General features: G+C 46.0%; 1 protein-coding gene and 1 long non-coding RNA gene across 2 annotated transcripts; one reads left to right on the top strand and one right to left on the bottom strand.

The window, feature by feature from the left end:
• Positions 1–8,475: 8,475 nt before the first annotated feature.
• On the bottom strand, positions 8,476–113,332 carry EBPL (EBP like). The gene is made up of 4 exons (XM_085621923.1): positions 113,111–113,332; positions 55,717–55,786; positions 38,214–38,352; positions 8,476–11,570 (listed from the first exon to the last, which is right to left on the bottom strand). The coding sequence occupies exons 1-4, from the start codon at positions 113,270–113,272 to the stop codon at positions 11,330–11,332; spliced, it is 612 nt and encodes a 203-aa protein (XP_085478049.1). The 5' UTR covers positions 113,273–113,332; the 3' UTR covers positions 8,476–11,329.
• LOC146802342 (uncharacterized) lies at positions 44,606–46,485 on the top strand. Its single transcript, XR_014967378.1, has 5 exons — positions 44,606–44,684; positions 45,152–45,234; positions 45,514–45,578; positions 45,697–45,784; positions 45,892–46,485. It is a non-coding gene; the product is annotated as an uncharacterized LOC146802342 (long non-coding RNA).
• Positions 113,333–144,179: the final 30,847 nt, after the last annotated feature.

Below are 144,179 nucleotides of genomic sequence, written 5' to 3' on the forward strand. Positions count from 1 at the left end.
TATCCTTAAGGCCTCTCAGCACCCCACCAACATCATCACACTCTCAGCAATGGGCCCTGCCTTGCCAAAAGATAATGCCCCACCTACTCTCATCTGCATGTCAGTTACGATGCTAGAAGTGCCTCAGTTAAATCAGCAAGCTGGGCAAGAACACTAGTTTGCCCCCCGCCCCCCCCCCATATCCCCATTTAATGTTTATATCAATCGGTATAGTCAGTATTAAAAGTAATAGGGATTTTTTTTTAGAAGACCGACTAAGTAAATTATCTGATTACGTTTTAAAAAAAAGAAATAACAGTATTCATATTTACATTACAAATTAAAAGTTATTTTTTAAACTTACACTTGTTAATACACGCATTATTTATTAAGGTATTACTCGCACAGTAAGGTTAATTATGCTTAATGCATTTCATTGCTTGTCTATGTGTGAATGACTCATTCCCATCATGTCCCATCCCGCATACCACCTGTAAGTATTGGATGAAGTGGAGGCCCTATTAGAGATCATTTAACATTCAATTATCTCGTTTTTGCATATACTGTTTCGTAAATTATTCTCCCAAATACTTGCTTATCACGGTCTACAAGAATTCAAGTTGACCTGTATTGGGGAAACCAGGAAAGTGAAACTCCCACTCCCAGTGGTACATCATTGCTTATGCAAAGGAGAGGTGAGAAGGTCAGGGATGGTACCTGCTAGAACTTGCATCGTGCTAACTGGGCCTTATTGTTAAACCAAAATATTCTGTGAGTGCTCATGATAAACACTGTGCAAGGCATGTTTTCATGCTTTATCACTCATAGGTGATGAAAAGGTCTGGAAAGGTCACCAAGTGAGTAGTTGGGTATAAAAAAAATATAATTGAAAGAGTAAGGTGTTTATTAGGGGCTTCCACCCACCAAATGCCATGTATCCTCATGACAAACCGTATTACGACAAATCTGTTGAGTAAAGGTGAGCAAGCTTACGGATTTTTTTTTTCGTACTTATATCATTCGAAGTACATGCAATTTTCTCAGGTGAGTTCACATTGTTGAAAGAAAGTCCAAGACATGTTCCCTACTGAGTTCTCACGTGATTGTAGTAGCATCACAACTTACAAAAGTCTCACATCGTAATATATGGTGGCAGCCAAAAGGTTTTGGCGGAACTCTCTGCTTTGTCAAGGCTACTGGAATCACTTCAGTCAGCATAGAGTTTGTCACTTTGCATTTGTATTTTGATACGCTGGTATAGTAGATATTGATTAAATTGATGACAATCAAAGATATTCTTCATTAACTAATGAGGCTAGAATTCATGTTTCAATCAATACATTTCCGATTCTGTGACCATAAGACATACCCAACATCCTCATTCGTTTGTGAGAGCTGGTACACAAACAACTCATCATTCTAATTGGGATTTATAGTAAAAGAAATATTTTTTTGCAGGTACTAATTAAAGAATCTGTGTAATGCATTCTTACTCCTAGACATTCATAGGTAATGGAAAGTCTGCGAAAGATCAGCCAGTGAGCAGTTTGGTATCAAAATAGTTTTTAATACAATTTTTAAAGAAATTTCAACAACTATCCCTTGTAGGGTCAGGAGCTGGTAGACCTCAAGGTCAGCAGTTTAGTGGCTTCTTATGGAACAGATTGTATAATATTGCTAATATTTTTGTAGACTGCATTTTTATTTTTACAACCAAGAGACATCACAGATATGATCACAGTGAAAATATTAGTTACTTCCTCCACACAAGGAACATCATTTTTTGTAGTACAATGTACATGATCCACAACACTATTTTGAGGACAGGTAAAAAGAAATACACATAGCAGGCATAAAAAGAAGTTAGACTGGAAGTTAAACACACAGTAAATTGCTCTATCACTACTTGTATTATATCTTTTGCATTTATTCCATCCAGGAACATGGCATTGGAAAGGAGAGTGTGTCAGTTGCCTCCTGTGGCTGGTGGTGGAGAGAACATTAATGACAAGAGCTTGAACCTGTTACCGAAATGGAAGCCTGGAACACACTGACCTAGGAGGACGGTGAGGCCGAAGAAGACGATGGAGCCAAAGGGAAAGATGCTGTTTTTAGAAGAGCCCCCACAGAAAATCGAACTACAGACTTGGACAGACGAGGTGGCTATAGCGAATAGTGTGGGAATGCAAAGTTTCCTTTTTAGGTCTCGCTGAGCCCAGCGCATGCGCTGGCTCGGAGAGACATTTTGTATGAGGGATTTTCAAAGTGCTGCCTGTAGCCTAAAGCTTGTGTGGCAAGCACGCGAGTGGTGCGCGCGCAGCCGCCAATCACTGCTGCGCGCGCACCACTCGCGTGCTTGCCACACAGCGTGTCCTGTCCTCGCGATCGCGTTCACTTTCGCTTTGATCGCGATTACTTTCGCTTTCACGGCCGCTACTTTTACGGCCGCGCGGCCAATGCTCGTTTTCTTTTTTTGCTGATGCTGCACAGATTTGCCAAACAGCATTACAATGCCAATACGTCTGCAATGACAACCAAAAGGTGAGGCCTATTGGCTTTGCCAATGGTTTCTTTTTGTTGGTTTGCACGTCTATACCCTCGCATGTAAGCATTTCACAAACCTCTTCCTCCATCACGTCTGGAAAGCTGTTAGTGTGGCAGGTTTCCAGAAGTAACCAGGAAATGTTTTGTGAATTTCTGAATTAAGTAAAGTTTAAGACATAAATGTTGATATGTACAATTGACACTACAAGTACGTCGAAATGTTGGTCATACTTTGTGGAAACTAATATTGATTTATGGCTGAATGGAGACGCTTTTCTTTGTACATTTGATCATTGCCAGTTCCTACAAATGCTTTAAAGAGCAACATCCCCTCTTCACATGTCAGAGGCATACTGTGTGCAAGTTCTGGTCCGACACACAGATTGTAGTTGACTGCGGAGGGTCCTGATGTTAGGGTCACTACACCCAATTCTAAAAATTAGAACGCAAATGGCATGGGCCAGATGGATGAGGTTTTGCTTTTTTTGAGGAGACCTTCGGTGTTGGACATTTCAGGACTAGAGGGTGTGTTTATCTGAGGAGCCAATGACTCTGCAAGATTTTGGATCCATCAAGTGAGCTGTCAAACTCTGGCTAGGCACTGCATTGATATGCCAGCTGGTGGCTGTGTGAAGCTCTGTTAAAGTCCACATAGCACAGAGTTTGAACGTATCCATCAATTTAGCTCATCAGTAGGACTCACTGTCACAGACTTGAGCTGAGCGCATAGGACAGTCATAGAAGAGGCTGCAGTGTGTCAACTGACAATGTTAAGGGGAAACATGGAGAAATACACCTCACGCTTTAGGGAAAGAAGATCTGAAGTGCTCTTGCGGAGGTATGAAGATCACTGGAAGTCGATCCTCTACTGAATAAACACTACCTGCTGTACCATGGAATGACAGGGACATTAGGTCCCAGTCTGCGACGAGCATCAATGATCACATCTCACTTTCACACATTTTTAGGTCTCGCCTGGCGTGGGCTGCGCACATGCGCAATCTCACTGGCGAGATTTAATGACTTTGGGTATTTTCTGTATAGGGCATTAAGCCCCGCCCCTCTTTTCCATTGGCCGGCGTCACCGTTTATGCTAAACGGTGGCCAGCCATTGGAAAAGAGCTCCTTGTGACGTTTTTGTTCGGCTTTTTCGGCCGTCCGATTTGGACGGCCTCGCCTGCTTTGCGTTCGTTGCAAAAGGTTTCTTATCTTTATGGGGCCATGTGTTTCAACATATGGCCCCATAAACACAAGAGATCACCGCCGGGAGCTTCATCTGCTGTGCGTTCCTAAGGACGTCCTTCTTTTGCTTTTATGGGCAAGTGACATGTCCTGGTGGTCATTATGGATTGGGGAAACTTCCGTAGTGCAGTCAATAAAAGAAACACTTGAAAGAGTATGGCTGCATAGGGATCACATTTGATATTTCTAGAAACGCAACGTTGTTACCTTACAATTAGCCAGTTCCAAGATGGCCACTCTGCGTTCCACCGCTTTCTGCGTCTGTAGGTCGCCACGGAGACCGACTGTCACTGTGAGCAGCGGCCGCAACTCGATGACGTCACAAAATCCATCTCCACGTCGCCAGGTTTGGTGAGGATGGCGGAAGCCGAAGATGAGAGCAACAAACCGCTGGTGAGGAGGGAGTGAGTGTAAGAGGACGGGGATAGGCTCCCTCCAAGGATCTGTGCGTGGTTCTTTAAAAGGGCGCAGGAAAGAGGCAAATAAGCGCTCTGTGCGCGGTGTGTAAGAAATTTGGTGTAGGGCAGAGTCAGCATAGACCCCACCCTATAAATTGTGACGGGGGGGGGGAGAGGAGGGATTCATACCACTAGTCTGTCAAAATTGAAAGCTGCCTCTGTAATTGTTCGTGAACCATCATTCTTTTTTTTGCATTGGGCTTAGTTAAATACTTTGAGAGCGCACAGAAGCAAGGTTTTTCCTTTCCTAAAAGGAGGATTCAAGTACCCTTAATAGTAAATGTAATTATATAGCGCTTACTACCCCTGACGAGGCGTCATGAGAACCCTTGTTAAGCACTAAACAAGTTTGGCCTTTGCGCAGTTATCCAAATCTGCCTCTCGCCTACACCTTTTAGATGAGTATGTTTTGTTTCCCCAAAAACCTCTACACCCCACCTGCACCAACATCAATCTACACGACCCTTCATGCAGCATGACCGATCCAGTTGTATGTGGCTTCTTCAGTGTTTAGAACGTTTTGTACAACATCACAATAAAAGTACAATATGGTGCTTCTGAAAGACGACTGATTTTTGGTTTGTAACAAACGGAGGTAGTACATAAGGGGAGTTCAAAAACCGTCCTTACCCCTTTGATTGAGCGTACATTGGTGTGAAGTGTAGTGACCTTCACCTAGCCTATGTTAGCTGTTGTAATGTAGTCTGTCGTTTGTGGGCTTGTCAGTTTTTAGGCTGCAGCTGCACTGGTGTTACTTTACTGTTGCAGAAGTTGATATTAAAAGGAAGATAAATGGAAGAAAAGCATTGAGTTGGCTGAGGCAAATTTAGACACAGCTTATAGTCTATACATTAAAAGCAGAAAGACCGCAGGCTGGTTGGCTCGGGCCCAGATACACCCTGCTAATATATTACATTTCAGATATAGTAAGCCATTCTGCACCCACTACCTAATTGTTTCTTGGAGCTATGTGACCCAATATAGCCACTCCACAAACGGAATTGGAGATGCTTATGAGTATCAACTATGGAACGGTAAGTGCATGCTCGACCCCCTGTGATTACAACCAATTATATGTATGTTTATGTAAAGATCGACGTCTTAAACCACTAAGGGGGAGATTTACAAACATTTGAGTTGTGTTAGCATCACATAAGTGACGATTACCAACTCAAACGTTTTTTTTGCTGTTTACTTTCCAACGCAAAGCTTGTTTTGCGCTGGAAAGCACCCTTGAAGTAGCGCAAAGCAACGCAAAGCACTGCTTTGCCTTACTTAGCACCGAGAGGGTGTTACATGGGTGGAACTTGGACGTTCCCATGCAACCACCCACCCTTTTGACGCAAAACCATATTTACAAAAGATTTGTAGACATGGCTTTGCGCAAAAAGTTCACGCCCCTTCAAAGGAGATGCTAACAGGAGAAATGCTTTCATTTCTCAGTGCTTTTCGACTTTGCATGCGTGCTGCACTGTGCAGCACGCATGCAAAGTGGGAAAAGCTTTCCATCGTGTCTAGGCCTAGTATTATTTTTTTTTAAACATTGTTTATTTGTCAAATAACACGTAAAGAGCAGAGCTCTGTAACCCAGAGACTTCCGTAGCATCAATATACGTTGTGACTCTGACAATTTGTCTTATACACAGAAGTACTTAAAAAGCATTGCAGTTAAATCAAAACATAAGAAAAAACATACAACAACCCTCCCCACCCCATTGCACTGTCGACCCCGCAAGAGCAATATATACAGTCAAAGCCACGTCTAGGCCTAGCATTTTGTACAAGAAGGGTACCATTCCTATACAAAACCTATGCTAGACACATACAGACACGCTACCACTTTAGCGCTAAGGTGTGTGCTTGGCCGCTGAAATCCGCACCGGCACAAGGAAAAGCAGAGGAGAGATCCATATCCCTGAAGATATAGAGCGCTCCTGCTCCCTCACTATCGCGCAACGCAGCGCAGCCTCGCTGGACGCTGTGTTGCATGGCTAATTTGTAAATCTCCCCCTAGGTTGTCTGATTGTGTGGTCTTTAGTCTCCATACATTAGTCTGTGATCTACTGTTAGAATCAAGAGTTGTGATTTACAGGTTCTACTTCGTGTCTTGAGAAGACTTTCAAAATACTGATGCCTCTTACAGGCTTATGTACAGCTTTACGTGAAGCAGCGGTACCAAGGAATCATAAATCCAAGACTGCACTTGTGCGATGAATGGGTAGCCACCTGTAGGGTTCCACTGCAATCTGAGGTAGAGGGGAGCTTATACTGCTGCTGGTTGTGCCTAGTGTGTGTTTTGTGACTCAGGCCAAGAACCATATTTGTGCAGAGACTTTAAATGAACTGTAAATCTACTTCCTTTGCTATACCTGGTCTGTGTGTAAGAGAAGCCTGCATAGCTGCTAGTCTTATTGTACTATGCATTTTTGTTGCATTGCTACTGGTGTTTAACGTACCTGCTTGTATGAGAGAAGCTGTATTTTTGCTGCCTGTGATGATTGTTCCTTGTGCTTATGCAAGAATTCATACACTGATGCTGTATCTGAAGTTGTTTGTGTACACTAAATATAAATTGTTTTTATTTAGTGAGAACACTGTCCTGGGCACACGAAATGAGGATATAAACAATGGTAGGAATGTCTTGTATTGTACCAATTTCTGTGGCCGACACCAGTGTATTGTTCAAAAGTATTTAATAATGCAACAACGAAAAACAACCAGCCAACACGGGTTTCGTCAGATAAGGGAACTGTCCCGTGACTTCTTCAGGGCTGAGTGGCGATGTAGAGTGACCAGACAGTGTCGCGAGGCCGGTGATAATTCCAACCCGGCCAGGGGGTCAAAGAGGACCAACCGGTCCACGTCACAGTTCCTGCTGGGAGGGTGGCCCGAAGAAGTGGACCCCTATGGATGGGGCTGTAAGAAGGGCAGTATAGCCCTTAATTACAAGCGGACCTCTAAATGGTTGTAACACGTCTGGGTGTGACGTGTTGATGCAAGGGTGATAAAAAATGAGGAAGAGTGGGACGCCTAGGGATTAGTTTTTATGTCCGTTCAGTGTCTGGAGGAGGTGAATGGGCGGGTGCGCCGTACTGCTCGAGTCAGTGTGGAGAAGAAGAGAAGACACTGGTTCCGTCTCGATTTTCCTAGTTTTTTAATCACCCTCGCATCAACACGTCACACCCAGACGTGTTACAACCATATAGAGGTCCGCTTGTAATTAAGGGCTATACTGCCCTTCTTACAACCCCATCCATAGGGGTCCACTTCTTTGGGCAGGAACTGTGACGTGGACCGGTTGGTCCTCTTTGACCTCCTGGCCGGGCTGGAATTATCACCGGCCTCGCGACACTGTCTGGTCACTCTACATTGCCACTCAGCCCTGAAGAAGTCACGGGATAGTTCCCTTATGTGACGAAACACTTGTTGGCTGGTTGTTTTTTGTTGTTGCATTATTAAATACTTTTGAACAATACACTGGTGTCGACCACAGAAATTGGTACATTACGAGACATTTCTACCATTGCTTTTATCCTCATTTTGTGTGCCCAGGACAGTGTTCTCATTGTTGGTGTGGGTTTTTTGACACACACAGTTATGGGGGTTACAGGGTATTTCCCACCAACCTGGCAGCACCGTGCACACTCTTAGCATAGCAGACACAACGCAAACTAGCCTGAGCGCCAATCTTCCTGTTTTTACTAAAAATCCTACACCGAGATAGTGTTTTTATATAGTGTGTCACATTTCTTTGTACCGTTTCTAAGCCTACAGCTGTTGTAGCAATTGTGTCTGCATGAGGAAAATGGCATAGTTTATATACTTGCTATGGCCATGGTACAAAGAGCAACCCATTAGACTAGTAAATGCCCCTTTGCCCCAGGAACAGCTTTAGTTGTTTTGCCTGCCTTGTGTAATAAAAAAGACATTACAAATAAATACATAGATACATACATAGAAAGACTTGGGTTATCCCTCTTCATCCACTGGTCTTTTGAACTGTCATTCACATGGAGCTGCGTACCACTACAACCTACATCATGTGTTGTTAATCTCTTGCTCTGCAAGCAGCAACTTGTTGTCTGATCACATGTTAACAAGTTAGCGCCGTGCTAGTGGACCAACACAACTTTGCCAATGCTTTTCTATCTTTCCATTCTTTATAATTTTTTAGACATCGATGTGTGTTTGAATAATGTCTTCAGGTAAGAAAATCAAAATCAATAGCACCTTTAATTTGTGCCGATTGGAATCCGTTCTAAAGTTTTATTTGATTCAGGCCTTAACTGATGTCAACAAATACAAATATATGATATGAAGTAACTGGATTTAAACTTTTAGGGTTGCTTTAAAACTCATTATAGGCATTGTAGGTTAAAATTGATGAATAAAAAGACATAAGTTTATAATTATCAAGTATATGCGCTTTTAAAACAATTCTAAGAAACTCTTAAAAAACGTAAACAGGTTATGACAAACAAATTCATTAGGTGGCTTGCACAGCGTAATTAAATCTTAAATTAGAATGACGTATTTAAAACGTATAGGGTTTATAAAACATTGTCGTGCCTCCACCAAACTCTGATTTGGACAATCAAAAAGAACGTGGAAAAGATCTTGTACTCCTCCATTGCACAAATCACAGATACGTGAGTAATGGTCAGGGGGCTTCCATCTGGAAGAGTAAACTTTTACCAGAAGAATTCCTAATCTCAAAAGAAACATAACTGTAGATAACACGCAGGAGTTTTATATACTCAATTTTCTGCAAATGTTTTGAAGTGCTTTAATTGTGTGCAGTGCTCTCTATCTAGTGCCAAGCTTATTCTTGATGTTGTGTGTTTTAAAAATATCTTCAGATGTGCCTGGAGACCAAGCCTGCAAAAGGGCAACAGTGCATTGAGATACTTCAAGGGCTATTTAGAGATTCTTATTAAAAGTGTGCAGTGACGAATCTTCTCCAAAAGTCTCTAGTTTTAATATACGTCTTAAGGAGCCAGGGGTTGCATGTAGAAGATTAAAGGCCCACCGTATAATATTAGAAATCGCTCAAGCGTCCATACTTGTTAAGGATAGCTTGAGGCGTAAGGCTTCTACGGGGACCAATTGGGTGACTATCAGCAGTTTTCGAAGGATAGTCCCTTCTTTCACTTTTATTGGTCGCCAGGTTTTAATATGTATCTATTCCAAGGCATAAGACAAGATAGGTGGAATTTTCATGCTGTAAACCTCCAGCATGGAATTAAAATGCCTATTCCCAGTTGAGCAATAGAATCTCTGTAATGCCCCGACTCTGCCTTTCACCAAAGGTGCTGAAAATGGGAAGCATTTTGAAGGTTATATGAAAAGATTCGACCCAAATAAACGTATTCTTTAACTATCTCCATCGGCTTACCTCCCAGTGACCAGGTAAAAGGCGAAAATGTACTTCTTCCTCTAAAAGGTAGAATTTTAGTTTTGGAGATATTAGGGACGAGAAAATTCTCTTTTGAGTATCTATTTAATTCGACTAAATTTCTTTGTAGGCCAATAGGGGTACGGTCGAATATAAAACAATATCGTCTGCGTACATTAGTCTGTGGATTTCACTTTGCGCTAGCTTAAGGAGAAAATTATTAATTTGGGAGAAGTACCCAAGTAGGTCACTTATCTAGATGGAAAATAACAAAGGAGCAAGGAGGCAACCTTGTTTCTGACCATTCATCGTGGGGATTGAACTAGTTAGGCCCCTTTCTCCCCCCATTTTGACTCTACACCATGTTGCTGTGTGCAGAGATATGCTTATTGTCAGGAGTTCATCGGGTATCCCTAGACTCTCTAGCTTTTTCCATAGCCTTGGTCTATCTATGCTGTCAAAAGCGGTTGAAAAGTCAATAAATGCACAATAGACTATTTGTGATTTTAGGACTATGTACTTTTTAAGGACAGTCTGAAGGATAGCGATGTTGAGTGTTTTGGGCGGAAGCCGGCCTGTGTCGCAGGAATCACATTGTTCGAGAATGCGCATCCTTTTAAATGGTCCAATACACATGCTGCAAAGATCTTACCAGTGGGGTTAAGGAGAGCAATTTGTAATTAGTTGGATTCAATCTAGAAACTTTTTTCAAAAGGGGGGCCACAATATTACTTCGCCAAGATTTTGGTATGTTCCCGGTGCCAAAACAGTTTTGAAAGAGAGGGGTTAAAAATGTACTCCAGCCTTTAGGGTCTGATTGAAGGACTTTGATCGGGATGTTGTCTGGGCCCATATCTGCTGATGGTCTGGCGGTGTTAATGAAGGTGGCGATCTGCGTTGATGAAGTAGTTAGTATGTTCTGTTTTGATTGGTCTTTTTGTCCGGGGTACTGGCTAAGTAAGGCTTGTATTTGATTGATAAGATTTATATAATTTTAGAATATGTTTTTCCCATTCAGATGATGTGACTGGCGACGCCTGGATTGACTTTCTTATCCCCATTTGTATGGCTACTATGTACCAGAATTCCTTGCTATTTCCACATTTTACTGCAGTGTGGATGTCAACCCAGTTTTTATCCTTTTGGGCTTGCTTTTCTTTTTCTTTGTTTTGTTGACGAAGTATTTTCTGCTTTCTGATTGGAATCATATTTTCCTGTGATGCATATTAAAACTAACAAGCATTGGCATAGCCAATAGGTCTCGCCTTTTGGACCTAATAAGTGTTTATCCAGCACAATATCCTTGGTGCAACAACATTAACTGTTGCATGGCTAAACATATATAAGGTCACAAAGGCGAGACCTCTTGGCTATGCCAATGCTTGTTAAAATGGGAAGTGGTCGGTCTCTCAACAGTGATACTAGTTCACCCAGTGGCAGCATGGCCAGAAGGATGTCCTGGTGGCATACAGCAGTGGATCGGCCCAATTCTGACGAAAAGCCACTCTTCGGCGCCGAAAATATACAAAAGAATGATGCCGAGAAAACAAACAGACCTCACAGACTTGGAATGCCATTACGCTGAGAGAAAACAATACATTTAGGATGTCCAAAAGGCATGCAGCACCCTGCAGCAGAGCAACACATCTTCACTGAGAGAAGCAAACACACACTGAGCTTTGTAGCCTTGTAGAAAATACATTTCACACCTTCATCTGAGCTTCTTCACAGTGCTCTTCTTCTCAGTATGCAGTTTCTGGAGGGCCAACCAAGACTGCCACAGTAGGAGTCCTGGTACCACCACCCATATGCCATTGAAAAACACCAGGTAGACCCAGAGATGGAGCCAGTTTCCAGTGCTTAGGCTGGGGCTGCCCACAAGCCAATCTGGGCAAAATGTCATCCACCCGCCATACAGCTCACATACGCACAATGTGATCTGTATGAAATGCCTACAACCAAAACAAAAGAGACAAGTTTAACTGTGACAACAATTCTTAAGTATTACACTTTTAACACAATTATTATACACAGTAATTGCAGTACACTTCAATTATATTTTTAGCCATGCAGCAAGTCTGAAATGTGTGCCAGGGTCCAGTCCCAATACAACTGACCCCAAAATCTAAATGAGATAATTCCCCCAACTCTACATCCATTACATGTTGCACTGCACGATGTGCAAAGGAAGATCAAGGCATCATAATATATATTGTGAGGAGAGAGCTCCTTTTCAGTCTCCTATTTGGCGTCAAAACAAGGAGACATGATGTCGACTTGCACCTCTGCTCAAGATGCGAGGGGACAGGGCAACGTGATGGGTTGAGCAGACCGATAGGCGACAGTGGCAAACGAGGACTGTGGCCCTCTGTTACTGCAGATGAGCAGCAGTTGACTCAGGGGTAAAAGCAGAGCAGCTCGTCCTTTGAAGATGCTTCTTATGGCAAGCACTGTCTAAGTGTGTTACAACCACAAGGGGTGGGTGGAACTCCCATGCATCGTAAGGACGGCCATCTCAGAGTTGTTGTATCATGCTGAGGTCCAATTGAGGGAGAAGAGAATTTGACTATTTGGCTTCTCCTAGAGAACAAGGTGCGTCCCAGCAAGAAAGCACAAATAGCTTTTCCTCTAGGGAGCCATGATGCACTATTAAAAGGGGAAGCATAAGCCTGGTTATGAGCTTATAGAGCTCCCTTCCTTAAAAACGCCACTGCCCTGCCACTAACTCCCCACCTGGTGAGGCCTTGATTGAAAAAAGGGAGGCATGTGTCAGCACCATCACTGAGAAATGGCTCAGAATAGAAATTCCAGCTAGGAGCATCACTTACATGAGTGGCACAAAGGTGCAGTGGTACTACTAATGGGATCTCTTGCTAGATAGTGGTATAGAATGTACGCAATGAGGAAAGACCTGAAACTCAAATGGCCCGGGAAAATACATTAGCCATAAATCCAGGAACCTTGGCTGGAATAACATTCCACTGTTTTAGCACGGACAGTAGGAAAGAAAGGAAAGAGAGCCAGTATACACAAGAAATGAATGTAAGAGGAAACAAAGGTGGTTCTACTCAGAACGCATGATTGTGCTCAGTTGTATGCCTCAATGCTTCTCGATTGCTCTTCCCGATTGCTGGAATAAGGATATATGCTGAAGAGAAGGGCTCTAGGCTTGATCAATGAACCCTTGAGTCCGGACACAGGGTTGTCAATAGAAGTGGGTCCTTACACAACTCAGCAGAAAATGAGACTAAGCCAAATGCTCTGCAGACAACTATGGAGGTTGTAGCTAACACCTCCATGGCTATCCTACCAAAAGCAAAGCTAGAAACTTGCCCTTTGAGCCTTGCCAAGCATCATTAATGAAACAGCTCTTCCCAACACTTGCCACAGCCTAAAGAATGCAATAAATAACCTACTTTGGAGGAAAACATCTGAAACCCACAAAAATGTTGATCACCTACTAACAAATCTCCCACACTGCCATATCCTAGCAAAATCATGGTACATGATGGCACAAGCCAACCCAGAGGTAATGCAAGCCTACATTACTCCTTAACAAGTCACCAGTTGGGGGCGCTAGGTGGCGCTGGACCGACATGGCCGCACTTCTGTGAGGCTCCAGCCGGCCAGGCGACTAACGATCCGTTAATCCCATCCTTCTGGCCAGCAAACGCAGAGATGACCACCTCGACGAGTGTGGGGACCCCCTGAGCCCACCCTGTGCTAGTTTCGTGGGGGACGGCGGCCGTGAGGCAGAGAAATCGGCTCCTTCAGTCCCGCGGGGACGGACCCGTTGCGAGGGGCGGAGCGCTGAGGCGGATACCAGCGTCAATCTGGGCCGTGGATCCTCGGAGCCTGCTGGGCCGTTGACCTGCTGCTGTATACCGATGCTGCTGCGGTGCTGTGCAGTCTGGTGAGCGGGGCGACGTTCCCGGACGGACCGGTACTGGTGCGGAGCGGGGGCTGCACCTCGTGGGCAGCGGGATCGACCTTCACGGGCTGCTGGGAGTGAGGCTGCAGTCGGAGCTGGTGTGGCCTTGGAGGTCGCGGCCGCGCTGGCTCTGCGTGGCGTTGGCGCGGCTGTTGGACTGCGGCCTGCGCTGTGTTGCCCCTCGTGTGGCCCCTAGCCTATCCGGATTTGGACTGCGGTGGCGGACGGCGATTCCCCCCCCCCCCCCCCTGCTCCTGCTGGTGCGGAGTCGTATGTGCGCTGGATCCTGGAGTGGTGCCCCGGGCTGGTCGCTCTCGAGGTCTGTCTCCTTGCCGGGGTGAGACGCCACAACCCTGCCCGGAGGGAACACTTTCCTGCCCCTACAGCTGAACTGACAGGTGTGTGGCTGCTTTTGAGGCGACTGGGGAGGCGCGGGAGCAGTTGCGACCCCTCCCAACTGAGGGTCAGAACAGATCACTCGGTGGTGATCCCCTGCTGTTGTGGGTGCGGGACGCGGAGAGTGCGATCTGAAGACCTACCCAGGCTCCGGCGCTAATTAACGTACATTGCCCAACTCCCTCCTTGTGGATACTGGCCCCATCGACTGCTGCCACAATGGGCAAGACGGACACGAAACAAACAACGCTACACTTCAACCCCGCGAAGGGGGGCAAAAAAACACGTGCCCAGAATACTGAAGGGGCGGAGACGGGTCCCGGTGACGAGGAGGATCTGGACTGGAAATCCTTGCTCGTGGGCATGCAGCGGAGTTTGACCTCCATCGACGCGAAGATCGACACTATGAATACCAGGCTGGACGCGGTGGTGCAGCGACTGGACCGGCATGGCGAACGACTCAAGGAGGCGGAGGGCCGTATCTCGGAGTTGGAAGATGGGGCCGGGTCTAACGCAACTAAACTCTCGCAGATGGATCGCCTACTCAAAGTCATAGCGGAGAAGAACGAAGACTTGGAGGCGCGTTCTCGGAGGAATAACGTTCGCCTGGTTGGCCTGGCGGAATCCAGTGGCGGTGGTCGTATGGAAGAATTCATAGAGCGCCTACTGACGGATAAATTTGGACGTGACGCCTTTTCGCCTCAGCTGGTGGTGGAACGGGCCCACAGATCCTTGGGTCCCCGGCCGGTCCCGGGGGCTCCACCGCGCCCGGTGATCATCAAGTTCCTTAACTATAGAGACCGGGACACTCTGCTGCGCCTGGCGCGAGAGCAGCAACCTATCCAGCACGAAAACACTACGCTCTCGTTCTACCCGGACTTCACCCAGCTGGTGCAGGAGGCACGCCGCAAGTTTGTGGGAGTAAAGAAAAAACTGCAACAACGGGACATCCCATACTCAATGCTTTACCCCGCTAAGCTCAAGATCAGTCACCGCGGCAAAGTCCACTTCTTCGGTACCCCGCAACAGGTGGAGGACTTCCTCAGAGACCGAGGGCCCTCTGCATCTCCAAGGCGCAGTCCCAGGGCGAGGTCTGGGTCCCGGTCCCCGATGGCGGCTCCGGACTGATGAGTATTATGTCATGATGCCATAATTTTCACTTTAGTCTTCTCTCCTCTTCTTCCCTCTCACTTCTCACTTTCTCTCTCGTTGCTGCTCTCCCTTGCCCCCCCCCTTTTTTTCCACTTTGCTTACGCTTCTTTCTGGCTGTGGGAGTGGTCTGGTGGACTTCGTGAGCCGGACTGTTGGACTGAACGAGAATACTTTTCCAGCACATTGTTTACCGTCTGACTCTGGGGAGGTTTGGGGGAGAGCATGGAGACTGAGGGCCCCACTCATGTCGCCAATTGCTATTCCGGAGGTGCTGGCATGGACGTAGAAGATGCTGTTTGCCTTGGCACTCCCCCTCCCATCCCACTCTCGCTCCCTGTTCTCAGCGGCGGCGATATAGTGGGTGAAATATCGGGATAGGGGAGGGTAGGTCCAGCTCACTGGCGTTACCCAAAGAGGGAGTACCCCATGAAAATGGCTTTGTTTGATGGGAGGGTTGCGGGGGGTATGGTTCCCGGCAGGATTGGGCTGTCGTGGTGGGAGGGGGAGGGGTTCGGGGGGGACGGGTTGTTGTGGGGATTGTTGGTTGGTAAGTTTGTTTCTGACGAGTTGGGTGTGTCGGATGGTGCGGGTGGGGGGAGGGACCGTGGAGGGACCGTGAATACACTGATCTATTGGACCAATCGCATATATACATTGGAGTTGGTGGTTTGGCGATGCATGTGGCGGCGTTTGGAATCGGTAGTATGCCGCCTAGTTGATCTGGCGATGGGTGGGCACCTGAGAGGTTGGCCATGGCTGAGAGATGATCCGCAATTGGGCACTAGGCGCCAGTCTGTGTGATGGTACAGGATGAGGATGCCGCGTTGCGCGACCCGCATAGTAGAGTGAATGTCCTGGCCTGGAATGTGCGGGGGTTGGGTGACCCGCGTAAGCGCCGCCAAGTCCTGGGGTATCTCGATCGCCATCACATACATATAGCGCTGCTGCAGGAAACGCATATGGACCCCCGTGGCACACCTTCATTTGCGTCCCGCTGGGCGGCTTATAGCCTATTCTCCTCGTACTCCACCTATTCAAGGGGAACTGCCATCCTGGTCAAAAAACACACCCCCTTTGTGCCCCTGGGGGAAAAAACTGACGTTGAGGGCCGTTTCTGTGTTGCGTGGGGTCGCATGGGCAACGCCACGATCACTATCGTGTCCTCCTATGGGCCTAACTTGGACGAACCCGCACATTTTATCTCCCTATGGGAAGTTATACTGGGGGTGGGATCCACTCATTTGCTCTGGGGTGGAGATCTCAATGTTACCTTGAATCCTTCTCTTGATCGCTCCAGTGCAGATACCCCACATCATCCCCGCTCGCAGGCATATATCTCTGACCTTCTGACCCACCACTTACTGATAGATTCTTGGCGGTGGATGCATCCGGCGGCGCGGGAAGGCACGCACTGGTCGGCGCCACATTCCACATGGGCTCGGTTGGATTATATACTGCTTTCTAGGGGCTTGGGGTCCGCACTGCTTACAGCGCGACACTTGCCTCGTACTTTTTCAGATCACGCACCGGTACTGATCACTCTAGCCAGGACGGGGCTGGTGGGCGCACCGCTCCCGTGGCGCATGCAGCCTAACATCCTTCGGGATGACCTTTTCCAGCATGAAATGTCCCAAGAGATCATGGACTTCATAGACCGCAACAAAGGGTCGGTGGATAGCGTTGCGACGGTTTGGGAGGCCTTCAAGGTCACGATGCGAGGGGTGTGCATCTCGAAGGGATCAGGGGTACTGCGCTATCTTCGCGCTACTCTGACTTCTCTGGAGCGGGATCTGAGGGCGCTGGAGTCTGCCGCGAATTTCCTGGAGGACCCCGGAGCGCAGCTAGATTACCGCACGAAGCTCTCGGAGTACAAGCGCACTGCGGAGAGAGAAGTTCACTTTAGGGGGAAGCACTTCGTGGCGCGGGCATATGGGGAAGGGGAGCGACCCGGCAGGTTCCTAGCGGGAGTGATTCGCCCTCCGCAGGGCTCTAATCACATACTAGAGGTCAGGGCCCCAGATGGCTCCATGTGCCGAGATACGCCCTCTATACTCTCTTCCTTTGTCACACACTATTCGGACCTGTACACCTCCAGACGGGAGTCGCCGCTGGAGATGTCCGACTACCTCTCGGAGCTCACTCTCGGGTGGCTATCCAATGCCCAGCGGGAACTCTTGGCGGCCCCTATCGGCCTGGCCGAAATCAAGGAAGCCATAATGCAGACGTCATCCGGGAAGGCGCCGGGCCTGGACGGCTTCCCTATCGACTACTACAAAACCTTTATTGACCCGCTGGCGGCGATATTGCGCGAGGTGTTCGAGGAGGCGAACGAAACCGGCTCGTTGCCACCCAGTATGTCTGAGACCCTTATAGTCTCGCTCCTTAAACCCGGGAAGCCTCCGGATTCCTGCGACTCCTACCGGCCCCTTTCTCTCCTCAACAGTGACGTGAAGATTCTGGCCAAGGTTCTTGCGAATCGGGTTAACCTCCTGATTGGAGACTTAATTCTGCCGGATCAGTCGGGGTTCGTCCCCGGCAGGTCCACCTCTCACAATCTTCGGACCCTGTTCTCGATCCTAAATAATGCTGATCCCTCTCTCGGGTTGGTGGCGGTGTTCTTGGACGCCACCAAGGCGTTCGACTCGGTCGAGTGGGACTACCTCCATTTGATTCTGCGTAACATGGGTATGCCCATAGCTTTCTCCAGATGGATCCAAATCCTGTATCACCGCCCCATGGCGAGGGTTCTTATTAACGGGCGTGTCTCTGAGCCGTTCCTGGTCACTAGAGGTACTCGGCAGGGGTGCCCGCTATCACCGCTCCTCTTCGCCTTGGCAATAGAACCCCTGGCGTCCCGGCTCCGGCAAAACTACCTGGCGGCTTCTTTGCGCTGTCAACAGAGGCAAATTTTGGTGTCACTGTACGCGGATGATCTCACTTTGTACATCAAACACCCCCGGGAACACTTGAACCCCATACTCAGAGAGCTCGTCCGGTTCTCGTTGTACTCGGGGATACACATCAATTGGGGCAAATCTGCGGTCTTTCCCCTAACGGAGGGTGTCGACAGTTTCCCACTCGACTTCCCGTTGGAGTGGCGCGACACTGAGGTGAAGTATCTGGGGGTGTGGATCTCCAGGGATCGACAGGAAGTGATGCGTATGAACTATGGCAAGACTCTGGAGTGTATACGCACAAGTATAGTTAGATGGCTGACCTTGCCGCTGACCATGGCGGGCCGTGTGTCACTCATCAAAATGGTCATACTCCCCAAACTACTCTATTTATTCCTCAATATACCGTTTCATCCGGGGGGCTATTTCTTCAGGGCTCTGAGGACTGAACTCATTCGGCTGGTGTGGGGGGGAAGGAAACCGCGGCTCAAATGGTCTGTGCTTACTCGCCCGTACGTACAGGGGGGTCTTGATATCCCGGATTTTGAACTCTACTACAACTGCGCACAAGCACACTATGCGTATTATTGGTATCGCCCCACCCCTTACATGCCACAGATAGCTGTGGAGCACTGGTTGGCGGACCCGATCCCGCTGGAAGGCATGGCCCTCGCGGAGGTCCCATTGACCCGGGCCGATCGCAATCCTGTTCAGGCTACGGCGCATGCTTGGAGTGTTTTGGCGAGACTCATGGGTGCGCCACTCCTTTATTCCCCGCTGATGCCCTTGGTCTACCACCCGGCTCTTCCCCTTCTGGAGGAAGGTCTGTTCCAGCGAATTAAACTTAAAACCGGGGTAACGCGCTGGGGGGACTTGTTCCACGAGGGTAGGTTTTGTGACCTCCCGCTCTTATTTGGAGAGGCGGTCCCAACCCCCCTGGAGGTTTTTGCGTTTATTCGTCTTCGCAGTGGCCTGCAAAAAATACTGCCGGCATATCCTGCAGAACCTGCGGTTTTGGAACCGTTCCATTACCTCCTCGGCTCCACCTCCCCGTCGCACATGGTCTCCTCGCTTTATCGGCGCCTTTATACCCGCGGACGGGGGGACACTCTGAGGTCTCGGGCCGGCTGGGAGACTGAGATCGGCACAGTGCTCACGGATGAACAGTAGGAGTACTGCTGTCTGCAAACCGAAATGATCTCTTCGAGCAGTAGGTTCCGCATCATCCACTACAAATTCCTACACCGCCTCTATTGTACCCCAGTCCAGATGCATAAGTTTCAGCTTCGTGATAACGATCGATGCGATCGGTGTCACTCCCCGGGGTCTGACTTCTTACACCTGGCCTGGACTTGCCCGAGTATCGATGACTATTGGAACCGAGTTTACGCCGCCATAGGCGAGATGCTGGGGCGCTCGCTGCACCCCTCCCCACTTCAGGCCCTGCTGGGATACACCCGGGACATACCCAAGGTGGATCGTCGCTTTGTTACCTGTGCGCTGTTGCTAGCCAAGAGGCGTGTGGCATGTCGGTGGGAGCGGGGGAGAAGCCCTAAGTTTAAGGAGTGGCTGCGGGATATGCTTACCTGTCAGGAGAATGTTCTGCTATATGCTGATTTGCTGCCGCCTGCGTCACGACCCCCCGACATTTGGGGCCCGTTGACGGGTTACCTCTCTGCCCATGAGGATCAAGGGACGGCTCCTAGTGTAGTTGTGGGGTAGTGTCGGATGTCGATTTGAGGCGTGGAGGTTGGGTGTATGTCCTCCTCGTGTGGGATTCCGGCCTGTGGGGTCTGCAGGGTCTCTTGTACATCACTCTGGAGGACGATAATGCCACTATCCACTGACTGTCTCCAATGTAATGTACTTTGTGGAAATATGATATTGCTGTATCAACTATTGTGAATATGTGTAATGCTTGGTGGATCTTCTACTGCTGTATAAAACATCTTAAAATAAAGAGTTAAAAAAAAAAAAAAAAAAAAAAAACAAGTCACCAGTTAAGCTTTAGGTCTACGAGTAGCAACAACACAGCCCTGGTTGTTGAACACTTGCAAGAATGTGGAAATGTGCCTTTTAAGGGGCACACCGGTGCAGGGGTCACCTTTCTCTGTCCACGGGTCCTTAAACTAACAAAATAGAGATTGGCACTGAAGCTAAAATTCAAATAACAAGTTTATTAGTCACTCATGAGTGGGACTACGTCAATACAACACCCTTAAGTGCTGCAGGAGGTAGTACATGGAATACAGAGACCATGGTGCTTATATACATCCTTTGTTGCAGAGTAAGCATGTAGTTACAAATAGAAGGTACAAGCATACACAGGAATAGTTACAGCCAGACATGGGCAGATGGAGAATCACTTAGTTAGCAAAGTGGGAGGGGGAACAGAACTGCTTACAGTTGCAAGACACAGTTGACAGTTAAGTCTTTAGTCAGGTGCATTCTAGCAGCGACAGGCCTTTTCTCAGCACATATACATTGCTTGAACTTAGAATAGAAGGAGTTAACTAAAGCTGATGACTCAAGCAGAATAGAAAAGAAAGCAACAGTAAAGACGGAAGAGTCACAAGGCTAACAAAATGGATGCTGCAAACAAGATGGCTTCAGCTTATGCTCACAGCAATTATTTTCGATTCCCACATACAAACCTTTTAGCATTGGCTGAAGTCATCTCTAAGACTTAGAAGGCGCACGGAAGATATCCTGTACATCTATTCTCATGACTTTATTATTTTCCTGGTCCATTGCTAGGCAGGCATTTACATTCTTGACATTTTGTTTAGTCGGTATACATGAGGTACAGGTAGAGATACAAAGGGAACAGAGCATTGGGCTGCACTGAATACATAGGCAACAAGTGAAAAGAATCGCAAAAAATATACACAGGGCTGACAATATTTTCCAACCCCATACAGTAAACATAGTCCATAGGCATCCAGTCAAAGCCCATGTCCCTGAATCCTGATGGATTTCAGCGGCTATTTTGTGCATTTTAGAAATTGTTTAAAAAACTGAAGGGGCATGGTCAGGGATGTACACACAACAGCTGCTCCCAATGATGCAGCATGCTCCACCACGGTCGGCTAGGATGACATCAAGGACCATCCTGTTTTGGAGCACACAATTCTCGCAATTTGTAGTTCTTCTGTGATATTTCCAAGTGCCATGGCTGCCTGATTGGTTACAGCCTCTACAACAGGTGTTAAGCGCCTTATCCTTCTGCTGTTTAAGGCCGCACCAACAAAAAAGAACAGTCCCAAATTAAAGTCAATGTACTGCTGTAATGCAGTATCAGTTTGATCCACTTCATCGTTGTTTATTGTCCTCTTAAATCTATTTTTGGAAATGTCATTAAACAGTTTATAGTCTTTATGGTAGGATGCAGGTGCCAAGAACACAGGTGGTAGCAAAAAGGACACATAGCAGCTACCTGACCAACCAATAGGTAGATGGTAATGACCTTTATTTCCGCAAATGAAATAGGTGTTATGTGAGGACAAAAAACTGCTATTGTTCATTCCAGTAATGTTAAACACTAAGGTACAGTCACTTTTTCCCTCAGGGATATTGCCAATACTGCTCACACAAAGGTCTGCTCTAGTAACAGCTATAACAGGAGGTCCATTACCCTTGATAGTTCGAGTGTTAGGGAAAACATAGTGTATGGAGGTATTTCCTCTGCGATACTCCTCCATTTCCCATACAGTTCCTTTAGCTTGTGGATCTCCTGCCTCATCAGGGTAACAGACTCTATTTAACTGAGCGTCAAGTCTTCCTACATCAAAGTTGGTAATATTACAATAGTGCAAACCAGGCTCAGCAAGAGCCATTATGTGAAAACGGCAAAGGAATAAAAGGCGTTCCTCCCTTTTTCTGATGAGCTGGCATCATTCCACACACCCAACAGTTGGTAATGTTCGTAGCATTGTGGGTGTGATGCAACATTTGAATGAACGTATTGTTGAGATAGAGAAACATAGTGGTGTTCAATGGGGACAGGAGAAGTAGCAGTCAGTAGATTTTGAGCAGGAGCTACTCCCTCTACAACACATGTTATTGTAGCAATAATAACAACGATCAAGGTGAGTCCAATAATGAACATACTCTTTCGATCACAAACTCTTGCAGCAGCTTGCTTCTTTTCCTTAGGCATGTTCATCTCGTCGTTGAAAACAGATGGTGCCCTAAGGTCCTGGGCATACGTTGGTTTCTTCACTGAGGTTGAGAGGAGTAGCCACTAAAAGATTACCCCTCTTTGTAACTCAGTATTTCACTACCCAGGGCAGTGTTTAAAACAGTCTTTTTCAGCAACGAAGTGTCTTTCTTCCAGGGTCGCAGCTGATATCGAGATGTACCAGGGATCGTGTGGTCCGGGAAGACTTCCTCAGGTCCTTCAGGTGACTTGGCTTGTCCTTTCTCTGTGACCAAGATGTCACGGTGATCTGCCAATGAAGCTGGGCTCACTAGGTCATGCAACACTTTCCAGCCATGTGTCGCATGAACCCAGTTCTTCCGGTTGGTCACTCGAACCGCAGTCCTGGTAGCCAAGAGCACCTGCTCAGGGCCACGCCAACGAGGCTCCAAGGAGCTGGTCCGCTAAAAGGACTTCGTCAGAACGAAGTCACCAGGCCGTAGATCATGGCCCTCACATTGCGACCTGTCTGGAAGAGTCTCCCGAACCTGTTGATAAATAGAAGACAAACTGTCAGTCAACTGAGACAAATAGTCACTCATCAATACACAAGGTACTTCATGTATAGGGCGTGGCTTAGGAATCCCCTAAATATTCATTGGCCTTCCAAAGACCACCTCTTATGGTATGAGGCCAGACCGTGTATGTGGTATCGATCTAATAGAGAGCAATTCTAAGGGCAGTGCATCAGGCCATTTCAAATATGTGGAAACCTGTATTTTTGCCAACTTCAATTTGAGGGTAGAGTTGTAACGTTCCACTAGTCCTGATGATTGTGGGTGAAAAGCAGTATGAAACTTCTACTTAATTCCTAACCCTTTCATGAGGGAATCAAAATCTTGCCCAATAAAATGGGGTCCGTTGTCACTCCACAAAACTCGACAAATTCCAAATCTGGGGAAAAACTCCTTTAGGAGCACCTTCGCTGTAGTAAGAGCTGTATTATCTTTTGTGGCTTATGCCTCCACCCATTTACTAAAGGCACAAACCACCACCAGAGCATACTTCAGATTGTTACAGCGTTCAAATTGGATGTAATACATTTGCAGAACTTCAAAAGGTGCAGTAGGTATTGCAAGCCCTCCTGTTAGAGTTCGTGTACCCTTTTCAGGATTATACTGGAGACAGATCAGACAAGACCGGACTATCTTTTCAGCTGTGCCGGCAATACCTGGATGATCCCAAACTTGCATAAGTTGCTTTGCCATTGAGGATGCTCCAACATGTGCTGGCCCATGTGCCATGTGAATCATAGGATGTAAATAGGCTGTGGGTAACTTTCATTTTGTCATTTCTTTATTCCTCCAACAGCCCTTATCATCCAGTGTTCCCTCCTTAGACGATTGGTCTAATTCATCAACAGAAGCAGATCGTTGCATGTCCAGCACCTCTTGTCTGGCATCATGCCAACGTTCAGCCTGTGACTTAATTACATACATAGATGTGGTACTTCGCTGCATTGCAGTCTCACGAGCTGCAAAGGCATTTCCTTTTCCTATTTTATAAGTCACTTTCTTGTGTGCACTACACTTAACAATTGCCACTTTCTTAGGATATGTCAAGGCAGTAAGGAGATTATGTACTAATTCCCAGTGCACTATTTGTGTCCCATGTGAAGTAAGAACGCCTCTTTCCTTCCAGAGTTGCCCAAAATCATGAGCCACTCCAAAGGCGTATGGTCTATCAGTGTAAATGTTAACAAGCAACTCTGTACTAAGCTCACATGCTCTTGCCAGTGCTATCAACTCAGCTGCTTGAGCTGACTTTTGTGGGATACGAGCTGTCTCAACTACTGTCAAAAGTGTTGTAATTGGATAAGCAGCAGACGTCGTACCATCAGGCAACTTCAGGCAGGACCCATCAACCCACAGTTCCCCATCAACAAAAGAAAGGGGCGTATCTTGTAGGTCAACACGACCCTTTGTTTGTTCTTCAGTAAGGGATATACAATCATGTAACTCTTGTGACTCAGACTGAGTAGCTGGAAATGGCAATAATGTAGCAGGATTCAGAGTCAAACATCTTTTCAGTGTGATATGAGGGGCCAAAAGTGTCAATTCATAGTCTGTCAAACTAGCACTAGTCAAATGCTGTGTTTTCGTTTGATTTAACAAAGCATCAACTGAATGGGGTACTAGCACAAGCAATCTATGTGACAAGACTATTCCCTCACTCTGACGTATGGACACAGCCATTGCCGCCACTGCTCGAAAACACCCAGGCAACGCACGGGCGACTGGATCAAGGACAGCTGAGAAATATGCACAAGGGCGCTGCTTATCACCGTGTGTTTGTGTTAAAACTGAGATAGCGCAACCGTCCCTCTCGTGTACATAGAGTGTGAAGGCCTTAGTGTTGTCTGGAGTTCCTAATACTGGTGCAGAACAAAGAGCTTCACGTAACTGTTGAAAAGCATTCTGGCATTCAGTAGTCCATGGGAGGGGCATCGGAGTGTCTTTAGTCAAAAGGGCCAACAAGGGTTTAACAATGGGAGAAAAGCTAGGGATCCACTGCCTACAGAAAGAAGTAAGGCCAATCAGTGCACAAACATCCTTCTGAGTACGGGGCACAGGCGTGTCTAAAATAGCTTGAATGTGATCTAGTGTGAGTGCACGTCCCTCCTTAGACAGGAGGTGACCTAAATAGGTAACCTGCTGTCTACAATATTGAAATTTCTTCCGAGACTTTGTGATGATGAGGCAAGGAAATAATAATAATAGTGTTCCTTCTTCACACTGTTCAGGGGCATCAGCAGCCAACAAGATGTCATCGACATATTGAATAAGAGCCACCCCTTTTGGTACAGGGAAAGAGTCAAGCTGCCTTTTCAATGCCTGGCTATAAATGCTAGGACTCTCTGTATACCCCTGTGGAGCTCTACAAAATCTGAATGATCGATTATTCAAAGTGAAGCCGAACAAATAACGGCTGTCAGGGTGAATAGGTATCAAGACAAATGCATTCTTCAAATCGATCACACTGAATGTAGTGGCAGTAGGAGGAACCATAGTAAGAAGTGTTGTGATGTCAGAGACTACCGGGTATTGGGAAACCACTATTTTGTTGACCTCTCGTAAGTCAATGATGAATCTGTAAATTTTAGTGTCAGTGTCTTTTTTTTCAAAATAGGAAGGATAGGAGTATTACAGGTTTTGTAAGGGACTTCTTCCACAACCCCCACTCTGATCAAATCCTGAACAATGTGTATTAATGCTTCTTCGGATGCCAGCTAAATCTAAAATGATCCAAACATCTATCACTGGCTCCACAAACCCAAGAGGCAATTTCAAATGCCTCTCCTGTGTAGCTTGCCAGTTTGCAATAGAAACCTCAGACTTTACATTCAACAAAGTCCATTTACCATCCAGGAGATTAACTAATTGTAAAACATCCAATATTATCTATTTACTTTTATGTCCGTGTAAAAAAGGCTACGTTGGAGAAACTGCTCGCACTATGTCGACACGTTTAACAGAACATAGGTCAGCCATCCGGACTAAGAAAAGTCAGGCTCCATTAGTACAACATTACATAGAAGCACAGCACAATGCAGACGAGATAAGATGGGTTATTCTGGAAAAAATTCGTACTAATACTGGGGCTATGAGTACTAATATCCGTAAGTGCAGAAAGGTCTATTGGATTTTCATTCTTAATACCTATGAAGACGGTATGAATAACGAAATTCCTTGGGAACAGGTGCTAAAATATAACTGTAGTTGACTTCTACATAAACAGTTATCTAGCAATCCTTGCTATGTATATCTGCATGAAAGCCTGAGCGTCCCAAGCAGTATTGCCACAATATGACAGAAACTATTTCCGTAGTGCTAGTTTTTTCAATTAGCATCATCTGCCCACAAGGCTTTGTGGGCATATATATACTTGGATCAATTATGTGGTCCACATATCCTATTCAATAAAAAATACAAAATCTTTTGAGGTCCAAACATACATATATGAGGCTATCAGCGACAATCAGACGCGTTACCACTTCATCTGGCCGTATAAGTACAAGAGAATGCTATAATTCAGATTTACACAAATATTTTGATTATGTAGATCCTGTTATACGGACATGCAGGAGTCGTTTATCTATGTATAGATAATTCTATACAAATGTGCTATACTAACAAATTAAGATCGTAATCTTTATAGCTCCGTACCAGTCAATATCAAATTTTCCTTTTCTTTCCTTTTTTGTAAGTTATATCACCTTTGATGTAAGCCTTTTTCTCAAATTAAACACTCTTCAAAATGGTCGCCACATTAGAACTTAAATGCGAGTGAATAGATTGATACTAGCTTCATCTTTATTAACTTCCGGGTTTGTGAAATGAGTCCGCCTGGTTCTAGCGTCACTCATCACCACCACGGGACAATTTAATTTGGATATGAATCGTTTATCTATGTATAGATATTTCTATACTAATGTGCTATATTAACAAAATAAGATCGTAATTTTTACAGCTCCGTATTATTCAAAATTAAATTTTCCCTTTTCTTTCCTTGTTTGTAAGTTATATCACCTTTGATGTATGCTTTTTCAATTTAAACACACTTCAAAATGGCCGCTGCATTAGAACTCAATGCGAGTGAATAGACGGGTATCAGCTTCATTTGTATTAACTTCTGGGTTATCCAAATGAGTCCGCCCGGTTTTGGCGCTTCTTTTCATCACTACCGGACCATTTAAAGTTCGATCGAGTCTGGTACTCGAATATTTGGCGTTGAGCGCGCAAGACGCTCCATTCCGGCCCCTAGATCGAGCACGAGAAAAATCCTGCCTTTCTTCATATGTTTGTATCTACAATGCAGCATTACAAGCTTTAAAATACGGTAAACATTTCAGGTTTGACTGATTACTGGCCTAGTAAGGAATAGATAACAACTTTTTTAGGTTGGGTTTTCCTGGGGTGAGTTTAATTAATTTTATTTATTAATTTGTTTTTTTAAATGTAGGCAACAACAATAAAATAGTGCGAAAGAGCACGTTCGATGTAACGTTTTCATGTGACTATCACGGCATCCAACGTTCATTTAACAAGATCAATCATAGTAGGTAAGCATTTATATACTATAATAACACCACCTACCTCTTTATAATATCTTAATCATATAGTAAGAGTGCTCATTTCCGTCTTTTAGCAATTTTTGCGAAACTACATATTGTACTTGAACATTGCGATCTGTGTCAGTGGCAAATCGGAAGATAATACATCTCAGACCAGGTAATATTTGTACTTCTGCATCTATCAGTTTAAATTAGTAAGCGTACATACTTATTTTAAATGAAACTTTCGATGTCTTTTTCTCCCCCCCTTTTTCTCCTCCCCCCCCCAGCTCCACCCGTCTAAATCCATTAGCGCAACCTTGTATCGAATATAATACAAAGATATAGAAAAGGGTTATTTTCACATATTAAGTAGCACGTCATCAATGGATTTCTGTGCTATTAAACATAACTAGACGTGATTGGTACAATAAAGTTTTTTCATATCAGGATTTGAGATGACCCTTTATCCCGATATTGAGTCTTATAAGTAGAAGCAGAATCTAGTATATATGAGGCTTTTCGGACTCGTTTATATCATGCAACAATCAATTTGTGTGGTATAATTAAAATTCCATTTTTTTAGATTAGAGAATACCTGTTTAAACTTAAGTATACTAGAACTATTTGCTCTGGTTTCATATATTTATAGAATCCCACCTACTAATTGAAGCCTTACATATTGACTATATCTGAAGCATATTGGCCGATTTGATACTTCGCAAAAGATTTTGAGGTACCTTTCTGTGTTTGTTTTTGTCTCTGTTTTTAACAAAGTTAGAACTCTTTAAAATAAACACTCTTTATATATTTTTTCTTTCTGTCTTATTCTTCTCTATATTGCACTATTTTATTTTAACCCCTTCAGCGCGGCGCGGATTTCCGCGCCACGCTGAAGGTTCTGAGCGCGGGCGGGGCCATGACGGAACGGTTCCGTCATAAGCACAGCCCAACCGACGTGCATGACGGAACCGTTCCGTCATCGGCGTCGAAGGGGTTAAATTTACTCTATGAATGTTATATGGGTTTATTGGTTTTGAGGTATTCTCTTTTTTGTCTGGGTATTGTGTAAATACTCTTTATAAGAGATTGTTATATGGTTTTGAAAACATTTTTTCATAAAAAACATTGGATATACTTTGTAAGTTTGAATGAAATTCAAGACTTCTAGAATGTCTCCAAAAATATTTTTTCTTTTAGGTGATATTTAAAAAAAAAATTAAAATTGTAATTTAATTATGTATAAATAGGACCTATTTGCAACACTGATACAGGTTTTTGTCTATATATACCTTTTTAGGTTTCTTATGATAGAAATACATGGCGTCCTGATGAAGGCTGTAAGCCGAAACGTGCGTAGGAATTAAATTTTGCAAGAGCCATGCCTAAATACATTTTGTCTTCAACAACATGAATCAATATTGTATATATTGTATCTAATTTTGATGACTGTTAGATGAAATGCAAACTATTGTATTTTCTGTTTCAGAATGCTTGAAATACGTCTATGTGTAAACATGTTGCACGTTTAAATACAGAGGCTATTATTACTTCTAATATACATTTGTGATATTGTCTATATTGCCCTCACGTCATGAAAAGTAAAATTTATTTATAAAATAAGAGAGAAAAGAAAAAAACAATAACATTTTTATTTTTGTAATAAAAGGTATATTTTTGTGTATGCTTTTCAGGTCCACCTTTAATATTGTCTCTGTTCCTAAATTGTTTTGAATTCCATTATTTGACACACCCTGATTAGGAACTTTGCGTCAGGGGTACCCCTATTCTCATAATTATTAATACTTCTTTGCCTTCCCGAGTTATTTTATATTGGGGCAGTCGAGGCAATGAAGCACCTTCCTTCACTTGAATATGTACTGGTGGAATAATCATGTGTCCCACATCGGTATCTGATGTAGCCCACAAAGTACTAGGTAACAATGCCAGAGCAACATCGTCTTTAATGAGACAAGACCTCTCAACCATTGGATAGTTATCATTTAAAATAACACGACACCTTCTGGGGAACAACGTATTGTAGCATAAAAATGTTTGAGCATATCGATACCCACAATGTTATCCGGCGTGGTAGGGGAAAGCAAAAATGGACATGCTGCAGTGAATTTATCAAGACTAAATGCAAGTGGCTGTGACAGTGGGCTAGATGTAGGTGTCCCATCGAATCCTATCAATGTTATCATTGCACCAGACAGGGGAGCCCTATGAACCAATTTTTTAGACAGAGCACTATGAGTAGCTCCTGTATCAACAAGAAACCGATCAGTAGAGGCCAAAACATTTGCATCAACAGAAGGACCTTTCTGATCTACTGGGACCTCAACCGGTTCCTTACCCCATCCTAGGCATTCCTATGCATAATCAGAATCCCTAAGACCATCAGCCGAATAATCTGACATTTGATATTGATTTCGTCTATCAAAAGTATTAGAATAATTTGGGTTGTTTTCAGCTACCTCAAATCTGGTACGATTATCCATGCCTCCCCTATTTCCGGAGTTCCCTGGGCGGCCTCTCATACTTCCTCTACCTCACTGATACTGCTGACCTCGCAAAAGGGGGCACTCAGAACGCCAATATCCAATCTCTTTACAATAAGCACACTGATCAGAAGACAAAGTTGCTCGAGGGAAAGGGGGTACACCAGGGCTATACATCGCACTTCCACCTCCTCTAAATGGTGAACCATAGACTTGAGCCAAAATAACTTTTGTTTTTAAATCCTTAACCTTTTTATCCTCCTTGCCTTTTGCTTCCAATTCCTGATGCTCATAATACTGGGCCATAGTCAAAAGGGAGACTGGGGAAGACGCAGTCCATGAACTCTTGCTGGCCTTTAGGCGACTAGCTATTTCTAGCAACATGTTGGTGACAGATTTGTCGATGAACAGATGCTTACCCTTGTCATCTGTCAATGACTGCCCACTAAAATCATGGAATGTCTCTTCAAATCGCGTAAAGAAATCAGAAACTGACTCATCCGCTTTCTGTTTACAAGATGCTAATGTTGTCCAATCTATTTTCTTAGGGGGTATAATAGTTTTCAATTTAGCCACAATAGCTTTAGGAAGATCTAATATCTCCTGTCGTGGTTTCTGCGCAGGCTCTCTAGCCGCATCTATTTCCTCCAAATGCATCTACCTTCCGAATTGATCTCCACATATCAGGGGGCAAAATAAGTCCAAAAACCATGTCAATATCTGGCAGAGTCATAGCACAGGAGCTAATAGCTCCTTCCACTTCTTCATAAAAAGCGGCCGGATTTTTCGGCAGGTCGGGCAAAGCAGCTTTAAGAGCCATTACATCTGCTCTACTCCAAGGAGTGTAGACCCAATTATAGACAAAATATCCCTTAGCATCATCTGATTCTTTATCGTCATTCGTTCCCGCTCCCTTTGGGGGAACATACAGAGGCGCAGCTTCACGCATCGGTTTTACAGTAGTCACAGTATCACTATGGTCATTGTCTGTCCCCAAAACGTCTTCTTTCTGCACTGGGGTCTGAACTGTTTGTGCAGTTTTAACTTTACCAGCTGATTTTTGCTCCGCTTTTAAACGTAGTGTATCATGGCTTAATTTAACTACTCGCCTAATTAAATCAGGTATATTTGAAAAAAGAAAAGTTCCATCATTTAATTGTTTATAATCAGAATTGATATCAGTGGGCTCTAAGTTTTTATAAACGTTTCTAAAACCAAGAATTACCTCCCAGGTAAACTTCTATGCAAAATATAGCTGCTCTAAATCCTTCCACTGCTGAATCATTGCTACAAGGTCTGGGGCAGAAGTAGTCCCATGAGCTTCTTTGCGAGCAGTGGATCTGATAGTGGCTTTTTCATCAACAGTCAAAATAGAGCGAGTCTGCCGCCCATCTTGCTTATCTAAGTCTTTATCATCTAAAGAAAGATGTTCTTCTTCAGAAAGATCATCCTCGGGGCCAGAGGGAAATTTATACAGGGGCTGAGGTCGATCTAACAAAATGAAGTCATCCTGATGTTTATTAAGTATGGGATAAATGGGGCGCCTAACAGGGTACTGGCCAGTTACCTCTAAACGTCGCTCCCTTTCCTCTTTTTCTTTTATTGCCTTCATCTCTTTATTTTTTAATTCCAATGCTTTTTGATATATCGTTTTACGCTGTTCTTTTTCTGCTATAGCTTCTTCTTTCCTCACTCTCTCTTGCACTTCTTTCTCCCACATTCGTACACAATCAAACATATCTTGTCAACTCTAATGCTTAAACAAACACTGCTCTACATACTGAATCTTTTTAAAATCAAATGACCCATTCACTGGCCATCGTAGATCAGGACCCTTTTTCGTATATTTGTTCCACAGTGTACTATACATTATGGAAGAAATACCGTATTTAATGTACATATGCCTATTAGGTGTCCCCTTTGAGGGAGCCGGCTGACTTCTTTCTAAATCCATTTTGGTACTACCAAGACAGCACCACAACCTACAGAGTGTGCTAGGAGCAGGCATGCTACCAAACTTTTGTAAAATATTACTTATCCCAGATATGTCAAAGTAGAGAAAAATCTCCACATTACCTGCCTTTATCTTTTGCAAGACATAAACAGACAAACAAAACCAGAATCTTGGCCAAGCAAATCCAAAATCAAGAGTGCCGCTTCAGCGACCTTACCAAACAATAGTCTCCAACCTCCAACTGCCAATCTCTTGGTCGACCTAATGGTAACTGCAAACCGTGCGCCAAAGGAAATCCCAGTCGGGGCCGGCCACCACCTAGAGGGTCAAATCGAGAAAACCGGAAAAGTCGCTTCGGTCTGCAAAGACAAGGGTCTCCTCATGCAGACGTCTCCTCAGCAAAATTCCATTCCTCCGACAAGACCACTCCTTTGGGCGGTCGCGTCTCCGATGAGCCCCACGAGTCAGGTGCCAAACTGTGGAAATGTGCCTTTTAAGGGGCACACCGGTGCAGGGGTCACCCTTCTCTGTCCACGGGTCCTTAAACCAACAAAATAGAGATGGGCACTGACCCTGGAATTCAAATAAGTTTATTAATCACTCATGAGTGGGACTACGTCAATACAACACCCTCAAGTGCTGCAGGAGGTAGTACATGGAATACAGAGACCATGGTGCTTATATACACCCTTTGTTGCAGAGTAACATGTAGTTACAAATAGAAAGGTACAAGCATACACAGGAATAGTTACAGCCAGACATGGACAGATGGGAAATCACTTAGTTAGCAAAGTGGGAGGGGGAACAGAACTGCTTACAGTTGCAAGACACAGTTAACAGTTATGTCTTTACTCAGGTGCATTCTAGCAGCGACAGTCCTTTTCTCAGCACAGATACATTGCTTGAGCTTAGAATAGAAGGAGTTAACTAAAGCTGATGACTCAAGCAGAATAGAAAAGCAAGCAACAGTGAAGACAGAAGAGTCACAAGGCTAACAAAATGGATGCTGCAAACAAGATGGCTTCAGCTCATGCTAACAGCAATTATTTTCGATTCCCACAAGAAAACTCTAATAAGTGAGTGTATCAAGAACTGCCTTAGAATGAATGGCATTGTTCTTCAGTCATCACAGCCAACATGTTTGAATTGGATCAGTGTTATGTAACATGCATATGGCATTCAACAGCATAAGTCCTAGATCATGCAAGTTTTGCCTATAGTTCAAAATCAACATTCACTAGGGGCAGCGCTCCTAGGACAGTATCAGGTTAACTATCAAGAGTACACAGAGAACATCCAAATGATAACTGTGTTACAATGAGCCACAGCAGAGAAGACAAATGCATTATTTGACAGCTTAGTGGACAAAGAAGTACCTGTGTAAAGATCTGCAGCACCAAGAAGTGCAGCAGAGAGACAAGGGAGAAGATGTGTGAATTCAAACAAAAGATAAAACTGAGTAAGCCAGTGGAGAGGCTGCTGAGACACTCTGGGTCAAGAGACTGAAATAGGCCAAAACCATGGCAACGTTTACCATTGCTTCTGTTGTAACAAAGGAGTGAGAAGGAAGAGTTACTGGTGCACCCCATGGGCACAGTCTGGATTTGAAGCAAGGACCATCTCACCTCTAGAGGGGTAATAAAATCAGCGATGCAGCTGCTATCCACTTCAGCTCGCCCCATTAGTTCCCCACATCTCTGGTGAGATTATTTGAGCTACAACAAATTATTCCAGGACATTAAGCACCTGGAAACAGGGGGTAAATTCTAAGCTTGATGTATTAAAAGCCTGGTTGCAAACAGTGATCACAAATTGGACACAACATTTTTACAAAACGTCTTTAATTTTACTACGCAATCCATGTAGTAAGAGGTCACACTGCAAAATATCCAGTTGCATGGGGTCGCAGAAAGACCTGCCTAATGGATATTAATTAAGACGGTTGCTATCTGGGCCGCAGAGATAGGCAAAAAAAAATATATGGTGTCCTGCAAGGAACAAAAGGCCACCATTCTCATCTTTGTGTTCCCGAATAGGTAACTATTTTTTAAAGTGGACCGTCTTCTTAAAAGTACTGGTGATTCTGTTTCTGAATGGTGTTAGAAGCCTCTGGGGGCTATGCCGTTGATATTTTCCCAAAGCGAAGTGTGTCCCAAGGAGACACCGTCCTCTTTGAGGATCAGTTAAGACCTCCTTTGAGGCGTCAGCAACTGATCAATGGTTTGCGATGGCAATGGTACATCGAATCGCAATTGGGGAATAATTCAGTGGCGGCTGATATGGGGCTGTGGTGATTGGCCCAGGGGACAGGCAGGGGGTTAAAAAAAAAATGAAATTTGCACTTACATGGCGGCTGCCTCTCCTCCGTTCTTCTTCCCTCGACGATGCAGGAACAGAAAGCACCCAGGCATATCAATCGCTCCCAGCCAATCACAACGCCGCTGATAGCAGCGTTGTGATTGATTTGAGCGCTGTGGTTGGCGTTCACAGAGGGACTGGGCATGTTCTCCACCCAGGTTATAACACAGTCTGGGTGGAGAACATGCAAAGTGTGCCTGACAGTTTGGCCGGCCCGAGACGGCCGCCCAAATCGTCATGCACACTTAAGTACACATACCACTCCTCCCCCTGATGGCTGACAACCCCGCCCTGCCCCTTAAACTAAACTGCCCAGTACCATTAAAAAAATGGTAATAACGTTATGTTAATATCATTTTATTTTTCACTTTTTATGTGGGGCGATGATCCTCCGCCTTAGCGGAGGAGTCGCAGCTGGAAGAATGCTCCATCCTAATTGTGATTGTGATTCCGTATGGGTTGTTAAAACTATTTTGCTAATCAGAATTGCTTTACTGGCTCACAAAGGGAGTTCCAAACATACCAAAAAGTCATTTTGCATTCACAGACAAAAACATCAGATTGCAATTTGGCTTCGGATCCCTAGTTGCATATGCTTTTCCGATCACTAGATAAGGAATGTGTTGGACTTGGACATTTTTGGCTAAAGTTCCCTAAACTCTTTACTTTCCCCCTAGACCTTTTTTCTGACATGGTGTTGCCAACTTAGGTGCTTTGAGCACTTTGCCACTGCTAATCAGTTTCAAAGTGCAAGTGCTCCCTGTATAAAGTGTAATGGTAATTGGTTGTCCATGATTGGTATGTTTGCCTTACTAGTAAAGTGCACTATGTGTGCCAGGGCTGGTAATGCAAATGCTACTAGTGGGCCTGCAGCACTAATTGTGCCACCCACACAAGTAGCCTTTAAAAGGGAACTCAGGCCTGTCACAGCAGGGCCTGCGCGCAGTTTGTTAAACTGCCATGTTATTCTGACAAGTGCACCCACTTGCCAGACCTTACCCTTCCCTTTCTATGCACATCTGACACCCCTATGGTAGGTCCAAGGTACCCCCTGGGCAGGGTGCAGTGCATGTGAAAGCTAGGACATGTACCAAGGTGTGTTCCAATCTTCTGACAGTGAAATAATCTCCATTTCGTTTTTCACTGTGGAAAGGCCATCTTGCCCATAGTACAGAATGGGGAGGCTGTGTAATATGTTTTCCAGCCTATCTTCCCAAAGGCTTAAGATGGAGGGGTATAGTTTAGTGGGCCTGAACTCACAATGTAATAATGCATCTTTTTATTAAGGTGGTTTTTGCATTGTGTGTTTAGAAACCACTCTTTTAGAAGTGGCTAACATTGCTGTGCGTCTCTGCCTAGTTGTGGATTGACTGTCTGAATTTGAAACCAATAGGATCTGGGGAAGGTCTTGACCTAGGGGAGGAGGTGAGACAGCAACAGGCTGACCAGCATCTGCAGTGTGGGGGAGGAGTAGCCCCTAGAGGTGAAGAGGACTGGGTTCCAGCCATAAACCAATGGTCCCATCTCCTGCTGAGTGATTGAGAATCCAGATCCCCACTAATCAAAGAAAAAAGGTGTCACTGGCAGGGAGGCACCCAGAACTGGTTTGAACAGGGGCATAACTATGAGAGCTGAAGCCCCTGAACTTTGGAGAAATGGATTGATCAAGATTGAACAAGATTGAAGCTACTTCGTGGTCAAGAGGAACCTTTGCCAAGGAAGAAACAACTGAAGAGACTGAAGGAAAGGATTGACCCTTGCTGTGTGTTCTGGGGCTGGCCTGCAGTTTGCTGTTTTAACCAAGGAAAGGCTAAATGGACTTTGCTGTGTCCCCCTGCTTGAAAGGACTTAGCTGTGTGCTGTGTCCGGAAGTAACGTATCCCCAAGGGCCTGAGGTGAGCTGGCTCCCTGTTGCGGAAACTCAGGAATACAAAAGTTTCCAGGAGAGTCTCAGCCACGCTGTGTTTGTGTGCTTTTTGCAGCCTGAGACCCTCGTAAGAAGTGCCCTGTGATCGTGGGCACCTGAAGTCCAAGCGAGTCTCAGCGACGCTGTGTGCTTGTGCTTTTTGCAGCCTGAGCCCTTTGTGAGGATTATCCTGTGATCGTGTGCATCGGAGTCCAAGGGAGTCTCAGCAACACTGTGTGCGTGTGTTTTGTGCAGCCTGAGACCTTCGTGAGGATTGCCTTGTTATCGTGCACACCCGGAGTCCAAGTGAGTCTCAGCGACGCTGTGTGCGTGTGCTTGCTGCAGCCTGAAACCTTCGTGAGGATTGCCTTGTTATCGTGCACCCGGATTTCAAGTGAGTCTCAGCGACGCTGTGTGCGTGTGCTCTGTGGCAGCCTGAGATCTTTGTAGCATCAGCGGCCCGGACCAGCAGCCCCACAGGAGCCGAGCCACTGGCCCGAGCCAGCTGTTGCCAGAGCGGGACCTCGAGCCAACCTCGTCGAGGGAGGGCCCAAGTCCCACTGCCTGGAATTCACAAAGATTGCATCGGAGGCCCAAGTCGCTGGAAGAGGAGAGGAGAACGAGTGTCAATGCCTGGGGCAGGGGGCAGGTTCGGAGGGAGACGGTCTCGGCCTCTCTCTCATTCCTGCAGCGCAAGCCTCTGCTTCGGCTCGTATCGCGGCCCGTACTTGTCGAAGGAGTGGTAGTACCGGGGCTAGAGTGCGGAGCTGTACTTTTTGTTTACTCCATAAGCGTGTGAGGGCAACTGTTGACAGAGGCTGACTGCGAGTCAGCACGAGAGGCAGAGAGACCGCCTGAAGCACCGTGATCGGTGCTGGAGCGTATTACGCATTGCATTGTTTTTGCATAACGAACTACGTGATTAGTGTATTACGCATTGCATTATTTCTGCATAACGAATGACCGGATTGTCGTATTACGTATTGCATTGTTTTTGCAGAGCAAACTACCTGATTAGTGTATCACGCATTGCATTATTTCTGCATAATGAAGTACCTGATTGTTGCATTACACATTGCGTTAGGTTGCATAACAAACTACCTGATCGTTGCGTTATGCATTGCATTAGGTTTTACATTGCAAAGTGCCTGATTCTAGCATTACGAACTGCATAGCATTGTGTTAGGACTGCAGTGGAACATTTAGAATTGCTCATTAATATCGCCGGAACTTACAAGGGCTGGCTGGCCTAACAACGGCCAGGAGGAATATTACAAATATGCATATATTGGATTTATATCGTGTGGTCTTATCATATATCTTTTTATATAAATTTACACTCTTTTTTTATGAAACTCGTGTGGAGTCCATTTGTGGTGTCATCATTGGGTTGCTGTGAGCGTGGTTGCAAACACATTACACATTTGCCTTGAAGATAAGCCTGGCTGCTCGTGCCAAGCTACCAAGGGGGTGAGCGGGGGCTATCTGAGAACGTGTCCTTCCTTTCCCTGACGTGGAAACGAGGGTCCCTATTTGGCCTAAGGTACCTACCACAGCCAACCAGGGATCCCGGGTCCAACAGAATGCATCTATTGTTTTGCTCTGTATTAGTCACATTTTCAGTATAATGAGTGAGGAACCACCCATGTAATTTCATCCATGGCAAAATATAATTTACGATAGTATTGACTGGATTCTTCTTTTGGGATTTTGTTGGTCTTTTTGCATTAAAGAGGAGCCTGACTGAAAGGCTAGAATCCAATGCCCCGGCCAATACGGGCAACATATGCATTTACTTTCACATTTTTACTGTTCATGGCAAGTGAAGGTTCCACACAGAATGCCCTACATTTTCGACATCAGTGACTAAGCAATTGATTGATTATGTTGCAAGGGAGTGAACTCCATTTCATAACTTTTTCAAATCACCTACCCATGGAGACATGGCAAGTAATGTTTAGTTCTGCTTGAATTGGTGAGCTGGCTTTGAGAGTGGTAGGCATACAAATGTCCGAACAGAATAGAACAGGGTAAAGAACACCCAACTCATATCACACAGCAAGTGCAAAAAACATCTTCGGAGGTCTGAGCTCGATCATGGGTTGCTGAGAAGCTTGGGGACTATTTATGTTGAGCCACTGGGTAGTGCATTTTAAAAAAAGCAAAGAAGGACTATTTCCTACTCATCACACTCACTCGTTTTCCTCGGCTATAAAATAAATTTGTATTCAATGGTAATAAGGAAAGCTTACCTGTAGTGCTTATCCTTGATGATTGCATAAGTGAGTATTAAGGCTAACGTTCCACCCACAACAACAGTAAGAATTTCAATGGAGAGAATGGTGGGATCCGAGTGAAGCCATCTTGCATCTGCATTTCCATATTCTTTCCCTAGGATATAAATACTTTATCAGTTTCAGTGCTGTGCATGTATTAAACAGTGGCCAATGCTTGGAAGAGCAATGCAGTTCACGTTTATTAAGATATGCGATGCTGCTCTGGCTTGATGGCCATCTCAAGGGTCGTGAGATACTTCACCTAGTAGGTTTTAACTTAATACAAGTTCACTCCTACTGCTCACAAGAGTCTGTAAGATTGTAACATCTTCAACCAGTCCTAGCACTTTAGCCAAATACACTTTGCATTCAAAGGGCTGTTGCTAAAAATCCAGGAAAGGCTGCAGGTGTTCCATAGGACAAGGCATCACTGAATACCTCTTATTCATCAAAACCCACATGTGCACTTCAAAATATCCTATTGACCACACCCCTCATTAATAATTGCAAGTTGGCCAAGCATATACATGTAGGATCAGTAGTCAATGGTTATAGAAAAGTTCTGAATCAACAAGAGTAACAGTATTACAACAGATGAGAACAATGATTTCTTTAATCCCACATCTAGCCCTACTCTATTCCCACTGTTTGGAACCTCAAGGAACGGCAATAAAGTTTGTTGAAAAAGTCCATTGTAACAAAAGGTGCAGAAATTCTCAGAGGTTTAAAACTTGTTGCCACTGGCAACTTGGCCCACCACAGAAAAATTACAAGTAATGTCCATACCAACAGCACAGTGATGATACAGACCAATGTTAGAAATCTAGGATACTTGGAGGATATCTCCACATTGCCATATGTACCAAATACAAACTGGCAACACCACTCAAACCCATAACGTCTTCACCATACACTACACACAAAGAACTAAATTCACAGACTAGGCTTTACACCCAAGCCTCAATTCCTCTCAACCCACTATTCAACCTAGCAACAGTTCCTCCTCATCCACCTCCATCTCCCTCAAAGCAGTCACAACCCAAGGAGGAGACAGCAGCCTTAGCTTGAGGAATAACACTAACCAGCCAGATGACAAAGAGTACAGCGCTACGAGCAACTCGTTCAAGTCACATTGCAACACAATCTCAGCAGAGGCCGGAGCTGCTACCACAGTGGACCATCCATTTGCCCTCTCTCTTATGTCAGGACAATTGCATATCATCAAAATTGGCCTCAGCAGCACACTAAGGGCCAAAAAACATAGGCTTTGACCCAGGAAATTTCAGAACTGAGAATGATGCCTTGTTTTCAGTCTCACAAAGACATAGCTTGAGTGGACTCGAGAACTGGCATGCACCTCCTTCACGTTCAAGGGAGGGTAAAGGAGATACGAGTATTTCAGATGTATGCATTAGGAGTATTATAAAGCACCATATGTTAACTCACAGCAACAACCAAGCACTATACCGAACAGTAGATTTGTAAAAGGTGCAGAGTGGTACAAGGATGGTTAGTGTTCAAGCAAAAGTGAGTTAAGGCACCTCTATCCTGCATTCCTATGTGGTTCTTCAGCAGAATGCAAGCATCAGTCCTTAGGGGTTTTCTGAGCCAGAGCTGGCTCGGTTTCTGCTCTCACGCTGGAGTTCAGAGCATTCCGTAGTTCTCCATGTTTCTGCTGATTGAAAGTAGTGAAGAAGATTGAAGTTGGCACATTGCACGTTTATGGATAGGATGTAGATGGGGTTCCAGTTTTGCAAGTAGTCAGGGCTTTTGATCCAGTGGACTCTGAAGCAAAGCTTTTAAGCACTTTCTGAATTTGACAAAGTCATTCTCTTTCAAGTCCCAACTGAAATGATACAGGGTTCCACAAGGATAAGCTCACGTTTCACATCTAGTCTAATACCATATCTAATCTTGGTCTTGCAGGTAATCACAAGACTTGTGCTGATGGACCTGAGGTTTCTGATTGATAAGTACAGTGTTTATTTATGAGTTTTAAATAGCGCTGGATAGACCCAAAGGTATCAGAGTGCCTTACAACAATTATCATGACAAAACAGGCAAACATTACTTCAATAAACATCATTGTCTTGTGTTGAATCAGGTTAAGGCCTGGAAGGGAGCATAGAAGGAGAGCAAAAGACAGGTGGTGTAGGAACCATATTGCAATGGTCGATTGTTTATCATCTGGATCAGAGTCCTGCAGCAGAGGCACTGTGTCAAGTTGGGTGGTTGCTATCCAGTTGGTTGAGGTGTCGGCTGAGGAAGAGATCCTTGAGCTGTCTTTTGAAGTTTATGAAGGAAGGGTTATTCCTGATATGGACTGGGATGGAGTTCCCGATTTTAGGGACATTTCCAGAGAAGGAGCGTGCCAAGGTTTTTTGTTTGAGAGTTTTGGGGCGGAATGAGAAGTAGTGTGTTTGTGCTCCTAAGATTTCTCGTTTGGCCTGCCCTCCGGCAGTCCACGAGCGGTTGGGGCAGGTAATGGCTGTGACGTGAAGCTGCAACTGGTGGCTTCTGTACCGCAGACTTTGCCGTAGAGGCACTCTAAGGAACATACAATTGATGTTCCACTGCGCCATTGGGGCGCAACACCACCTTAATATAGGTACCATAGGGCTACAGGGTGTCGTCGTCCCTGAACCCTATTCTTATTGTTTTATCTCACTCTCATACGGTCCTGAAGAAGCGCACTAGGATCCATTAGGGAACAACACTGCACGAAACATGTCGACCACACTTTCACCATCACACACACGCATGGAATTTTAAAGAAAGCAGCTGAGCAATACTCTCCCCTCCATTTTATTTGTTTCTTGGGGGTGCTTCACATCCAGCTATATATACATAACCTTTACCTCCTGGACCCCTTAATAAAAGTATGTTCGTTAGGTACCAGTAGGGTAAACGCTCTTTTTAAAAATCACATACACTTCTTCTTATAAGCCCACACACCCACATGAACAATTGCGGCGTCTCCTAAAAGAACTCCGATAAAGAGCCCTCTTGCGGGGCCCGTGGAGGACTGCAGCGCCAAGCCCCACGAGGAGCAACGCCCAATGATGAAGCATGACACTCGCAAGAGTTTGTGAGGGCACTAATATCTAAAGGAGAAATTCCCCTGCTTCATCGAATCCCAACCTGATCACCTAGAGACGTTTCTACTCTCTCTTTTCTCACCCCCTTCTTTTCCTCCTCTCTCACAGACTAGTCGCCCATTGGGTCCCTGATTCGCAACCATAGTACGGCTGCGGACTTTATAACTTTGGGAACTGTTACCATTGGTGATACATAGTTACTCTTGGGAGCATCGGTACTGGACCCGCCTCTTCCAAAACGCTCCCGGTCCCCCCCTCTTGTGTTTAAAATTTTTGAGTTTGGACACAAGGTAAGCTGGTTTGCCAGTGTTCAGCACTTTGTGGGTAAGACATGTAGTTCTGAAGTTAGAACGTGCTTCAATCGGGAGCCACTTTAGTTCTCTCAGAGAGGGTGAGATGTGGTCGTATTTCTTGACTCCGGTGACCATCCAAGCAGCTGTATTTAGAGTTGTTCTGAGTTATTCTGAGGGGGACAGAGAGTGATTTTGCCATGCCTCTGAGGGTTGAATTCCCGTAGTGAACACATTTGAGAGGGAGTTTGGTGAGTGACCATTAAGTGGCAAATGTACTAGGCAGAGAGTTTATAAGGCCGTTCTTTCTTTTACCATGAGTCAACTACTTGGTTTTGAACTTTCTATAATGTTGAAAGGGAAACACTGATGAGGCCTGTATATAAACCTTTACAGCAATTCAAGCCTGGCATGACCACAACAGAACTTGGATAGATTTTCAGGAAGCTGTGGGGCAGCAGAAAAAAAAACCTTTAAGAAAGCAGACTTGGTGGAAAGCAGTTTTGGAGACCGGGTATGATTGGGGATATATGACTGATCATTACCCCTTTGTCCATCCTCTGCATCCAAATCCTGAAAGTGTAAGGAGAACCCGACTTCCCAAGATAGACTTTTTTTTCCAACCAATGAAGTTGAAAGAGCTAGTTGCTAGTCTTTCAACCATCACTGTACCCATCAGCACAAAACCCCTCCTCCCTCACAAGCTTCTGCTCCTCACTCGTGCTGTGCATGATACTAGTCCGATTCTGGCCACACCATGTGACAGCTCAGTAGCGGCATTCCTTCCTGGATTAGTGTGATGTGCAGTAGATGTGTCAGGCGTGTAATGGATCCCACTGCCGAAATACAAAGAGATCTTTCAGTGATTCTTAAAGCCGGAGATGAACAGGGCTTTTTGGGACCCAAAGAGCTAGAATTTTTAAGCAAAAAATATATCCAAGGATCCCAGTGTTGTACATCCTCCCGAATGTGCATAAAAATTAAATAAACCCACCAGGAAGGCCCATCGTTTCCGGGTGCGAATCGGTGCTGGAGTCCATATCAAAATATGTTGATTTTTTCCTAAAACCATTAATGGAAAAGGTACTTTCGTATTTACGGGACACAACAATTTTATAAACAAAGTAGAAACAATGGATTTTGAGATTGGCACACAGATATTATTTACCTTAGATGTGGTGTCACTGTACACCCAGATACCACAGGAAGATGGATTGTCCGCAATTGAATCTTTCTTAGATGCAAGACCAAAACCAAATAGAGTCCCCACAGAGTTCATAATGCAATTGGCCAACTTTGCACTTAGAAAAAATTATTTTAAGTTTGGAGATGACTTCTACTTCCAGACAAAGGGGACAACCGATGGGCTGTCCCTTTGCGCCGGAGCTGGCAGTACTATACATGGCCAAATTTGAGGAGAAATACATTTACCAAAACAATCCTTTTCTCCAAAACATCTCAAATTACGTCAGGTATATAGACAATATATTTTGGATATGGACTGGAAACACAAACCAGTTGCTTCAGTTTCACGGATGGCTGAATGCATGGACTGCAGATAACAAATTCAGTTTGAATCATGCCCCTCAACGGATGACATTTTTGGACGTTGAGGTTTATGTGTCGGAAGGAAGTCTGGTAACAACTCTTCATAAGAAACCGACAGATCGCAACAAAGCACTCCACTATACCAGTCACCACCCACGAAGCTTACGGGACAATCTGCCCTTTGGGCAATTCTTGAGGATAAGACGGAATTGCACCTTTAAAGAGGAGTACACCTTTCATGCAAATAATCAGGTCAATAGACTCAAAGAACGAGGCTATCCGAAAAAACTGTTAAAAAATGCCATGAAGAGAGCATGGTGGACACCACGTGAAACCCTTCTAGAGAAACAAGAAAAGTCACCAATAGATCAAATAGTCTGTGTAACTACATTCTGCCCAAATACGAACCTTCTCAAAAATGTTATCTGTCAAAATTGATATCTAATTCAAGATTTAGACCTGACATTCTCAATTTTTCAATTTTTTCCCTAAAGAAAGAAAGCAGCATTGGAAACCAAGTGGTCCGTGCCGCATTACCGAAAACATCATTAAAAAGCACACTACGAGAGCATTTAAATCTACCAGCGATTAAAGGACACCACAAATGTGGGACTTGCGTGTGTTGCGACCAAACCATTGAAGGGCCCCTTTTTTCACACAATAACATCAATTGAAGACACGATACATTCACAAACTGCAAGACGCGAAATGTTGTTTATGGCATTTTGTGCCCTTGCCCAAAACTTTACACTGGGAAAACCAATCAAGAAGTACACCACTGTATACGTCAACATAAATCTAGAATTCAGAAAAAGGTGCAGACAGCCCCGCTGGTGAACCATTGGGCAAACAATAACCATACTGAGAAAGATTTAACCTGGACTGTAATTTCAAAAGATAGACCAAGACCCCTGAGGGGGAGATATTGATCGCAAATTGACTCAACAGGAAGCTCTGCTAACTGTGAAATACAATACAGTAGTCAATGGACTGAATAAACTTTGAGATATACAACTTATAATCAGCAAGATTTTTTTTGAGAATACCATTTTTTTAAATTTCCCAAAAAATAGTAAGATTAATGCAACAGCGGATAAAATCACGCCAAGTACACAGCCAAAACAGTGGCCGTTCGTCAATGTAAAGTGGCTTAAGGACGATATGCTCGTTTTTTAAAAGAAACCTCATTGATCAATGGCACTTTGACCCTTATAAGAATTGTGCAACCGTAATTGAACATTTTTTTTTTAAACGTGTCTAACAACACTAACGGACAACCTCCCCAACAAATCCTCTTTTCACTTTTTGAACAAATGCTCGAATGTCGAGCACAGCACGCCAAATTGAATTATAGCCTACAACTCCCAGAAATCTCGAGGGACCGTCCTCGCTAGAAATACTGCCGTAACCCAGAAGTTCAAAATAACTTCCGCAAAAGCCTGGCGAGCAGGACAAAATGAACTAAACGGAGGAAGAGTGACACCGCCATGCCTGACTGACGGGCCAAAGATGTAAGCGAAATCAGCTATGTACTGTTAGTAGAGCGCACAGAGAAAGCAATTGTCAAACGAGTACCTTCTCCTGCAGAAAGGTACAAGCAACGTAATGCGTGTATTGGCACGTTCGGTGCTAGAATAATAGAAAAACACTAACTGCACTCGGCGCACGCAAAAAATTACTTCTTGGCTAGAGGTGAAAGTTGCGCTTAATAAAAAATGTTGCAACCGGCTTAGTAAACGGAGTCAGCATAAAGATATAAGTCGTGAATTGCGGGACTGGAACTTTTTGATGTCGTAGGAGTAGAAAATATGCTGGCTGCATTTGGCTATAAACGTTCTCATTCTCAAAGCACAAACCGTGCTAAACAGTAACGCTGCATTTGGCACAGAAATACTGATAGCAGCTATGCATTTAAATAAAATGCCTAGGTTTCAGCGTCCTTTTCAAAAACGTTACACGTTGTTGTATATTAATCCAGGAAACCATGTCAGTTGTTGAGCACAACGAAGAACATATAAGGAAGCGATGGGTCCTGCAGCAGATTAGACTCCAAAAAAAGAGGTACGTTGAGCAACTCACGTATTTATAAAGTGAAACACTCCACAATGGGACATACAATTTACATTTGGTATTTTAACAACAAGTAGATTCGAAGCTATTTTTCCTAAGACTTTTCATAAATTTCCATATAGAAGAAGTAAAAACGACAGTCCAATGGCGGCGTCAATTTGGTAAAATATCAATAAAGTTGAAGATAAGCTGAGAAAAAGAAAAGGGCATTATGCTAGATCGACTAAGATAAAATACTATGCTAACAATTGGCCCTTCTGTCTCTTTAAGCGACTTCAATATCTTACAAAAGAACTTGGAACAACTACAGGTTACACCACTCTATGAAAACAGAAGTAAGTTGGCTGGACCAATAACTCAGTCAGTTGTACTAAAAGATATCCAGGGACATGGACAGTCGTAAAATTGAAGTGTCTTGTTCTTTTCTTTCTTCTTTCGTTTTCCCCCCTTTAGAAGACATTAGAACTCCCCTAAGACAACTGTGGAGAAAGGGTCCTGATTAAATTTGAATGGAAGAGATCGTCTGGTCTCTGAAAAATAGGTAAAGTATTAGAGATTCTGAAATTGTTTAAAGGAGGTGCGTCAATAAGTTTTGAAGAACTAGTCATATGGGTTAACTTTAGTTTAATTTTTTTCTTTGGTTTACAGTTGTTTTGGTCCTGAGGAGAACCCTAATCACTAAATATTGGGTTTGAAACGCGTCGACCTTGGTAAAGCCCAACAAGTGCATCTGGCACAGAAAGAAAATATCCTCTGTTGTTTCCGAATAGATCACGAGTAGTAAGAATTGAATACATCTAAGTCTTGAAACATACTGGGAATTATTAACTAAAAGCACTGTTTGGGACATGCCCAAAATAGTTGGTTGAGAAAAAAAGTTTAAACAAGAGTGTACAACCTAATAGGGCATATGTGTGTTGTCTTCTTTGTATTTTAGTTTTTGAATTTGTCCAATTTGTCAGTTATTTATTGTTATATGTTGGTAGTGATTATTTGTTGTGTGTTCAATTGACATTTTGAAAAAATTGTCGCATATGAATTGTTTTGTGTAAAATTTGGATGTGGTGTTTCACAATAAATTGTGTGTATAAATGTACTGTATATGTAAAAAAGAATTCAAATGAAAAAGTGTTTCAAAATATGAAATTAATTTAAATAAACAAGATATTTAAACAGAGTTTCTAGGTTGCATCAAGTGGTTAAAAGGCGCCTAAATGGAAAATAAAAAGGTACATTATTAGCAGTATTGGCATTCAGGTTGTTGTTTCACGTCTACTTCATCTTTGGCATCTGAGGAGGCTTCTTTTTCAGATAATGTGGCTTGGAAGTTGAAGTTGTCATTAAAAAGAGCATATGCACCTTACAATTATTCTATAGGAACTGCAGTATATGCTTCCTAGGCGCTGTTGAAAGAATGTGAACTGTGCTTTGGGATCCCACCCCTATTCTGGGTGCATGGAACTGTTGGACCGATATCTTTCTGATAGGACATTCGACAGTTTGGGGTCCGCATCAATGGCAGCCGGAGCCTCAGTAGCAAGGAGGAGACTCATACGACTAAAGCTCTGGAGTCAAAGGGATTTGATACATAGATTGCCATGCTCAGGTCTGAAATTATTTAGTCCTCAGTTGAACAACTGATTTCCACATTCTGCCAAGGAAAAGAACGTTCTACCGCCTTTTAGGATTTTTCAAGCAAAAACTCAGTTATTCAAATGTTTCCTCTCAAACTCTTCAGGTTTGTTGGTGCCCCTCTTATGCCGGGTCCCGCTTACTGAAAAGAAAACCCAGGTACAACCAGGTCAACAGCAACAATAGCAATCACCAAAGGCCTAACTATCTATCGGCCTCGGGTATGGGAGATCTTAAAGAATTTCTATACTCAGTGAGAAAAGGTGGTCCAAAACAAACAAGACTGATATTCCATGGAGTATAAAACTCCTCCTCCAGTTACATTGCACAGTATCACATATTTACCAATCTCGGAGGACAAGATTGTAGCCATGGTGCAAGAGACAGTCATGAAGGGTCCTCCGTCTCAGAGAAAACAAGGGTTTTATTATAACATATTCCTAATTCCAAAACCAGATGGAAAGTTCAGACCAATACTGAACATAAAGACACTCAAAAAGTTCATGGCATACAATCCTTTGAAAATGTTAACTGTGTAAACAATGATCTATTGGCTATCAAAAGGAGACTTTTGGATACTGGACCTTCAAGATGCGTATTTTCATTTACCACTATGGCAGAAGAGTCAGTGTTTCCTGAGGTTTGCATTGGAAGATCAACATTTTCAATTCCAAGCTCTGCCTTTCGGCCTCCCTTCCTCTCCCAAGGTGTTTGCAATGTATTAGCATCAGTTGTGGTCTGTTACAATTAGAAGGAATTCAAATATTCCTATACCTTCCTCATTGTTTAATTTCTTCAGATTATTTTTTACGGCGAATATAATCAAGGAGAGAGTATGCATCTACATGTCTTCCCTGGGTTGCATCCTCAATCTCCAAAAGTCAGAATTGCAAATAAGGAGAAACACAAGTTGTTCATAGGAGCTTTCAGCTTTCTTCAACAGAGGAAGGGAATGTCTTTCTTCCAGAGGCAAGAAAACGAGTTCTAGCAAACCTACATGAGCAGTGTAATGTTAGAGCAGTAAATACCCTTGGTGATAAGGACCCATGCCAGCAAGTTGAGTTCAGGTGCACTCTGGAGAGAATGGAAGTGAATGACAGTTGGCCCAATTTGGAAATTGGAAGGACCTTATGGTGATATTCTTTGCTCTGCAGCCTTTTGTGCATCACCTACAAGAGAGGTTGGTCTTCCTGAGAAAGGCCAATCTGGTGACAATAAGCCATATAAATCGCCAAAGTGGAACAAAAACAGAGACTTAGCCAGGACAACTCAGGCTATCTTCAATTGGGTTGAAGTGAATCTAACATCTTGTGAGTTAGTACCATTCCGAGAAGGGAAAACATCTATGCGGACAGATTTCAGACACAACCTTCCAATTTTTGTAACTTTTCTTCTCTCACAGGTGGTATTCCAACAGTGTCTCTGTACAACAAACCATGGTCACATTTTTGGGCTCTGTGACCAATGCGTTACTTCCATATTTTGCACAAAGACATTTTGTCACCAAGCGGGATTGGCGTGGATGCCCACTCAATGACGTGGCCAGTGGGAGTTTTCCATGCTTTTATGCCAATTCCCCTCTGTCCGAAGTTGCTCCTAAACATCCAGCGGGAGAGTCTTGGTGACAGTGATAGTTCTGTTCTGGCCTCGTCATCCGATGTTGATTCAGTAAGCAGTGGAGGAGTGCAGCGCGTCCACCTTCCGAGGACCCCTCCTGCTTAGCAGGCTCCATTGCTTTCAAGAAGACACATGTTGACTCTCAAGTTAAATGTGTGAAATTTGCGAGAAGGAGTCCACAGCGCCTATGTCGCTCGAGAGAGGCCTCCAGAAAACCATCCACGTTGACTTCCTATTATAAACATAGTCATAACTAAATGGTGCAGGAATAAGGGTCTGTCTGCACTGGATTGTGACCCTTTTCAAATGTAAGAATTCCCCAGGGATGGTTTCCTTGAGAGCCTTGATCCAGCTCCTCTTCCTGTCTAATGGTCGGCAATAAAAGGCTTTCAGGAGTCAGGGGATGATTCGTCAAAAATGAGTCTCTTAGCTAATAGATTAGTCAAAAGGTTCAAGTAACAAAGCTGGTGGTTCCAAACCGGAGCCCTTGGTAGGACCATCCACTGGTGTTAAAAGGGCTACGAAAAAAAACCATCTGATCTTCTAGCCTCTAGGGACATATAGTGGATCTCAGCAAATGTAGCCTTCCTAGCCTACTTGGCTGGGAGGTTAAGTGAGTTTTGATACATTTTCTTTCCTTATCTTAGGTATTTTACCAGATTGGATGGTTTTATGGTCTGACCTCAAGTTTAAGCCAAAGGGTCAAACGCATTATCTCATGTCTCAAGAAATAGGTTTACTAGGATCCGATCCATCAACCCCGATGCCACACCTTTAACTATATATGTAGGGCAGGCTCTATTAATGTACCTGGAAAGAACTAAGGCCTTCCTGATTCCAAGGTCTCACATGTGGTAGCAAATAAAGAAAAGAGAGTAACAAGTGCCACATTGAATATGTAGATTAGGCAAGAAAAACCCAATCAAATGTTTCTATGCGACAGAAGGCACCAGGGACGCACCACAGAAGTTCAACAAGGCTGGTGTCATCACGGGCTGAAGGTTCAGGGGTGTCCATAGAGGAAATATGTAAGGATGCCACTTGCCCTACGCCTAATACATTTGTTTCTCATTATAGATAGATTAGATTCGAGCGATAATTTTGGTTCTGGTGCCATTGAGGCAGCGAAGCAGTAATCCATAAAATCTACTCTCTGTAATAAAATTGTATAATTTATATTGACTGCACTATTGGTGTCTTAATATTATAAACTGGTCTATAGCCTCGGAAGGTCATGACTGGCACGAGGAGGATGGATAAAGGGCTAATGATTCCACTATTTAGAGGTAATCTTCATTCCCGAAACAAAGTCCGACGAATACAAGCCCTCAAACCCGCCCTCCTTCCTTTTTTGCCACTTCCAATCCGCATTTGCTTGATAATGAACATTACCCGTAAGTAACGGACTCGTTACCTCTACCCGGGATTATGTGAACACGCTGCGGGTTCCTTTACTGTTCTGTACGCATATTCTTGAACCGTGACGTTTATTGCTTGCCCAGCTGAGCGGCTAAATTACCGAAGACGCTTGCCTCTCGACTCGATATCACAGCGTTAGTGCAGAATACCTGCTGTGAGCCACCACCATCTAGTGGAATTTGCTAAGATTGCAGTTTAGCTTTTTGTTTTCTAAATAAATGTCTTATGCAGCGACAGCCATGGAAGTAAGTGTACTTTTCAGTGCACCATGGGCGATATCAAAATGTTTTCATGGTAGGCAATGTTACTAAGCGCATTTAAAGACAGATTGATTGTTGCAGAGCAATAGACTCGAAGTCTCTCTTGGCTCCCGAGCCTCAGAACCACAAAAACTCACACTTGCAAAACCCCACGACAAAAAATAAACACTAGCAAAGCAAAGGGGTCTGTCCTTGGCAAGCTGATAAAATTGTTAATTTGTATTTTTTTTAAAAAACAACTATTGCACGTAAACGCCAAAAGAAGAAAAAAAAGAAAATATGCCACCTAAAGAGGTCAGCCATATGCTTGCAAGAAAAGATTTAGATTTTTTTAAAACTGACCTTCAGATATCTCTTTAATGGAACAGTGCAAGTGCTTCCTAGAAAGGCAGGTGTACTTAGAAGAGATATAGAAACATGTCTAGGTTTTAATGCACATCACATGAAAATATGGTTACTGATGCAAAGAGAAGGCACAGCTAGCTTTGAATTATGATAGCCTGAAGATCTATTTTAAACACACAGGAGTGACAAAAAGGCGAAACGCGTATAGACAATGACAAGGAAAGGCATTCCCAAAGTGAAGCACTCTAGAACACTCTTTTTTGGGTCCATGTGAATATGTGATCAGATAAAATGCCATCGCTTACAGTGGAAGAGCCTTGTGCTAATGTGAGCTGACCCACTCTCCCCTTGCTGTATCTGTAGTGCCCATTCCGAAACTCGGTACTGCCTATGCGGCCTGTTTGAGATGGGAACAAAGAAGAAAAAAAACATATACATATATACATACATGGAGAGGCTTCGGGCTTGATCGTATCTGAGCTATCCTGATACAAGGCCTGGTCCACTCCGATTTCATAATCAATCCTCAAGGTAAACACGTGAGAATTATTCTGAATGTACCCCCAATAAAGGGTCTCTGTGTAGTATGAAGTCAGAAAATAAAGGGTTCTGAATTAGTGCAGGGCAAAGAAAACTGCTGCAGGAAACCCACAAATTGCAACACGTGAAACGTAATATATGCAATTAAACTCCCTCTGCAACCTAGTATACTTGGGTAAAGAAGTGAAGAACATCATACAGCAAATCAAGCATTAGCTGCAACAACAAGACAGCACCATTGGTGACCCATCTCCATGAAAAAGGACATTCAGAAATGGATTTATATTGAACCGAACTGGAGGTAAGTCAAAGAAACCAATAGGGTAGTTAGGACTGGGTGGTGCCAGGGCATTAGTGCCCTAGTGGAGTAAGAGTGGTATGCGGGTTGGGGGTAGCTGCTTGGTAAGCTCAGCAGTATTACTGAAGGAAGGACATGTCCAGATCTCTTAGTGATACATTTGGGAGAGAACGATCTAGTTCCCTTTTCTAGAATCAGCATACTAAAAGAAATGCGCACAGATTTACTGCAAAGTAAGAACATTTGGTCAGGCACGCACATTATGCGGACAGAGTTGGTACAAAGGCATGTATGGAAAGGTGCTTGGATATAGAGTGCTATAGAACAGCAGAGGGATGAGGTAAACAGAGAGATGCACGTTTTGTGGGAATAGTGGGATTTCAATTTAGAAGGATATGGAGATAGTACAGGAAAACCAGTCCCTTTATTGACGGTGTTCATCTGTCGTTTATGGGAAATGACTATTATTTGTTGAAGTTACGGTTGAGGATTGCACAGTTGCAGAGAGAGAAGTTATGGGTATCTTAAAGGGGCTTTCTTGGTGATGCTGTTTTGTGATTTTGGAAGGGGGGTTGAGTAATAGGAAAACGCCTCTGGATTTTTCTGATTCGCAGTGTGTTAGACCTATCAGCCTTAGGGTGGTCTTCTCCCAAGTTTTTTGCTTTCACCCCTCCTCCTCCTATTTTTGCTGGTCTTGTTATTGTTGGTCATAGTACTCTGTCCACTTTACAAATGCTAACCAGTGTAAAAAGTGCTTGTGCTCTCACCCCTAAACATGGTAGAATTGGCTTATACCCAATTAATTTACTTGTAAGTCCCTAGTAAAGTGGTACCCCATGTATCCAGGGTTTGTAAATGAAATGCTACTAGTGGGCATGGAACACTGATTGTGCCACCCACTTCAGTAGCCCTATAAAACATGTTCCAGGCCTGTCACTGCAGCCAGTGTGTGCAGCTCTAAAATGCCATTTCGACCTGGCAAAATAAACCTTTTGCCAGGCCCAGCCCTTCTTTTTTAATACATATACGTCACCCCTAGGGCAGGCCCTGAACAGTCCAGAGGACAGGGTGCAGTATATTTAAAAAGTTGGACATGTACTTTTAAGTTTTAAATGTCCTGGCAGCCAAAACTTGTAAAACAATGTGTTTTACTACTGCAAGGCCTACCTCTTCCATAGGATAACATCGGGGTTCCTTACTACATTTAATAAAGTATAATTTTTAATTAGAGCAGGTACATGTCGAGTTTCATTTCTAAGGAATTGTAGTTTAAAGCCATCTTTAATGGTAAAGTCGTATTTTAAGTCACAATTCTGTAAATGCCACTTTTTAGAAAGTTGCCATTTTCTGGTCCTATCCAATTGGTGCCTGCAGCCTGTACCCTGGGTCACATGACTTGGTGTAGTTGGCAGTTAGTCCTTGTGGATTGCTGCCAGAAAGTGAGACAAAGGGAAGATAGGTGTTGGCAGGCTGGTCCACTCTGACTTAACAAGGGGGGTTGCGGTCACCTACCACATTTGCACATCACAAAGGCCTTGTCTGAACATACTCACAAAGGGTTAGTCACTAGTCTTTTCTGCTCCCCAGACAAGCTGGGGCCAGGTCAGGGAGGAAGGGGATGCGTGACACCTCAGAGGGTGGAAACCTCCAGAACTTTCTTCTACTTCAAAATGGGCACCAGGTATAAATAATGGACCCTCAGACACAACTCTTCAGTACACACCTGGACCTGTGGAAGACCCAGAAGAAAGACTGCTGTACTGCTTTGCTGCAAGGATTGTCACTCTGCTTCCCTGCTGTGCTATCCTGCTGTCCTCCTGCCTGAGTGAGAAGAACTGGACCTGCAACTTGGAACCAAGACCACCAGAGTGACTTCTAGGGCTAGTTGGGTGGCATCCTGATCAGAGCCTCAGGCACAGAACATTCTCCACAAACCTTGGATCCAGCACCTGGACTCTGCCAGCTGTGAGTCATGCCCTCACAATTGGTGCCAACCCAGGACTGGATTTTTGGAAGTGGGCCTGAGGGTGCTGTGCAAGCCCATCTGTGATCCCAGCACAACCTATGCAGTGCAGCACATCATTTCGCAAAACTCTGCACTGGAACCGCTGCATGACGCATTCCCGGCACAGGACTTCACATTGCAGCCCACAACTCATCAGAAAGGGAGTAACTTTGTTATCAAATTGGAGTGCTATTGTACTGGTAGGCCAGAAACACCAATGGTATTGGACACTGGATACTGCCCAGTTACCACTAAGTGCCCCATGACATCAAAGGCCTACAGAATCGGTGTACCTGAGTACATTGTTAAATTACAAAACTTCTCTAACATAGCCCCTTTGACATAAAACTGTATAAATGGTCAACAAGAATACATAGAATCCAGGCACCTGTACTCCGAAATTCCCAATATGTGGCAGTAAGGCCTGAGAATACTCATTGTCAGTTTCAAAGAGCCCCAAAACCGTTCTTAATCCACTAACCTACTATATTGATAGATCCATTATCTCTCCTCTTTTCCATAGACTTCTTCCACCACTTCCTACTTCTTCCATTTGTACAGTGCTTAATGGACGGTTAATTCCATGAGTCAGCCCTATTTAAAATGACTAATTATTTTAGAGGCCATGACACCTCAGCTTGGACCCAGTTATATGCAAATCCATCTTGACCCTGCTCCAATGGAAACGGTCCAGCCCAAACTGCCAAGACAGGTCCGCCATGAACAGGAACACAAGCAACCCAGGACCGGTTGTGCCCTTGTTATGGGCTCATCAGCCGGGTACAGCTTGGTTTCAGTGACTCAGTATGTGCGGGACCCACGGCTGGGCATACCGTCCCACTTGTGTGCAGCAGGTTTGCAAGTGGGAAGTCAGTACCATACCAGCATTGATATCTCTGGTGTAGGAAGTGGTGCTCTATTGTTGTTTCTTTTGATAAAACCCAACCAGCAGCCTTCGCCACAGACCTGGGAAGGCTGCAGTTCTTGGTGGTCGAGTTTTGTCTACCCACCGTGTTCTCTGCATACTGCATAAGCAGCTGCAGTTTGGTCTTAGTGTTGCATTAGCAACCCCCTTTCGCCTCAACCTGTATGAATTATGTTGGCCCTAGGATTATCCCAATGGAGGAGACTGACCGACAGCTCTACAATATGCTGTGCATAAAAAGGCATGCACTAATAACTGCACTTTTGTCTCTACAAAGGGTGGAGCTTCATAAATCAAAGCTCTCCACCATAGCACTTCAGATGTCAACATTGCAATTCTTTGCTTGTTGCAAGGCCAAAGAGGTGCTGCAGGGAAGAGCTTTCTGCACTCCTGGATGCCAACAAGTGTATCAAAGGTCTGCAGCGCAAGTGTCCTGTCAAAGGAAGAGAGGCACGAGATGTGAGGAATGGATAAGAGGAAAAAATGAAGGAGGAAAGAAGAGAGGTGAGAAAGAGTCCAGAAATAAGTGTGAGGTCGTATGGAAGGCAAAGACAGGATAGAAGACACAAGGAAAATAGACAGGAGGGCAAGAAGGAAACATTTCCAGAGAGAAAAGGAAGGTTGGGAATTAATTACTGCAGTTGAAGGGCGTGGCTTCTAGCCCCTGACAGAATAGCCTCAGCATCAAATACAGCTGTAAAGTTCTAAACCTCCTCATCAATTCTCAGGTCTGTGCCAAGGGCTTTCGGAGGTTTAAGAGCAGATAGTTTTGGCTTCCCTTTAGTCCCAAAGAAGAAAACCTAATTTCAGACTATTGAGATAGGGGATGCCAGCCAAACATTTGTCAAATTCATGCAGCGGTGTGGGTCTATAAAAAAAATCTAGTGTAGACCTCAGTTTCACTACTGTATGATTGAACAAATCCTTTTTCCCCTCAGTAGTCAAAAAGAGGACAGTGTTAGAGGTAAAAAAAAATAAAAATGTCCAGGGCATGGTATCCCCTAGGGTACCCAATACCAAAACACTATGCTTCCAGTTGAAAAGGAACCCAATGTAACCCGTATCCCAAGAAGGATTAAAACCAAGTGGTGGATAAACTTTGTAACATGGTGCATTGGCCTACTATATCAAAAACTGAGGAGAACTCTTAAAGGAGAACCATCAAAGCTGCGCCTTTGTCTATGAGCTTTACAGGATGCGCCCAAAAACCCAGGAGTGCCGTTGGCGTCCCAGGGCACCATCTAAAACCTCTGACAAACATTCTTGGGAGCGTGAAAAAATAGGCTTGCAAACGGCGGATTACATTCCTTTCCAATGTTTCCCCTGTGACTTTAATCAATATGAATAACATTGTCACTCCAGTATTTGCTCAATGAACAGTCTTGTCCTTTACCAGTTTTTATCAGTTAAACAGAAAGAATTGGCAACTTACAGAGAGAAGCAAGGATGCTGTCCGATGTTGCTACTGTTCCCGTTAAAGAGAAATAAACAAAGGGACATTCCTAAAAACAAAACATACACATTTACATAAACACAATTTTTCATATCTTTCATTTAAGATTATAATGCAATATTTACAGTGCCATGGTTAAAAGATTTATTAAAGTAAAATCAAACTACAAATAGTACAAATTACTGTGCTATAGAAGGAACAACAATATGGAGTAAAGCAGAGTGAGTATGCACAAAACAATGAATGCAACAAAGTATTAAGACTGGCTCTAGAGACTGCACTGTATGACGTGCATTCACTAATAACTAATGCCACAGAATATCGATAATAACTAGTTTAATAGACATGCAACAGCAACTTCCTTCTGATAGATTTCTGGTGGCAAGGTGAAGGCAACTGACTCTTTTGTGTGAAGTTTTCAACCACTTAGTTCTTCCTCAGACAAGTGAAACGTTAAAACTGTTGTTATGCTTCATAAAGCAGGCAGAATGTGTATTTCATCCTATGTTTGTAACTGTATCAAACCACATCACATGGACCTAAGAAAGACAATCCGTGAAAAAAGGAACAGGCAACAAGGCGCACTCTATACTTGCTGCAACAAAGAGACTGGGCAAACAATCTGGGCTTGCTTGCATCTTTTCATTTCACTTTTTAAAACAAGCATTGGTAAAGCCAATAGGGTTCGGCAATCCGAGTGCTATAGGCGTTGGCAATGTTAATGCATTTGTTTATGGTGCTGGGGCTGGTTTTATTGACATACGGGTTCTCGTCAGAAAGGTCCTGTATGTGGTGTTGGCCGTTATGTCACCACTGAGGGCTTGGTTGTTGCGCATTAAAATTGAGCTCTCATACCTCTTTCCTCTACCGAGTGAGTTATTAACAATTGGCACTTCGCGGGTAGTTCCTTGGCTGTCATGGCCCATGTTGTAAATACTGCAATTAAGGTATTACACTGTCAAATGGAATAGCCAGGCAGCTGACTGATAAGACACATCTCTGTAAACAAAACCATCAATCCTGTTTCTCTGTATTGATGGGAAGTTCCCACGGAGTAGCGCAAGACAGAGGGGAACACTTTCTGAAAAAAATCCAGCAATGTGTTTGCTATTTAACACATCTTTAAGAGACCTGAATGCAGGATAATTTGTATGAATGGAAAAAAAGAATTTGTGAAGCAGCTGTCTTTTTCTTTGTGTAAGTGTGAGTGGGGGGGGGAGAGTTGAAGCAAAATTGGGACACGGAGAAGCAACCAGAAGAGGAAGAAGGAACAAGGATAATGAAGCATACGGGCGAAAGAGTGACATGAGATTCATGGGAGACAACTAGAAACTGGGCCAACGCTCTGCATTACGAATCGAGCCTCGTTATTAAAACAACAAATAGTTATTTTGCGGTTTACATTGTTGCACTGCTGTAGTTAGTCGGGATTAATATATGCAACATCAGACGGGTGCAGAAGCTGCTCTGTAATTCACGTTGACAGCAATGGCCATCTTTAAAGTTTTTATACACAAAACTGGTAATGCTCTTCCTGTTTTTTGAAAAATCGTTTTTATTAGCATTTGATTGTAGAATACAGTACACATATATCAGCTATCACAGGAATTAAACATCATGCCGGTGGCACGTCAAGGCGACAGTTATAGTCACATCCCAGTGTACATCCTATCTGGCAGTTCAGGAGGCTACATCGCTGATGTGGGGAGGTACATGGGTATAAAGCATGTGTCCATGAGACATGGTCTGTGGTCTGTTCTGAAGATTGGGCGTGAGCTCTCAACGCCAGCCCTGTGGGTGACTTGTTGCTATCCTTGCAAATACCGATCAGAACTCTTCAAAACTGGGGAGTAGAACTGGGGTACACTGTGTCTATGATAGCATCGCAGAATCGGGGCTCGCGGATTAAAACATCCAGATTGAACTTCTGGTTGCGCGGCGTATCAGACCACTCCTGGTCTGATGCAGGGGGCATCTGACCAGGAGTGGTATATCAATCCTATGCCCCAGGCTACTATCTCCGACCCATTAAGTGCCTATTCAATGGAGGGCCTGCAGTGGAGAGCCATGGCATGCACATTCACCGCGGGGGAGCGAGCGCTCTGGGACGGTGGCTCCTGTTTAAAGGAGTGTAATATGATGGCCCATGCCACAGATACGGGGTGCTTGCGGGTACCCTTAAGCTCTTCAGAACGTAGCACCTCCTCTTCGGCGTCACCCCATTTCGTGACCGCCCCCCGCCTGGCCACTATCGGGGTCCCCCTGTCGCCCTTGTTAATGCTATTCCTTGACACATATATTGTCACGTACCTTCAGCCAGTCCTGGCCTTTTAAAGTGCCACTCGTTTGTTAAGTTATCTCAAACGTTTGTCTAGAGCGCTCATGCCATTTGTATAGCTTTGCAGCGCTTCCGGAGCCTGGCTGCTTTGTATCGATGTGGGGGTTTTCATGTTACTAAGTTGTAGTTAACTGGTGTCATTTTGTTTGGTCAGTGTAGATCCATCTGTGCAGTGTAACGTTTGTTGCTTTTCCCTAGCAGACATTGAGGTCCACACATATCGCGGGAAGGAAGAAACTACAAGTCTCAGCATGCAGGCGCCGTCCACTAAAAAGCTAGGCAGAGATGAAATGTCACAGATAGCACAGATTCACTTGGCTGCCTTTAGCGTGGAATACCATGCAATATAACGTGTCGCCACCTTTACTCACCAGTTTGTTCGTATTTACAGCAACCACCTCACACATTTACTGCAAGTTTATTCAGAATCCATGATACAGAAATAACTAAGGCCCACAAGCAGTCAGGAGGCAGTTTATACGTTCAACAAGGAGACTGGCTGAATCATGTCTATTGGTATGTTAGGACATCCCTCGGCGTAATACAACCATTAGGGCAACATGATTGGTATTTGGCAGCAATCGTTAAATAGCATCTGTGTGTTTCTGCAGCACCCACAGATCACACAACATACGAGATGAATACACTGAACTGTGTTCATCAATATGATAGGGAGAGGGTGTGGCACAACGGCCAGAGCGGCCTACTTTGGGACTGGCAAATCTGACTGCAGTCCCAGCTTCTGTTCAACATCCTGGGATTCTAGGCATATCACTGTCTCTCTCATGCCTAAAAAAAGCAACAATGCAGCTTGAGTAAAGCACGCGCTCCATACTCTGCAGAGATTAATACAGTACAGATAGCGGAGTAAAGGGCTGAAAACAAAGTAAAAAATGCACGTCGGAGCGCGAGGCTGAAAAAAAAGCGCTTGTGTTAAGTGGTGAAAACAAAAACATGTGCTCATGTAAAGTGGTGTAAACAACCAAAACAAATGTGTATCGGAGAGCGGTGCGGCTCAAAACACAAAGGCTTGTGTTAAGTGATGACAACAAACCAAAAAAAACAAGCAATTGTGTTAAGTGTTGAAAACAGACAAAAAAAGGCTAGCCAGAGCGTGTTAAGTGCCGAAAGCAAACTAAAAAAGTAGTCCCTAAATACTATTCTGAAATGGGAGGAGTGGATGAATGGTAGTAATTGGCCTCTGCTCTTAGGGGAGGGGCAAAGACAGAAAGAGGCATGATGGATGCATGCCATTACCTATGAGAAGGGAGATTAGGAAAGTGATTATAGAGTAAGCAAATAAGAAGCTTATGGGCAGGGTGAAGCCCCTAAAGTATATACACAACACGTCTCTCTTCTAAACAGCACATGCGCGCCGTCTGAAGCCGAGACCTAAAAAGCCCTTCTGTTATCCTTCTCAATGGAAAATTGGGCACATAATACCATAGAAAGGAGTTTTCAGAGTCATAGTGGTTGCAATAGCAACAATGGCTGAGCCACCATTTTAAAGCCCTGTCTGTGGCTCATAAGTCTCTGAGAGGAACTGGACTGCCAATCACCAAAAATCTGATCCGCGGGGGAGGAGCCTAGCGCGCAACCAAGATGGCCGCGTAGGTGCGAGGCTCCCGAGGACCTCCGCGACCCCCTGAATTAATCCTGGCGATATCCTGTCCTTGTTGAGGGGACTGTGTTGGGGAACCGGAGCTGAGGCGCCACCTGCTTTTCGGGCTCGAATCGGACCCCGAACGCCGGTGGGAGCATCGATCGAAGGTTGCGGCCTTCTCCTCGCCGGCCCCCCGGATTGGAGTAGTGGGGCGATCCGGGGACAAAGTGAATAACAGCGGCGAGCGGGGCTGGGCGACTCGCGTACCCCGCACGTTCGCTTTCGCTTTTGCGCCCTCCTAGCTCTCAAGCGGGGTCGGGCTGCGGAGCGGAGTGCGGTGGTGTGGCCTTGTCCGGGAGCCCGGTTGACCCGCCGGCGGTGGGTTGACCCGCGGTTCGGTGGTCGCCCCCGCCCCCCCCCTGGCACCCGTGATTTGGTATAGCGGCCCGCTTGGGGAGCTGGGCACGACGGCGGAGAAGCCAGCATGTCCACCAAACAAGATGGCGACCGGGCGAAGGTGAAGACGACCCGCCGTGGCACGGCGCACCAGGCTAACAGTATGGACCGCTACACGCTCCAGAAGGGTTCTCCGGAGACATCGCGTGCATCCCCGGTGGGCCCGACGGAGGCATCTGCTCATCCGGTGGATCTGACCCTCCGGGACGTCATGGGCGCCATCGCAGAGATGAAGGCCTCGGTGGACCAGCGTTTCGACACCTTAGCGCAAAAAATAGACTCGGTCCTGGTGGATGTGAGCCTTGTGAGGGCAGACTTGTCCAAAACAAACGACCGAGTCGACTCCCTGGCCCACACCACAACGAGCCTTACGACAGACGTGGTGGCCCTCCAGAAGGAGGTGCGCCGGCTTGGCCAGGCGAGCGCCCTGATGGACCGGCGACTGGAGGACTCCGAGGGTCGGGCCCGGAGGAATAATGTTCGTATTGTGGGGGTGCCGGAGGGACGAGAGGCGGAGGCGGCGGATCTTTTCGTGGAAGAGTTGATCCAGACCCATCTCCAGCCCCGGGGGCTGAGTAAGTTTTTTGCGGTGGAGCGTGCTCACCGGGTCCCCGGGGGCAGACCTAAGACTGGTGCCCCGCCGCGGCCTCTCATTGCCCGGATTTTTAATTTTCGGGACAGAGATGCTATTCTCCAGACCTCCAGACAACAGGGACCGGTCAAGCTTGACAACATGGAGATACATTTCTACCCGGACTTTACTCCGGCGGTCCAGAAGCAGCGACAGAGCTTTCTTGGTGTGAAACGTCGCCTAAGGGACCTTAACCTCAAGTACTCAATGCTCTTTCCAGCTAAGCTGAGGGTAGAGGTGGATGGTCGCACGCACTTCTTCGACCGGCCCGAGGCGGCTGGGGACTGGCTGGACACTCTGCCTGGAGATCGGGGCCGGGGGGGCGGGGGGGGGCACGGCTGGCGAGGAGGGCCCGCCGGATCAGAATTGAGGGGTGACTTAATAGGCCTTGCTCTGGACGTTGTTCCTTCACCATTTATTGATTGCGTATGTTCCCCTCCTGTGGAGGTCGTGTGGGGTCTGTTGGGGGCTTCCCTCCTCCTCTGGGGGACTAGTTAGTATTTAGCTATGGGGCGACAGGCACACTGCACTTTGGGGGGGCTGTCTGGGCTCATGCAGGGGTGCAGGGAGGGGGGAGTTCTGTTGGGACCGGGGGGTGGGGGGGGTGTGTTGTTTGTTAGCACCGCAGGGCAAACCCGCTACTATGTTGTTGTTTTTAGGATGCTCGATGGGGGACGGCCGATTGTTTCGACGTATGATGGGGGGTAGGGATTTGACTGTGTTGTCATGGAATGTTAACGGCCTGGGGGATAGGATTAAGCGTGGTGTGGTCCTGCAGTACTTAAAACGTATTTCACCAGATGTTGTCTTCCTGCAGGAGACGCACCTTATAGGTAACTCCTTTCATGCAATGAATCGGCGGGGATATCGTCTGGCGGCCCATTCCGGCTTCACTTCGGGCTCGCGGGGGGTGGGTATTATGATTAAGAACTCGCTCCCGTTGGAGATTGATGAGGTGCGCCATGATGAGAGGGGACGCTACACGGTTCTAGTGGGAAGAATGGAGGGCAGAGTGTTTATCTTTGTATCAGTGTACGTCCCGCCTGGGTTACAAGCCACCACATTCGCGGACCTGGGGCGCCTCCTTCTGGACCTTCCGAGTGGCCTGCTGGTGGTTGGAGGGGACTTTAATGCGGTAGCCTCTGGGTCTATGGATCGCCATCCCCCTAGGGACCTCCCCCGGGCACAGGCGTGGCTGCCCGGCCTTCTGGACACGCTGGGCCTGGTGGATTGCTGGCGATTAAAGCATCCCGCATTGCGACAGTACACTTTCCACTCGGGTGCCCATGGTAGCCTCTCGCGGCTTGATTACATCCTTGTCCCGGCGGCCCATGCAGGGAGGGTGGGGGAGGTGCGCCATCTGGCGCGGGGTATCTCAGACCACTCCCCATTGTTGTTGCACTTCGATGTCTTCCCGAGGGGGGATGGCAGGGTGGCCCCAATCAATGCATGGTATTTGCGCGACCCCACCATTCGTGCCGACTTGATCAAATCCTTACAGCGATACTTCGATGAGAATGTGGGGTCGGTCTCTTCGGCCATCTCCCTGTGGGAGGCTTTCAAGGTAGTCCTTAGAGGGGAGGCCCTCTCCTTTATCTCCCATGCCCGGCGGCGCGAGCGGGAGGAGGTGACCCGGGTAGAGGCCGAGATTGCAGAACTGGAGGGTGACCTGGGGAGCGGGGTAATAGACGCCAAGTTGCATGTTCTACACCTAAAGCAGGCGGCCTATCGGGCCCTCGTTACGGAGGCGGCCAGGGGTCTCAGTAGAGAGCAGCAGGGGCGATTGTATGATGTGGGTGATAAGGCTGGCAAATTGATTGCGTGGTTGGATAAGAGGGAGAGAGCGAGCCGCGTGGTGCCTTTGATTGAGAGTGTTGATGGTGCGCGTGTCACTGAGCCGGAAGCCATTGTCTCCTGCTTCGCGGATTATTTCCGCGAAGTCTACTCCCCGGTTTCCCCCTGCTCGGAGGAAGATTCCCATGCCCTGCTTCGGGACATCGCACTGCCCTCCCTTACGGTGGAGGACAGGGATTCGCTGGACGCCCCTCCCACCTCGGACGAAATTGCCTTGGCTATTCGCTCGGTTGCATCCGGCAAGGCCATGGGCCCCAATGGTATTCCCATCGAGCTATACAAGCTACGCCCGGATGTGTTGGCGCCCCACCTGCGCGCGATGTTCCTAGCGGCCCACTCGCGGGGTTCCCTCCCGCCGGACCAGCGTCTGGCCACAATTGTGGTGATCCACAAGGAGGGGAAGCCCCGTGAACGGGTCACATCCTATAGGCCGATTTCGCTCTTGAACGCGGAGCCCAAAATCCTCGCCAAGGTGTTGGCCAACCGGTTGGTTGGCGTGGTGGGCGATTTGGTCCACCAAGACCAATCTGGCTTTATACCGCACCGCAACACGGCGCTCAATCTGCGGCGCTTGCACGGGGTGCTCGCGCGTGTCCCATTTGTGCGGGAGCCGGCCATCTTGGCGTCCTTGGACGCCACCATGGCGTTTGATACGCTTGAATGGCCATACATCTGGGCGATGCTGGCGAAATTCGGGTTTGGCCCGGGTTTCATTAGCTGGGTCAAATTGCTATACTCGGGCCCATTGGCGCAGGTGGTAGTGAATGGGCGAGTCTCGGCCCCATTCGCGCTGGGGCGGGGTACGCGACGGGGTTGCCCCCTGTCGCCTCTCCTGTTTGCCCTGGCCCTGGAGCCCCTGGCGGAGTGGCTGCGGTGGCACCCTTCTATCCGTGGTCTCCGCTGGACCCCCGAGCATGAGGACCGTGTGTCCCTCTACGCTGACGATATCCTTCTGTATCTCGCCTCCCCGCGTAAATCACTGATCGTCCTGGTTGATGTTTTGCGCTCATTCGGTCGCAACTCAGGCCTGGTCATCAACTGGGCGAAATCCTGTGTCTACGTGCTTTCCGGGGAGGCTCCGGTCCTACCACGGGACTGCCCGATCCAGATTGCCTCTCAAGGTTTTCGGTACCTGGGTATCTATATCACTCTCGACCCGGAGGCCCGCTATGAACGGAATTTGCTACCCCCACTCCAGCGCTTGAGGGAGGACGTGGTGCGCTGGCGGCGTCTGCCGCTCTCGCCGCTCGGCCGAGCGGCCTTGTTTAAAATGATGTCCCTGCCGCGCTTCCTCTACGCCCTCCAGAATACTATGGACTTGGTACCGGCACGCTATTTCCGTGAGGTGGAGGGCCTCCAGCGGCGCCTGTTCTGGGACGGGAGGCCGCGCATTGCTCTGGCTAAATTGACGCTCCCGTGGTACGATGGGGGGGTCGCCCTCCCGGACATTAAACGGTATTACTGGGCCTCCCAACTGGCTGCAATTAATCATGGCCTTTACGGGCCCGCCTTGAACCCGGCATTTGAGATGGATAAGATGCTCCTACCCGGTGGCGATTACAATCGCGCGCTCTACTCTGGCGCGCCCGACTCCCGTTTGACGGGACCGACGCGTGTCATGGTGCGTGTCTGGCACGCGGCTAATGCAGCTATGGGGTGGAAGGACCGTTTGACCCGGGCGTCACCGCTGTATGCGTCTGAGAGGTTGGGCTCCCTGTGGACGTCGAAGGGCTTCGCGAAGTGGGACATGATCGGAATCAGCACGGTGGGAGATCTCTGGACGAGGGGGGGATTCAAAACTTTTGAGACGCTGCAGGCGGAGTTTCAGCTGCAGGGCAGTGAGTACTTTCGGTACCTACAAGTCCGCCATGCGCTGGGCTCCGTCTTCCCGGATGTCGCATCCATTCCGGAGTCTTCCCCCCTGGAGGACAGAGTGCTGGATGGCCATGTACCGGACAGCACGATCTCCCTCATATACAAAAAACTGATCAACGATAGATCGTGCCTGCTGACTAGTCTTCGCGAGGCCTGGGTTGCCGACGGGCTGGAGCTGGACGACGAGGATTGGATTTCCGCGGTGGCCTCTCCGAAAGAGGTGGCCATCCCGGCTCGCCTTCGTTTCGTCCAGCTCAAGATCCTTCACCGGGTGTACGTGACGGGGCCAAGGCTTCTGCGTATGGGTTTTGCTGGTGACGGACTGTGTAAGCGTGGCTGTGGTGCGTTGGCGACTTTCATGCATATACTGTGGGAGTGCCCGAAGGTGGAGCGATTCTGGCGTGGTGTGCATGAGGTCCTGCGTGTGGTGACGCGTGTCACGCTGCTGCCTGAAGCGAGGAGATGCTTGCTGAATGTATGGGAACCGAATGACTATTCGGTCCCGCAGACGCGGTGGGTGACTCTGGGATACATGATAGCTAAGCGTGACATTGCTCAATTGTGGGGATCCCAGAGGCCCCCTGCGGTGTCGGCCTGGAAGGAGCATATGGATTGGTGTATGTTTCGTGAAAAGGTGGTGTATGTGGCGAGGGGTAAGCCTGGGGCGTGGGTGAAACTCTGGGGCCCCTGGAACGCCTACCGCGGGGGTATTTGTGAGCCACCACTGCTACCGGCTGCCTCGCCTGCTCCGTCTCCCTAGACTGCCCCCCTCCCTCGGCCGCGGGCGCGCGGTCCCCCAGTCCCTGATCTACTCCCATTCCCCTCCTCAGAGTTCTGCTGCTGGTTTGGATCCCCCACTTATGGAGCACGTGCTGTCACTTTGGATTGCGGGTTGCCTTGCGGGTGTGGTTTTTTATGTTGTTTTGTTTTGATAAAAGGGAACCGTACTGTGGGCATGGAGCTATGCGGCCTGCAACATTGATTTCTCCTGTTTTGCTAATTTGCACTGCCAAGAGACTCTTACTGTATGTATGCAATATGCTTTTGTCACTCTAGCGGCCGGCCGAGTGGTTGTAGGCCCATACCTGTAACTTTTTCAAACTGCAATAAACGGTTTCAAAAAAAAAAAAAAAAAAAAAATCTGATCCGCCCTTACAAAGCCAATAGAAGATTACGCTCAAACGAGCTTCACCTAGCAGTAATACCCAAGATCAAGAAAACCAGAGGCGGGGGACGGCTCTTTTCTTACAACGCCGCCAAACTCTGGAATGCCCTCCCACTGAACCTCCGTAAAGAACCCAACCACCTCACATTCCGAAAACATCTGAAGACCTGGCTCTTTCCGTAGAGGCGGTCTCCTCCTCTGGTTACTGTCACAGCACTGGGATGCCTCCGGGTAGCCATGCGCTTTCATTTCATTTATTTCACCGATAATAATTTTAAATTGGTTTTTGTCACCTTTTGATTAAATGCAATACACTTACAAACATGCTAAAAAAGGAAAGGGAAGCCCGAGTGTACATCATCCTACACAAATTATAATAAAAAGAATAAATATCAGTACCAATGATGGTACACTAAAACGGTTTTAAAACTGCAGTTTACGGGTATCTAACAAGCAGAGGGAATTAGAAACAACAATGACATAGAAGGCACAGAAATAAACAGATTGCCCAGAGATGTTGGGCAAATAGTGCACATTTATGTATGTCTTTGTTTGTATGCATTATCACATTAAAGTCAGATCTGTTCGTTTTCCTTGTTTGTTGTCACTGTTTGAGGATTGTAGATTTTACCACTTCCATCTCTTCTTTAGCATGGGTATGGGATGTGAAAGTCAGAATTTCGAAAGGAATGAAGAAGTGGTTAATCAATCCATTTTGAGGCAGTTAGAGATATGTTTGTGGTGTTTTTGAGTGAAAACTCAGTCCAGGGTAGAGCTGATATTGTGGGTTTTTTCAGTTTTGAGGAGAGCAAACTCGGCCAAATGACAAGGGAGTACTCTACATGACCACTAGTTACATTACACAAGGTCAGAGACATATTTTTTAAGACACGGGGAGATTAAGTGATTTGCTCAGAATCACAGGATGCTGAGCCAACGCCAAGAGTCAAACCTGGTTCCCCAGTTTCAAAGTCAGCAGCTCTGCCTGTAAAGCCACATCATAAACGTTTAGGAATTTGGCAGGTTAATGAAAGATAACAAGGAATTCAAGAGATATGCCTGTGTGCTTTTGTCCTTTCTTCGGTGCAGGAGGAAAAACATGCAAGAAAATCTGATTGCAAGAAAGATGTGTTTTGGTCACTGTTATAATCAAGGAAACCAATAAATAAAACTCTATTTGCAGCCAACTAGGTAGGATAAGGTGTTCTGCCTCAATGGTTTAGTAGATGTGTTTGTAATCTCCATGGGGAGGCCCTGATTCGAGAAAATTATTGAATTAATCAATTTGCAGTAAATGGCTACCTTATGGACAAAGGCAACTTTTCTCTTCTGGCAGCTTTGGTGTGTTGTGTAGGTGATAGGTCACTGGGTTGGAGGGATATTATTCTTTTGAAGTTGTTTGGTTTGTTAAATGCTTGCTTGTGATCAGGACATCTAGCTCTGGAGATTATAGTTACATTGTGGTGTGGTTCTATGACAACGTGCTAAATCATTAGGATTCATGGGTGTTTGGGGCTCTACAGAAGTAGGTGTATCAAGGGAGGTGTAACATGGATGTATGATAGCATTTTTCTTCCAGATAATGGTACAGGCTACCTTGATCAATGCGGACATTCTTCTGTCTGCTTTCATTCCTCAAGGGTTGTGTGTGTGGCAAGCCAATGGTGTCATACTCAGTAGAGACGGTAGGCACGACATCAGTGTTATTGTCCTAGCCCTGGTAGAAGATTTTAGGGCCTTCAGAGTTTGTGGTGAAGATATGGCTGTTGCCATATGCAGATAGGATCATGATCTTCCAACTTGCATACAGGATGATATTTAGCTCATATTTCTGTTGATGGTTTACTAATTTTTCCCCCCCAACAGCTGATTTTAGTACTCTTTGAGCAAAGAAGAAAAAGCACAGTATCAATTTAGGAGGTGTATTGTATCTCATTCTGAGACTATAATGTTTTCCACTAATTAAGGTTTCTGGGTTTGTCGTCAGGGCTTGTTGTTTGTAGTGTTGGAGAGTAGTTTTGGATAGGCTATAGAAAAACAGACAACATTTATGCATCCTGATCATACATGAAGGTGTATTTTAAGTTAGTGGCCATAATAAGATCACATGGAAAATTTGTAAGCTATTGATCTTGAAAAACAGTTTCAGGATGGGACAGTCACAATATGCAGCCATACGTTAGTACTTAGTAGAGGGAGAAAAATGCAATACTAAGATGCGAGATGTGCAAAATCATGCATGAGTTTGGAAAACTTGTAGGAGCATGTTTGAGAGCAAAAATCCAGTTTAAGCAGAAAAATCACTTTTAGGTGTAAAATCATCCGTTCTACACAGCAGTGAACAGGTCTCAGTGGTATGATATTCAGAAGCAAAATCATATTTAGGTGTAAAATCTTATGTAGCTACAAAATCATCTCTGGTTCAAATTAAGAAGCCTTGTTGTATCACACTTAGGTGCCAAATTATTTTAGGTAGTCAATTCCCCATGGTGCAAATTAAATAGCATTGTGGTATAACATTTAAGAGAAAATTCACTATAAGTTGCAAATCACCAGCGAACATCAGCAGGAGTACTGAAACGTTTAGTAACAAAGAAATCACCATTTGTTTAACATCAGCAGGGGTGTTAAATTCTTTTATGAGCATAAATGTGCCTCCATTGTAGGGCATGAACACTTCACCCTCCGTATACTGTAATGAGAAGTACTCTTAAGGCAGGGGGACTAACATACCTAAAGGTCAACAGTTAACAGTACACTGAAACAAATCTCTAGCCTGTCCAAAAGAAAGACACTCATCAAGCAAAGGATTTTGGAGGGCGGCCCAAAGGAACCAAAGACTGAAGATGGCTTACAAAAGCATCTCTGTGTGCAAGTTTCTCATGCTGAAAATCAGAGCTCTGACAGACAGTTAAAGTTGTCGATAGTTATACATTAGAAGGGCTACTATTATAAACTCTAGATTTATTTATTAGAATCACCTCTTGATAACAAAGGCAAGTATCTATTGCAATTCAGGAAGTTGCCTTAAGAGACGTTAGGATAACTTTCTTTGGCAGAATAATACGAATTCACATTTGAATAAACCATGTTTTAAAGCTGGATTACCAGATCTGCTAAATCTCCAAACCGGTTGATCTAGACTTGCATGCAGCCACATTTTGAGTTCCACAATTGCCATCCGATCAGAAAGGAGGAGGGACTCTAACAAGTAGTGTTGTGAACAGAACTCCGTGCTCGGTTATCCTTAAGCTCAATTTCAAGATCTTTTTAGGGATTTCCAGTCACCAATAATTTTTTGTTTATAAGGATGTAAAGATTCTCTTTTGGCTATTCACAAATATTATTTACAGCTACCTCCTTAGCTTAGGTGCTCTGAAAGTCACATTCCGAGTATCTGGCTCACCCATGGTAACACTGTAAACCTAGGCAGTTCACTTTTGAAAGAGCTAAAGAAAAAGTAACATTTAATGGGGCAGCATAGGATTTGACTTCTACTCTACCTATTTGTTAATCACTGTCTGGATCGTGGTAGAAGTCCTTAATCCTGAAATACCTTTTCTGAGTGTTGCCTTGCAGGTTTGTTACATTACTCCACCTACAAACACCCAATACTCTTGGGGTTATCATTGCCACCCAAATACCCTCACCCACACTATACCCTAAAACCACCCCTACCACCCAAATACCCTCACCCATCCAAAGCCCTAAAACACCCTTGCCATCCAAATACCCTCACGCACACTAAACCCTAAAAATGCCCTTGGCACCCAAATACCCACACCCACCCTAAAATACCATAGCCGCCCAATACTCCCACACAACCTTTACCCCTTAAATTACCCTTACTGCCTAAATACCCTTACCCACCCTAAATATCCTTACCCACACTAAACCCCAGATACCCTTACCCACCTTAAACCCTAAAATAACCCTTACCCACACATAAACCCTAAAATAAATACCCTTATCCAAAGTAACCCTAAAACAACCTTTGCCACCCAAATTCCCTTACCCTCCCTAAACCCAAAAAATACCTTACCACCCAATACCCTCACCCACCCCTAAACCTTAAAAACACCCTTACCCTAATATATTTGCCAGTAGGTAGTTATAGTTAGGACCATAGGAAAAGTGTTTTTTGACTTGCCTATATCTTTGGCGCCGTTTGACATATCTTCACGAAATTTTCCCCCTCAAAGTGTGCCAGTGATTCTTCTTGTGCATGGAAAGTTTTGGGGTGATCCGTCAAATGAGGGCAGAGAAAAAGGGGTGTAAAATTCCCATAGGACCTTTGAACACGTCAATAGCCCGAACCGCTGGATGGAATTACACCAAAATTGGCAGAAAGGTAGATTTGGTTACGCAGACTGTGCGTTTTGTAATTTGGTGTAAATCCGTTCAGTAGTTGTTGAGAAATTTAAGAGAATAAAGTTAGTGATATCTGTGGCTGCAACAACTTCGAGAACAATAACAAGCTTGAACAGCGAAATGCAGAGCTCAGATTGGTTGCCAACACTTCACCCAGGAAGTGTTGGCAGACATCTTGGGACTCTGCTTCAGCCTAGTCCTAAAATAAAGCAACAACAAAAAAAAGGGGCAGGGTAGGAATACCCTAAACCTAAAGCCTTGGTCTTGGGGTCCCCCTGGGACCCTGCAATGGATTAAAAGCTATTTTAAAAAAAGAGAAATTGCTGTGAATTCGCATGTTATTGGGAAAAATAAAATAAATGTAAAAAAAAACAAGCGAGGGCTCCCTTGCTTGCTTTCAAATAACCCCCCGGGTGGGCCAGGTCCCAGGGGCATACCATAAAAAATAGGAGGGGGCGCGTGGGCCCCCCTCTTAGGGGTTATGAAAGCCCTGGGGATTGCCACCTCCTCTGGGCATTTCTTTTTTAATGTATGCGGGGGTGCCCAGGCGGCACCCCCCAGCGCCCTGGGGACCGCCACCTCCACTGGCAAATGTTTATAAAGTAATGTGGGTAGCCCGTGCCCCCCCTCCCCCACAGCTTTGGGCCTGCCAGCTCCCTGAAGCACTTAAAAATATGTATGCGGGCAGGCCTGCTGGGCCCGCCAGTGCCCTGCTACCTCCCTGGGGATAAACATCAAATTAATGCGCAGGGCCCCAAGGGTTCTTTCTAATTAAGGCGGGGGCTACAAGGCCCCTTCTCCTGGAGCCATAGTGGCTCTGGGATCGCCACCCCCTAGGGCCGGCTCCTGCTATATCCCAGGTTGCCCACCCACGGGACATAGATGCTTGCTGTTGCTTGGAGGGAGCTTTAACAGCTCCCACCAAGTAACAGCAAACACTTCGCTTTCAGCAGACGAGCTTGCTGGAAGCGGAGCTTTCGTCCATTTCTCTGCTTGCAGTCATGCGAGCAGGGAAACAGATGAATTACTTTTACACACAGGGAGCTGCATGTTTTGCAGCTCCCTGTGTGTGAAAGCAATGCTGGGTACTGCAGGAGGCGGGGAGCTGGCAGGGAACCGGAGGGATGGAGTCCTAGGGTTGAAATCGCCCAAGGGAGGCGGGCCGCGCTGTCCCCCTCCCCTTTTGATAAAGTATTTTTAAAGGCCGTGCCCTGGGAAATGGTGTCCCCAGGGCCAAAATCGGCCCAGAGAGTGGGACCATGCAGCCCATTCATCTATTGGTAAAAAGGTGGGCCTGGGGGATGGGTCCCCGGGCTAAAATCGGCATGGGGAGGGGGGCCATGCAGCCCCCCTCCCCTATTGGAAAAAGGCCGGGCCCTAGGGAACAGGGTCTCTGGGTCCGAAATTGGCCCAGGGAGGGGGGCTGCATGGTTCCCCATCCCTATTAAACATACGTAATTTTTAAGTGCCGGGCCTTAGTCGAAGAGGTCCCTTGGGCTGAAATCAGCCTGAGGAAGGGGGTGGCATAGCTCCTCCCCCCCAATCGAGTTAAGGTCAGGCCCCGGGAGATGGAGTCCCTAGGGCCGAAATCGGCACAGGGAGGAGGGCTGCACAGCCCCCCTCCCCCATTTATATAAGGCTGGGTCTCGGGGGAGGGGATTCCGGGGGCGAAATTGGCCCCAATTTTTTATTGCCGAGCCCCGGGGAATGGGGTGGGTCTCTAGGGCTGAAAAAGGCCCTGTGAGGAGGGCTGTGCAGTCTCCCATACCTATTGAGTTATGACTAGGCACTGGGGGATGGAGTCCCTGAGGCCAAAATCGCCCGAGAGAGCCATGCAATCCACCACCCCCATTCAAATGTGGCCTGGCCACTCACATACCCACTCACAGACCCACGTAGCCACTCACAGACCTCACACACCAACTCACAAGCTTTTGCACCCACTCACAGACCCACTCAGACTCATGCACCTACTAACACACCTACTGAGATATGGAATGTACTGCTTATGATATCAAATATTACATCTCTCATGACATGGTCAGTGACATCACTAATGACATCACTGCTGACATCTCAAACAACATCACTGCTGACATCATCCACAGAACCACTCATACATTTATACCCCTATACAACATCTCATACACCTACCCCCACAGAACCACAGACATGCCCATTCACAGACCTATACAAACACTTACACACCTACTTACTGATCCATAGAGCCACTCACACATCAACTCACCCATAGAGGCACTAACGCAAATACTAATTCACATATACAGCCACTCATGCACCTACTTACTAACCAATACAGGCATTCACACATCCAGTCATAAAGACATACAGACACACACCCACTCATACACCAATACAAACACTCACACAGTTAATTAGTCACCCATCCAGCTAGTCACAAACTTACTCGTCCATAATCACTCACACACCCACTCAATCACTCATAGTTACTTATACACCCACCCACTCACTTACTCATACATACATTAAACATGTGTACTCACTCACCTATACAATCACTGGGACAAGCACATACTCACATACAACTTCTCTCACACTCACTCACCCCTACAACCATGCACACACCCATTTCTCACTCACACAGCCACTGACACATCCATTCACTCACCCATACACTCACTTACACACCCATTCACGTACCTATACAGCCACTCATGTGCCCACTGACTCACCCATAGACACTTCTGTATCTGCTCAGTCAACCATACACCCCCTCATGCACCATTTACAGGAACCGACACACCTGTAAACACCCCCATATAGTCACTCATTCAGCGTCTCTTTCAATATTACACTCACTTATGTACCCACTGACTCACCCATTCAGATACTCACACAGTCACTGACATACTCTTACACCCACTGACACAACCACTCACTCACCCATGAAAAAACTAACCCACTCACTCATGTATACAGTCTCTCACATACCCACTCACGCTTCTATACCCCACTTACACACCCACTCACGAACCCACATACAGGCACTCCCATAATGCAAAAAACATTTCCCTTACTGTCCACTAGTGAAAAATTGCATATGTATATATATATATTTTCCATTCAATTAGTCACTTCACTCGTAATGAAGAGAACTGCACTTACAGCATGTGAGCACACAAAGTTGTTTATTTTCGGCTTAACGCATATAACACGTTTCGGTCCTGACCGGTTCTTGGTCACAATAATGGGCGCCATATCGCCCGCAACATTTAAACATAATTCAAAGGTCCAAATAAACAAAGGACCACGGTTATTCATCAGAAAACATGGTGGCCATCTTATAATGGTATATCGTACATGAATGCTCAATAAATGCATTAGGTAAATCTTCCATATTGTATGCCGTGATCGAGCTCCATGGGGTTACTCTCCACTTCAATATTCAGAAATTTGGCATATTCAAAACGTGATGGTCATCATATGATGATCTATCATATAAAGCATAAATACATTTGGCAGTATGCAGTGAAATATCAGTAGGTTGCAGACTGAGTCTCTCCTGGGTATACAACCTCATCCTGTTGTCATTACTATCTCACATATAATTATGGCGACTTAGTCTTAAAATAGGCTAATACACAGCGTGCAGTGTAGCCCTCAACATCAATCTTGCCCAAATGGGCTATTATCCATTGCCTACTCGCATTATAAAATAAACCAAAATATGACAATAAATGAATGAAATTAACAGTGTTAAATTGAACCCTGTCATATGAATATAACCCTCTGGAATCACATACTGTCCCATGTATATAAAACCTACTGGTGGTCACCAGTAGTTAGCTATAGTTATAGTTATGACCTCATTCCCATAGACATAGCGTTTTTTGTTTTGCTAATTACCTTGGTTCCATTTGACGAATTTTCACCACATTTTCCAAACTAGCACGCCATTCACTTCAGCTGCTGTCTGGAAAGTTTCGGGATGCTTTGTAAAGCAGGGGGTAGACGGGGTTGGGGGGGGGGGGGCAAAACACGTTTTCCCCATGCAATTTACCATAGGGATTTTAAACACTACTACAGCCCAAACCGCTGAACAGAATTACATCAAACTTGGGAGAAAGCTAGCACTTGGTCCAGAAAAAGGGCTTTTTGAAATTTGGTATAAATCCATTCAGTATTTTTGGAGATATCAAAGGATAAACATTTATAGATATATAGGGACCCGGACCCTCCACGGATCCGACAGTTCTCAAAATGAGATCTGATTGGCTGCCAGCCCTTCAACCAGGAAGTGCTGGCAGCCATCTTGGGACTAGCACTTCACTGAGTCCCAAGAAAAAAGATTATGAAAATAAGACAAGGGGGCAGGGTAGGAATACCCTGACCCCGTAGGCTTGGTGGTGGGGTCCTACAGGGACCTCGCCAGGGGGCAAAAACTTTTTTTTCTTCTGGAAAAATTATTACCAGCGCTTGCTGTTTTTTTGGGCCCACCGGGTAGGCCAGGTCCCTGGGGAGAATATATTATCTAATAGGGAAGGGATGCATGAGCCCCCCTCCCCAGGCCGATTACGGACCCGGAGACCCCATCACCTAGGGCATGGCCGAGTAATATAAAGGGAGGGGGCATGTGGTCCCCCTCGCCGGCCGATTACAGCCCAGGGATTCCATACCCCAGTGCCTGCCCATGTAATAGAAGGAGGAGGGGGCATGCATTTCGCCTCCCGGGCCTATTACAGCCCCGGGGACCCCATCCCCTGGAGCCCAGCCATGTAATATAAAGGGAGGGGGCACGTGCCCCCCCTCCCGGGCCAAATTCTGCCCCGGGGACTGCCACCCCCTGAGATCCAGCCTTAAAAAAAGGGGAAAGGGGCCGTGGATGCTACTCCCTGAGCCGTATTTAGCCCCGGGGACACCAACCTCGGGGCCCAGCCTTCTAGACAAATGGGAAGGGGGCCATGTGGCCACCCCTTTCCGAGCCTTTAATGACCCTGGGGTCCTAATCCCACAGGGCTGGTTACAGCTATGTCCCAAGGTGCCCACCCCCAGGACGCAGCAGTTTCCCTGCCCACACTGGTGTCAACGGGAAAACCCGTGTTTGCTCTTGCTTGACAGAAGCAATTTCAAAGCGAAAGCACACAGTAAGCCTGCTCCTAGAGGGCGGGAGCTTAAAAAATGCTCCCGCCTACTGGGAGAGGACTTTCAGCTGTTTCCCTGCCCGGACAGGGAAACAGATTAAAAATTGTGCCCGCCCACAGGGAGCAGCGCTTTTAGTTGCTCCTTGTGGGCAGGAGCAATGCCGGGTCCTGCTGGAGGCAGAGAGCCAGCTGGGGCCACGGGGACATTGGGGTTTCACCCCACCGCCCCCAACAAATTTGCAGTAGGTGCCCTGGGTGTGCTCCACAGCACCCACACTTTATTAGTCGGGCCCGGGGGTGGGGTTCTTGGGGCTAAATTCGGCCCAGGGAGGGGGGCTACATGGCCCCCCTTTCCTATTAAAAATTGTCTAGGCCCCGAAGGATGGGGTAACAGGACCAATATTGTCCCAGGAAGGGGGGTTGCATGCCCCACCCCTTTATAATTTGGCCAGGCCCCGGGAGATGGGGTCCCCAGGGCCAGAAATCAGCCCAGGAGGGAGGCTACATTCACCCTCCCCATTTACAATATGGCCGGGCCCTGGAAGATGAGGTCCCCGGGGCCAAAATTGGCCTGGGAAGGGGGGCTGTGTGGGCCCTCACCATAATTTAAGCAGTGGACCTGGGGGATGGGGGCTCCAGTGCTAAATACGACCTGAAGATGGGGTCACATACCCTCCTCCCTTAAAACATTGTGGCAGGCACTGGGGGATGAGTACTCGGGCCTGAAATCGGCCAGGAGAGAGGTGCTGCGTGCCCCCCCCCCCTTGGGAGGGCTACCTTTCAGGGGAAGGACAAAGGGCCTGGCCGCAGGCCATGCATAGCATGGAGTGGGCATGCAGTAAGCTGCATGTGGGGGGTTGACCGCAGGGCCTGGCTACAGGCCGGGCCCTGCAGCACACAGCTGAAGGCCGTGTATGGCGGCAGTTGGATTAACGTATGGTAATTAACTATTACCTTACGTTTGAAAAAATCATAGAAATTCACTGAAAAAAACAAAGGTTACAGGGACATGAACGTTAGGTTCAGATTTTACACACACAAAACCACAGAGCAGTTATAGTTATATCAATAAACTATAACTCGGATCCACACCATGCATTGCTAATTATCCCACATCAGTCATGACATCTTCTATGACATCATTGATAATATCACTGTAATATTTCCATTAAAATTGATAGGGAAACAGTGCATGGTGGGGGCGCGAGTTATAGTTACCTTAGGGCATGAGTTAGTTTCTTGAGAGAAGTAGAACTATAACTACTGAATTTCTATGGTTATGTGTGTGTAAAATCAACCTAACTATAACGTCCCTGTAACCTTTGTTTTTTTTAAAGATATATATATATTAATATACACACACACACACACATACATACACACACATATATACACACACACACACACACTTACCTGGCATATTTACTAATTTGTTGTAAAGGCATGCGTGGTAAAGCATATGCATGATAAAGACTTGTGTGGTAAAGGGCATTGCACGGTAATGGATATGTTTTAAAGGTAATGCGTGGTAACGGCCACATTGTAAAGTTTGTTTCCCACCCTAAACAAGCAAATAGGGGAATATTAATTTGTATTATTTTACAATGGTTATTGTTTTATTCAAAAGTAGTAAAAAATAATTAATCCGCCGGCCACTTAGAGCCTCATAATGAGCCTCTCAGAATGTCCTCCTTACGAGGTCTAAATTAGGAGACTTTTGCTCTGTCTCTCAAAAAAGTGATATCCAGAGTCGTGTTTACATCGGCTTTTGTCTTATCTCATAATGCGGTCTTGTCCCTGGTTTATAGGCTTTTCATTCTTTCGTACTGTGTCCAAAGAACACTGGTAGTGTTTTAGAGTTAAGTGGATTGATACATCTTCAGTAGAAATAAAAGAAAGTCCAGCATAGTTTAAAAATTCCAGTATATTTGCAAGGAAGAAATAAAAAATGCATTGAATAAATGGACACTCTTATTTGGATCCCAAAGGCATAGTTCCTGAAGTATCCATCTTGATTTTCACCCGCGAATCAAGGCACACTGAAGACACATGAACTTAAGTAGGTGGGTAGTCATTTCCCAATTTGGACCAATGTAGCCCCTTATTCACACAATGAAAAACTGTAACAAGCTCTATAAACAACTATAAAAATGTATACGTTTTCTGTATATGGATATCTTTGCAATATGTTACCATGCAAAGTGATAGAATCTAGAGTGTGTTCCTTGCTACAGCCCTAACTAGGTTCAAATTATCACTTTTCTGCCAAGAATGTGGTTGGCTTCTATTTTTGAACTGTGCATCACAAGACCTGGTGCCCTTGTGACGCAGCGAGGATACTGTGCCTTTGCCCAGTCTCAGTTAACAGTACCGGTTGTGAATGTGGGTAGTTCGTATGCTGTTACTTTGTAGAAATTACAACACAGGTACGTTTGACTACCTTTACATCAGTAGTACTTCACTTCGCAGATAGGTATTAATTGCGTTGGTAAAATATACACAATTCAATATATGTATATAGCTCAATATATTTTTAAATAGGATATACACTTTAAACAAGAATAAAGTTAATTATTTAATAAGTAATTAAGGCTAAGTAATTAATGCATATTTTGACATTTATCTCTTATTTGCAAATATTTACTTAATAATATTTAATGTCATAGTAAAAAATTAACTAGTGTAAACAGTTTTACATTTATATTTAATTTATGGGGGTTCCTACCACGATCCACTTTTTGCCTCAAAACACTGTTTCAAGTCATTCTTTAAATAAAATTAGCCTTAAAACTCCAAATATTTTAGGAACTATAAGATGATTTGAAGGTTTTATCTCCCTACTGCATAATCCAGTACCTGGTATGGCATTTTTTGGTGAAAAAAGCTCATTTTGGTCAAAATAGTTTATCTTCAACTCTGTAATTCATCAATTTAGAGTTTCAACCTGTTTTTCATCTGGACAACAGGTACCAATGTTGTCAACGAAGACAAACCAGAGTATTCGAATTTATTTCTCTAAATTTAGCTAATTTTCTGCAAAGCAGTGCATCACCCTAGGGTGCCAATTGTTCACGTCACCATAACCCCTGCAGAAGCAAACAATGCCCTCACTGTAGGCAGGCCTAAAATGCAGAAAAATCACAGTTTGCCAAGGTCAGCACAAGCCTTGCACTGACCCTGAAACGCAGATAGTGCAGCAGCAAATAGTTCCAAAGAGCAGAGATAACAAATGAGTTGGTACATCGTTTGGCTCGTCTTTCATAATGGAATTCGGTTTGGATTTTCGGGCAGCAGCACTACTACCAGCCCTCAGGCTATCCACAGAGTAGAGAGAGAAAACAAAGGAATCTAAATATTTATAAAAGGAATAAAAACAAATAGCGAGAAAGGATGCACAGTGACTTTGAGCCACACTCCCGCTAATATGAAAAGTACACCAACTCTCCTTGAAAAAGGTGCAACTACCACATCGGAAATCAGAAAACACATTGTAATGAATTGAGTTGTTGGTTGACTGGGGTGCAAGCCCTGGTCAAGCAGCAACCACAATCCTTGTAAGGGTAAGACACAGAGCAGTCAGGCTTAATTTACAGGCAATGTGTAAAGTATTTGCGCAACACTTCAGACAGTAAGACAGTGAAAACACACCACAAAAAGGAGCCCACAACAGGACAGAAGTAATTTGTAATACATAAAGTAAGACCAAAACAACAAGAATCCAATTAGTAGAACCTGAGATATTGAATTTTAAAGTTTTTTTAAATAGCAGTGCCAAAAGGCATAAAGTGCCAACTGTGAACATCTGATTGCGCAGGACTGGGACAAAGTCACAAATTCAGGCCGACCATGTTGGAGCGCGGGCCAGCTACAGGAACTCAGGCACGCTGAATAAAAGTACCAAATTAAGAATTTTACATTTTGTGTCTTTATTTACATACACGTTATTAATCTGTTAATATTATTTAATTTCCTAAGCAGTCACGGACTCCCAGGAGTTTCTGGACCACAGGTTAAGTAATGCTGTTTTACAGGATACACATTTTCCCTCTTCCGATTCGCTGAGTGTCCAACTAACGTTTTGCATTATCTCCTATGAATTGCAATGGCAGCATCACCACACTATCTTTTCACATATAACTCCACCCTGCTGCAGAGCCCCGGGTTATCCATTTCACTGGTCCTTCGTTAGAAATGGCAAGACTTAAAAGATAGCCCTGCCTTGTCTACCCAATAACGCTTCACATGTGTGTGTCCTCGTTCTCCAGGCCACGCACTTTTGCGTGACGGCCATTTATGATGGCACGCACCCTTTGTATTTTCATTTTTTCTTGTCGGCACGCCCTCCACACTACGGACACCTGCAGGGGTGGACCTCTGTAACCCAGTTTCATTAAGTAAGTTAATTTTCCATTTAAAAAACATAATTAACTCATAAAGTATTCCTTTAATGCCTGACTGACGATACACCCTTTTTGTTTGCTACTTTATAGTTTCAGGGCAGTTGACTCACCAATTGTATACAGTGCACATTATTTACATTTTTATGGTCTCATTTATTCACAGAATAAGATTTTCAGTGCATCACCTGACCACATGCCCTGACAGCCTCATGAATTGATATAGAGACAGTCAGAAGCACAATTCAACTCTATCGTTTCTCTTTCTGTGAGGAGATAGCCTGATGAGCTCAGACCTATCTACCCTGATGAGCTCAGACCTATCCACCCTGATGAGCTCAGACCTATCTACCCTGATGAGCTCAGACCTATCCACCCTGATGAGGCTCGCGGATCTATGGTCTCAAGGATCGAAACGTCAACACGCCATTCCATCTTGGCTGTGTCCAGATGGACTCAGCATTAATGGATTAGATAACTAACTGATCCAGAGTTGGGTTAGTGCACCAGACGTGGATTCCGCTTGGGCACATCTGACACATTCACCATCTTACTCACTGACTACATTCACTATTTTGAGCGTTGCGTCGTGAGCACTTTTATCCACTAGTCAAAGAATTCTTTAAAGCCTTTGTATTGTCAAAGGAGAATGTGTTCACATTCATATAATAATTAAACCATTTGTGTACAGGAAATGAAGTATGGATAACCAGAAATGAGCTAACAGATGAACTGAGGCAACTAATAGAGTTTTTTAACAGATTTCTTTTGTGTATTTTGAAATCTCATAAGCTGAGAGAAAAGTAATATGCATCACTGAAATTAATTTACTTCCTTGCTGCCTTAGGTGTATTGCATACATGATACCATATACACCTGGCTTCTCCAACGAGTAGCTTATGAGCTACTGGTAGATCTGGGACTACCTGTGAGTATCTCACCTGTAAGCAGCCCATCCTACTAAAGAAGAAGCTTTTGCTTGGTTGAATTAATACATGTATCCCAAAACTTAAACACGTGTTTGAGAAATGTGTGTATTTTTAGAACCCATACGCTTAGCTGATGTTTTGAGATAAATGGCCAGATATTCAAAATATATTTATAGTTGATATTTAAGTGATGAATCATGGGGTGCTGGGAAGACATTACTAAAATGATTACCTTTGTGTCGGGGGCATTACAGCTATGGTTGTCAGGTATTATCCTGGTGTATTCCAAATTGATGAAGCCATTTTCACATTACTGATGGCAACCTTGCCTAATCCGCCGACGTAATCACTGCAGGTAATCTTGCATGGTGTGGCCACTAATGTAATCTTGTCTGACATGGTCACTATTATCACACTAATAATACTCAGGGGTGTGGAATTCCTATAGCCCAGCGCCTATTGTTTGGGGTCAAGGACAACAAGTTTTCATCTTTATTTTGTCCCTGGGACAGGTAGACCCAGCCCATTGCAGCACAAACCCTTTGGCTGCCAGATTACAGTACTCACATCAGAGTGCCTGTTGCTTGTGGGTGGTGATGCAGGACGCAGGATGCAGAGAGACGCAGAGAGCAGCAGCAGGATGAGCCAAGGAGGGAGGAGCAAGCAGCAGCGGTGGAGTAGTGCAGTGCAGGACAGTGTACATGCTTGGCTTAAGCAGTAGTCAAGGCAGCAGATGGAGTCCTCCAACACCTGTGGTGGGTCCCGAGCCCCCTCACAGCTAGCGGCTCACACCGGGCTGTACTTGTCATCGACTTGCACTACGAGACAGTGTCGCCCCTCGTCCCTCCCGCTCATGGCCCTAAGGGACCTGCTCTCACCAGGCTCTCATTAGGCCCCCAACGAAGAGCCGGTAGAGACAGGCAGGGCGATCAAGGTGAGGAGGTGAGGTGGAGGGGTGCACGAGCTCAAGTGGTAGTAGCTACCAGCTGCCGAGTGCGAAGCCGCTACTGGCGAAAGCAGCCTAGCTAGGTTTGGGTGCGACTTGTGGGTGGCTTGCTGTGTCCCCGCTTGGGCCTCCCCAAAAAATTCAGCGGACCCTGCCACACAGCGCGTATACAGCACAGACAGATTGAATGTGAGTCAAGCTGAGACGTGTTCCAACGAGAGTGACGTCTGCGGCACTGGAGTGCGGTACGGTGCGGCACTGTGTGCAGTCTCCCACACAGACCCCTGTAGACACCGAGCTAGGATCCTCAGGACCCCTGGGACTATCCGCACAAGCTGTGGGAGGTGAGGGTCGGAGGGGCCCTTAACCTTCTACCGGGCCTGACCCCTGATCCGGCGCTCAGACTGCAGTTCCAAGAGCTGCTAATATAGAAAAGGCACACTAAAGATATGATAAGGGCACAGGTAACCAACAACTAAGAAAATTCTAGGAAACCTGTTTTAGCTACAAGACCTACCAGAGATACAATCACCCCTACTGAGTGCCTACTGAGTGCTTTGGCCACTTGGGCAATATCCACAAGCCACAACAAAGACAACGCTGCAGACAGCCGCAGGGGTCAAAGCAAACACAAGGAGATGATGGACAGAGCGCTGAAACTTTTCAGGCACTCACCCCCAGTCACAGATCTGGGTTCAATCCATCATCGTTCTTTAGCTCACTTCGCAACCTCAGTTCAGACCCAGCTATATGCAAATCAGTCTTGACCCTGTGCCTCTTGGGAACAGTCCAGCCCGAACTGCCAAGCCAGGTCTTCCCTGAACCAGAAACAAGCATCCTGGGACCGGTTTCGGGGTAACACGCCTCATCAGCCAGGCTAGCTTGAATCCAGTGGCAAAGTGAGCAAGTGACCCATGTCTGGGTATACCCTGCCAACTTAGGGGTCAGCCACAGAGAACCTGTAACCAGCAACCGCCAATAGCAACAACAATAATAATCAATCAGCCAACCAACATAAATTACAATTATTCCCCCCAAAGAAAACGTGATACACTCAAATACTAAAGAACGGGAGCAGAACGGAACGGACCGAATAGTAGCAAGTGGCAGTAATAGAGTGGAATAGAGTGCAATAGAGAGCTGTCAATGCAGTGAATAATGTCAGGCAATTTTCCACAGTGTTACTGCGCACTGAGGAGTGAAGAATTCACCTTTAACCGCAAATACGAAAGCCACACCTGGAAACTGCCTCTTTCTGTGCTAGCTTTAAATTTTCACACTGGCTACTTAAGAGCTATAAGTGCTCACTCAAACTAAGGAAAGCACAAAAGCCGTCGAGAAGAGGAGCACAGAGAAAAACAACAAAAAGCCTCATACTAAACCCAGCCAACAGCCAAAAGAGGCGAAATAAAGGTAAAAAGGAGGCACAGCAAAATATCTGACCATTGTAAAAGGCGGACACATAGCATACAGGAGGGGAGGGCCAAGTGCCCGAAGGAAAAACCCTAGATAACAGACCAGAGTCTGGGATCTGCGACACCCAAAAACCTAATACACAGGTACTTCACCAGGAAAAGGGCCGGCGTGGACGAAGTGACAGGTCCCCCACTCCTGCAGGCATATGGGCCAGAAGCAAAGCCCTTGCACCTTCAACTCTTGAACTGTACAACCAGTAGAGACAGCTCCAACTTAGAGGCGCCAACCACCGTGGAGATGGCTGAGATGGTAGAGAAGGTCGAGCTGGAAGAATTAGCAGAATCTGAAGCAGGGAAAATGAGCACCCAAATAACTCCTAAGGACAAGGTAGAGGCCCACAAGGCCATGGAGAGCCTGGAGATCTCCTCAGTAATGACAGGGGCAATGATAGCCCTGCCAGAAGAAGAATTAGAAAGAAGGAAATGCACTGACTACATCAAGCATTGCAACATGCACTTTGCCAACTGTAGGTTGCACCACTCAGTCCCAATGTCCATAGATAAATAACTTTACGAATGTCCGTCTAATATTGATAATTTTCAAAGTTCTTTATTCTTCTTTTCAATTGAGAAATATACACCAAACAGCCAACGTGTTTCGTTCTATTAGAAGAACTTCATCAGGGCAAATGTATTATTGCTTGCAAATTTAAATCCAAAAGGAAAAAAGTCGTCCGGCTTCTTCCACTATGGACTCCCAGTTTAATTTCCCCTTCCGTTGAGGTGTATGCTGGCCGAGAACAAATATGTCTACTATGCCTATTAGACTTTTTTGTCATGTGAAAGTCCAACTTCGACGACAGTACAATGTAAAAAGGCTGATGGGCCAAAGTAACGCGGTCCCGGGCTTTGGAGCGTGAAACTTTTCCAAGTTTCACGCAAAATAATTAACAGGTCTTGACTATTAGAACTAGTATTTCTTATTCCAATCAATATTTCCATAGTCTTTAGAGGTGTGCTAATTTCTAATTTTGTGATATGATTTGTGACACTTTCTGCCAGAATAGAGAGAGTTCTGGACATGTGGCGAACATGTGCTTTATGTCCGCCGCATGCAGACCACATCTTGGGCATTTTGTCCGATCGTTGATCTGAGTATTAGCTGACCACTTCGCTATTCGATCTGGCGTGTAGTATAATAAGCAAATTGCACGAAATTGTTGCATGCGTAGGTTAGGTGAGTGTACTGCTCTAACTATTGTGCTTAATGCATATGATATGTTTTTGGCACCTCCATAGCTCTAGTCCAACATTCCGCTATTCTTGAGCAGTCATCCAACCTATAAGCACAGAGACATTTATATGCTTTACTAATTGAGGATTTATCGCTAGTGTCATGCAGACAATCCCATATAGCTGATTCAGCAATATTCTTCAGATTTAATTGCTTAATAAAATAATCACGAATCTGCATATACTTAAATTGCATATTATCTGTTAAGTTGTATAGAACCTGCATTCTAGCAAAAGTAAGGAAACCAAAGTGGTCATAAAGATCACCTAAACAAGTTACCCCATGTATGATCCAACGTTTACCTAAAAGGTCATGAAATATCTCTGGCAGCCCTGGATTATATCAGAGAGGAAATTTAGCATGTAATAGTGACACCTCATATCTCAGTGAGATAGTGCGCCAGATAGCTATGCCGTCTCGAGCTGTCTTGAATTTTACTCTTTTAAAGTAGTTAGGGTCATTGTTTCTAAACAGAAACTGTCTACTCTCTTCACCCAACATAAATTTATGAAAGTAAGTACTAATCTCAGGATTGATAAATGTACGTAAACGACCAAAAAAGGCAGCCCAAAAATAAGTTTTAAAATCCGGAAAATCAAGACCGCCTTGTATATAGGGTAATTTTAATAATTCCAGTGCTTTTCTCGCTTTCTTTTAGCCCCAAATAAAACTACTAAAAATCCCATCTAAGTGTTTAAAGAAAGAAATAGTCACTCGCAAGGGGATAGACCTGAACAAATACAGACATTTCGGCAAAATCTTCATTTTTATAATATTTATCCGCCCCATTATGCCTATAGGTAGTTTGTGCCAACTCTTGAGCAGTTTGACCGTGTCTTTCAACAGCAATTATTAGTTTAAAGAGATGATTCTTTCAATGTCTGCTGCCATCTTCACCCCGAGGTATATAGCAGTTGCACAGGCTCCTTGTATTGGTGGAGTTGAATTAAAATTCAGGAGAACCTGAGTTTTATTTATGTTTAATTTATAACCAGAAATCAGCCCAAATTCCTGTGCCTCCTTTGTTATAATTTGCAGCGCCCCACCCGGATCCGTTGAGAAGACCGCAATGTCATCAGCATATGCGATGACTTTAAGGGAGTTATCCCCTAGCAGAAGCGGGGCGAATTAGTTGTTGATTCTGGAGAGCTGAGACAAAAGGCTCTATATAGAGCGAATAAGAGTGGTGATAAGGGGCACACTTGACGGGTGCCCCGAAGAATCGTAAAAATGGCAGACTGTAGCCCAGCATACATGATTTTGGCACTAGGTTTGTCATACAGAGCTTTAATCCAGATTAAATCTTGCCCTCTAATACCAAATGCTTCTAATATGGCCCACAAAAAGTCCCACCCCACTCGGTCAAATGCCTTCTCAGCATCTAGAAGAATCATACCGAGTGGGGTCGACTGCACCTTTGCCACGTCGAAAGCAGTGACAGACATATTTACATGTGCAGTCGTATCTTTTCCCTGTATAAAGCCATGTTGATAAGGCGAGACCAGACTAGGTAGCACAGGAGATAAACAATTTGATAAGATTTTCGCAAAGATTTTAGCATCAGCATTGATGAGTGATATCGGTCTATACGACCCACACTCATCTGCCAGTTTGCATTTTTTAAGGAAGAAAATTATTTGCGTTATCTTCCATGAATCAGGAGCCCTACCTTTTTCACCAATAAGTCTTATAACCTGATTGAATGGTATCAACAATTCCTCGAGAAAAATCTCATAAAATTCTAAAGGTACTGTATCATCTCCTGCTGCTTTGCCTGCTGGTAGAGAGCGAATTGCCAATCTTATTTCTTCAACTGTGATATCTCTTGCTAGAGAATTGGATATCTCGTCCTCCAGCCTTATCAGAGTATTCCCTTGAATATATTTATAGATTTCCTTCTTTTGAGGCTGATTTTCTGGACTATACAGCTCTTGATAATAAGTCGCAAACTGTTTGAGTATCTGACTTGGGCGTTCATATAGTTTGTTATCGGCCCCTCTAATCCTCTTTATAATGGTCTTGGCCCTATCGTCTGCTACTTTGAAAGCAAGAATTTTACCTATTTTCTCCCCGTTCTCATATTGTAGAAGTCGAGACTTATTGAGTTTTATTATGCTTCTCTCCCTAAATGTCCTCTTCAGCTCTGACCTTAAATTAACCAGAGTATAGCCTAGATCTTCAATATTTGACAGGCCACTGGTAATTGCCTCGATATGCTGAATTTCTGTTGAGCAAATGGCTGCAATAGTGGCTTCCATTGCATTTTTCCGCTCTTTGTTTTGCCCCCAAATATACTGCTGGGCAAAGCCCCTAATTGCTGCCTTGAATGCATCCCATATTACTAATGAAGAGGCTGTCCCTACGTTCATTTAAAAAACTCCTTCAAATATACCTTAGTTTGAGTCAGAAAATCTTCTTCTGTCAATAAATATCTAGGGAAAGAAAAAGAACGTGGACTTTTATGCTCAGAGGGTATCTTACATGATAGGAGGATGTGGTTGTGATCCGCAGTAACCCTTGGGCAAATTTCTATAATGCTAGACCATAAAATATTGTCTGAAGCCCATGCCATGTCAATTCTTGTGTACAAGGAGCAGAATAATACGTATAACCTGCTACACCGGGGTGCAGAGTCCTCCAAACATCTTTGATTAGATGTAGCCGCCCCATCTCCCCAATTGCTGCCCGTGTCCTCCTCATTCTCTGAAAAGCCCCTCTCCTTGTAGTAGCTATACGATAGTCCATTATACAATTAAAGTCTCCCATTACCAGCCGTTCCCCTTCCCAACTTAATAATTCAAGAGTCACTGCCTCCATTACTATTGGATCGTCTGTGTTAGGGCCATACAATGAACAGAAGACGTATTTTTTGTCCCCTATCTTCATCTGAGCAATAGCCCATCTACCCCCCTTATCTGACAGCGTCTTACATACCTCTGCTCTAAATCGCTTGTTTTTCAAAATAGTTACTCCTCGGATTGACACAGTTTACGCTGAGCATACTACCACTTCATATCCCAGTTGCCTTAAAAAAACCTCTGTCTTTATATGAAATGTGTGTTTCAGATAGCTGAGGATTATACATTTTTAGTTCTTTGGTTACCAACCTTCTCTTGATCCTACTGTTGAGGCCAGCCACATTCCAAGCTAGACACCTGATCTCCCCCATCTAGTTGATATTTTCCTATTCCCTTTCCTAAAGATTGATCCATTGATCTTATGATTGTTTCCCAGATTGTACTTATTCCTTTTATCACTACAGGTGCATTGAATTTTTTCCCCTTTTACCCCCTGACCCCCCCCCCCCACCACCTACACCCCGGAACCCCCAACCCAACCACACATTATCTAACTCTAAAGGAGGAATCTTCCCCTTTTCCTCTGCTACCATTGGTGTGGCAGCTATCTGAAAGCCTGCAGCCACCAAGTTACCCTAGCCCCCTGTATTGATTGCCATAGAGATTAATTTGCAATAATAAGAGGGGAAGAAAAAAATAGAAAAACAAAAACAGAAAGAAAAAAAAACAGCCCGATAAAACAGCTACATGGGAGAGAAAAGCATGGCACAACACATTTTACACAGAAAAGTGAGACGATTAACCAGCTGTAAGAAAAACAACTCTTCCTCTCTGGCTCGTTTTGAATCCTAACATCGAGACTCGCAATCTCTTCCCTGCCTTAAATTGCCCCATCTTTCTGCCATTTTAACAATATTCGCCTTGCCTCTGACTCAGAGAAGAAAGAATACGTTTGACCAGCCCTTATAATCTTCAAGCGAGCTGGTTCCTGTAAAAAAGCTTGTGCCCCTGTTGCTTTTAGAGGATCGATTAACTGTTTCAGCCGCCATCTCCTGTCCATAGTGGCCCTACAAAAACCAGACCGGAAAAAGATTGAATAAGACCCCACAGCAACCGGTGTTCAAGGGCCCGCTTTTAAAGAAACTGCTTGTCTCAACAGATAGTTCCCAAAGTAGATCAGAAACGGCCTCGGATATTGATCATCCTTTCAGTCGTTGCACCAAGGGCAGTCTGTGGGCCCTCTGAATCTGGCAGTCCCAGTCTACCAGTCTCAATTGATGCAGGTCTTCTGCATCAATTGCACAATAAATGTTCTAGGATCTAATCCCTCCTGCCCCTCCGGAATGCCAAATAGTTTCAAATTTTGTCTCCTCTGCCGATTTTCCAATCCTTCAAGTTTAATTTGTATGCTGGCTAACTGACCGTCATGTTGTTGCGTTAAATTTGACACTTTTACAGTGGCCTCCTCGGTTGTGACCACTCTCTGCTGCAATTCCATGATCTCGCCGGTCATTTCCCCAACTTTCCCTGTTACCTCCTTCAAGGAATGCTGAATGCTAAGTTTGTCTGCCCTAATTTGAGCAAAGAGCTCTTGTGTCTCTTCTCTCTGCTCTTTTAAGGCTTGCAGTATTAGGGAAAGTGTTGGTGTATCTTTCTCTTCAGAACATCTTCCTTGTGAATCTTTCCCCGCACTTGAGAGATACGAAATTTGAAGAGAGTCCGACAAGGTCGTAGGTAGACCATTTTGGAGTTGATCACCAGATTTCTCTGGTGTTATGCTTAGTTTTGACTCTGGGTCAATTTCTGAGTTGCTTGCCCCTTGTCCAGCCACAGCGCTCCCAATGGCACTGGCAGCATTTGCCGCTTTATCTGCTCTGTCCGTCAACCCTACATCTGATAATCTAGATATGACAGTTTTTATCCTTCCTTTTGATTGCACCCATTGAGAGAGCGTCGGGCTGTAAGGCGCACCGCCACGTAGTTAAGCAGAAGCTCCGGAGAACGCCTATGGCTAATCCTTGTCAGCGCCTGCATCCGGTACTGTGAATTGCTGACAGCACTGCAACAGGGTGTATCAAGTAAGTTGATCGATATACCAATTGCCGCTTTTGCTGCCTTCTACAGTTTTTGCCGCCTTTGCCACACTCTAACACCTTCTCCCGGTTAGATTAAGCAGAAGCCGAATCCCACGAATAGCGGGTGATGACGTTTGCGGTGCTTCAGAGTTCTGCTTACTGCCACGTAATTGAGCAGGAGCAGGAGCACTGGAGAACGCCGATCAATTTTCACTCTTCACGAGCAGATGCGGTACTTCGGGAAACTGCCTGCCGCTTTTGTCGCTTTTTTGCCGGTGCTTCAGAGTTCTGCTTGCCGCCGCGTAATTGAGCAGGAGCACTGGAGAACGCCGATCAATCTTCACTTTTCACTGTTCACAAGCAGATGCGGTACTTCGGGAAACTGCCTGCCGCTTTTGCCGTTTTCAGCCGTTTTCATCATTTTGACACTCTTACCGCTATTCTCCCCCTCTCAGCCTTAAGCACTTTCTCTCCTTTAATCAGATTTTCGACATAAGGAGCTGCGAGCCAGCCAAGCTGTGCTGCTGCCTCTCAGTGGCGGCGTCGATCCGCCATCTTGCTCCTCCCCCCTGGAATCACTTCCACCAAAGTTTAAGTGCTACTCAAGCATCAGTCAAAAGGAATTAACATTAACTGAGTGGTCAAGCAATTCCGATGTCCAGAACATTTTACAAGAAAGCGAGCAATTTAAGGATTGGGGTGTATTAATCAATAAACCAACTATAGAAAAATGTCCGTATTTGCTGTCAGGGAGGCAGCACACAAGAGGTCCCCTCAAAGATGAAAATACAATTTTAAGAGGAACCCAAAAAACGACTTGTTCTTTTGGGGGGAGCATGATTAAAATTCAACTGTGTAATAGCAGAAGTCAAAATCTCAAGACAGAGGAGCAAACCAAACACATATACTCAGAACAATTGGACTGGTACTGGCTCCCTACAGCCCTTACGACTAAAGGGCAGTCAAACTCCTAGGGGAGAAAAGGGAAAACAACCGAAAACAATAAACAGAGACGATAATTTGAGTATCGACAGCATACGACAGTACTTGAAACCCGAATGATCGTACCAATTCAGTCAAAGGGATTCAAGAGAGTGGGGCATAAGGACGAGACCTGAGGCATCCCTCACCGGATGCCAAATGCCTCTGCCTTAAAACCATCACAATTGACAGTCTGTACCTTGTTGATCAAAAAAGAGTGGCGAAGCTGTGAGGCAGTCCTGCAGACCCCCAGCTTGCTGCAGAAGTTGCACCATCCGTTAGGGCGAGATGGTATCCAATGCTGCAGACAGATAGAGCATTTCAAGGATAGCCTACCCACCCTGATCAACCTGGTGGCGAATACCATCAGCCGCCACAATGAGAGCAGTCTCGGTGCTATGCCCTGCACCCACTCTGACCAATTCTTGGTTAATGAACTTTTCTAAGATTTTAGCAAGGGCCGGCAGCATAGAGATGGGTGGAGATTTTTCATGTCATCAGGGTCTGTGTTTGGTTTCTTGAGAAGAGGGGTGATGACCGTGTCCTTCCAAGCAGTAGGAAAACCCCTAGATTGCAGTGTTAAATTAAACACCTTCTGCAGGAAATTAGCAATAGGATCCAAAGCTAAATGTAAGGTTTTAGGCATACAAGGGTCACTAGGAGAGCCAGATATAAGACTCATTAAAAACTCCTTAGTTGTTGAACGGCGATCGGAGGAAAAACTGAAAGAAAATTCTCTTGGGAGCAGGTAGCAGAATTATCAAAAGAGGGATAATTTTCCAAAGGTGCATTGAAGTCCAAGAAAATGTGAAGGATTTTGTCCCAAAAGTAAAGAGCTACCTCCTCAAAAAATTCTTAGGATGGATTAAATTAACACAGAGGGGGGTCGGACAGCTCCTTCACTATTTTAAACAGCTGCATAGAGGAATTATTAGGAGATCTAATCTTCTCTGTATAAAAGGTTGCTTTAGCTCGCACAATGGCCTGCTTATAATAATCCAGAAGAAGGACTTTATGCTTCTCTTTTTCCTTAAAACAGGGATTAGCTTTCCATTTACAGTCTTGTATGCTGCATTCCTAACTTAAGTTCTACTGAAAACCAGGAAGCAGAGGACTTGCATCTAGTTACAGTCATGACTTTGAGGGGCCCTACAATATCCAAAGCTGTGGTAACCTAGGTTTGGAAGCCTTCGGCGGTATATGCAAAAGAACTATCCTGTCTAACCCTAGCAGATTCAAGAGCCTGTTTCAGGTTTTCCAAGCTAAGCTTGCCAAAATTTATGCAAGACATATGTTTAGAGGGACCGATCTTGTCCCAGATGTAGAGGAAGAGAGAACTTGAAAAAGAATCACCCAACGATCTACCCGGCTGAGAGGCTGGACATTCTCAAAATCCAATTCACCATGGTTGGTAAAAATCCTATCCAAAGGGTCGCCCACGAAATAGGTAGGAGAATTTACCAACTGAGAAAACCCAAAACTGGACATGAGAACAAGTAAACAAACTGAGTCTTCGCAGGATAGATCATCTCAATGAAAATTGAAATCCTCTAAGATGGTTAATTTAGAGAGAGTCACGTAAGGTTCTAAGGTCTGACACCATACCTCAGAGAAATGTTCCCATGGACCCGGAGAGCGATATACCAAAATGCCCGCGAAAGTGTATTTAGCTGACCACTTAAGCCTAAAAAGGGCTATCATCAGGGATTCCATTAAGTTCTTAGCCACCGGGTCATGGATACTGCTGAAAACATCTAGAGCAATGATAGCCAACCCACCCCCTCTCCGGCCCTAGCGATCAAGTTGTGAAATGGTATAGTGCTTGCGAGGGAGTTGGTAGCATGATTTCGGGAGCCTTGAGGACGATGAGTGGCCTGAGGCTTTGGCATCTCCCAGGAGGTGGCTATCAGATCAAGATTTTGCATGGTGCAACTCAAACATTTTCCCAGGTGTTAGTATGCTTGTACAGCATTGATCAAAATGGGTAAAACAGATACAGCGCTGTGCCCCAAGAAAAGCGGTCAAGAGGGAACCTTTTTTCATGGGATAGGAGGCTGCCTAGCAGACCAAATATATTGGGAGGCTGTTATTGTCTTAATGTTTGTGGGAGTGCCTTATTGCCATCAGAGAAATTATGCCTCCTACACATTTGGGATTAAACAAATCTCCCCCGCATGGACTGCTTTTGGCTCACACTGGGGTTGATCGTGGCTAAACGTAATGTAGCACAACTGTGGGGAGCTGAGTCAACACTGTGTCTAAGCGATTGGCAGAAAAATATGGACTGGTTTATGCAGGCGGAGAGGGTGATCTATGAGAGCTGGGGCTGTCCAAACAAATGGACTAAAATATGTGGGATATGGAATATATATCGGGGGAGAGGTATGTGCTCCTATGGCTGATACCAACAGTGATGCTTGAGGCCAAAGATGTCTGAACTTTGTTACCAACTTGTGAATGGTTGGGGTGTCGCTGGGTGTGAAGGGATTTTGGGGGCCGGATGGGAATTTGCCACTGTATGCTTATGATTTACCATTGCACTGCATGCTGCAGATTGTCACCACATTTTTCTTTGTCTTCTACGCAATAAAAAGATCTTTTTAAAAAATGGCGGCCACAGTGGTCCAGCAAACAAAAGTTAGTCTGCGTTTTAGCTCACTTTGCTCAATTGGAGCCCGCGGCAGACTGGGGAGCTAAGATGCCAGAGGAAACCAGCAGGAATTAAAATACTAGTTATGTGTCTCTACTTCACAAACTAAAATGCTGTGTGCGTCCAACAGATATGATTGAAAGCAGGTTCGCAATCTCCGCTATTAAACTAAAGTGCAGCGTATGTCCAACCAATACTATGAAACAGTGTGCAATCTCAGCCTTTATAACTACAGTGCCGCTTGCAAGCAGAAGCCAAAAGATGCTTAATTACAACAGTTTATTAAAAACAAGATTACATAAGCCAAATATCTAAGCGACTGCAGGCCCCATCGACTGCCTGTCCGCTTTATAGACTAAAACACCTAAAAACAAGTCTCTAAATTACCAAAACGCATCATTTCAGGTGCTTTATTTTAACAAAAAATAAAAAATCATAGCATTAGAAAAGAGTAATGCACAATTGGGTTGTGGAGTATTGATAGGGAGTCCGACTTTATTAAAGATTTTGCAGTGTTTTTTTCCAATAAAGACCATCTTTCAGTATGCTCGCAATATATTTTTTAAGTGTTACAGTCTAAATACATTGCATATTTTGACGCTTCTTGAAAACTTTGTTTCCCGAAGGACAGTTACCAAGTACAATGATATAGCGCACAGCATAGTTTTGTCCTGTCCGAATATGAATAATTTCCATGTTTGTCTAGTAAAGAGCATGCAATACGGTGGCAGATTCACATCTATGTCCAAGTGTAGAGATACTACTTTTCTGTAGTACACAAATTCCATATAGAATCCACATGGAAAGGTGCACCTGGAGCAGGTTTACATAGGGAGCCCTTGGAAAATCATGTTATTTCCAAATGTAGATCCTGTTTCCTCAGTACAGAGATTTCTATGGCGGAGAGGTCCGCACACTGGAAATGGAATCCCTTGTGCAAATGCATTTATTCTTTCTACACTGGAAATATATTTTATGCATGAACAAATCCATTGCTTTAACCCCCTCCCCAATTTTGGGGGTGATCCATTTCCCTTCCCACCCTGGTAAGGGATTTATTTCTTCAGTCTTTGGCTGGGGTAAAAATATGACCCATTGCAGGATGTAAAGAGAACTTTGAGAAATTTGTGAATGCTAACCACGCCCTAAAAAAAGCCAAATAACGCCTTAAATCCCACCTTTGAGTGTAATTTGCGGGTGTACAAATCTCCACACTCGTGGAGAAGATCTCAGCACCCATAAAAATGGCTTCCTATTGCCAAGTATCTCTTTGTGAAATTCTGCCAAGCATGAGTAAGGTGAATTTGTAGTAAACTTGCTTACATCTACAACGGTGTGCATCTTTTTGAATAGAATATGTGGTGTTCTGCTAAATAAATATGCTTCTCTGGTGGGCTGTGTGTTTCGTACATGTTTACTTGCCTTCTTTAAATTTATTGTTATTGTGGATGCTGTATGAACGTACATTTCTTTAACCTAACTTAGAGGACTTGCAGTAATGGCTTTATGCAGTAGTGCACAATTCATGCTTTTTGGATAATGACCAAATATGATTTTGTTCTATCGACAACACCCACAGTGGGGCTAAGTCTTCAATATGTGAAACATGGTTTCTGAAATAGATGTGGCAATGTTACCACTGAATTTGGGCTATGTAGATTATAAATCCTTGTGCATGGAGGAGTGGTGGCAGGAAGGAGTTTTCTGACTGCCACAGCGCCGTAGAATGGCCTGCTCCTAGCAGTGATTGTCCTTGCTTCTCCTTAGTCCTTTAAACCTGCACAGTTCCAGTGTTGTTGTGACGATTTCTTCTCTTCGGACACACAAGGAAAGAATGGGCCTAGCTGTTGCTTCTTCTAGGCCAGGTCGACCAAAAGCTGGCAGGCTGTCTTGGACCAGCTTGCTTGTCAGTGGAGTTCTGGAGTATGCGACACACAGTTATGTGAGGCTTTCAAAAGGTACAGTGCAGGAGCAGCATAACCTGCTGTTCAATTAACAATGTCGAGCTGCTACCTGGTAAGAAGCCTGATAACAAATAGATGCCTCCCAACACACTCTTTGATGTGTTTTTCTATTTTTCCTTTGCCTTTTTTATTCAATTATTTCTTCCATTCACTTTTTCTCTCCGGTCCTTTCTGTCTCTTCCTATTTCTTCTTTTTTTGTTTGTTTTTTCTCATTCTTTTCTTCTGCTTCTTTCTTGGTCTCCTTTTTGCCTCTTCTCCTTTCCTTGTTTGTTTCTATTGTTCTTCCTTTCATTCTCTTCTTAAATCCTTCTCATATTTCTCTCCTTCGTTCCTTTTTTGCTTCCTTTGCTTCATTCTCACTTTTACTTTTTTCGTTGCTTATTTTTTCTATCTTCATCTCTTCTTCCCTTTCCTTCTCACATTTAGTCCTTTCCTTCACTTTGCATTCTTACTTTTATTCTTTTTCCATTTTTTTCCTTTCTTTCTCTCATTCCGTCCCCTCCTTGCATTTCTGCTCTTCACTCTTCCTTCTTTTACTTCACGTCTTGCTTCCATCCTCACCATCAATATTTCCTTCCTCTGCTTCTTTCCTTCCTCTCTCCCCTTCTTTCCTCTCTTTTTTCCTTATTCTAGAGTTCATTCGTCTCTTTTCTGTACTTTTCTCCTTTCTCATATTTTATTTATTTCCTCCGCTTCTCCTTTCCTTGTGCTTTTGCTCTTTTTCCTCCAATTTTCATTTCTCTCCTTCCTCTTTCTTTCTCTCCTTCCTCTATTTTTCTCTCGCCTTTCATGAAAAGTACTAAACTTCCTAACTTAATGTCCTCATTAATTAATTAGTCCATCATTGGCATTCCCATGGGCATGAGGATGGAGGCAGAGATCTGGTGATATGTTTATTGAGGAGCATTATGAAGTCTTCATGCACCTTTTGGAATGTTTGACAGTTAATGGTCCTAATTAAAAAAGTAATGCCTTTGTTACAAAATATTGTGCCTTCATTTTGAGTGTGCAAGCCAGTACTTGGGTATTTTACTCTTGGACCCTTGCTTATAAAACCTTTACTGTTCTTCCTATCAGCATGGCTTGCTTCTGGTCATCAGCCAATCGAATTCAGCGCAATTAGAGAGAAAAGTGGTGTGTTTTGGGTCCTAGTTTACATAATGAGAGCAGTATGAGATGCACTTGGTGGTTCACAAGAACAAAGGGACAAAACTGTTTACCCACATGTAAACTTTCCAGATGCGGCTCATGTGGCATTGATGCTCTGAGTCAATTGCATCAGGACTCAGTGCTCTAAAAGGGCAGAAGCTGAGTTGCTTGTCCTTTATGTACCCTTATCTAATCCATATTAGGGTGTAGCTCCGGATGCTAATCATTAATCAGAAGTAGATTTCAGTAGAGAAAAGGTTGGAGATCTTTATTCTAGGCTATCCCACCATCAGGTTGCACAAATTCTGCTAGAGGCGTATTTTGCCTCAGAACCAGGGCTTGGTGATGGCATCATGTGATATACAGGTGACGCCTCAACATACACCTGCCTCATGAGCCCAAATAACAGCTCTATTGTGGGGCCATGCATCTTCAGCATCTATGCCAGCAGCACCTGCTATTCCACAAGCGGCAGCTGATTACTCACTGGCATTTTGGAGAGCCCAAGAAAGCATCGTAGCAGATTGAACTATCTTTTGTGGGATCCCTATGCCACCCTGATAGCTGACAACAAATTTTCATTCCAGTGTCTTCCTGATTTAGTGCGCTTCTGTAATTGTACCCAAGACATTGCCGGGTATTTATGGAGTTCACTATGATGGAGTGGCCTTGTGTGGCTGCCTGCTGCTAGAGTTTGCCCCGTTGGGTGCCTCATAAATCGGGGACTGCAGTGACACCCAAGATATTTACATCTTCTAGCATCTAGTTCCACTACTTGTACTGGCTGTAGAGCATTTACTATGATCAGGGTACTTCTGCTACTCTTTCGCTCCTCGCTCTGAGCCCTGATGACTTTTGTCCAATACTGTTTAAGTAATCTTTTTATTACGTTTTGATGTGAATACATCACCACTGCAGTCACCTTACAGCATTTATATTGTATTGTATTGTAATTGCGTTCATATAGCGCTTACTACTCCTGACTGTAGGAAGGTGGAATCTGACTACATGGTTGTCCCCACTTTCTTCCTGGTGTTTTGATGTTTTTTGACTTAGTTTGGCTGGGAACCTGCTATTCAGGTCCCCAGCCTATCTGTTTTCTCTTATAAATGTATTCCTAGTACCTTAGGTACACAACAGATTGGATGCTGAGGTGCCCTTATAAGTCCCTAGTATATGGTATACTATGTACTCAGGGCATAGGTACCCCAGAGGCCTACCAGGGGCTGAAGCATGTATTAAGGCACCCCTGGGAAGCCCTCCAAAATGACACCACAGGTCTACTACTGCAGCCTGGGGAAGGTGGAGCATGCACCCCTTACTGAGATATAGGTTCACTATATCTCACCTATCACTGCACATAGAAACCTATCAGTCACCCCTATGACAGGCCTTATCAATCCTGAAGGCAGGGTGCTTGGTTTTGTGTGAGAGGGTGCCCATATCTGGAGTAAAAAGATTTGATCACATCACTCCAGCTCTCAACTCCCTCAACTGGCTTCCCATGGAAGGGAGGTGTAATTACAAACTGGCCTGCATCACACACAAAACCCTTCACTCTCCGGCCCCTAACTACCTGTACAACAAACTGGTTAGAGCAGGTGAATCCAGAACTCTGAGAAGCTCCAACTCACTCCTTATTCCTCCGAAACTGAAAAAGAAAACCACACAATACCGATCGTTCTCTGGCAACGCTCCCAGGATGTAGAACGCTCTCCCTAGAGTCCTCAGATGCAACCCCTCCTTCTCCTGTTTCAAAAGGGACCTGAAAATCCATCTCCTTAGCAAATACTTTCCTGACCAACGTCAACTAACCTAGACTTCAATATCCGAGTTTACTCCTCTCTCTTGACATTCAAGGATAGTTGGTGACCGGACTGTGTTAACCACCTTATCTTCCATGCTGTATTTTTTTATCCCTGGTTTTGCTTCCTTACTACCTGCCTACTATGTAATGCAATTTTCCGTCTGTTTTTCTTTACAGTATGTATGTAAAGTGCTCTGATACCTACGGGTCAAGCTAGTGCTATATAAAACTTTTAAATAAATAAACATGCATGCATGAGCAGAGCCCCTCTGCAGCCTTCGGAATCTCTTCTTCTGGGTTGTCTGCGATGCAGCCTGACCATATACTCTTAAGTGCATTATAACCCAACGGTAAATGCTAACTTTGGACTGGCTGCACGGAAACATGTCGTGTTTGGTGTCAAACACCTTGGAAGCATACCTCCACACCAGTAACTGGTGTGGGAGTATGATCCCACCCTTCTAGAGGGAGAGACATAACAGCACCGGTATACCCGGTACCAGCCTAAAAGAGCCCTGGCATCAAAAAATGGATGCTGCAGCCACAGACACGAGTCTGGCCTCCTGCTGCTGACCGAAACTCCAGCAGGGGAGGCCTGGACAATAGGTTTCCTGTCACAGGCCTTAGTGGATTAGGGATGGGTGGGAGCCCTCCAGGAGTGCTATGAAGTCCTGCACTGGGGGCACATTTGGTGTCCCTGTGCATAGTCCAGCTCAAACCGGTTGCAGGGGCTACCAGCTCCTGCTCTCACACGAAACTGGACAAAGGAAATGGGTGTAGCCACCCCTCTTTCCAAACCCTCCCATAGGTGGGTCCCGAGTTAGTCCAACCCCTTCCTTGGATATAAAGAAGGAATCTCTGTAACCAGAATTTTAGATATCCCTGGACGAAACTCTGAAACTGAATCCTGGAACTTCGACGATCTGTTCAACGTCAGATGACTGAAGAATCTCCCTTGGAGTAAAGGAGTTACTCCCCTGCTTGGCAGGCACCAAAGACGCATCTGTCTGGTCTGCATCTCCGAACCTCCCACCGGACACTTTGCAACACCAGAGGTGGATTTCCAGACTTCCCAGAGGCCGAACCGAGTCCCCAGCAAAGCTGAGACCCGTAGCCCTCGTGGGTACCGTGGAACCGGAACCCCTGGACACTGTGCACATTTGCAAGTGCATCAGCTTCCCGACGACACTCGAGGCTGTGCATTGGGTTACTTGTAGCCCAGACCCCGAGCAACTTTTGCACCGAAGATTGTGGGCCTACACTCCACGAGTGTTCCGTGAGCTCGCTCCTTGCATTCCCGCTCGAGGTCCCTTCGCGATCTCTGGTCCGTCGACTGGTGGGTCCCTGTGAAGGAAACTCTGACTTTCCTTGGGCTTCCCTGGTTTCTCCAGACGTGCCCACAATCCTCCTAGCTGGGGGAGTCACTCGGACCTTGCTCGTCCGCACCGAAGCATCTTTCTCCTTTCTGCGTGGGTTGTTGATGCCAAGGCTTGTTGTGTCCAATCCGGGCACCGAGGCTGCAGCACTCGACATCCTTCATGGAACAGCTCGAATCCAGGTCCTGGTCATCCTCGATGCCTCCTGGACCTCGTGGCTGAAGAGTCAAGCTTCACCTTCTTCACCTGAAAACACCCGACATCGGTGGGCATTTGTCTATCGTGCCCCTGGTCATTGGCAAGTGACCCAGACTCTGTCCCCTCTGCTTTCAGGTTCTTCACATCTCCGATCCAGGCTTGGATCTCTTCAGACACTTCGCATCTTCCCGGCAGCAGCACTTCTTCGCCAGCGGCCATTGAAAACGACGACGTGGCCCGACACCATTTGACACCTATGCGCCCGGCTTCCCTGGGTGAGGTAACTTGAGTATTCCGGTGCTCCCGTGGGTGTTGACCCTAGAACTGTCTAAGTCCAAGAGGGTGTGGTCCTAGTCCATTCCTAAGTGTCCTTTAACTCTAAAAATCTAACGGCGACTTTCCCAATAGAAGCTAACGGGAGCTCGCGGCTGTGTTCTCACACTGCACCCCGTGGGTCTCCTGTGTCACTACCTTGGGTGGTCCCTTGGGGTCCCAGCGATTCTACAGGTTCTAGGCCTTGTGTCTAGTTAAGTTGTGGTTCTTATACCACTTTTTTAGTATATGATTTGGTCCGCCCCTAGGGCCTACCGTGTATTGTGCTACTTTACTGTAGTATTTTGAAGTGTAACTTATGTGCTTTTGCCTCTAGCCTCATAAGGAGACTAGAGGGGTGTGTTTAGTAATAAATACATATATTTTATATATATACCAGGTGTGGTCTCCTTTCATTTAGCCACTCAAGAGATTATAGATTGGTAAAACAAGCTGCTTTACATTCCTTCAAGACTTAGCCTGAAGGCTGCTCTCCATAGCTACCACTAGGATAGCTTTCAATAAAGGTTGTCTTTAACCTATCATCAATACGGGGTTGTTTGGACTGGTGCAAGGTGCCCACTATAATTAGTGGACAGCATATACCAGGCCAACTTCTCACATTGATGTGCAGCGTGTGGGATTCCAGTTTGCTATCGTTTTACCAGATAATCTCAATTGAGTGACTAACTGAAAACCACTAAAGGTACCTAAGGTACATATAAAACAAGCTTAAAATTCAGTAAGTTCTACTGAACTTAGAGTTGTGTGTCAAGGGCTTAGCACACCCTTTCCACAACTCAAGAGAGTTTAGTAGGCCACACTAGAGTAGGTAGTGCATACACCACACCTCACTAGTAATGTCTTCAAGGCCAGGAACCAGTGGGTCCCTGCCAGAAGCCAGTGGGCTTCTAGCCTCCAAGTATGACAAACTCCCATTCTTGGAATAGAGAGCATTGTGTAGTACTAGGAAGTTGAAGACAGGCAAGCGTGCAAACACCCAACGCCTCATAGAGGTACTCCTCCTAGATGATCTAAGAAAGACCTCAGGGTCTGATGGGGTAGGTAGAGTGGGGGGGCAGCTGATGAGGAAGGGCCTAGGGGTTCAGACACCCCTGACCTGACCTCTGGAGCTGGCCAGGAGGATGACAATGATCCTGACCTGGAAAATGCAACTCCTCCTGAAGATGAGGAAGGTGGCCATGATGGCCCTCTCTTTACTCCACCAGGAAGAGTTGGGAGTGTGCCTAGAAGGTCCAGATCTCCTTCTCAGGAGTCTAACCATTCTGACACCTCCATAGGGTCTTCTGTCTCCTCTCATAGGAGGAAAAACTCTCAGGAGAGGAGGGAGAGACTGCTCCAGTATGAAGAAGCTCAGCTTAAGATTAGGAGAGAGCAGATAGACCTAGAAAGGGAGTCCCTGGGGCTCCATAGAGCTAGACAAAAGATGGGACTAGAGTCCCATGGTGGCAGCAACATCCCTATTGTTAGGGAGAGGTCTCATGACCATAGAAACCTAAACAAGATTGTCCCTCCCTACCAGAGTGGGGATGACATCTACAAATGGATTACTGCACAGGAAAGGGTCTGTAATTCCAGAGGGTCCCCCAGGAGCAGTGGGCAGCAATCTTGTGGCTCTCCTTTGCAAAGGCAGAGATAAGCTCCTCACTGTTAGAGAGGAGGATGCTGATGATTACTCCAGTCTGAAAAGTGCATTGATTGAAGGGTTTGACCTAACCCCTGAACAATATTGGTTAAAGTTCAGAGATACCCAAAAGGCACAAAATCAAGACTGGGTGGACTTTGTAGATTGTGCTACTAAGGCTCTGGAAGGTTGGATACATGGCAGCAAAGTGCATGACTTTTTAGGGTTGTACACTTTGATTATGAGGGAGCAGATCCTTAATAATTGTCAAAACCAGCTTTTACACCAGTACCTGCTGGACTCTGATCTGACCTCTCCCCAAGAATTGGGAAAGAAGGCAGACAAATGGGTCAGAACCAGGGTAAGACCAAAGAATCAGGGTGGTGACCAAAAGAAAGATTCTACCAAGTCCCAAGAGAAAGGTGGGGATAAATCTAAAGCTAAGTCCCCTACAGGGGCCCAAAAGTACTCTTCTGGGGGTGGGTCCCAAACCCCTTCCTCTCCTGAAAAGAAACCATATTACCATGTTTGCAAAAAGCCTGGGCACTGGAAAACTGATCCCAGTTGCCCCAGGATTGGCAATAAAGAAAATGTTCCTCCAACTAATACTACCACTCCTCCTGGTATTACTAGTAGTAAACCCCCAGGCGGTAGTATTGCACCCAAAAAGTTAGGTGCATTCTCATGGGGAACAGAGGTGGGCCCTAGTTTAGACAGGTCCCCTTCACAAGCCTCCTTAGTCTGTGATGGTGGCATGGGATTTGATACTTTTACTGTGGGTCCCAATCCTTTGGACAAGTACAGACAGGAGCCCTTAATCAATGGTCAAAAAGCTTTGGCATCCAGGGACACAGGGGCTAGTGTCACCATGGTGACAGGGAAACTAGCCCCCCTCAACAGCTTTTACCTGAGTTCAAATACCAGGTGACCAACATAGATGGTATCAGGACAGATCATCCCATGGCCATAGTCAATCTCAGCTGGGGATGGGTCACTGGCCCAAAGAGAGTGGCAGTGTCCCCAAACTTGCCTGTAGATTGCCTGTTGGGCAATGATCTAGAAATATCAGCCCGGGCTGAAGTTGGAATCCAGGCCCATTTAAGAATGTTAGGACTCCCTGAGAGAGGTGGTGGGGCTGTGATGGCCACAGCCCAACCCCAGAGAAATTTTGGGGTGATGGAGCCTGAAAGAATGGCCCACACTCCTCCACAAGAGAGCACAAGGGTTGAAGAAAAGTCTTCTTCCCCCCAGACTATAGGTAAGGGTCAGCCTCCTCAGGGAACTGATCCTACCCCTAGTGAAGGAACTGCCCCAGAGGTAGCAGGCCTGTCCTGGCAACCCCTCTGGTGGCAGGGGACCCTTCCAAGGTGGTACCCAGTCTGGAGCAGGTAACCTGCCCCTCTTTACCCTGCCTCGGTAAGCCCAGGGCTGCAGAGGGCAGGGAGGTCATGGGGCCACTGTCCAGAAGACCCCCCCCCGCCATCGGCAGATTAGGGGCACCCAGTCTAGTAGCCCTAGCCAGGTGAAAATTCCTCAACCCCCTGAGGGATCCCCCATACCCTATTGTAGGGACCTCCCCCAGAAGGACTCTGTTGGGCAAGGGCAAACCTGGAACTAAAAGGTTCCCAACCTGCCATGTCCCTCCAGTGTTCCACCCAAAGGGACCCAACCCCCAGCTGTAGGCAGCCAAAGGTTGACCCTTAAAGCAAAGTGCAACTCAGTCATGGAAAGAGAGGCATACATGGTGACCAGTGATCTGAGTAAGCTGAGACCAACTTTATTAGGACCTCATTTCCCCACTCAGACACCTCACCAGCCTTTTACTTTACTAAAACACACCACAGGTAGTAATTCCCCATGGTGGAGATGCTCTCATACCCTTAGGGTGAGGGATAGCTTAGTGGACCATAAGACAGGGGGTAACCATGCTAGTGCAGGTACTTCATTATATGGCCACTTAGTCAATAAAGGGTCAACTGGCCAAGGTTAGCCTTATCTCCTTTTGTTTGGGGGTTATGTAGGAAGGTGGAATCTGACTACATGGTTGCCCCTACTTTTATCCTGGTGTTTTGATGGTTTTTGACTTAGTTTGGCTGGAAACCTGCTATTCAGGACTCCAGCCTATCTGCTTTCTCTTATAAATTGATTCCTAATACCTTAGGTACACAACAGATTGGATGCTGAGGTGCCCTTATAAGTCCCTAGTTTATGGTATACTATGTACCCAGGGCATAGGTACCCCAGGGGCCTACCAGGGGCTGAAGCATGTAGTATGCCACCCCTGGGAAGCCCTCCAAAATGACACCACAGGTCTGCTACTGCAGCCTGGGAAAGGTGGTGCATGCACCCCTTACTGAGATATAGGTTCACTATATCTCACCTATCACTGCACATAGAAACCTATCAGTCACCCCTATGGCAGGCCTTATCAATCCTGAAGGCAGGGTGCTTGGTTTTGTGTGAGAGGGTGCCCATGCATGAGCAGAGCCCCTCTGCAGCTTTCGGAATCTCTTCTGCGGGGTGGTCTGTGATGCAGCCTGACCATATACTCTTAAGTGCATTATAACCCAACGGTAAATGCTAACTTTGGACTGGCTGCACAGAAACATGTCATGTTTGGTGTCAAACACCTTGGAATCATACCCCCACACCAGTAAGAAGGAGAGACATGACAGCACCGGTATACCCGGTACCCGCTTAAAAGAGCCCTGGCATCACAAGATGGATGCTGCAGCCACAGACACAAGTCTGGCATCCTGCTGCTGACCGAAACTCCGGCAGGTGAGGCCTGGAAAATAGGTTTCCTGTCACAGGGAGGTGTTACCACTTCCCAGACAGGCCTTAGTGGATTAGGGCTGGGTGGGAGCCATCCAGGAGTGCTTTGAAGTCCGGCACTGGGGGCACATTTGGTGTCCCTGTGCATAGTCCAGCTCAAACTGGTTGCAGGGGCTACCAGCCCCTCCTCTGGCGCGAAACTGGACAAAGGAAATGGGTGTAGCCACCCCTCTTTCCAAACCCTCCCATAGGTGGGTCCCCTGAGTTAGTCCAACCCCTTCCTTGGGTATAAAGAAGGAACCAATGTAACGAGAATTTTAGATATCCCTGGACGAAACTCTGAAACTGAATCCTGGAACTTCGACGATCTGTTCACCGCCAGATGACTGAAGAATCTCCCTTGGAGTAAAGGAGTTACTCCCCTGCTTGGCAGACACCAAAGGCGCATATATCCGGTCTGCATCTCCGAAGCTTCCGCCGGACGCTGAAGACTTTGCAACACCAGAAGTGGATTTCCAGACTTCCCAGAGGCAGAACCGAGTCCCCAGCAAAGCTGAGACCCGTAGCCCTAATGGAGACCGTGGAACCAAAACCCCTGGACACCACGCACATTTGCAAGTGCATCAGCTTCCCGACGACTCTCGAGGCTGTGCATTGGTTACTTGTAGCCCAGACCACGAGCACCTTTTGCAACGAAGATTGTGGGCCTACACTCCACGAGTGTTCCGTGAGCCCGCTCCTTGCATTCCCGCTCGAGGTCCCTTCGCGATCCCTGGTCCGTCGACTGGTGGGTCACTGTGAAGCGGTAACTCAATCAATCAATCATAGCATTTGTAAAGCGCACTACATACCCGTGAGGGTCTCAAGGCGCTAGGGGGGTGGGGGGGAAGCTGCTACTGTTCGAAAAGCCAGGTCTTGAGAAGTCTCCTGAAGGTAAGAAGGTATTCGGTCTGCCGCAGGCGGATGGGGAGGGTGTTCCAAGTCTTGGCGTCAAGGTGGGAGAATGATCTGCCGCCGGCGGTCACTCTTTGGATGCGGGGGACTGTGGCGAGGGCGCGGTCTGCGGAGCGGAGCTGGCGGGTGGGGGTGTAGAGGCTGAGTCGGCTGTTGAGGTACGCTGGTCTGGTGTTGTGGAGTGCCTTGTGTGCGTGGGTGAGGAGTTTGAAGGTTAGCCTCTTGTTGACAGGGAGCCAGTGCGGGTCTCTCAGGTGGGGTGTGATGTGGCTGCGGCGAGGGATGTCGAGGATCAGGCGTGCGGAGGCGTTCTGGATGTGTTGGAGCTGTTTCAGGAGTTTGGCCGGGGCTCCTGCGTAGAGTGCGTTTCCGTAGTCCAGTCTACTGCTGACGAGGGCCTGGGTGACCGTCCTTCTTGTTTCGGTGGGGATCCACTTGAAGATCCTGCGAAGCATGCGGAGGGTGTTGAAGCAGGAGGAGGAGACGGCGTTGACCTGCTTCGTCATGGAGAGGGTAGAGTCGAGGATGACCCCTAGGTTGCGTGCGTGGTCGGTGGGTGTAGGGGGTGCACCTAGTGCAGTCGGCCACCAGAAGTTGTCCCAGGCCAAGGGGGTGGATCTGAGGATGAGGACCTCCGTCTTGTCCAAGTTCAGCTTCAGTCGGCTGTTCCTCATCCAGTCGGCGACGGCCTTCATTCCTTCGTGGAGGTTGGTTTTGGCGGTGTGGGGGTCTTTGGTGAGGGAGAGGATCAGCTGGGTGTCGTCGGCGTAGGAGATGTTGAGGTCGTGCTGTCGTGCGACGTGGGCGAGCGGTGCCATGTAGACGTTGAACAAAGTTGGGCTGAGGGATGAGCCTTGGGGTACGCCGCAGATGATCCCGGTGGCTTCGGAGCGGAAGGGGGGGGGGGGAGGCGGACGCTCGGTGTTCTGCCGGAGAGGAAGGAGGAGGTCCAGTCCAGGGCCTTCTCTTGGATTCCGGCGTTGTAGAGGCGTGTTCGTAGTGTGCGGTGGCAGACCGTGTTGAAGGCGGCTGACAGGTCCAGGAGGATGAGGGCCGCGGTTTCTCCGTTGTCAAGCAGGGTCCTGATGTCATCAGTGGCGGCGATGACGGCAGTTTGGGTGCTGTGGTTGCTGCGGAACCCGGACTGGGACATGTCCAGGATGCTGTTCTCCTCGAGGAAGCTGGTCAGTTGCTTGTTGACAGCCTTTTCGATGACCTTTGCCTTGAACGGGAGCAGAGAGATGGGTCGGGAAAGTACTTGAGGTCCTTGGGGTCCGACTTGGGTTTCTTGAGTAAGGCGTTGTTCTCTGCGTGCTTCCAGCTCTCCGGGAAGGTCGCTGTCTCGAAGGAGATGTTGATGGTTTTCCGGAGATGGGGTGCGATGGTGCTACTGGTTTTGTTGAAGATGTGGTGTGGGCAGGGGTCTTCCGGGGTTCCGGAGTGGATGGTGTTCATGATCTTGATGGTGTCGTTGTCGTTGATGTTGGTCCAGGAGAGCAGACGGTTGGTGCGGGTGGTGGTCTTGGGAGCGGGGGTCTCAGTGGTTGCTGGGGTGGTGACGGCATCGAAGCTGACGTGGATGTCTGCGATCTTGCGATAGAAGAAGGTGGCCAGCGAGTCGCACAGGTCTTGTGAAGGTGGGATGTCATTGGTGTTGGAGCTGGGGTTGGAGAGTTCCTTCACGATGTTGAAGAGCTCTTTGCTGTTGTGTGCGTTGTTGTCTGGGTGGTCTTTGAAGGAGGTCCTTTTGGCGGATCTGATGAGGTGGTGGTGTCTGCGGGTGGCGTTCTTGTGGGCTGTGTAGCTTTCCGGTGTTCGTTCACGGATCCAGTTTTTTTCGAGTTTTCGGCAGGTTTGCTTGGAGTCCTGTAGGTCTTCGGTGAACCAGCTGGCTTTCTTGTTGGTGTGGGTGTTGGAGGGCTTCTTGAGCGGGGCAAGGGTGTTGGCGCAGTCGTTGATCCACTGTCTGAGGTTACAGGCTGCGGCGTCGGGGGTCGGTCGGGTCTGCGGGTTGGCTCTGGGCGAGGGTGGTGGTTAGCTGGTCTTCGGCGACTTTGCTCCAGCGGCGACGAGGCATCTGCTGGGTGCGGTGGTATGTGGTGGGTTTCCGGAAGGTGAAGTGGATGCAGCGGTGGTCGGTCCAGTGGAATTCGGTGGTGCGGTTGAAGAAGACGTGGGAGCTTGCTGAGAAGATGGGGTCAAGCGTGCGACCGGCGGAGTGGGTGGGTGTTGTGACGAATTGTCTGAGTCCAAGGTTGTCGATCAGGGTGGTGGAGTTGGTGTCGTTGTTGTTCTCGAGGTGGAAGTTCAGGGTAGTCCGTGGAGGCGAGGGCGTGTGTGCTGATGAAGTCGGCGAAGGAGTCGCTGAACTGCGGTCGGGGTCTGGGGGTTCTGTAGACGAGGGTACCTCTGAGGGTGGTGTTGGGGTCGGTGTGGATCTGGAAGTGCAGATATTCAGCGGTGCTGATGGTGTCGTCGGTGTATATCGAGACTTTGAGAGTGTTCCTGTGGACGATGGCAATTCCTCCTCCTACTCTGTTGGTGCGGTCCTTGCGGGTGATCTTGTAGCCTTCCGGGATGGCTATGGCGATGTCGGGTGCAGAGGAGGGGTTCAGCCAGGTCTCCGTCAGGAAGGCGACGTCTGGGGCGTTGGTGTCGAGTAGGTCCCAGAGTTCGACGGCGTGTTTGCGGGCGAGCGGGTGTTGAGCAGGATGCATCTGAGGAAGTTGGGTTCTTCGGTAGGTGGGTTGACGGGCCGGATGCTTGTGAAGCTGCAGTTCCGGCAGGAGAAGGGTCCTTGGTTGCGCTTCGGGGCGGCCAGGCAGCAGGTGTGTGATCGTCCAGCGTTGAGTGCGTGGAGAGCGCTGGAGTTATAGCGGAGTCGGGCGTCGTGGTGTTCGCGAGGGCCAGGGGTTCTGGCGCTGAGCGCGGTCCAGGCGCAGACGGGCTTGCATTAGGCGCGCCCGCTGAGCACGTCTGCTGCGTGGCCTCCATATGAGGGGATGTAGAAGGGAGGAGCAGCTGGGAGCAGGGCGGCGAATGGGAAAGCAGGGGGCGGGGACGCAGCGGCGAGAGAAACGAAGGGGGGAGCGGGCAGGGGTAATGGAAGGCAAAAATAGGGGCACAAAGGACAACAGTGCTGGTGACAAATCAAGAAACACGGGCAAGACCACAAAATTAACACAGTCCTAACGAATGGCAGAGCGGAGCAGAAAAATCAAGGACACGGGCAAGACAACAAAAAGAGACAGTCCTAACAATTGGCAGAGCAGAATGCAGGCAATAACAAGCGGGGCACGAACCAAATGCGAGCGGCAGCAGCAGCGGGCTCAGGGCACACAGGTGGGGCTGTGTGGCGGTGAGGGGAGCGACCTGCCTGCTGACTTTCCTTGGGCTTCCCTGGTAGCTCCAGACGTGTCCTCACTCCTCCTAGCTGGGAGAGTCCCTCGGACCTTGCTGGTCCGCACCAAAGCATCTTTCTCCTTTCTGCGTGGGTTGCTGATGCCAAGGCTTGTTGTGTCCAATCCGGGCACCGAAGCTGCAGCACTTTTCACCCGAAAACACCCGACATCGGTGGGCATTTGTCTATCGTGCCCCTGGTCACTGGCAAGTAACCCAGACTCTGTCCCCTCTGCTTTCAGGTTCTTCGCATCTCTGATCCAGGCTTGGATCTCTTTGGACATTTCGCATCTTCCCGGCAGCAGCACTTCTTTGCCATCGGCCATTGAAAAGGACGACGCGACCCGACACCATCTGACACCTATGCACCCGGCTTCCCTGAGTGAGGTAACTCGAGTACTCCGGTGCTCCCGTGGGTGTTGACCCTAGAACTGTCTAAGTCCAAGAGGGTCCTAGTCCATTCCTAAGTGTCCTTTAACTCTAAAAACCTAACCGCGACTTTCCCCATAGAAGCCAACGGGAGCTCGCGGCTGTGTTCTCACACTGCACACGGCCCCCGTGGGTCCCCTGTGTCACTACCTTGGGTGGTTCCTTGGGGTCCCAGCGACTCTACAGGCTCTATGTCTTGTGTCTAGTTAAGTTGTGGTTCTTATACCACTTTTTTAGTATATGGTTTGGTCTGCCCCTAGGGCCTAACGTGTATTGTGCTACTTTACTGTAATATTTTGAAGTGTAACTTATGTGCTTTTGCCTCTAGCCTCATAAAGAGACTAGAGGGGTGTGTTTAGTAATAATTACATACATTTTATATATACCTGGTGTGTTCTCCTTTCATTTAGCCACTCAAGAGAATATAGACTGGTAAAACAAGCTGCTTTACATTCCTTCAAGACTTAGCCTGAAGGCTGTTCTCCATAGCTACCACTAGGAGAGCTTTCAATAAAGGTGGTCTTTAACCTATCATCAATAAGGGGTTGTTTGGAGTGGTGCAAGGTGCCCACCATAATTAGTAGACAGCATATACCAGGCCAACTTCTCACACTGACGAGGCGTCGAATCGCTTTTTCTAAGAGTAGCACGCTGCTCCGGAACCCATAAATGATTAGTGTAGAGTTAATATAGTGAAATATGAAAGTATTTTGAGTGGTGGATATTAGTCAGTTATTTGGATTGAGAAGGATAGGGGAGGGATAGAAGAGGGAAAAAAGGTTTGCATTTATACAGCATTTGTTACCCCGAATGGGGTGTTGAAGCACTTTCTTGGCGAGTAGCACGCCACTCTGGAACCCATAAGAATGGGAGACATCGTTTACAACGAATAGTAGTTAGACAACAGCGGTCTCCTCAGAGGGCCCCCACTCGTCAGAATGTCCAAGTCACCTATGTCCTTGACTCGGGGTTTATGTCCCTTATTTCCGTGGGAGTTAGTCCTCTCCTTCACAGTATCTTTCCCAGGCTCCCCATATCTGTTGATGTTTCTTCGGGCATCTCTGGGGCTCATATTTGGGTTTCTCATGTATACAACATAGGTTCATTTCTGCCCCCCATGCTCTCGATATTGGGGCTCCCGTCTGTTGCCAAAGGCATGCAATATCTCTTTTTGCTATTACTAATCTCAGTTTGAGGAATGCCCCCTCAGCTTGTGTTTATTCCTCTGTTACCAAGTTTGTTTGGCAGGGCTCCTAATGTAGCTTGCATTTGTGTGCAGAGGAAAATACATGTTAAGAACCCAAAAGAAAAACCTCCATTCTGTCACTTGATACGATGTCATTACATTTATCCTTGTGCCACTGAATCAAAGACTAAATTCAGTGTTATCAACATAGTAAGTTAAATGAATCCCTTTGTGACTAATAAGTCCTATTAAAGACCTGGTAAATACATTAAAGAAAAGGAGAAACAACGCCGAATCTTGAGAAAACTGGCATATGATGGGCAGTCATATTGAGATACAGGAAAAAGGTTTGACTCACTGAGTTCTCCCTGTGATTTTTAAAACCAGGATACTTGGAAAAAGCTTTCGATACCCTGACTTGGCAGTATTTATTTGCGGTTCTCCAGCAGGTGGGGAATCGGTCCCAAACTCATGGCATACACCAGACTGCTATATACAAAACTCACACCTTGGGTTCGCATTGGACAACACATTTCAGCTACCTTCCAGGTGGCTCGCGGGATGCGCCCGTTCTCCCCTCTCCTTTTTGCCCTCGCGATAGAGCCACTAGTAATCCAACTTTCTGAGGGAGGCGAACATTGGGGTACCACATTAGCAGCACTACCCAACAGTGTGTCCCTATATGCGGACGATCTACTGATATACATATGGGATACCACAATAAACATAGCACCCCTACGGGCAACAATAGATGACTTTGGGAAGGCAACTGGGCTGAATGTCAACTGAGCAAAATCCACTTTACATCCCCTCCATCCAGACATTCCCCCACGAGTGATACGGACTGGCGTGGAACGGTGAAGCCCCAAGATACCTGGGAGTCAGACTATATCACTCCCCGAAGGACCTTTACAAAGGCAACCACTGTAGAACACTGAGGGGCTTACAGACTCAAATAAACTTCTGGCAAACTCTACCCTCGTCTCCAATAGGAAGAGTGGCCCTATCACAAATGGTAGTGGTGCCCTGTCTCCTTTACCACTTTGCTAATGTGCCCTTAATCCCCCCACAATCCTTCTTTCGAGAGCTCAATTCCCTACTAATATCTCTGATATGAGGGGCAGGACGCCGAAGGGTAGTCCTAACAACACTACAGTTATCACTTGGATCTGTAGAGCTATTCGAGAGATTACAGCCATGCCACTCAGCCAACTTAGGCTAAAGTGGGAGGAGGACTTTGGGTGTTCATTGAACAACAAAGAATGGCAGACCGCACTAGAACACCACAAGAAAGTGTCAAGGAACCAGCGCTTCAAAAACATCCAATTCCATATATTACATCGGGCGTGGGTATCTGACACCAGCGAGGCTTCAACGCTTTTATATTATGACACAATTTGGATGCCCACGCTGCCACCTCCTTAAAGCCACATTCCAACATATGTTCTAGACCTGCCCCACCATGCAACCCTACTGGGCGAAAATACACAACACACTACAAGAAATCACAGGTCTCGCGGGCCTCAACACATGGGAGGCCAGGGCATTGAGAGTCTCCAGGTGTAGGAAATATAGAAAGGTGGAAAAAAGGTTTGCATAGCTAACACTCCTCCTAGCAAAATGATGCATCGCAATCCACTGGCGCACACCTACAGGGACTCTAATAGAGGCCTGGAGATGAGCTGTAATTAAATGGGACATGGCGAAAGAAGACCCGATTAGGCTAGAAGACACATCTATTGAACCAAGTTCAGGAGTATGGTGCAAGTTTAGATATTTATCTGTGCTGTACTTTAGTAAAATGCCAAAGGGAGCGAAAGTGACACAACACCATTTGACCGGAAGTGACATCACACACCATTTGACCACCGATTTTATCATACGAGTGACCCGATGATCCATACTTAACCATTGAAGAACCTCATATTTACTGCTGATAGGCTAGCTGAAAACAGAGTGTCAATAAAGAAAGAAATCTGCACTTTCAGAGCTGTGTTTACTTTCCTATCCCGCCAATGCCTTTGTGAACCTTGAAACTAGTAGTAGCAATGGCAGTGCCAGGGCTATCAAATGGCAAGCCAGTTGTAGAAGCTTCTAGTACTAGTTGCCTCTGATCAAGGTCAATGTGTGCTTTCAGGGCACCATGGATATTTACAACTGGCAGCTTCGTTGATTTTTGTGTCATCAGTGCCAAAAGATTTCCAAATGTGAGTTGCATTTCAGGCTGGTGTAGTGGACAAGAATATCAAAACCATGAATATCTGATGGGAGTTTGACATGTAGCTCCATAGGGCATAGCTTCAACAGTCTGTGTGGGAATAAAGAGCATAGACACGGAGGATTCTTCCTCCAGAAAGCAAGACAGTTTTCTCCTGCACAAATATCCTATCCTGCAAACAATGGAAAGGTATTCTCTGCTGCGAAATGCAGTATGAACAAAACAATACTGAGAAATATGCTTATACTGCACTATTCGCTATTGATTTTCCAAAATATTATTTTGGGGAGGTTGCCCAAATATCTTATAGTTGTTTTTGAAGTTTGAGACCAGTGCAACTTGCTCAGTGAATTTAAAAATGCACAATTGATTCTCTCTTAACACAAGAACCTCAGATATAAAGCTGCTCGGTCTGCTGGCCCAATGTGTATAAAATGCAGTATTTCCCATCAATTCTTATACAACTCATTGACCAAATATTGCCCAGAAAAGGGCAGCCCTTTTTATGCAGTGTGCCATAAAGGTGAAAGGAGCTCCTGCAAGTCATTTACACTATAGTTCAGATGGCTTTGCCCCGCAGTTCGAAGTGTTATAATCATCCCCCCTCCCCCGAAGTTTGCATGTAGCTGCGTCCAGAGGTCGAAGTGGGCGAGATCTGTGGGGCACGACATGCCCACACTTTTTTTATTTCAGTAAAAACAGTTCCCTTACTTTTTGCTAAAAGAAAATCGTCCCGGGCGGTTAATCGTCGAAACAGTGGGTTCCCGCGCTCTCCGTGTGTGCGGCACATTCCACACCAAGATACCAGAGTAATCTCTGCTGGCAACCCTACTCAAGCTGCCCCTTACACTGCTCCTCCAACAGTACTACGTACAAACCAGCACCAACAAAGAAACAATACCGTCAATAAACGTACACTCACGTGCAAAATACACAGCCAACCCCAATGTTGTTTTAAAAACAATCTATTAAGTGTTTACTTGTTTCTGGAACTCACTTTTACAATTAAAATGAATGGGGAACTGATGTGCAAAAACGGGTTATTACATATTTACTTACAAGAGTTAAGTGCACAATGGCATCATAAAATAGCCAGACCAGCACCCATGTGTCTGTCGGAGAGCAGTTCTTGCCCAGGCGTCGTGCCAGCACGTAGCCCAGGGCCAGCTGTGCAGCGCAGGCCAGAAGCGACCACAGCGTCACAGATGTAAGAGCCACCATGGCACAGCAGTCGGCTTACAGACCGCCCTAAGACACTGTTCACCAGGCTCCCTTAGTTAGTGGAGGGCACCGAGGAAGAGGGCGGGGCCTATCTGGCGCCTCTGCCTGCCATAGGCAGCTGGGGGCCGCGCCCCCATGCGATTGGCTTGTGATATAGCCTCGGAGCACCAATGAAGGAGAGTCCGCCCATTGGGCTCCCTGAGTGGAGGTGTAAGGACGTTCGCTATTCTCCTCCTTCGTGTGTTCAGATGGCTGTAGTGTTACCTTAGTAGGGGTCCGCTGGCAAACCCGACCGAAAAATGATTTACTTGTTGTATAGATTATAGTTCAGTATTTGGAGAGGAGATGTGTTTAGAGAGCTGTAAATTGGAACACGGGAAAACAGGTTAGAATCACTGCCTCGGCTCAACATTCTTTCCGGGCAAATCACTTATCTCCGCCGCGTACCCAAAAAGGGGTAAATGGGCTACATTGTTTCTGTGCAAAGCAATCTTATTCTTAAGGCCACGTTAGGTGAAAGGGGGTGCAGCACAGAGCACTGACACAGTTGTATGCGTGAAAAAGGTCGCTTTATTGAAACAGGTGAGGATTGTAATGTAGTGCTCTCCCCTATGTTACACAGAAGACGCTACACGTGTCTGAGGTAAAGGGGATTTTATTAACCAAATGCAACCTCTGTGCAGGAGCACCGGTTCGGAGCTCCGATCGTGTTTGAATCGGCGCGCTAATCTCGATTCCAAAATGGCCGCCGCCGGAAGTCCGCTGACGTCGCACGTAGTGCGCGCCGCAGACTAGACCGCTACACCACATCTCCCTCCTTTATAAACACAACATACCAAGTCCCCTCTTCAAATGTGAACAGTCTTACTAGTGGTCCAGGCTGAACTCTTCGAATCTTCGTGGCAGCATTTTTCTCCTCCCGCAGCGTGTTCTCCTGCCTTCCGCACCCGCGGTCGGGGTGGTGTCCACCCCACTCGGGAACGCCGCCCCACTCGCTTCTCGGAGTTCTGGACCACTCAACTCCGTCTCTTCCACTGTCTCTTGATCACCTTGTCCTTGCGTCCTGACTCCTCCCTCTCTCGGGCTCCATGTCCCCTGAGGGGAACTTACTACTCCTCCTTCTGGTCTCCTCCTTTCGCCTTCTGCCGCCGGTGTGGATCTGGCCCTTTCTGTGCTGTTCAGTTCCTTCCTCTGTTCTGTTTCATCGGCCCTGGCACACCTCGCCATCCGATCTTGGGCCCATATCTTCCCGTCGCTAAGTAAGGCTGATGTGGAGTATGGTTCCACTACTTGGAATGGGGGTGTGAATTTGCTGTCCCCTTTCCTCCCAGGCGTTGGCAATTTCACCCTCACCCACTCCCCTCTCTCCAGCGCTACTTCCTTGGTGTTATGCCTTGAGTCGTAATAGTCTGTGTACACGGCCTGCGCCCTTTCCAAATTCTTGCGCACCACTGCCGGTGACCAATGACTCTGCACTGTGAGCTTCTTCCAGGCCATGTTGTCTCTGGTGAAAGGTTCTCTCCCTCTCAGTATTCGGAACGAGCTGTAGCCTGTGGAAGCGGGAGTTATCCTGTATGCCCATAGCAGTCGTTTAAGTTCCTTCTCCCAGCTTGTACCCTGACTGATGGCCGCTTGCACCGATCCCATTATTACTCTATTGAATCTCTCCACCGCTCCGTTCCCCGCGGGGTGGTAGACCGGCGTGCGCCTGACCGTTATCCCATTTCTGTCCATGAAGGCCTCCCATTTGGTCGACGTGAACTGTGGGCCGTTGTCGCTTAGGATCCCCTTGGGGATGCCTTCTCTGATGAATACGTCCGTGAGGAATCCTAAGATGGTGTCTGTCTCCGCGTTCTCATCCACGTGGACTTCTGGCCACTTCGAGTACCTGTCGACGACCACGGTGAGGTACTTCTGGGTACCGCTGGCGTCTTGTATTGGGCCTAGGACGTCTACCGAGATTTCTTCCCAAGGATTTTCTGGACATTCAAAACGCCCCAGCGGTGGGCGTAGCTTCTGGTCATGATCCTCCCTGGAGGTTCCCATCACCAAGATGTCGTCCTGGAAGAACTGGACTCCCTCCATCTTATTGAACAGCCGGTACATTAGCTTTTGAAAAACGGCTGCAGCAGAGGCAAGCCCGAACGGCATCCGCAAGAATTTGTAGCACCCAAACGGGGTTATGAACGATGTGAGGTGGTTGCACGATTTGTGGAGTGCAATCTGGTGGTATGCGGATGTCAAGTCTACCGTGGAGAACCACCTGGCACCCTTGGTCTTGGCTAGCATCTCGTTGATGCGGGGAAGGGGGAACTTGTCCACCACAATGTTCTTGTTGAGTTCTCTGAGGTCCACGCACAACCTCACTTTCCCGTTGGGCTTCTGCGCAACGACCAAGGGGGCCAACCATTCCGCGTTGTCAATGGCTTCGATTATCCCGTTGTCCTCCAACCTCTGCAGTTCCTCTTGTACCGCCTCTCTGGTGCGGAACGGAATATTTCGCACTCTGTGGGACACTGGTCGGGCTCCCTCTTTCAGGTTTATTTTGTGTGTAAATTTGGTTAACTTCCCTATATTGTCTCTGAAGACTTCAGGGAACTCCTCCTTCCACTGTCGTGCTCCCACTCCTGGGTCCTCCTCCATCATGAGCACTTGTACGCGTCCTCCCGGGTTCAATTTTATCCCTAGCTTTCCTTGGTCCCTCCATCCTAATACTGACGGTCCTTTTTCTGCCACGTATAACTTCCCTTCGCACATTCTACCCTTGAACTCGAAGGTTAGGGGGCAATACCCTACCATCGGTATGGGTTCCCCTGTAAATGTCACAGGATGGATGTCCGTGGGACGCAACTGATACGTTGTAACCGGTGCAAAGTCCTCCTCCCATATCTTCCTTCTTATGATCGTGTAGGGAGAACCTGAGTCTGCGACCATTGTGATTCCTACTCCCCCAATATTCATGTCGCATCTTGGTTTCTTGTCGACCGCACCGTCTATCCCCAATATCTGATCCTCTATCATCAGGATCTCTTCGCCTTCCTCCAGGCTTTCGGCCTCATCTTCCTTGCCTGTCTCCTGTGCCACATACTTCACCAGTTGCCTCGGTGATTTCCTTCGGCATACCCTCTCGTAATGACCCATCAGGCCACAGTACGTACATTTAGCTCGGAACGCCGGGCATCCTTTGTCGTTGGCGGCATGTCTATTACTGCCGCATCTGTAGTATGTATTGGTGCTCCCTTGTCCCTGTACCTGCTGTTTCGTACCCCGGGCCGTGGACTTCCTGTATGTCCGCGCGTTGTGTTGCTCTGCAGCCACATGTCCCTCGCAGCTCTTCCGTTCCTCTATCCTGCACACCGCCTGTTCTGGAAGGCGGTCTCTCTTAGCCGCCTCTGCGCACCTCTTAGACATTTCCGCCTTCTTCACCATGGCCACCACCGTCTTAAGGGGTGCGTCTCCGTTAGCGCACAGCTTTTCCTGGATGGAAGTGTTCACTGTATGCATAATTATTTGGTCCCTGATAAACTCTTCCTGGAAGGTCCCAAATTTGCACGTCAGGGCCAGCTTCTGTAACGCCGCCACGTACTCTTCGACCGTCTCCCCTTTGTGCTGCGCTCTGTGGTAGAAATTGTACCTGTCAATGGCTGTGCACACCGCCGGGCGGTAATGGGCGTCCAGATCGTCTATCGCGTGTTGAAACACGTCATCGTCCCCTACGGGCCGCGCTTCTTTCACCAGGTCGTCGTATACCCTCTGTCCCGCTGGGCCCAGATGATGTAGGAGTATCCTCTTCCTGCGCGAGCTCGTGAATTCCGCTTCGCCCTCCTCCTCTAGAGCGAACAGGTAGTTCATGAAATACCGTTTCCAGTCCTCCCACGGCATCTCCGGGACCCCCACTTTGGTCAGGAAGGGTACTGGGTTCGGCAAAGAGGACGATAAGGCACTCATCTTGCCTCCGGCCCCCTTTCGCCGCGTACCTGGACTCGAAACACTCGATGCGCTGGTACTGCTGGAGCCCCCTTCGCCCGGGTCGTCGTCGTGGCCGGACTGTCCGCTTCCCGCGTTTCTTTCTGCGACCCCTGCCAGGGTGTATGGAGTTGCCTGGCCACGTGTACCCCGGTGGCGCTACTCTCCGCACTTCTGGGCAGCCTTGGACACCACCGCTGCTGTACTGGACCAGACTGGGGCTGGGACCCTTTTCGTCCTGCTGCGCCCCCTTGGCTGCCCTCCGGAACTCTGCCACGCTCCTGCACGAGTGGTGGTGACCTTGGACGCTGTCAGCTCACACCACGTGGTTTACTTCTGGAGGCAGCGCTGGGCCGTTTCACCTCCTCGTCGCCATTGTAATGTAGTGCTCTCCCCTACATTACTACACTCCCACAGAAGACGCTACACGTGTCTGAGGTAAAGGGGGTTTTATTAACCAAATGCAACCTCTGTGCAGGAGCGCCGGTTCGGAGCTCCGATCGCGTTTGAATCGACGCGCTAATCTCGATTCCAAAATGGCCGCCGCCGGAAGTCCGCTGACGTCGCACGTAGTGCGCGCCGCAGACTAGACCGCTACACCACAAGGATCACACATAGTGCCAATATCGGCAACAGTTGTCACACAACACATAAGTACATAAATAAACCACACGACACTATTGTAAGTGGAGAAATATTGCTGCAGGTTTATTAGCATAAGCAATATGCAAACATGGTGGGTTATCTTACGGGCGATCCCAGGGCAGGCCAGCCCCTATGCCGCCTGCCCGTCTGATAAGCCTAGAGTCACCATGGCAACGCCAGATGGTGTATACCAACTATTGGGAGGGGCCACCCCTCCCATCCGTGTACCCCCAGTCCACTTGCTTCACACGCCCCCGCCCCGTGAGGGGTGGGCGGAGCATACATGGCAGCCCCCGGTTGCTCAGACCCACAACCGCCTGTCGGCTAACGGGGCGCCGTCGTTCTTCCAGGGGACAACGCTAAAACATCCCTGGGTATCCTGGCTTAGCACCCCGCGGTGCTGCTGCATGATGTACCCCTTGGTATGTGCAGACCCTGGATCGCCCTGTAACTCCTCCTGCAAAACAAAGTAACATTGTTAGAAAACCAAACCCCCCCTTTGTACCTCCGGACGCTGGGTAAGCGGAGGGGCGGGAAAGGCGAACGAGAGGGCGAGGAGGGGGCGGAGACAGAATAAATACCCCTGTCTCCTCCCCGCCCCCGCCGGAAGCAGCTATCTGCTGGGGTCTCCCCTGGTGTAACCCAGGGACTAGACCTCCCACCCCTGTGCCTTCCTGTGGCACTAAGGCGGCCGCCCTCTTAGGGGGGGGGGACCGCTGTGCAACCCCATCCCCCGGGCAGCCTTACATAGTGCCAATATCGGCAACAGTTGTCACAAAACACATAAGTACATAAATAAACCACACAACACTATTGTAAGTGGAGAAATATTGCTGCAGGTTTATTAGCATAAGCAATATGCAAACATGGTGGGTTATTTTACGGGCGATCCCAGGGCAGGCCAGCCCCTATGCCGCCTGCCCGTCTGATAAGCCTAGAGTCACCATGGCAACGCCAGATGGTGTATACCAACTATTGGGAGGGGCCACCCCTCCCATCCGTGGACCCCCAGTCCACTTGCTTCACACGCCCCCGCCCCGTGAGGGGTGGGCGGAGCATACATGGCAGCCCCCGGTTGCTCAGACCCACAACCGCCTGTCGGCTAACGGGGTGCCGTCGTTCTTCCAGGGGACAACGCTAAAACATCCCTGGGTATCCTGGCTTAGCACCCCGCGGTGCTGCTGCATGATGTACCCCTTGGTATGTGCAGACCCTGGATCGCCCTGTAACTCCTCCACAGCCTTGGGAGTGGCCACCGTCACTACCAGGGCCCCCCACCAAGGTAGACTTATTTACTTACAACCTGCTGCAGCCAAAGCTTCCCCTAGGTCCAGTAGGAAAAGGTACATGCCTAAACTAGAGAGGTGCACCCCATCTCCCTCCAGGCACCCTGTGGACTTGACGTGTGAAAGACCATGCTTGATGAAGCCAAGACCTCGTTGCTCTGCGCAACTGCGCATGGCTCCCGGTAGGCCTTTTTACCTACAGCATGCTGATACCGGGCTTCTCCCAGGTCCAGCCATAACAAGTCTACGCCTAACCGGACCAGCGGCCAGCATGCACCATCAGGACAGGTTCCCCCATCCTTTCTAAACTCCCCCGGGATTTTTGACTGAAATGACCTTAAACCTAAACTAGGCGATGGTCCAAAGCTGCCTTTGCATGGCTGAAGAACAATGCCTTTGACAGGACACTCCTGCCTGGCCATGCCAATGCGGGAGGGGGTAAGATTTGACAAGCCCGCCTTACTTCCTCTTTCACTCCGTTGGAGTGCGTCCATCGCATTCCATCAGTCACCACCAAATGTGAAGCCTTGCCCTCCCAAAATTCTGCTAGTATACCAGGGAGGGACAGGACAGAGTGACCACAGAGGAGAACCAGCGTGTAACATTCTTCTCTATTTTGAATACTGGGGAAGCCAATTGTTCTCCAGCTAGTTTCTAGCACAAAGTGTCACCCCGGGGAATCCCTTAATCATATGGACCATCTCGCCCCCGTTGGAAGGCCACTTCCACCACCTGCCTAGCTGCCAGCCAGTGCTGGAGGGTGAGAGAAGTTACCCGGTACCGGTACTCGCATCAATGGTACCTGTTTTGTCGAACTCAAGGACGGGCTACTGAGTGACCAACCAGGCTCCGCCCTTGATCCAGGGTCAAAACCAAGCCCCTCCAAGTTCTGCTGCTTCACCTGCCTGTTAACACAAATCCCAGGGCAGACCACCAGCCTATGACCCATGTTTGACCATGCCTGAGCTAAAACACCTCTGAACAGCATGACAACAGGCTAACCACCAGCATTGCATTCTGAATGTTCCTGACACAGCCAAGAAACATGCGCATAACTAAAGCAACTGGCACCATGCCATAAAAGTATCAATTCAGCCTTCTATGAATGCAAAATGTGCTCTGTGGCGATCCGTATTAGTGTTCCCTCCAAACCAGCCGCCCTAACCAGGCAACCCGCACCCTCTTGGCACTGGCACACTCTCGCCCCAGCTGCCCTAGAGTGCCTGGTCATGTGTGGCCACAACCTACGTTTTATCACTGACGTTATATCGGGGTATGATGACACTCAACTAACTCTATTGCTGAGTGCCCCTTGCACCATCGCAAGTATGTCTTTGCCTACTTAGTGGCTGGATGTAAAGTTAGATGACATTGGCAGCCCAGTCCAGGGCAAACATAGCAGCTTTACAGTTTCTGGTGCTGTAGACCGTACCTGTAGCTTGCGAACCGAATGCAATTCCCTTGCTCCTGTTGAGCACGAAACCCACAACAATTTCTCACCATGGTTCAATACCTTAATGCTGCTCATCATTTCCTAGCAGAATGTTGACAAATCTATGTTCTGCAATGGCACTACTTCGCAGCCTGCACCATTCTGCCAGTGCCGAAAAGACTTTTGTCCAGCTGCCTGGCCTAAGCAATCTTGCCCTGTTCTAGAACCGCCCGCTTCAGCCCTGGAGCAAACAATTCGCCAGTAACCCCAAACTGGCCCTGATGCGAAACAAACCATGCCAAGGCACACAGGGGTGTGTAATAACTAATAGCAGGTCTAACAGCGTCAATAAGCATCCTCAGCTTACAATAGGCGTGAAGGAGTAGGGGTTTCCAGTGAGAATAAGATGACAGCAAATACAGCGGGAGGAGCGGCCAATGACCTGCCCAAAGACTCTTCGAAATCCTCCTACCGAATGATGTGGGAGCTCGCCACCAACCTCTGTCAAGCCTGCCAACCCCACAAGTATTTGGACCCCTATTGCTCCAAGGATTGGAGGGGGGGAGGAGGGGCAGTCCGGTCTGAGGATGTGTATAATGGAGGACATGCGTCCCAGAGTACCTATAGTTGGGTTCAAACGAGTACCTGATGTGTTTAATACTAATAACAGTAGTAGCAACTCAATCAGCACAGGGCTAGTTGCCCCCCTGTCTTACAACCGTGTGAGACACACAGGGAGATTAACGGAAGGCTAACCCCAGTCCGACACAGAAAAACCCACCACGTGGCTGTGCCCAAAGAAAACACCATCCCACATCAAACCGACCCGATGAAACGACAACAAGCGCCTAACGCTCTACACCCGCGGATGACCCCGGAAATAACCAATCGTATAACAATCGAGAAAATAACAACGGACATCCTTTCAGCATCTGAAGGCCTAGCCCTTCAGAAGTAACATGGGAGCCCAACGCCAGGCATCAGAACCGGCCTCGGCACCTGTGGCGTGTGTGATCTTTGCCCACTATTGTGTGAGCCAGTGCCCCCGTTGCATATTTTTTTTTTTTTTTTTTTGATTGCTGAAGCACACGTTAACCACCCTAGCTGTTCCTTGCCGCTAGGTCATCCTACCCTCAGGAGCCCCAAAGAACGACCAGGTAACATTAACACTCACGCAACCTAGGCGTAACTCTTTGCTTAGCCTAGGTGCTGGATGCGAAGTGACACCTCCCCCTGCTCCCGACCATAGTGGTGAAGTGTCCCAGGATTGCTCAGCTAATAAAAAAGACCTCGACAGAACCGAGGGAGCCCTGCGCAGCTGCAAGTGTTTTCCAGAGTAAAACTGGTCTGCAGGGCTACCCAGCATGCTCCGGCACTGGCTATGGCATACAGACCGGCCACCAACACACCGCGCATTTAATAGGTGTTCCAAGTCCACTCGGCCTAATTTGCCAATGAAACAAAGCATTGCAACCAAGCCCCCCAAAACCAGGCCCAGTCCCCCACTACGGCAGGAATACTATCAATCAACCTCCCATCTCTCATCATCAGTACTGGCTTGACTATGCCTCTTTGGTGCATAAGATAAATGAGTCATCATCGTGGCTAACAGGCATATCCTCTTGAAAAATGCCTCCGTTCAGGCATGGTAAGGCCGGGTCACCAACACTACTAGCCAAACTTACTAAAGTTTTACACTCCCAAGCCCTTGCAGTGTAAATATTATTTGAATCAGAAGGCACATGGGATACCTACGGGCCCTGAGCCCATCCCGAGAAGGATGTGTATTACCAACAGTGAGAGCCGTAGTCATTACTGGTGACCCAGGCAAAGTCAGGCAGATCATTGCTTCCCCAGGTCTATTTACAACATTCACTGCGATACCCAATACGTTAAGGGCATCTGTAATGCATAACCACCAGAATACGATGTTGGGCCGGTGGCGATGAACGACTTAAACAAAAGGCTGGTAAAGCAGAACTCGCACAATAGGTCAACCTGCCTGGCCCAACGCCGGCAATAACCGGGAAATCACCCCTCCTTCCTGGACAAGGGACGTTGATGGACACAACAAAACGGGCCCCTCACCCTATGCCATTGACCGACTCGGGCCCACGAGATAATCTACTGTGGCGGAGGACACCTACCCCCTGAAGGATGCTGTTAACACATTACCCCTTCAGGACATTGCCTCCAAGGTGGCCGACTCACCACGTGCACTCCGAAAGTTTTCAGCCCGGTAGAACTCAAGCAACGTCACCCAATCTCTAAGACAGGCAAGTGCCATGACATGACAATGCACGGGAGGAAGGCAAATCAATCACCGCAAACCCAAACCGCAACCAGGGACATATGACCTGTCTATGAAAGCACAGCACATGTGATAAAACAAGTTTTAAAGGCATATTTATTGTCCATTCACCACCAGCACAATAAATTAGAAGAGAGGCACCGTAGACTTAAACAGTTCCTTAATTAAAGGAAAGTGTTGAGTCAAAGTCGACGTATAACCCCAAGAGCATCTGGCCATCTTCCACATGCAAGTAGAAGAAGCTGCGCATCAAGTTTGCCAAGCGGTCAGGTGCTTCACTAAAGGTCCCAAAAGAGAAGAGTGAGGCCATGTTTTGTATTTAATTAAGTTCAACATATGGCTCTCAGCAGCTCTTGCTGCATATAGACAAAGTTTTTCCCCTACTTCTTTCTTCACTCTCCCAGTATTAAGGAATTTATGGAAGTTTGTACAAGGCTTCCTCTCCAAATATGTTGGATTCTCCCAGGGATCTTAATGAGCTATTTACACGAATGCCCGCCATATATCACATTTCACAAAAAACAAGGTGCGCTGGTACAGGTGGTTCTTGCTACCCAACTCACTGGTACTCGATATATCAAACTCCCAGAGCTGGGGGCTGAGTTTACCCCCGGGATTGAAGCATGGGACCCAGAAGTCAGACACTGCTTCCCGATCGTCGGTGATAGTCCCCCACCACCAGACGTGCCAACCTAGTGCCGCCCCCCACAGTAGCAGGCCTCCAATGAATAACAATCAGCCGCCTCTGCTCTAACCAATGTGATGAATACAGACAAAATGGAGCAAACCCGCCCTGCAGATGTTGGAGCGCAATACGTGCGGACCAGATACCTTACCACAGGAAACGGACAATGAGGTGGCCACGGGGAGGATGCAGGATATGCCCAGAATTACAGGATTGTCTAGAGCGCATTCATGAGCACCGTATTTTCATAACACATTCAGGCACAGGAGCGTAAGGGATTTGCCCAAAATAATCGGAATTGAATGCGACCCGAGGCTCGAACCCTGGACCGGCACCGAAGTCAGCAGTGCGAACTCGACAACAAAACAGGGATCGATTTCAGTCAAAGCCTACCCATTGCCCAGCGGGTTCCGGGCTATCCCTCAAATCCCCACCTGTGTGCATGGCAGAGGCCGGTGGCGGTTCACTGTGCGGGGCATCGCGAACCCCCCAAATCCCCACTGAAACTAACGGCTCGCTACAATGCCCGGGGACCGCGTCATCACGCTCCCCTCCTTCATTCCAAGGCCACCCCAGCATGCAAAAGCTAGAGCAGCGGACCGTCTGTTCCGAACGAGAGGACAAGAGGGCGAGGAGGGGGCGGAGACAGAATAAATACCCCTGTCTCCACACCGCCCCCGCCGGAAGCAGCCATCTGCTGGGGTCTCCCCTGGTGTAACCCAGAGACTAGACCTCCCACCCCTGTGCCTTCCTGTGGCACTAAGGCGGCCGCCCTCTTAGGGGGGGGCCACTGCGCAATCCCCCCCCCCGGGCAGCCTTACAAATGTCCTAGTATACAAAAAACCTATAACCTTATTATACAATTTGTCACCTACTATTCCTACGCAAAAACAACAGTTGATGGACAGAATGCAGAACAATGTCATACATTCACCCCAGTACATAGATCTGGGCCTAAATCCATCGTTTTTTTGCTCACCATGCCCATCCAGTTTGAACCCAGCAATATACAAATCAGTCTTCACTCTGTGCCTCATGGGAACAGTCCATCCCGAACTGCCAAGCCAGGTCCTCCCTGGACTGGAACCAAGCATCCTAGGACCGGTTTCGGGGTTTCACCCTTCTTCAGCCAGGATAGCTTGATTCCAGTGGCTTGGAGAGCACGGGACTCACGTCTGAGCATGCCTATCCCACTCGGGATGATAAATGCAAAAACAACAGTTGATGGACAGAATGCAGAACAATGTCATACATTCACCCCAGTACAGAGATCTGGGCCTAAATCCATAGTTTTTTTGCTCACCATGCCATTCCAGTTTGAACCCAGCCATATGCTGGGTCCCGTGCTCACTACGGCACTGGAGTCAAGCTATCCTGTCTGAAGAGGGGTGAAACCCCGAAACCGGTCCAAGGATGCTTGATTCCGGTCCAGGGAAGACATGGCTTGGCAGTTCGGGCTGAACTGTTCCCATGAGGCACAGGGTCAAGACTGATTTGCATATGGCCATGTCTGAACTGGGCTGGCGTGGTGAGCAAAATAACGATGGATTGAACCCAGATCTGTAACTGTGGGTGAATGTTTTGCCAATGTGCAACATTCCGTCCACCATCTTCTGTGTTTTGCTGTTCGCCCTATGTGGGAAGGGTATGCCGAGACGTGGGTCCCGTGCTCACTACGCCACTGGAGTCATGCTATCCTGGCTGAAGAGGGGTGAAACCCCGAAACCGGTCCTAGGATGCTTGATTCCGGTCCAGGGAAGACATGGCTTGGCAGTTCGGGCTGGACTGTTCCCATGAGGCACAGGGTCAAGACTGATTTGCATATGGCCATGTCTGAACTGGGGTGGTGTGGTGAGCAAAATAACGATGGATTAAACCCAGATCTGTGACGGGGGGTGAATGTTTTGCCAATGTGCAACATTCCGTCCACCATCTTCTGTGTTTTGCTGTTCGCCCTGTGTGAGAAGGGTATGCCCAGACGTGGGTCCCGTGCTCACTACGCCACTGGAGTCAAGCTATCCTGGCTGAAGAGGGGTGAAACCCCGAAACCGGTCCTAGGATGCTTGATTCCGGTCCAGGGAAGACATGGCTTGGCAGTTCGGGCTGGACTGTTCCCATGAGGCACAGGGTCAAGACTGATTTGCATATGGCCATGTCTGAACTAGGGTGAAGTGGTGAGCAAAATAACGATGGATTAAACCCAGAACTGTGACTGAGGGTGAATGTTTTGCCAATGTGCAACATTCCGTCCATCATCTTGTGTGTTTGACCTACTATTCCTACACCCTACCCTTACGGACCCATCCCCACATAATGTACCCAGCAAGTATCTAGGTCATGACCTAATACACTCCAGCAATTGTAATATCTTCCCCTTCTATTTAATAGTGAATCTATTAACTTAACTAAACCTAAAGTCCTACGACATAACCTTTAACGTCCTACCTTGTCCCAATGTGAGCTTGTTTACAACCCCTCCCCCTTTCAGCCTGGCTCACTTATGGCAACAATAACCGGTATCTAAAGCCCTGCAAACTTGTGGGCAACTGCCAACACCTTGAACCTGTCTCAAAGTGACAACCATACATAGCTCTTAGCACTTGCACACCTGTCCTGCATAACACCGCCAACCCTAATGCAAAAATCCACCTCTTGCTTCCCAAAACCCAATCTAAGGACTGGGCGGGGGGGGAGAAAGCTTCCTTAACGCCTAACACTAAGGGCTGCCACCGGGTAAACTTACCACATAATGATGGGTGGCAGCCCAAAATGGGCACATATATATCCTAAGGCTACATCCTTTAACGGATGTAGTCCAAAGCAGCACAGTCGTCTAGACTGCACCGCTCCCTGACTGTGACCGTAGCCTTTTCAAACATTGTGTCCAACAGCAACTGCATCACCAATTTTTTGTCGGGTGGTAAACGAGCCTCCGTGACCCCAGAGTCCAGCTCAATTCCCAAGAATGAAAGTGTTGTCTGTGGACCCACTGGTTTCTCAGGTGCTAAAGGAACCCCAACATCCTCCATGAGCCCCATAAAACGTACCTAACTGGGCCCAATAGGCTCATTTGGCAGGATGAGTGAGCTCTCTAAAGGGAATAACCGTGAGCAGGGGGGGCGCGCGGGGTTAGGCCAAGCCGATATTCTGGCAGGCCAGTGAAAATATCAACAGTGCCTGCCTGCAGGCCCTCCCCCTCCCGCTCCACGGTCTGCTCCAGACCTAAATTAATATTTGCGGCAAGCCCCTCTCCTTAATATCTGGGCCCTCGCATGTGGCGATGTGGGCCTTGTTTCCCCTCCTGACTTTTAGCACCATGAAGGTCTCTCCGGGTCATGGGCCCCGAGGAGTCATCTGCTTTCCCCCTCCACAACCACCTACGCCCTCATGCCCCGCAGCCCCTACCCTGCCCGCTATAACCTCTCTTGCTCTTGGGGCAGCTCTGTGCACTCATGAGCGGCCCCAACACATACCTGGGCCTTGTCAGTAGTATTTCTGTGCACGCGGGGCTGAGAGCACGCAAACACGGCAGTGGCTACCCCGCCCAACGCGTGCCTCGCTGGCCGGCCCAGCGCAACTGGAGTGCCTCCTCGACTAGCAAATCCAGGTGCCCGCTTCCTCCAGCAGTCGGAGCACCTGGTGGACCTTCACATCAACCATATTAAAGTAAGTCTCAGCCAAAGACTACGGAACAGCTACCAAACACTAAAACCTTCCTCAACCAGTGGCGGCTGACATGTACTGAGGGTGGTGAGGTGGGTGGACCAAAAAAAAATGAAAATATAATTACCTTCCTGCGCGATGTCCTCCTCCTTTGGTTTTCTCTTAAGGCAGGCTCCAACACGAGACCCAGCCACTCACCAGCATGAGAGCAGCGCCAGGACTAGAGGGAGCGACCTCACTCAGCGCTCGTAAGGGCACTGGAGACCTGCGCTGTCTTTAACCCTAGGTTAGAGAAGTTTAAAATGTGCATGTCTGACTGGCCGTTGCGAGATGGTCGACCAAATAGATATGCACATTTTAAAGCACACAGCTTCCTGCTGCCACTCCACAGCACTGGCCCTGCCCCATCATGTCACTCAGTTCGGGACGGTCGGTTGCTGGAAAATAAAATGTTAATAAATAATCTTTGCTATCATTTTATTTTACAACTCTGGCCTGGGGCTTTTCTTTGTGGGGTGACGCTCCTCTGCTCAAATGGAGGAGTCACCCATGCCCTCAGCACCTGACACCAAGGTCTGCCACTGGGTAAACTTACCATAAAATGGTGGGTGGGTGGCAGCTCAAAATGGCCGCATAAATACCCTTGGACTACATCCTCTAACAGATTTAGCCAAAAGCAGCAGAGTTGTCTAGACTGCACCGCAATCCCCCTAATACCCCCAGGGACAGACCTCCTTCCAGTCGGCTGTCCCTCAACCCCCTATTGGCGCTATAAAAACTGCCAAAAACTTTTATTAAGCTTACTTTTGAGTTTAAAAGCCATTTTAACATGGAATAAGTAGTGGTTAATTTGAGCCGGTGGAGGCCACTGCCACTTATTTTTAGGGGCTGGCATTTAATTTTCCTTCCGATATATCCCGAGAGCGAGAGAGGAAAAAAACTCACAAATCGGAAAGACGAAGATAGCAAAGACAAGAAACCCTTCAAAAAGGGAAAAAACAAAAGTGCAAGAGTGAGATAAAGGTGCAGGGAGAGTTTTGTAGTGAATAAAGAGTCATAAGGGGGATTCAAGACGCGCCTGGGAAGCAGCGTTTAATAGCACTGGCTTTTGACTTCTGAGCAAGAGTTTCTGGCACCGGCACTTTTACTTTTACAAATTAAGCACTGGGAATAAGTATAACATACGAAAGATAAGTAGACTCGTGCAATTATGGGGCAAGCGAATGGGAATGAGGTGGTATAATGTGGCACATTCTGTGGCATTATTATTTTGCTATTTTTCATTTTAACACACATTAGTACTGTCTCGGATAAAATGTAACCAGTTAATCATTGCATATGGGTTGCCACTGCATCCCATATGCAATGATTAACACAATTAAAACAATGCAGTGTTTTGTGAGGGGGCGGGGCCTAGGCTCTTTTTTTGTAGCTTTTGATCCATATGAATTAGAAACAACTTTTTGGTTGGAATCTGCAAATTATGCAGCACATGGTAGAACATGTGGCATCTGCAAAAGATCAATAACAATGCTGCGGAATAGCATAAGGCCACCAGAGATATTTTAAGGCATGGGCAAAGTGGGCACTGGCCCATGGCTCCAACCTTTGGGGGGGCTGATAGTCTTCTCAAGTGTCTGCCTGACCCAGCTGTGTTCTGCAACCAGCCCTGCTTGATGATTTTGAGTGATCTTTAGATGTAGATTGTTTTAAATACCATTGTCTTTTAATTTATTTTAGTCAGGATGATGGGTGGGAGCCTGTTACAGAAATTGTGCAGAGACATGTTGTGCTTATGTTTTTTTAAATTCCATGCCATTCATAAAAAAGTAAGAAATGCAAGGGGTGTGCAGTTCCTTAGGGTTAGGGAAGAAAGGTCTTTTCTAGAAAGTGCCCTCACACACCCGAAGGACTTCATGCTTCATCATTGGGCCTTGCTCCTCGTCGGACTGGCACTGCAATGCCCGACGGGCACCCGCGAAGGGGCTCTTTGGCGGAGATCTTTTTGGATGAAGCCTTAGGGTGAGTGCGGGTGTGTGGGCTTGGTGGTGCGGTGAGTGAGTGAATGAGTTAAAATAGGTCTAGGGCCGTCCTAACTAAATGTATTTATTCCCAGGGGGCACTAGCCTAGTTAAAAGTAATCTGCCCCAACTGGATATAATGTTCCTATAGGGCTAGTGTGGTGCAAAGGGTCGACATGTTTCATGCCAGATTAGCACCTAACGGATCTGGTGGCACTTCATCAGGACCCAAAAAAAGAAAATTGGGTAATTTTAGCACTACCTTAAGTCTGGTTCAGTGGTTTCCAAAATAGTAACCAGAAGCAGTTAGACGCCCCGGGTTGAGTGATCCCGAGGTAAAAGATCTAGGGGAAATGGGGAGGGAAATAAAAAGAGAACAAAGAGGACCAATGTCTTGTTAAAAATCCACGACACAGCGTGCAGTCGTTATGCTACAAGTGACTGGAGTTTAAAATTAAGTGAAAGCGCCAGTCGTGATGGCCGTGGCTAGGTTGTGCAACCAGGGCTGAAATTCATCCGAGTACCAACAGTGGTACCCCCTGGTGCGTTGTAAATTGGGGGATTAAGTTCCCTTGAGTCCTGAGGGTCCCTGGGGCAAGCACCACAGAGCTGTGTTGCAGAGTGGTGTATAAAGGGGCATGGCCTGGGCCACCTTTCTGCAACGCAGCGCAGCGGTGCTTACTGGAGCTAAGTGGTGGGCTAGTTGGCCCCAAGGAACCCTCAGAATTGAAGAGGAATCAATTCCCCAACTTAAAATGCACCACAGGGCGTGTTTGCACACATGTCACCTCAGGCCCCGCCCCCTCCCTTTACCACTGTACAAACGCACCTCGTGGCGCGTTTTAAGTTGGGGGATAAAGTCCCCTTGAATCCTGAGGGTCCTAGCGGACCAACTAGCTCACCAGGTACCTCCAGTAAGCGCCACAGAGATGCATTGTAGAGAGGTGTAAAAAGGGGTGTGGCCTCTGAACACCTCTCTGCAACACAGCTCCCTAGCGCAACTCACCAGGGGGCGTGTTTGCACAGTGGTGAAGGAAGGGGGAGGGGCCTGAGGTGACATGTGTGCAAACACGCCTTGTGGCACGTTTTAAGTTGGGGAATTAATTCCTCTTCAATCCTGAGGGTCCCTAGGGGCCAACTAGCCCACCAGGTACCTCCAGTATTCACCAGGGAGCTGCTTCGCAGAGAGGTGCTCAGAGGCCACGCCCCTTTTTACACCTCCCTGCAACGCAGCTCTGTGGCTCTTACTGGAGGTACCTGGTGGGCTAGTTGGCCCCCAGGGACCCTCAGGATTGAAGAGGAATTAATTCCCCAACTTAAAACGTGCCACAAGGCGTGTTTGCACAGATGTCACCTCAGGCCCCGCCCCCTACCTTCACCACAGTGCAAACGCGCCCTGTGACGCGTTTTAAGTTGGGGGATGAAGTCCCCTTGAATCCTGAGGGTTCTTGGGGTCCAACTTGCCCATGAGGTACCTCCAGTAAGTGCCACAGGACTGTGTTGCAGAGAGGTGTAAAAAGGGGCGTGGCCTGGACCACCACTCTGCAACGCAGCCCTGTGGCGCTTACTGGAGGTACCTGGTGGGCTAGGTGGCCCCCAGGGACACCCAGTATTGAAGGGGAATTAATTGCCCAATTAAAAACATGCCACAGGGCGCGTTTGCAGAGTGTTTTGTGAGGGGGCGGGGCCTAGGCACGATCGCGTTTAAAAAAAAATTGAAAGGGGGGCTGTGTGGCCCCCCTTCCATTTACTTTTTTGGGGCCCTGGGGACCCCATCCCCAGGGCCTGGCCCCCAAATAAAAAAAATAATTTATTAACGGGAAGGGGTGTCACGTGGACCCCCTCCCGTGGCCATTTCCGGGCCCCGGGGACCCCATCCCCCGGGGCTTGGCCAATTTTTTAAATATTATTATGGAGGGGAGCTGCGTGGCCCCCCCTCCCTGACCACTTCTGGCCCCGGGGACCCCATCCCCCGGGGCCTGGCCACCTCGTTGGGGACCGTGGGGGAAGCCCCAATGCCCCCACGGTCCCTGCCGGCTCCCTGCGGGAGCCGGCATTGCTTTTCCACATGGGGAGCTGCTAACATGCAGCTCCCTGTGTGGAAAAGCAATCTGCTTTGCTTCATTGAAGCAAGAGCAGGATTCCTTGCTCTCGCTTCAATGAAGCAAAGCAGTTTGCAATGACAGGGCGGAAGCCGCGAGGCTCCCGCCCTGTCATTGCAAACAGCAGTGTCCCGGGGGTGGGCACCCCGGGACACTGCAGGAGCAGGCCCTGGGGGGTGGCGGTCCCCAGGTCCATCACTGGCTCCAGGAGGGGGGCCGCGCGGCCCCCCTTCCACTTAATGCAAAGCCCCGGGGTGGTGGTCTCGGGGGGTACGTAACGGACCTCCTAATTTGACTAATTAGTGCCCCGGGGAGGTGGCGGTCCCCGGGGTGTGTGGGGGGGCTGTAGCCCCCCCACAGGTTTTTTTTTTTTTAAAGCACCGGGTCTGGCGGTCCCCGGGGCTGCGGGGGCCGTGTGCCCCCCGCATTCAAATAATGAAAGCCTCGGGGGTGGTGGTCCCCGAGGCTCGGGGGTGGCGGTCCCCGAGGCACAAGATGGCTGCCAACACTTCCTGGTTTGGAGTGTTGACAGCCAATTAGCATGAAGCTCGTGATCGGGAGGGTGCGCGGATCCTCCATGGCCATAGATATCACTATCTTTATTTCTTAATTTCTCAAAAACTACTGAACGGATTTACACCATTTTTTAAAAGGTCGCTTTCTGAGCCAAGCAATACCGTTTTGCCAAATTTGGTGTAATTCCGTTCAGCAGTTTTTGCTATAACCGTGTCTAAAGTTTCCTATGGGAAATTGATTTTTTGACATCCATTTTTTTTATTTCTCAGGAACTACTGAACGGATTTACACCATTTAAAAAAACGTCTCTTTCTGAACCAAGGGCTACCTTTTTGCAAAATTTGGTGTAATTCCGTTCAGCAGTTCGGGCTGTAGCCTGTTCCAAAATTTCCTATGGGAAATAACATGGAGAAAACGCCTTTTGGGACCCCTCCTTTTTTCTCGGCCCCGCTTGACCAATCACCCAGAAACTTTCAGGATAGGAGCTGACCGGAGCACCCCACCAGTTTTGAAAATTTCACGAAGATTCGTCATCCGGCGCCAAAGTTATTGGGAAAAGAATATTACGATTTTCCTATGGTAACTAGGTCCTAACTATAACTACCTACTGGCGACCGCCAGTAGATAATATATATATATATATATATTATCTACTGGCGGTCGCCAGTAGATAGTTATAGTTAGGACCTACTTTCCATAGGAAATCCACAACATTCTATTCCCAATAAGTCTGGCGCCGGTTGACGAATCTTCGCGAAATTTTCCAAACTTTTGGCCAGCTCCGCTCCGACCCTGAAATGTACGTGCTGATTCATCAAGCGGGGGCCGAGAAAAAAGGGGGGTCCCAAAACGCATTTTCCACCATGCAATTTCCCATAGGATCTGTTGTCGCAGCTACAGCCTGAACCGCTGAACGGAATGACACCAAATTTGGCAAAGAGGTAGTCCTCAGTGCAGACTCGTGCCTTTTGCATAAATGGTGTGAATCTGTTCAGTAGTTCCTGAGAAAATTAGGGTAAAAAAGTTAGTGATATCTATGGCCGGGGAGGATCCGCGCACCCTACCCGCACTGTAAGCGCACCCTCCCCAAAACGAGCGTGCACCCTCCCGATTGCGTGCTGAATGCTAATTGGCTGTCGAGTGTATGTCTACATTCGAAACCAGGAACTGTTGGCGGCCAATTTCTGCCTCGGTAGAAGCGAGGCTGAAGAAGCAAGGGGAATAAGTGTGTAAAACATATAAAGGGGGCAGAGTGGAAATACTCTGACCCTCTAGAGGTGCTTCGGGGGTCCCAGAAGGACCCCCTGGGGCCTACCCTTCTTTTTTTTTTTTTAAACGTCGAAATGCGTGCAGGGTGCGTGCATCCTAACGCGTTGGGTGCATGGATTCTCTCTCGTTGGGTGCGCGGATCCAAGGACATTTTTGTAAAATTTTTGGGGAGATAACGATCAAGCTTAAGTGTTTTGTTCTTGAGTGGCTCTAAAAAGAGCCGTTGTGTTCATTGAGAGTTTTTGGTACTTATAAGTAAGTACCTATACAGAGTCTAAAGTTGTTGAGGAAGACTCTGTTTCCTTCATCAGTAAAGTGTACTCCATCTCTCCTATACATCTCTTGCATATGAAAGCGCAGATTGTTATTGTAAATGGACCCCATTCTATAGTCTCGGAGAAAAGCAGAAACAGATTTATTCACATGTTTCCTAGCTTTCTCAATTTGTGGACAAAAATGATCGGACCAGTTCCATTTCTGCCTTTGGCATATGTTAGAATACACAAAGGCAGTTTTGGGGAAAAGTGAAATCAGTTCTGCAAAGGTGTCCTTCATAAGGATTTCCAGACCTACCCCAGTCAAAGTGCCTAGGTCATTGCCACCAAAGTGCACTATTATGAGGTCAGGGTGTTGGATATGCATGAAGGATTTCACCAATGGCATCAATTGGTGCCACTTTAACCCTCTCTGTCCAATCCATTTAATGTCTACATTTGGCAAACCTAGGTCTTTGTGAATGCCTTTGTTTTCTGCATACCTTTGGCTCCAGAAAATATAGCTGTGCCCCACAATCCACACTCTAAGCATCTTGAAAGGAGGTCTGGATGCACTCAGATGGTCTCTGTAAATGAAATGGCAGTTTGGAAAGTAAGATGTTTCTAAAATGGTGGCTAAGATGCAGTTTTGAAAAAAGACAAGAAATCATTGGTTGTTTGACAACCTTCTACACTGAAAGGTAGGGTGTATATTTCTGTTTTTTAAACGCATGATTCTTATTGGTTAACAAAAACTGATTGTAAGGAACATTATATATGATAAGCTGATATGTTGAAAAGTCAAGCACACTTGCTGTCTTGATTAGCAACATTGTGTGCTGAACGTGTGACCTGTGTGCTCAGTACAGTGTTCCATGACCTGTTTCTATGGTAACGGGCAGAAGGCAGATTGGGGGAAGGGTTCAAATTTATGTCATTTGGAAAGGGTTGAAATGTTTAACCAATAGAAATGTGTGTTTGCTTTTGAATTTATGTGGGAAGGAATGTGACTTGATGTTTACATGTATATGTGTGAAAAATGAGAGCGAAACTTTGCCATTCTTTGGTTCTGCTGACAGGTGCACAGTGCAGAGATTCTGTATAAGAAAATCTGGTGTGTGACTGATATCTGGTGTGTGACTGATATACTTTTTAATCTACAAAACAACTTGAAAGGTGAGTTATTTAATTGTGAGGGGATGTATGTAGACTATTTTGATTTTAATCAGACTAATGTATTTCTCCTGCTAAAGTGTAGGGAGTACTATTTTTCTCTACAATCTTATTGACAGTGTGTGTGCATGTAGAAACCATTCTGTGATAAGCATTTGTGTTTTTCATGTGTTTGTAGACAGATAACTGTGCTGTTTTTATATTTTGGTAGAATTAGAAACCAGTCATTGTTTATGAATTTGTGAAATGAGTTATGTTTCTACACTAAAATGTAGTACTCCTTAATGAAGAAATGTGTTTTGGTATAGTGCAAGGGATAGTGTTGTTTGTCTAGAATCACACAGTGAGTCTGTGTGCATTTGGGAACCACTGTGAGAGAAGCATTTGGTAACATCGTGTATTTGCTGACAGATAACTGTTTTAAAACCTGTCTTGTTGTCAAGTTTTAGTAGCATTAGAAGGCAGTTTTTGCTTATGCTTTGATTAAATGAGTCAGGCTTTGACACAAAAGTGCAGTCCTGAAATGTGTAGATTGTGTGCAGTTCCCTTACCACTTCCACTGCAGTGAATGAGTTTTGGTAAACTCCTAGGGATAGTGGTGCTTGTCTAGAATCACACTGTGAGTCTGTGTGCATTTGGGAACCGCTGTGAGAGAAGCATTTGGTAACATCGGGTATTTGCTGACAGATAACTCTTTTAAAACCTGTCATGTTGTCAAGTTTTAGTAGCATTAAAAGCCAGTCTTTGCTTATGCTTTGATTAAATGAGTCAGGCTTTGACACAAAAGTGCAGTCCTGAAATATGTAGATTGTGTGCAGTTCCCTTACCACTTCCAGAGTAGTGAATGAGTTTTGGTAAACCCCTAAGGATAGTGGTTGTTGTCTAGAATCACACTGTGAGTCTGTGTGATTTGGCAACCACTGTGAGAGAAGCATTTGGTAACATTGTGTATTTGCTGACAGATAACTGTTTTAAAACCTGTCTTGTTGTCAAGTTTTAGTAGCATTAGAAGGCAGTTTTTGCTTATGCTTTGATTAAATGAGTCAGGCTTTGACACAAAAGTGCAGTCCTGAAATATGTAGATTGTGTGCAGTTCCCTTGCCACTTCCACTGTAGTGAATGAGCTTTGGTAAACTCCTAGGGATAGTGGTGCTTGTCTAGACTCATACTGTGAGTCTGTGTGCATTTGGGAACCACTGTGAGAGAAGCATTTGGTAACATCGTGTATTTTCTGACAGATAACTCTTTTAAAACCTGTCATGTTGTAGTAGAATTAGAAGCCAGTCTTTGCTTATGCGTTGATTAAATGAGTCATGCTTTGACGTTAATGTGCTGTACTTTAATATGTAGATTGTGTGTAGTCTCCTTACCCCTTGCACAGTAGTGAATGAGTTTTGGTAAGCTGCTAGGGATAGTGTTGCTTGTCTAGAATCACACTGTGAGTCTGTGTGCATTTGGGAACCACTGTGAGAGAAGCATTTGGTAACATCGTGTATTTGCTGAGCGATAACTGTTTTAAAAAACTGTCTTGTTGTCAAGTTTTAGTAGCATTAGAAGGCAGTTTTTGCTTATGGTTTGATTAAATGAGTCAGGCTTTGACACAAAAGTGCAGTCCTGAAATATGTAGATTGTGTGCAGTTCCCTTACCACTTCCACTGTAGTGAATGAGTTTTGGTAAACTCCTAGGGATAGTGGTGCTTGTCTAGAATCACAATGTGAGTCTGTGTGCATTTGGGAACCACTGTGAGAGAAGCATTTGGTAACATTGTGTATTTGCTGACAGATAACTCTTTTAAAACCTGTCATGCTGTCAAGTTTTAGTAGCATTAGAAGCCAGTCTTTGCTTATGCGTGGATTAAATGAGTTAGGCTTTGACAAAAAAGTGCAGTCCTGAAATATGTAGATTGTGTGCAGTTCCCTTACCACTTCCACAGTAGTGAATGAGTTTTGGTAAACTCCTAGGGATAGTGGTTGTTGTCTAGAATCACACTGTGAGTCTGTGTGCATTTGGGAACCACTGTGAGAGAAGCATTTGGTAACATTGTGTATTTGCTGACAGATAAATGTTTTAAAACCTGTCATGTTGTCAAGTTTTAGTAGCATTAGAAGCCAGTCTTTGCTTATGCATTGATAAAACGAGTCAGGCTTTGAAACTAAAGTGCAGTACTTAAATATGTAGATTGTGTGCAGTACCCTTACCCCTTCTAGACTAGTGAATGAGTTTTGGTAAACTCCTAGGATAGTGTTGCGTGTCTAAAATCACACTGTGAGTCTGTGTGCATTTGGGTAAGGATTGTGAGAGAAGCATTTGGTAACATCGTGTATTTGCTGACAGATAACTGTTTTAAAACCGGTCATATTGTCAAGTTTTAGTAGCATTAGAAGCTAGTCTTTGCTTATGCATTGATAAAATGAGTCAGGGTTTGACATTAAAGTGCAGTACTATGTACTATTCTCTTCACTGCGCCAGAACTGAAAATTTAGTTTTACCCAGGCACTGTCCTAGCAGTAGTCTGATGATTTAGTCAGTTTCCAAGTACTCATGTTGTGAACCATACATTACCACATAGACTGCTTCAAATGTCTATGCAGTATGCATGCAGTCTTCTAACATACTATACACTTGTCTTTAACACCTTCAATTCCCTAGTCAGTATCCATACAGTCCAGCAAACATCTTGTCACTCCCTTTGCACTCCTCTAGTGACCCATTCAGTACCAAGTACTAATCCATTGACTGTGCCAAAAGCCAACCACTTATAAATTCACCCAGGCACTCTCCTTGCTGTACTCTAATCATTCAGTCAGTACCCAAGTACTCATGCAGTGAGCCAGGCCTTAGCACATGGACTGCTTCAAATGCCTATCCAGTATGCATGCAGTCCTCTAACCACCTACACAGTTGTCTTTCACACCTTTAATTCCCCAGTCAGTATTCATACACTTCTAGCAAACACCCTGTTACTCACCCAGTGTGCCTCCTTATAGTACTGTAATCATTCAGTCAGTTAGCATGTAGTCTTTTAGTGAGGTAGGCTTTAGGGCATGAACTGCTTCAAAGTAGTATGCACTATGCATGTAGTGTTTTAACCATTGTCACACTTGTGGTTCAGGGCTATAGTTTCTTAGTCAGTTTTTATATAAAATGTGTTTGTACAGTAATGGAATAGTATACATTTGAAAGTTATTAATATACATTTATTTGTGATTCTTTTTTACAGATACTGTTTTTCAATGTTAAAATAGAGAAATCATGCCAGAAAAAAAAAGAAAAAGAAAAGAACAGAGCCAGGAGGATTATTTGAAGAAACATCAACCACAAGTATTGAATGTACAAGATAATGTGGCTAAAAGGAAAAAATCTTCTGGTAAGATCACAAAGCAATTTATTAAAAATGTTTGTAGGAGCAAACAGAATGTAGATAGTGCTGGAACTACTGAGTAAGAAATAAATTCAAAATAAGGAAAAGTAAAAAAGCAAATGGTCAGTCAAAGGAGATAAAGTATGGTAAAAGAAGGCAAAATCAGTATAAGAAATTACGCAAAAAATATTTTACAAGCGAGTAGTGCATAATTTGCTGAAAGATGTGAAGAAATATAAAAAGAGAGCTTTACTTTATACAAAGAAGAAGCATATTGAAAACATTGTGGAAAAGGCTTTTGAAGTAAAAAGGAAACTGTTTATTTTAGTATTAAACAGAATTCGATCACTAGATACACCAATCCATGTAATGAAGGCCAAAAGTAGGAGGAAAAGAGTTATTAATAAAAAACAATTTGTGATGTTTTTTGGGCAGAATGGAAACACAGTTCCAGTTCAGAGCCTTTTTTAACGAAGAGATTTATTCACTGAGCGAAAAATTATTGTATGCAGTGGACACCAGTGGTAGAGGTTATGAGGTTAGCGACGGTTGTCCAATTGAGAAAGAGAAAATGGTTGAAAGAAATGCAGAAGAAGTGATAGCTGATTAAGTTTTAGGGAGACGTGCTAAAAACCCTATGTACACTTGGGATTGCAGTAGTGTTTGCAGTGTACGACAGGAATCTATTGAAAAATTATGTCGTTTTTTTACGAGCCTCTACTAAAAAAAAGTGTAAAACAAAAGATTAAGCTGTTGCAAGGACTAGACCCTTGCAGAGTGAGAAAACATACTGGTTTGCAAGGTCATTCTCTGGCTTGTCTTTCTAGGAAAGTTTGTCAAAGTGTTTTTCACCATTTCAGAATGCTGGCAGTACATCATACTCAAATGCGGAAGTTAGTGAGAAGGTTGTATTATGCAAAAAGTCCAGCACTAAAGTTAAGTGATTTGAACAGTGCTCTTTTGCGTGGGTCATTATCAGATGTGAAGCAGGTCTGTAATGATATTGAGTTTTGTTACTTTGGTCCTCAGCAAGAGAGTGAAGAAACTGACACATTAGTAGAACAAAATGTTGCAGACAATGTACAACCCGTAATTACAGAAAATTTTGAGGATGAAATCGCAAAGTTTAAGGTAATTTCAGGTGAAAGATCAAATGTTTCTTGTATATTTTGTCGGCGATGTCACTATAAAAATCAGACTAGGGGTGTCAATCTGTATTTAAAAAGTGAAATAGAAGATAATGATAAGTGGATGGAATTTGCAACTTATTTGCTGGTAGAGGATTGTTTTGATTTGGGATGTGACCAGCGTATTTGCAAATATTGTTATAACAAATTAGATGAGAATAAAATGCCTGCTAGAGCAGTTCATAATAATCTAGAGTTGGTTGCTATTCCTCCAGAGCTGATAGATTTAAATACGTATGAGTCTATTCTTATACAATGTGTTCACCCGTTTCAGGCTATTGTTCGTATGGAGCCCAAAACAGGTAAATTACCTCCATCAGAGTTGCAAAGAGGATTGAAAGGAAGAGTTGTGTATTACCCGTTAGATTTAAGGAAAAATATTGAAACTATTGGTGTAGACCATGCAGAAAATGAGCCACGAGTCATTCTAGTTAATGGTGTTCCTACTAAGAATAAGAAAATTTGGCAAGAGTTAGTGGATGTTAGAAAAGTGCAAAAGGCATCATTGTATCTGTTAAAAAATAATGAGTACTATAGAAATGTGTTTGTAGGAGAAGAAGAAATAGATTTAGCAGAAGATACTGAAACATTAAGTGGACAAATAGAAAAAGTGGACATGTTCAGATGTGAAGAAATCTATGAACATTACAGTGTACATCCACTTCATTCCAAAGAGGTGATGGGGAATACAATTGGGAAAAGAGCTTGGAAGCTCGTTGTTTCCCGCAGTAGTTTCCAACAGGAAAAGGTGGACAATATGATGACCGTCCTGTGCAGATTCCTGCATCTGAATATCGGACAACAAGATTATATGCAGAAGATCCAAGATTTCGACAATGTATCCCTTATATGTTTCATCTTCTGTTTGAAAGTGACTTGTCTGGACTTTCATATGCAGTAAATCACATTTTAAAAACTGGAATGCATCTTCAAAATGTAACTACAAAGGATTTTATGGATAAAGTGCATCAGAGAGATGATCATTTAGAATCTTAGTTGATTAATCTGATGGCATGTCAGCGTGGGACTAATGAATATTGGTACCGTCGACATGGAGAACTGAAATGTATGCTACGGAACTCCTACATGGTTTGTTACCCTAAGCTGTGCTGAGTATGCTTGGGATGATTTACTTGAATTTCTTCGAGAGGCAAATTCCAAAATAAAAAATATTGAATACAAGACACCTGGAGAATTGTGCTCTTTGGATCCTGTCAATGTATGCAGATATTTCAATCATAGATTTGAAGCTATGATGTCTTTCATCTGTATTAAAAAGAATCCTCCTCTTGGAGAAGTTGTGGATTTCTTTTGGAGAAAAGAGTATCAAGCAAGAGGTGCTCCTCACATACATATGTTGTTATGTATGGATCAAGGACACCCCAAATTTGGAACAGATTCAGATGAAACTGTTTTGTTTCTCATTGAAGATTATGCTACATGTGCACTTCCCAATAGCAGAAAAGATAAAAACTTAAAACAACAAGTCTTACGATTTCAAAGCCACAGGTGTGGAAAATACTGTCGACGAAAGTACAAGTCTATACCAAATGTCATTTTGGATTTCCACGTCCTGTATTATCCAAAGGAAAAGTGAACAGTTTTATGTCAGCTATGCGACATACCATCACAAGAAAGTCTCCGAAAAACACCTACAACTTAAGAAGAAGCGAAGAATCGAAATACATAAATGACTACAATCCAGTTATTTTATCCATGTGGTACGCTAACATGGATATTCAGTATGTTACGGACAATTCCATTGCTGTTGCTCGATATGTAACGTCTTACATTACTAAATCAGAAAAGACTGAATTGAAAGAAATGTTGGAAGAGATTTCTCACGAGAAGACTCTAAGTAAGAAATTATACAGTTTCAGTATGAAGATGTTATTGCATCGTGAAATTGGAGCATATGAATGTTCAGATCGGTTATCACCTGCAAGTCTATATTCCAAAAGTAGAAGAATCATTTGGGTGAGTCTAGGTCTTGCAGGAATGCGAAGTCGGTGCTGAAATCTGTTCAAGAAATTAAATATTTAGCAGAAAATGAACCAGAAAGTAGAGATATTTTGAAAACGAATATGTTGGACACATACTACCCAAATAAAAGTCAAGATCCACTAGGACAACCAATTGTTGAAAATGAAGCAGCGATTGCAATGAATGAGGTGGAAACAGCAATGTATCAAGCTCAAGAAGATGCAATACAGTTAGGAAACTTGAAAGAACAACTAAATGTTGAACAGAAACAAATATATCAGCAAGTGAAAGAGCAGATTGACAATGGATTACTTCATGAAAAGAGAGTGTGCTCATGTACATCATTTCAACCTATCCGAATGTATGTGAGTGGTCAAGCTGGAACAGGAAAAAGTTTCTTAATTGAAGTAATTACAAGTTATCTGCAGAAAACAACTGATTCGCATTTGTCTTGTGTTGTCACTGCTCCAACTGGGTTGGCAGCACATAACATTAAAGGAATTACTTTACATGGTTTACTAATGCTGCCAGTAGAGCATGGGAACAAATTGGAATACCACAAGCTATCTGGAGAAGCTTGTTGTGAAGTTTCAAGAGTCCTGAAGAAAATGAAACTTCTCATTATTGATGAGGTGAGCATGGTCTCAAACTTGATGCTTGCCTTTGTGCATTTAAGAATGCAGCAAATTCTTAAAACAGAGTATGACGTGTTATTTGGAGGAAAACACGTCATAGTTTTTGGAAATCTACTGCAACTGACTCCGGTAAAAGGACAACCGGTATTTAAAACACTTGCCCATGAAGATACCAGAAGGTCTCTTGGCAGTGTTGGTAATGTGAACATTTGGAGTAATTTTGAATACAAAGAACTGACAACAAATATGCGACAGGCAAATGATGCTGAATATGGAAGTATTCTTCAAGATATAAGAATTGGAATTCTTTCAAAACAAGGCAAACAAGCTTTGGAGAGTCGATTACTTTGCAATGTCTTTCCAAATGAAAATGCAGTTCCTGCAAAAGTTTACATGGAAATTGCTAAAAATAAGCCAGTGATTTGCTTAATGCCAACACTGCGCAAGTGTTCCATATTCAACGAAGAATTATTGAAACTGGAAAATGAAGAAATTGTAAAAATGGAAGCCATCGATAAAATACTGCATGAAGGAATCACTATTATTTTGACGGGAAAGTTGAGATCAAAACTGGATTGGTTAGAAAAAACAAATATCTAAAACTGCTGGTTCAGAAAAGACACTATATGCGTGTGTAAACTTGCGGGTAATTTTAAGGCGTAATTTGGATGTAGAGAAAGGTTTAGTTAATGGTGCAATGGGTAAAGTGGTGGATTTTGTGAATTATCAGAAAAAAGAAGAAATTGAATTTTTAAAAATTTAATTTGATCAGATTGATGAAGTTAAAAAGAAATTGGTCGTTGTTCAGTTCGTTTTTTGCTTGTTAAAGATTTATATGTCCGTAGGAAACAATTTCCATTTTCTCTGGCATATGCAGTGACTATTCATAAATCTCAAGGATTAAGTGCAGACAGTGCATTGGTGAACATTGGATCTACTGTATTTAAAGAGGGTATGGCATATGTTGCTTTGTCGCGAGTCAGAACATTATCTGGTTTGTTTTTGATTGATTTTGATGAGACAATGGTTACTGCAGATGCAAACTGTGTAAAAGAGTATAATAGGTTAAGAAGGGTGTATGCTCCAAATTTAGGTCAATGTCCTGTATTTGAAAAGCGTGTGGTTGGTCGAATAAGAAGGTTAGAGAATATCTGTTCTGAAGGTGTCAAGAAGGGAAAAGAACAAGATAATGTTGTGATTGCAGGTAAAAAGAAATTGGACACTGTTGAAGAGATTGTTGGTTATCAGTTTGAAAATAGTTCTGGTGTCAACTGCTATGCTAATGTAGTGGTCAATGTTGTTATTTATCTGGAAGGTTTGCAAGAACAAATTATGCAGAATCGGGAAAAAAGATTTTGTTCTCTGTTGCATTCTGTTTATGAAAAATTGACAACAGATAGAAGTAAAATACAATCTGTTTCAGATGTTCATAGTCTTTTGGATGTGTGTTCTGGTTCTACACAATTTACACAAAATATCCAACAAGGAATTTTTAATGCTTACCATTTTTGAAAATGAAGATGTAGAAATAGAAAATATTTTTGGCCTTTCTTACAAATGGGAACATTATTGTGAAAATTGCATGTATACATGTAGCACCAATGTAGACACTGAGCGATTTCTGTATTTAACATTACCAGACTGTAAATCAGTGTCTTTCAATAAATTAGTTAAAGGTGCAATTCAAAACATGGAGTGTAGCCAATGTAAATCAGAAATGTTATCCACATTATTCTTAACAAAATATGGAAAATACATAATTTTAATGATGCAACGTTGTACAGCTGACGGAAGAAAATTGGATACTTTAATAAAGCAATTTGTAGCAGCACAACTATCAATATCAGGAAGGACTTTTTGAGCAATTGCAACAATTTTCCATGATGGTCCTTCCACCACATCTGGACATTACACTGCCTATCTAAAATGTGAGAAAGGCTGGACACTTTGGTTTTTAAACAACGTTTGCCTAGGGAATTACAAAATTCCTACCTAATATTTTTAAAGTCAAAGTTTTAGGAAGATAATTCACTCTCTGAGGAATTTATTATTATAATTTAATAGGACTACCATTGGACGATTTACATAAAGAAGGAGTGCAAAAATACCATTTGGCCTCAAGGAAAGGTATATTTTTGAATTATGGACTTTTTGGTGGTCATTGATTCGGTGAATATTTTAATGCGGCATTATTTACAGTTTTTATAAGTTAAAGTTATAAATTTTTGTAAGCTGTAAGCATTTCATATATGTGTGATTTGTATTTTCTGGTATTTTACTGAGAATAGTATGTTGATTTTTTTTTAACAATCTTTCTGATTGTTCTTTTTTTGCCCGGTGTTAAGTGATTGAAATCACTATTTCTAGTGAAATTCCATATATTCTGAGAACAGCAAAAAAGGCAAACAAATTACTTT

Source organism: Triturus cristatus, chromosome 8 (assembly GCF_964204655.1).
Source record: "Triturus cristatus chromosome 8, aTriCri1.1, whole genome shotgun sequence".
In the NCBI taxonomy this organism is placed as follows: Eukaryota; Metazoa; Chordata; class Amphibia; order Caudata; family Salamandridae; genus Triturus; species Triturus cristatus.

What these genes read in the sequence shown, in the direction of transcription:
- EBPL (XM_085621923.1), bottom strand. Translation starts at nt 113,272, where the DNA reads ATGGTGGCTCTTACATCTGTGACGCTGTGGTCGCTTCTGGCCTGCGCT. An exon ending in CAGCATCCTTGCTTCTCTCT is followed by an intron (nt 38,353 to 55,716) that starts GTAAGTTGCCAA and finishes TTTATATCCTAG; the next exon opens with GGAAAGAATATGGAAATGCA. An exon ending in ATCAAGGATAAGCACTACAG is followed by an intron (nt 11,571 to 38,213) that starts GTAAGCTTTCCT and finishes TTTTGGTTGTAG; the next exon opens with GCATTTCATACAGATCACAT.